The sequence below is a fragment of the Herpailurus yagouaroundi genome, unplaced genomic scaffold (genome assembly GCF_014898765.1).
Source record: "Herpailurus yagouaroundi ecotype Mexico unplaced genomic scaffold, PumYag 187, whole genome shotgun sequence".
NCBI lineage: Eukaryota > Metazoa > Chordata > Mammalia > Carnivora > Felidae > Herpailurus > Herpailurus yagouaroundi.
The window spans coordinates 22,726,159-22,870,337 of NW_024412418.1; positions in this window are offsets into that span (position 1 = coordinate 22,726,159).

The window sequence follows — 144,179 nt, forward strand, 5'->3', positions numbered from 1 at the left end:
AGAACCTACTGCAGTGCTTGCCACATAATTGATACTCAATAAATTAGGGCACTATCACCATCCAGGATTAAAGTCATAAACTTGTAATTCATTGTTAACTCATTTTTCCTTATCCCCAGTAAGTAGAATCATAATAAATCTAAACCAGATTAAAAAATAGAAATACCATAATGATCCAGTAATTCTACTAATGGATATTTACCCAAAGAAAATGAGAACACTAATTTGAAAAGATATTTACACCCCTATATTTACTGCAGAATTATTTACAATAGTGAAAATATGGAAGCAACTGAAGTGTCCATCAATAGATGGATGGATAAAGAATACGTGGTATACACACACACACACACACACGTACATGATAGAATATTATTCAGCCATAAAAAAAAGAATAAGATCTTGCCATTTGTGACAACATGGATGGACCTAGAGCATACTGTGCTGAGTAAAATAAGTCAGAGAAAGATAAATGCCATATGATTTCACTTATTTGTGGAGTCTAAAAACCAAAACAAACAAAAAACAGAAACAGACCTATAATACATAGAACAAACTGATGGTTGCCAGAAAGGAGAGCAGACGAGCAAAATGGGTAAAGGGGAGTGGGAGATACAGGCTTCTACCTCTGCTTCTAACAAGTCACAGGGATGAAAGGCACAACATAGGGGATACAGTCAATGGTATTTTAATGGCCGTGTATGGTGACTGATGGTAGCTACACTTGTGGCATATATAGCATAACCTATAGACTTGTCAGATCACTACATTGCACACCTGAAACTAATGTGACCTTGTGTGCCACTATATTTTAATAAAAACAAAACAAAACAGAAAAATACGGAGACATTCAAACCTAAACAAGAGTTTTCCAAATTCATTACATAGTTCTTATATACATACAGATAATCATGCTTAAATTTATGGGGTGCCTGGGTGGCTCAGTCAGTTAAGCACCTGGCTCTTGATTTTTGGCTCAGGTCATGATCTCACAGTCTGTGAGATGGAACTCCATGCCAGGCTCTGAGCTAACAGCATGGTGCCTGCTTGGGATTCTCTCTCTGCCCCTCCCGTGCATTCACTCATTCTCTCTCTCTGTCTCTCTCTCTGAAAAGAAATAAACATTTAAAATATCTAAATGCAAATAGTGTGCAATTTTAATTTTTTAGTGTAATGAGAGAATCATTATTATATAATCACTGTTTTCTATATAAATTTTATATTAATTTATAATTTATATTTTATTTTTATGTTTATGTTTATAATTAATTTATAAGTCAGAATTATTTTGTTAATTTAATTAAAGAATACCTTTCTATTTCCCAAAGTGAAACTATAAGCAGGTACTTTTATCCCTTAAATAAGTGAGTTTTTATAGAGAGTGTAGACCAGGTTCATATCTGAAAAATAATTTGGCTCCTCTTTAAGGGAGGTGTAGTTTAGAAGTACCCTGGAATTTTAGTACCGAATGACTCATACATTAGAAACTCACAATCCCCTGAAAATATGTAGCAACATGGTAGTCTCAATAATACCTTCAAACAAAGCTTTTGTGTCTAAATACAAGCTTTTGCTGTGTTGTAATCATGTTGAAACTTCCGGTTTTTATATAAAAATCCAGAATTTTCCAGTACTTCAGGAGAGACTCTAATAACCAAACAAATCAAACTCTTGTTAAGAAGAGGTATTTTCTTAGGAGAGAGGATTTTAGATTCAGGTCTTCTAAAAATATATTTGTCCCCTGGAACCTCTTACCAAGGCAAGCACCAAGTTAAATATCCCTCCATGCTAAAAATAGAAATAAACACCAAGTAGTCCCTAAATAACTATTGCAGTCATAATATATACTGAGGGTGAACACCAGATAAAATGTGTAGGCATATACTTATATGTGTGTGTGTTTTAATGGTAATTTAAATTTCCCACCTCCATCTAGATATACTATACTATAATTTACAATTAATGAACTTCTTCACGGTATGCCAAACCAATTTAAATGTCCAAAGATTTCTTCCCTTGATTCCTGGCTATTAATTGCAATGATTTCTATATTATAAAGAATGAATGTAAAAAGGTATAGTTGAAAATGCACTGGTTAAAATAAGGAACCCTGTTTCTGACTTCTAACTCTTCTACAAACTAGTCTTCTGATTTTATCAAATTCCTCCTCTGAAAAGTAGAGGGAGAATTGAATCTAAAAATCTCAAAGGCCATTTTCTGCTGTAAAAGCCATTGATACACTTGACACCAAAAGTTATCTTCAAAATACTCAAATATCATCTTTAGATCTATGTAAATATTTATGAGACTTAAAAAGGTGTCCCACACATGTACTTTAAAACCTCCTTATTTGATTAATTCCATGACTCATGTTTGCTGTAACAACATAGTCAAAAGAAATATTTATTTACTTACTTTTACATTTTCCCAAGTAAAAATTTTTTTTTCCCTACTGCTGGCCAACTCATTCAAATTGAGCATCTTAAGTGGAGTTTTCTTTATAACCAGCTCAGAAAAACTTCTGGTATCAAATTCCTTGCAGCATATCTAATATGGGATTATTATATTTTGTTTTCCTCCCCCCAAATCCATTGCAGTCTAATTCAGCAGAGAATAATCAGTGATGTCCATGTAAGTGGATGATTTCCTGCATCTTTATTGTGGGATATAAATATGTGAGCACACATAACAGCCATCTGAGTAATTAAAGGTACACAAAAGGCTTATCATTAATGTATTGAAAACAAATTATATTTCATTTGCTAAAAAAAAAGAAAAAAAAGAAAACAGTCTTTTTTTATGTACTTGTCATCTGTTTCAGAACTTAAAGCCAAATAGGAGATCTTGACATAAAGCCAAAGAAAAATTAGTCCTAGTAATTGAATGGCCTTTTGCATACCAAAAGAACAATCCTTGATGCTCAATTTTTAAATGGGAAAATTATATGTACCACCTGCAAAGAGATACAACCTAATTATTTTTTCCTATTCCAAGGTTACTTAGATTGTATATTCCCAGGCAAAAGAAACCACTAATTGATCCGTAGTAAAATTGCTCTTGTTCCAAATAAGTGACATAAGTAACAAGTGAGACAAAAATACTGAAATGCTCACAGTCTACCTTCAAGGTAAATAATGAAGATTAAGTAATTTTAAGAAAATGAGTCCCTTTTAATATAAGAACACAGAATTCACAGGGTCCAAGCAAAATACAAATAGTTCAACACTGATAATATGTGTTTATAATTAGGCGATTCAAACTTTAAACGTTATTCCTCTTGCTGAGAACTCCCCTTTTCACCTGAAATGTGCCCACATTTGAATGCTAAAATATATATGAGCAGCCTATTTAGAGATGTCAAGGTCTTACATAACAGTAGCTAGCAAAGGTTACAAAACAGTCCTAGACATTGATTAAGTAATCTGTTTTCATGAGCTATTTAATTTTTCCACTTGCCAACTTTTAAACAGAGTAGCACAGAACATCACAATTATTCATCAAGGTGCCTATGTGGAGTGCTTACTCATGCTTATGGACATGGAAGGTTGTAAGAGTGGGTCCAACCAGTGCTCTTGCTGGCCCAGGATTTTTTCTGTCATGGATGCTGAGGCAGGTGTTGCAAACTGGCAGCCAGGGGGCTGAAAAAGTCTCATAGATACTTTCTGTGAGGCTTTGAGCATTTTAAATTTGGCAGATTTCATATAAAAATACATAGTTTCAGTTTTTCTTGAAAAATCCCAATATCTGGCAACATTGACCCAAATTCCCACAGGGCAATAATAGGCAGGACCTAGATAGCAGCTTGCGTACCAGGTGTTCTCTGGCATATGACAGTCCCTTGTCATTACTCTGCACCCAAACTTCTCATTAAATTACCTGCCTGGCTCCCATAGGCAATTGAATTTGCTACTTCAGGGTTAGGAAATGAGAGTAGCAGTTGCCATAATGCCTGTTTCTTATCCTAAAGATATTCTCCTACTTTTTTTCCTATTTTACTAGACCTTAGGCTAACCCTGTGATATTTCTTAGAACTTTTATCAGCATCTCTTTTTTCTTTCCTTCCTTCCTTCCTTCCTTCCTTCCTTCCTTCCTTCCTTCCTTCTCTCCTTCCTTCCTTATTTCCACTAAAGGGCAATATTCTCTAGGCCTCCATCCTAAAATATTTTACTCTTCTCACTTTTCTTGGACAAATCATATCTACTACCTCAATTCTTGTGCACATCCCTTAAGTGTGTGTGTGTGTGTGTGTGTGTGTGTGTGTGTCCAAGTACATAGATGATGTTTCACTTGGAAGATCCTATAGGCATACCAACTAACTAAATCAGTCTAAACACTTTTTCATTATCCTTTTTACAAAATCGGCCTCTTTTCCTATATTCTCCATTTTAGTGACTACATTATCACCTACCTGCAACAAATCTCTGACTCCTTTTTTTTGTTTTAATTTTTTGAATGTTTATTTTTGAGAGAGAGAGAGAGAGAAGGAGACATAGTATGAGCGGGAAAGGGGAAGACAGAGAGGGAGACACAGAATCCGAAGCAGGAACCAGGCTCTGAGCTGTCAGCACAGAGCCCAACATGGGGTTCAAACCTACAAATCATGAGATCATGACCCAAGCTGAAGTCAGACACCCAACCAACTGAGCCACCCAGGTGCCCCAGGACTCCTCTCTTTTACTTAACCTCTCATGTTTTTCTGATTCTGCATCCATATCTTTATTTTCTACCCCTATGCATGCCTATTTCTATTTTCTTACTCAATATCTTTATTACTTATTAACTGGATTACTCACATCATGTTTTAGTTAGTGGTTTTCCCTGTATGTCATCTCTCTACCTAATGCAGCCTTGAAATGCCATCAGATAAATTTTTACCTCAAATCACAGATGTGATTCTTTTATTCCTCATACTTTAATTCATAGAACTAAAAATCAAAGTCAAATTCCCTAACTTAGCAAAACAATTCATTCACAACCTAGTGCCAGTCAGCTTTATAACCTATCACTCTTCTATCTTGCCACAGAAAATAGTTCCCTGAAAAAAATCATTCTATGCCTTTGACTGTGATGTGAACTCTTCCCTTTTCCATAAAGATAATTGCTTCTTTTCCTAGAAATTTCAGCTTCAAGCAGTACCTACAGGAAGCCTAACCCCAACCCATTTAAAGGTTAGGTGTTCTCAGACTACTTCTATTCCTTCACCATGTGCATACCATTGTCATTGTATACTCTGGGGTTTTGTTGTTTACTTATATGACTTCCAAATTGGACTGTAAAAGTCTTAGAAGACAATAATGGTATCTTATTTATATTTGTATTTAAAACATATACCCCAGTGCCTGGCACATAGTAAGAACTCAATGAAAATAAATATTTTTGTACAATTAATCAATAGGTGTTTTAAGAAATGTTGAGTTCAATGGTCTTTGAAAATGGGTGAAATTTAATGGATCATGCTATTTAATTAAGTCAAACTAGTCCACTCTCTGAAAATGCTGGTTTACTGAGACTCCCTTTAAATTTTTCTTCTAAAATTATTTATTTCATTTTATTTTATTGATTAATTTATAATTTTTTAATGTTTATTTCTGAGAGAGAGACAGACAGAACATGAGCAGGGGAGGGGCAGAGAGAGTAAGGGAGACACAGAATTTGAAGCAGGTTCCAGGCTCTGAGCTGTCAGTGCAGAGCCCGATGCAGGGCCCTAACATGACCTGAGCTGAAGGCAGACACTTAACTGATTGAGCCACCCAGGTGCCTCTTATTTTATTATACTTTTAATGTTCATTTATTTATTTTGAGAGGGAGAGAGAGTGCATGAGTGGGGAGGGGCAGAAAGAAAGGGGGAGAGAGAGAGAGAATCCCAAGCAGGCTCCACACTGTCAGTGCAGAGCCTGAAGCAGGGTTCGAACCTATGAACTGTGAGATCATGACCTGAGCTGAAACCAAGAATCAGGTGATTAACTAACCAACTGAGCCACCAGGTGCCCCTAAAATTATTTATTTTAAATTTTAGGAGAGGGGATGGTAACTTTACTAATGTTATAAGATTTGGTGATGATATTTATGGGTCCTCTATACATACCAAAAGTGATTTTATAGACATAAATCTTAAATACATTATCTGCTCTTATCTTTATTAACTGAATAGCCCTAACTAGTTTATGTTCGCCTATGCAAGCTGATCTCTCAATCATCAGGTTAGGTTCTCAACTCTGGCCTTAAAGTGATTATGATTCCTGCAACCTTGGATTATAAATTTAATGTGATGTACTTTTTTTCTTAATCCAAAAGATGCAATTATATAAAACTTACCTAAGCTGCAGCAAAACTTCCTTTTGTTCTCATTTTGTAAAATAAAAACCTAAAATATGAGGATCGGGAGAAGTGGTCATCTGAGTGCAGTTTTCAGAAAAACACTTTGAAAAATGTAGTTCAAATTTCAGTCAAAAACTTTAAGGAAAATTAAATTAAAGTTATTATCATGACTTGCCTTTAACCCTGTAATACTTATAGTCAAACATCTGTTGTCATGAATCCCCTGCTATATTTAGATGAGTACTCTATGCTAAGGAGGCATCTTCCTGACAAAATTGATAATTAACAAGCATCAGCCTCAGTGAGCAAGTGTGTGGGTAGAGGGAGTAAAACATAAAAGGGTATCAAGAGTTTTATCCAAGTTTTCTCTCTGTTCTTTAAATTTATCCTATTTAGGTTTTCAAAATGACATGAAATAAGTTATCTCTTAATCCAAACCTTGTGTTGTAGGCTGAATAATGCCCCCCATAGATGTCCAGGTACTAATCCCCAGAAACTATGAATACGTTTCCTTACATGGCAAAAAGAAACTTGTAGATGTGCTTAAGTTAAAGACCTTGGTGGAGGAAGATGATCTTGTATCATGTAAGTAGACCTATGTAATTACAAGGACCTCTCTAAGAAGGAGTTGGAAAAGGCAAGAAAACAGATTTTCCCGTAGAGCCTCCAGAAGTATCCAGCTTACAGATACCTTATCTTCAACCCCGTGAAACTTATTTCAGACTTCTGGCCTCCAGAATTATAAGAGAAATAAATTTCTATTGTGTTAAACCACTAAGTTTGTGGTAATTTCTAGAGCAGCAGTAAAAAATTAATATATCTTGTCTTCTCTTAAAAAGTGTGTTGAAATAAAACTTGTCTAGCTTGAGACAGTATAAAAATTGTAAATAAACTACTTAGAATGATACCATGATCTAATTTTTTAATTAAAATTTGAATAGTAATTAAAGTGTCATTGAACAGATAATAACATAAGTGGCACATGATAACATAGGGAGAAAGTCAAAGCAATATCATACACAACCTATACTTTGGAGTGAAAACCATTGTGCTCTATGCCTGGCTGGACATGCTTATTAGTTGAATGACATTGTACATGTTATTTTCCTTCTGTAAGTCTCAATTTTCCCAGCTATTAAAACACCATCTCTAGTGAAGTTGCAAGGATTCAGTTATAAAAATGACAGCTTAAACATACATAGTAATTTTTACTGTGTCAAGAAGTGTTTTAAGCACTTCCTATGAACTCAATATTCACAAAACCTCTATCCAATAGGTACTATTATAACCCCATTTTACAGAAAAGGAAACTGAGGTGTTTAATAACTTATCCAAGGTCACATAATAAATAAGTGGTCACAGAGGATCCTAAACCAGACACTTTTGCCATATTCTGTGCTGTTAACCACTGCATTAAACTTAGGCCAGTTCCCACAGAAAGAGCATAAAGTTACATTATTCAAACTCCTGTGTCTGAATCTTAGAGTTATTTCTCTCTCTCTCTTTTTTGTTTCAAGTTTTTATTTAAATTCTAGTTAATTAACATCTGGTGTAATGTTGGTTTCAGAAGTAGAATTTAGTGATTCACCACTTACATATACTACCTTCAGCAGGTTCCCTATAGTTGAGTCTCTTATGGATTGCCTTTCTTTTTTTTTTTTTAACGTGAATCTACTTTCAAGAAAAATATTTCCAGAATTGCAAATATATTTGTTTTTTGCCTGTTTGTTTGTTTATATCCCCTTTATCCAGAATTACAAAGTTCTTTGAATAATCAATACTGATCTCTAAGGTGCTTACCAGCTTAATGAGTCTATGAAATGGTCACTGTTGCCCGCCCCCCGAAAAAAAAAAAATTGGGTGGCCAAGGTTCTTGCTCTAAGAAAATAAAGCGAAACTCCTGTGTGTCCAGATGTTTTAACTGACCACTTCTATCCCTTCCAGACCATTAAATCTATAATTAAAGTACCAAGGAAAAGCTGTTTTTTTTTTAAAGAACTTCATTAAAAATATCATTGTTTCAAAGGATAACAATGATTGTCATTGAAAACTACTTGGGCATGAATTAATTCCAACCTATTCTTTCTGGAAATATGTTCATTATAACACAACGTGAAGGTTTTACTTCACTACAAGATGTAGAAGAAAAAATACAACCACCTTTAAAAGGTCTTAAAGGGGTTTTTAGCATATTATTTTTATCTTCAAAGGAACTGAGAAAATATTTTCAAAGAAGGCCATTAAATGTTTCCCATTCTACCCAAAGTATTTGTATTTTCAGAGTGACATGTTATTTAGCCCACTTTGTTCGTATTAATTTTCAGTGCTGTGAGCAAGCATGTCAGTGTGTATTAACACCTGATCTATAAAGGGAATGCTGAGGCCTTACTCAAAGTATGAGTCACTGCACCTTGGGAATGCTGCTGTGCTTGCTGCTGTTGGCTTCAATGCAGAATGATGCACGTGCTTTGATTCCTAATGAAACATGCATACCATCAAATTCATCACCAAGAACACTGAAACTTCAACAACTTTTTTCAAGCTCAGAATGATTCTCCAGGCAATTCCCCAATAGAATACTGGAAAGGAAACTGCAATGTGAAGGAGAGGTCTTTCTGAAAGGTTTTCATGTGTTTAGGACCTCTATCAAGACCATCAAACCTGATATTCCCTACGGTGTAGATTTCCTAAATCGGAACTCAAAGGCTCAGTGCAGCTTATCTGTCTCTCTCGCTCTCTAGGTTGTAAGTTATTCAAGAGAAATACTCTACCATAATCATCTTTGAATCCTAAGCACTAGTTTCATAAACTGTAGTAGGAGAAGATACTTGGTATGATTTCAATCTTTTTAGATTTGCTAAGACTTGTTTAGAGACTTACTGTGTGATCTATCCTGGATAATGTTCTGTATGTGCTTGAGAAAAAATATACATTCTACTTCTGTTGAATGGAATGTTCTGTATATATCTGTTAGGTCCATTTGGTCTATAGTCCCAGAATTGCTTTCTATCCCAAATGCTCTCTAGTTCCCAAACCACTTCCTAGTCTTCTTTTATTGTTCCATTGGTGCTAGATTCCCTTAGGCATAATCAGCTGGGAGAGGTTTCTGCCTTTGCTCTTTCCACATGCATCATAACGGAAAATCCTCTAGCATTTTAGGTATGTTTCAGTTCCTTGAACTAAAGGAATCCAACACACACAGACATATACAAACACACACACACAATCACACATTTGTATATACACACCCTCTTGTACATCATATCTTATTTCCTAGTGCAAAGAAGAACAAATAGAAAACTCTCAAGCAGCACATCAAAAGACACACACACACAAAAGACACAACCACTAAAACATTTTCATTAGAGCTACTAAATGTAAAGAGCATACCTCTCCCTGTTTTATAACAGTTGACATTTACAACCATAATTTTGGATTACTGCAGAAAATGTAATTTGATTATTCATATGGTTACAAAGTAAAGGAGAGGTATATGTATAACATTTGAGCTACAATGCCATCAGGCTATTAGAAAATTAGAATACTTCAGTGTTGGGGCACCTGAGTGGCTCAGTCTCTTAAGCATCTGACTCGATTTCTGTCATGATCTCATGGTTTGTGGGATTGAGCCCCACTTTGGGCTCTGCACTGACAAAGCAGAGTCTGCTCGGGATTCTCTCTCTCCCTCTCTCTCTGCCCCTCCCTCACTCATGCTCTCTCTCTCAAAATAAATAAACTTTTAAAAAAAGAATACTTCAGAACATAAAATAATAATATTGAGGAGAAAATCTCTCACATTTTTCATAAAATAAGCTTTAATGTAACCCTTGGAGTTTTATCTTCTAATATCATTTTGAATTTTACTAACCTCTCATGTAATTGTCCAGTGGGCCCTATTTATATCTTGGCCCTCTGAAATATATTTTGAGCTCTCTGGGCAGGAGCTAATATATATTTGCATCATTCCCCTTAAGAAGAAAGTATAGGAACACTTAGTTTTAATATTCTCTTACAGAGATATAAAAACATAAAATCCTTATATTATTTTAAAGCATACAACTCTGAAATTAGTGCAAATATAACAGAGAACACTTTTTAATCATTAGATTAAGTCTGTTCATTGTCAGTGACATGAGGATGAGGCTGGGAAATAGAATATCATTAAGTCAATGATTTAGATGAGGGATAATAATGTGCATTTGTAGTGTAGAGCACATTTCATTCACGAAGAGGATGAGTAACTAGATTTGTTTTCCTACCCCATAAATTACTGGAATTCAAGTGGCATAGTAATTATGAGTGGACTGATTGCTTTCCATGTTTGCAGCCTTGATTTCCAGAGCTACTTACAGCATGTAATCTAGCATTTAGGCAAGATCCCCAATTTGGGTTTCAGTGAGGTTTTCTGAGCTTTAAAAATCCAACTTTAAATCAATTGTACAATAAACTATTTTGGCCCAAGTATCAACTATTCATGTGTAGTTTAGGGTGAGCTTTTGAGGGTCTGAGTGTTTGAAGAATCACTATTTATGAACTAAAGTTCTCTCTGTCTCTTTAGTACAGTAAGGAATGAGTGAAATTAGGATATCAAAAGAGATAAAAATTGGGTTATCTATGTATAGATAACGCTTTGATAACCCTTTTTGTAATCTAAAAACATTTTCCAAAAGCAATCAGAACCTCTGCAAATTTTGAATTGAAAGCAAATGCGTTGATTTTCCATACTGAGTTGTGTGGATACTTAAAAGATTATCTGTGAATCTGTGCCACAGTTTTTCCCTGTATCTTTTACCAAAACTTCACTTTATATGCCAAAAATTAAGAGTTTTTGGATTTGTGGTTCTCTGAAGTCAGTCAGATGGCAACATAAAACATATATTCAAAGTGGCATAAGTTGGTTTACCCACAAAAAGATGTAATTATCTCTTTTTTCTAAGTTTATTTATTTTGAGAAAGAGAAAGCACAAGCAGGGGAAGGGCATAGAGAGAGGAGAGAGCAAGAATCCCAAGCAGGTTCCACACTGTCAGTGCAAAGCCCAATGCAGGGTTTGAACCCACAAGCCATGAGATCATGACCTGAGCTAAAGTCAGATGCTCACCAACTGATCCAGGTGCCCCAAGAGGTAATTATCTATTGATGCTTTTATTTCTCAAATTATTTCTTACCTTTGCTAAAAAATTAACAGCAGGTACAGGAAGGTTTGTTTTAATTTCCATTTTAGCTTCCACTGGACTTCCTTCATTATTATGTTGTTATGGAACCTGGTCTGGATCACCTGGCAGAAGAACCAAGGGGCGCTCGTAGATCTTGGAAAGCAGGTTTATTTTACACCAGTGGGCTCAGAGGAAATCACTCTCCAGAGGTCTGAGCCCCTGCGTAAGCAGAGGGAACAATTTATAGTCTGTTACTTCCACATTCCGCATTAATAGTAATTTGGCATGGGGCAAGTGGGGATGGAAGAACCTGGAAGGGGAGTTTGGGGCAGGAACCGGAATTTCCCTATCAGTCCTGTCTGCCATCTTTTAACAGATCTTTCCCTATCAATGTTATTTTCACATGGCACACCACATATTACAATAGAAGAATACACTGAAATAGAAGCTATTGCTTTACTAAAATGGGCTTCATGACATGCACATTTCTCATTATTTCCTTTCCCTCTCTCCAAATATACAAAATATTGTATATAACTGATCACTTTTTAGAAATATGATTTTCCTGTTTGAAATATGAGGCAGTAATTTTTAGATAGCTCTAAGATCTGATTCAGTTAAGTGCTGGTAGCAGTTAAAATCATGATTGAAATAAATCTAAAGATGGGAACCTAAATTTGAATAAAAGAAAAACACTATGAGAGAATCTATTCTCTTAACTTCATTGAAAAGGAAGAGAAGGTTTATAAACAAGTGAAAATGGAAACAAACATACCCAAACTTATCCAATGTGGTAAAAGCAGTTCTAAGAGGCAATTTCATAGCGATAAATGCCTACATTAACAAAAAGAAAGGTCTCACATAAATAACTTACCTTTGCATCCCAAGAAACTAGAAAAAGAAGAATAAGCTACTCCCAAAGTTAGTAGAAGGAACAAACTAGTAATATATAAAAAATAGAAAAACAATAGAAAAAAATCAACAGAACTAAAAGGTGTTTTTTTGAAAAGATAAACAAAATTAACAAACTTTTAGCCATATCTATAAGAAAAAAAAAAGAGAATTCAAATAAATAAAATTGTAAATGAAATAGAAGTTAAAACTGATACCACACTAATAGGAAGTTCATAGGAGACTACTATGAACAATTATATGTCAACAAATTGGATAACCTAGAAGAAATGTATGAATTCCTAGAAACGTATAGCTTACCAAGATTGAATCATGAAGAGAGAAAATCTGAACAGACTAGTAATAAGTGAAGAGTGAATAAGTAATCAAAACCTCCCAATAAGAGAAGCCCAGGACCAGATGGCTTCATTGGTAAATTCTACTAAACATTTAAAGAATTAATGCTAATTCTTCTCAAAGTTTTACAAAAAATTTAAGAGGAGGGAACACTCCCAAACTCATTTTACAAGACCAGAATTATCTTAATATCAAAGCCAGGTAAGGACACTACAAGATGAAAAAATACATAGATGAAAAAATTCTGAACAAAATAAAACTATGGTATTGTAAACTCTAAAGTTGCTGAGAAAGTATATCAAATCACCATAGTATATACCTAAAACTCACGTGATGTTATATGGCAATTATATCTCAATAAACCTGGGGGGGATGGGCAATTAATACACCATGATCAACAACAACATAGGATTTATTCAGGAATGCAAAGACAGTCCAGTATTAGGAAATCTGATTATATAATTCACTGTATTGATACATTTAAAAAGAATACCAGGAAAACATTACCAAAGATGTTAAAAATACATTTGATATGATTAAAATAGATTCTTTTTTTAATGTAATACAAATAAATAGAAGAATACCTTCTTAACATGATAAATATATGTGTCTTATTCCCAAAACAAGGATCATATTTACTGGTGAAGCTCTGGCAGTTTTCTTATTAAAATTTGGGAAGAAGAAATTTTTCCCACTGTTATTTAGTATTTTTTAGGTAAAATATTGAAGAATATACAGTGGGTTGTTAACATTAGTTATATGGAGTGGAGAGATGCTGTGGAATGAGGAAACAAAAAAGAGGGTGGGGGAGCCAAACAAATAGGAAAAAAATAAGAAAATATATTCACAAGGAACATGGATATGATTATATTTATGCATTTATGTGTCAGCATATCTGTATATATGCATACAGGTAATGAAATTACACAATCGTCAAACAATAACCACAAAAATTGCTATTATATTTGCAGCAGTACTTCTCAAACTAAACAGACAAAAGGCCAATTTTTTTGCTTTCAATTTATCATGCTTAGTTAGATTATTTATTTATTATTTATTTATTTATGTATTTAGAACACATGTGCAAGTGGGGGAGAGGGACAGAGGGAGAGAGAGAACCTTAAGCAAGTCCCACACTCAGTCCAGAGCCCCCACATGGGGCTTGATCACATGACCCAGGGATCATGACCTGAGCTGAAATAAAGAGTTGGTTCTTCAACCTACTGAGCCACCCAGGTGCCCCAATAATTTTTTTAATTACAGTAAAAATGAATTTCTAAAAAAATTGTCACAGCCACAGTGAATGTCACAAATATGTCAAATTGCTCTGAAAGTTTCTAAATGTTTGCTCTCAAGTTTTATTCTTCTCTCACTGCAGACCAGTACCACAAAATAATTCTGAAAATGAAAAGCAATGCAAAGAGATTAGACCTACCAGCTATGAACATATTTTGGAACTACAATAATTGAATATAATAAAGTATATCTATAAACCTTCTAGAACAAAATGTGGATTTTTAAATTACAGAACTGAATTATCCAGCATAAAAGTATTCAGAAAGTCTACTAACTTCTAAAGAAAACAGTGCATGCTATGTGTTACATCCAAGGGGTGTTGAGTTAAAAATGATGAGACATTTTTCATGTCTTATTTTTGATCTTTTAACTTTTTAATCCAAAGAGAATTTTTACCAATAATTATTCTAAACCAGTTTCCATAAGAACCACTGTGACCCTCTTCTCCTTTTAACAGAGAACACAGTCGTTCCATGTTGAATTGAGGTATTTGATTCTAAAGAATGCAACAACAATATTATTATATGCCTAAGTCACAAAACTAACACTTTTTGTCAATTTCTCCACCGTTCCTAAGATGCAGCAAATTGAAATAACTGACGTTGTAACACTAGACCAAAGAACTCCAGAACTGCATAAACAGCATATTTGTGCATCCCAAAGCACTATCACATTACTGAAATATGATAGTAACAAAATGGTAATTATATAAAATACATAAACCTAGAGGTGATTTAAAAAAAAAGCAATAAGTTTTACTATACTTTTAAAAATATAAATAGTAAAAACAAACACCTTACCACAAAAGGTAAATTTCAGGGGCACCTGGGTGGCTCAGTTGGTTAAGCATCTGACTCTTGGTTTTAGCTCAGGTCATGATCTCACACATAGTGGCTTTGAGCCCCATGTCAGGCCCTGCACTGACAGCATGGAGCCTGTTTGGGATTCTCTCTCTCTCTCCTTCTGTCTCTCTCCCCCTCCCTTGATCACTCTGTCTCTCTGTCAAAATAAGTAAATAAATAAACATTAAAAAAAGGTAAACTTCAAATTGAGGGGAAAATGCAACAATTATCACAAAGATTTCAATTATTTAATATATAAATAATACCTAAAATCAATATTAAAAAGCAATAACTGATGAGAAAAAATAGTCAAATGTTATTAACAGTTTATAGAAAAGGATATACAAATATATCTTAAATATATGCAAATACATTTATCTTTACCCTTAAAAGAGAAATATAAATTAAAACAATAGCCAATTGCCATTTTGGTCTTTGGCAAAGATAAAATAGTTAATAAGGCATTGTGTTAAAGAGGGTATGAGAGGACAGGAGCAGAAGATGGTGGCGTAGGAGGACACTGGGCTCACTGTGCGTCCTGCTGATCACTTAGATTCCACCCACACCTGCCTAAATAACCCAGAAAACCACCAGAAAACTAGCAGAATGGATTCTCCAGAGCCAAGCATAGACGAGAGGCCCACAGAAGAGGGTAGGAAGGGAGGAGAGGCAGTGCATGCTACAGGGACTGGCGGGAGGGAGCCGGGGCAGAGGGGCAGCCCTCCAGCCAAGCAGAGACCCTGAGTCTGGCTTGCAAAAGCAGCGGGGCCTGATGGAGTGTGTTCTGACAGCGAGCAGGACTTAACATCTGGAAAGTTATAAGTAAACAGCTCTGTTCAGAGAGCAGGAGGGCTGGAAGACAACGGGAAGGAGAGTTGTTGAGCCCCGGATGACAGAGCTCAGCTTGGCGGGGAACAAAGGCGCTCACCAGCACCATCTCCCTTGCCAATCCCCCAGCCAAAATCCCAAAGGGAACCAGTTCCTGCCAAGGAACTTGCTTGCACCACGAAAACACCCAATGCTGTGCTTCTGCGGATCCATCCCTCCAGTGGGTCTGACTCCCTCCAGGTGCCGCAGGGCCCCTCCCAAAGCAGATCTCCAAAGGAAAAGCAAGCTGAGCCTGCCACTCCCGCCCCTGTGCACCTTGCCCATCCACCCCAGCTAATACGCCAGATCCCCAGCACCACAAGCCTGGCAATGTGCAAGTAGCCCAGATGGGCCACGCCACTCCACAGTGAATCCTGTCCCTAGGAGAAGGGAAGAGAAGGTACACACCAGTCTGACTGTGGCCCCAGCAGTGGGCTGGGGACAGACATCAGGTCTAACTGCGGCCCGCCCACCAAAGCAAGTTATTCAAGACAGCACAGGGGAAGTGCCCCGCAGTTCCGTACCACTCCAGGGACTATCCAGAATGAAGAAACAGAAGAATTCCCCTCAAAAAAACCTCCAGGAAATGATGACAGCTAACAAACTGATCAAAAACGATTTAAACAATATAACAGAAAGTGAATTTAGAATAATAGTCATAAAATTAATTGCTGAGCTTGAAAACAGCATAGAGGACAGCAGAGAATCTATTGCTACAGAGATCAAGGGACTAAGGAACAGCCAGGAGGAGCTAAAAAATTCTATTAATGAGCTGCAAAATAAAATGGAGATGACCACAGCTCAGATTGAAGAGGCAGAAGAGAGACTAGGTGAACTAGAAGATACAATTATGGAAAAAGAAGAAGCTGAGAAAAAGAGAGATAAAAAAATCCAGGAGTATGAGAGGAAAATTAGAGAACTAAGTGATGCACTAAAGAGATATAATCTATGCATAATTGGTGTTCCAGAGGAGATAGAAAGAGGGAAAGGTGCTGAAGGTGTACTTGAAGAAATCATAGCTGAGAACTTCCCTGATCTGGGGAAGGAAAAAGGCATTGAAATCCAAGAGGCACAGAGAACTCCCTTCAGACATAACTTGAATCGATCTTCTGCATGACATATCGTAGTGAAACTGGCAAAATACAAGGATAAAGAGAAAATTCTGAAAGCAGCTAGGGATAAACGTGCTCTAACATATAAAGGGAGACCAATAAGACTAGTGACAGATCTCTCTACTGAAACTTGGCAGGCCAGAAAGGAATGGCAGGAATCTTCAATGTGATGAACAGAAAAAATATGAAGCCGAGAATCCTCTATCCAGCAAATCTGTCATTTAGAATAGAAGGAAAGATAAAGGTCTTCCCAAACAAACAAAAACTGAAGGAATTCATCACCACTAAACCAGCCCTACAAGAGATCATAAGGGGGATCCTGTGAGACAAAGTACCAGAGACATCGCTACAAGCATGAAACCTATGGACATCACAATGACTCTAAACCCATATCTTTCTATAATAACACTGAATGTAAATGAACTAAATGCACCAACCAAAAGACATAGGGTATCAGAATGGATAAAAAAAACAAGACCCATCTATTTGCTGTCTATAAGAGACTCATTTTAGACCTGAGGACACTTTCAGATTGAAAGTGAGGGGATGGAGAACTATTTATCATGCCACTGGAAGTCAAAAGAAAGCTGGAGTAGCCCTACTTATATCAGACAAACTAGACTTTAAATTAAAGGCTGTAACAAGAGATGAAGAAGGGCATTTTATAATAACTACAGGGTGTATCCATCAAGAAGAACTAACAATTATAAATGTCTATGCACCAAATACAGGAGCCCCCAAATATATAAAACAATTACTCACAAACATAAACAACCTTATTGACAAGAATGTGGTAATTGCAGGGGACTTTAATACCACACTTACAACAATGGATAGATCATCTAGACACATGGTCAATAAAGAAACAAGGGCCCTGAATGATACATTGGATCAGATGGACTTGACAGATATATTTAGAACTCTGCATCCCAAAGCAACAGAATATACTTTCTTCTCGAGTGCACATGGAACATTCTCCAAGATAGATCACTTACTGGGTCACAAAACAGCCCTTCATAAGTATACAAGAATTGAAATCATACCATGCATACTTTCGGACCACAATGCTATGAAGTTTGAAATCAACCACAGGAAAAAGCCTAGAAAACCTCCAAAAGCATAGAGGTTAAAGAACACCCTACCAAAGAATGAATGGGTCAACCAGGCAATTAGAGAAGAAATTAAAAAATATATGGAAACAAACGAAAATGAAAGTACAATCCAAATGCTTTGGAACGCAGCGAAGGCAGTCCTGAGAGGAAAATACATTGCAATCCAGGCCTATCTCAAGAAACAAGAAAAATCCCAAATACAAAATCTAACAGCACACCTAAAGGAAATAGAAGCAGAACAGCAAAGACACCCCAAAACCAGCATAAGAAGAGAAATAATAAAGATCAGAGCAGAAATAAACAATATAGAATCTAAAAAAAAACTGAAGAGCAGATCAATGAAACCAAGATTTGGTTTTTTTGAAAAAATAAACAAAATTGATAAACCTCTAGCCAGGCTTCTCAAAAAGAAAAGGGAGATGACCCAAAAGATAAAATCATGAATTAAAATGGAATCATTACAACCAATCTCTCAGAAATACAAGCAATTATCAGGAAATACTATGAAAAATTATATGCCAACAAACTGGACAACCTGGAAGAAATAGACAACTTCGTAAACACCCACACACTTCCAAAACTCAATCAGGAGGAAATAGAAAGCTTGAACAGACCCATAACCAGCGAAGAAATTGAGTCAGTTATCAAAAATCTCCCAACAAATAAGAGTCCAGGACCAGATGGCTTCCCTGGGGAATTCTACCAGACATTAAAGCAGAGATAATACCTATCCTTCTCAAGCTATTCCAAAAAATAGAAAGGGGGGCACCTGGGTGGCGCAGTCGGTTAAGCGTCCGACTTCAGCCAGGTCACGATCTCGCGGTCCGTGAGTTCGAGCCCCGCGTCAGACTCTGGGCTGATGGCTCAGAGCCTGGAGCCTGTTTCGGATTCTGTGTCTCCCTCTCTCTCTGCCCCTCCCCCGTTCATGCTCTGTCTCTCTCTGTCCCAAAAATAAATAAAACGTTGAAAAAAAAAATAGAAAGGGAAGGAAAACTTTCAGACTCATTCTATGAAGCCAGTATTACTTTGATTCCTAAACCAGACAGAGACCCAGTAAAAAAAGAGAACTACTGGCCAATATCCCTGATGAATATGGATGCAAAAATTCTCAATAAGATACTAGCAAATCGAATTCAACAGCTAATAAAAAGACTTATTCACCATGATAAGTGGGATTCATTCCTGGGATGCAGGGCTGGTTCAACATCTGCAAATCAATCAACGTGATACATCACATTAATAAAAGAAAAGATAAGAACCATATGATCCTGTGAATCGATGCAGAGAAAGCATTTGACAAAATTCAGCATCCTTTCTTAATTATAACCCTCGAGAAAGCCAGGATAGAAGGAACATACTTAAACATCATAAAAGCCATTTATGAAAAGCCCACAGCTAATATCATCCTCAATGGGGAAAAACTGAGAGCTTTCCCCCTGAGATCAGGAACACGACAGGGATGTCCACTCTCACTGCTGTTGTTTAACATAGTGTTGGAAGTTCTAGCTTCCGCTGTTGTTTAACATAGTGTTGGAAGTTCTAGCATCAGCAATCAGACAACAAAAGGAAATCAAAGGCATCAAAATTGGCAAATATGAAGTCAAGCTTTCGCTTTTTGCAGATGACATGATATTATACATGGAAAATCCGATAGACTCCACCAAAAGTCTGCTAGAACTGATACATGAATTCAGCAAAGTTGCAGGATACAAAATCAATGTACAGAAATCAGTTGCATTCTTATACACTAATAATGAAGCAACAGAAAGACAAATAAAGAAACTGATCCCATTCACAATTGCACCAAGAAGCATAAAATACCTAGGAATAAAACTAACCAAAGATGTAAAAGATCTGTATGCTGAAAACTATAGAAAGCTTATGAAGGAAATTGAAGAAGATATAAAGAAATGGAAAAACATTCTGTGCTCATGGGTTGGAAGAATAAATATTGTTAAAATGTCAATACTACCCAAAGCTATCTACCCATTCAATGCAATCCCAATCAAAATTGCACCAGCATTCTTCTCGAAACTAGAACAAGCAATCCTAAAATTCATATGGAACCACAAAAGGCCCCGAATAGCCAAAGTAATTTTGAAGAAGAAGACCAAAGCAGGAGGCATCCCAATCCCAGACTTTAGCCTCTACTACAAAGCTGTAATCATCAAGACAGCATGGTATTGGCACAAAAACAGACACATAGACCAATGGAATAGAATAGAAACCCCAGAACTAGACCCACAAACGTACGGCCAACTAATCTTTGACAAAGCAGGAAAGAACATCCAATGGAAAAAAGTCTCTTTAACAAATGGTGCTTGGAGAACTGGACAGCAACATGCAGAAGAATGAAACTAGACCACTTTCTTACACCATTCACAAAAATAAACTCAAAATGGATAAGGACCTGAATATGAGACAGGAAACCATCAAAATGCTAGAGGAGAAAGCAGGAAAAGACCTCTCTGACCTCAGCCGCAGCAATTTCTTACTTGGCACCTCACCATAGGCAAGGGAATTAAAAGCAAAAATGAACTATTGGGACCTCATGAAGATAAAAAGCTTCTGCACAGCAATGGAAACAATCAACAAAACTAAAAGGCAACCAACGGAATGGGAAAAGATATTTGCAAATGACATATCGGACAATGGGCTAGTATCCATAATCTATAAAGAGCTCACCAAACTCCACACCCGAGAACCAAATAATCCAGTGAAGAAATGGGCAGAAAACATGAATAGACACTTCTCTAAAGAAGACATCCGGATGGCCAACAGGCACATGAAAATATACTCAATGTCACTCCTCATCAGGGAAATACAAATCAAAACCACACTCAGATATCACCTCACCTCAGATATTTTTGCCAGTCAGAGTGGCAAAAATGAACAAATCAGGAGACTGTAGATTCTGGGGAGGATGTGGAGAAACAGGAACCCTCTTGCACTGTTGGTGGGAATGCAAACTGGTGAAGCCACTCTGGAAAACAGTGTGGAGGTTCCTCAAAAAATTAAAAATAGACCTACCCTATGACCCAGCAGTAGCACTGCTAGTAATTTACCCAATAGATACAAGAGTACTGATGCATAGGGGCACTTGTACCCCAATGTTTATAGCAGCACTCTCAACAATAGCCAAATTGTGGAAAGAGCCTAAATGTCCATCAACTGATGAATGGATAAAGAAATTGTGGTTTATATATACAATGGAATACTACGTGGCAATGACAAGGAATGAAATTGTAGCAATGTGGATGGAACTGGAGAGTGTGATGCTAAGTGAAATAAGCCATACAGAGAAAGACAGATACCATATGTTTTCACTCTTATGTGGATCCTGAGAAACTTAACAGAAACCCATGGGGGAGGGGAAGGAAAAAAAAAAAAGAGGTTAGAGTGGGAGAGAGCCAAAGAGTAAGAGACTCTTAAAAACTGAGAACAAACTGAGGGTTGATGGGGGGTGGGAGGGAGGGTAGGGTAGGTGATGGGTATTGAAGAGAGCATCTTTTGGGATAGCCCTGGGTGTTGTATGGAAATTAATTTAACAATAAATTTCATATATTAAAAAAAAGTTAAAAAAATAAAGAGGGTATGAGAAAATCAGCACTCTTGTTAGTTAATGGAAATATATAGTGTTATATATGTAACTTGTCAATATTTACTAAAATTTTGTAAATTTACATACTCTTTGGACCAGCACATATATGTTTATAAATATCTATAGATAGAACAGAACACCATATGGTAATAATTTTATGGAAAAACTTTTATGACAAAAATATTTGCAAGAATAAAGTCCTTTATTAGTGGATTAACATAATGAGGGCACATCCATGTAATGGAATACTATATAATTATTAAAAAGAATGAGGCAGCTCTTTCTATATTATATATGGAATGATCACAAACATATATCATTCAGTGATAAAACAAGGTAAGGAAAATTGTGTAGAGAATGCTTAAATTTGGTTTTATAATATATACCCACATATTTAATATAAGTGTACATATATATAAAATATATCTGGATAGATTACATAAAAAATAGTATCAGGGGAGGGAAATAGGGTAGCCAGGGAAAAAGGATGGAAGATATACTTAATTTTATACCCCTTTTATATCTTTTAGAGTTTTATACCATATATCTGTACAGCAATTTTTAAAAGAAAAATATATTAAAATACACAAAATATAAAAATAATAATATGTAAACTAAAATTAATAGTATTATAGGTAGAGTTTGTAAAATAATATAAATTAAGTGATATTTTCTCTCAAGTTGATAGGTTCCTCATCCATATAATAAGTTTAATTCCTGTGATCCCTTCCAACTATAAAAGTTTATTGTCTATATTATGGAATTTTCTTGAGAATTATATAGGTGCCAAAACTTAAAATAATTTTAATGGTTTAATTTTGTGGTTAGGATAAAGTCCAAATTTCTTAACATGGCCTTCAATAATACCTTTGTGAGCTAACTAGTTACTTACGTCTGGAAACTCATTTCATGTCCTTCTACTTCCTCCATGTCACACCTCAACCATTTTAAACTTGCAATCCCTTGAATGTGCCAAATTTTCATTTCCTTCGGGATCTTTGGACATATATTTTCCTGTGCTGAACCTCAACCCAATTAACTTTTCCTGTTGTTCAGTTTATATTTTGGTCTCAATTTTAATGTCAATGTACCCATAAAACCTTTCCTGACTCCTTAGACTACTCAAGGTCCCCTTATAGTGTGTCCTCATGGATAGCATTATATATACCTCTTATCCCACTATGACAATATAATATAAGCATCTGTATAATCACCTTTCCTATCCACTAGTCTATACGTTCCACGAGCATCCCCTCTCATTTTTTACTTTTTCTCCAAAATTTCATTCAGTGTCTTTCACTGTCTTTTTTTGAAAATACAATTTATTGTCAACTTAGCTAACATACAGCGTATACAGTGTGCTCTTGGTTTGGGGAGTAGATTCCCATGATTCATTGCTTACATACAACAGCCAGTGCTCATCCCAAGAAGTACCCTCCTCAATGCCCATCACCCTATCTTATTTAAAATTGCTGCCCCTTGGGGCGCCTGGGTGGTGCAGTCGGTTAAGCGTCCGACTTCAGCCAGGTCACCATCTCGTGGTCCGTGAGTTCGAGCCCCGCATCAGGCTCTGGGCTGATGGCTCAGAGCCTGGAGACTGTTTCCGATTCTGTGTCTCCATCTCTCTCTGCCCCTCCCCCATTCATGCTCTGTCTCTCTCTGTCCCAAAAATAAATAAAACGTTGAAAAAAAAAATTAAAAAAATAAAATAAAATAAAATTGCTGCCCCTCTGGGGCCCCTGGGCGGCTCAGTCAGCTAAGCATCTGACTCTTGATTTCAGCTCAGGTCATGATCTCAGTTTGTAGGTTCAAGCCCTGCATCAGGCTCTGTGCTGTCAGCACGGAGCCTGCTTGGATTCTCTGTCTCCCTCTCTCTCTGCCCCTTCCCTGTGCGTGCTCTCTCTCTCTCTCAAATAAACATTAAAAATAAATAAATAAATAAATAAATAAATAAATAAATAAATAAATAAAATTGTTGCCCCTAACACACACACACACACACACACACACACACACACACACAATATATCCCTTTTTCTTGCCTTATTTTTCTCTGTAGTTTTTTTTTTTTCATTTAACTTACTACATTGTAACTTCATTTTATTATCTGTCCTCTCCCACTATTATGAAAACTCCATAGGGCTGGGATTTTCTCCATTTTGTTCATTTGGTCTAATCTGAGAGACTAGTACAGTGTCTGGCACAAAGTAGACACCCATTAAAGATTTCTTAGATGAACGAATAACTGAATGATTAACAGTAGGTAGGTCACTAAAACAATTGTGTTGTGAGTGAATTCATCATGCCAACAGGCAGGATTGAGACATGGTCTATAATTTAAGATGAGTTACTTTGGATCCTTAAGGCTAACAAGTACCATCCTCTCACTTCATCAATAGCTAGACCCTCCTTGAGAGCTAAAAGGTGGCACCAGTCCATATCTTAACCCGATTCTACTTTGATCCAGTTTTTATTACATACTGAAAAGAGAGCACTCATCACTAGGAACCAGGTTTGGAGTGTCTTCTTAGCAAAAGGTAGGAAAAGAGTTATTTTTCTTACACTGCCCATCAATTTATTATAGTTCCAAGGTTCCAGACACATTGTTCCTTTTTGTTCATTGTCCTTCTGAGAAGCGGAAGGGATTCCAAGTTACTAATTATAGGTCACAATTTTCTTTATCCACTGTTAACACAGAATATCTTTCTATTAATGCTTTCCCCTATTGATACAGGCAGCCCCAACCGTGGGGTAGTTAAGAAAATATATATCTGTGAGACACCTCTGCCTCTGTTTTGAAAGTCAGCGGATTTAACAAAACCTTTCCCAGGGTTAACAACCAGCAGCATTTTCAATATATGCACAGTATACTTATCTTGGAGTGAAAAACTTGGTGAAAATTTGAACTGAATTATCCAGCATAAAAGTATTCAGAAAGTCTACTGACTTCTAAAGAAAACAGTGCTCGCTATGTGTTACATCCATGGGATATTGAGTTAAAAATGATGAGACATTTTGCATAAGTCTTACTTTTGATCTTTTAATTTTTTAATCCAAAGAGAATTTTTACCAGTAATTATTCTAAACCAGCTGCCATAAGAACCACTGTGACCCCCTTCCCCTTTTCACAAGGAATACTGTGGTTCTATGTTGAATTGGGGTATTTGATTCTAAAGAATGCAACATGAATATTACTATACGCCTAGTCCTAAAACTAACACTTTTTGTCAATTTCTCCACCGTTCCTAAAATGCAGCACATTGAAATAACTGACGTTGTAATACTAGGCCAAAGAACTCCAGAACTGCATAAACAGCAGATTGGTGTACCCCAAAGCACTATCACATTACTGAAATATGATGATGATGATAACAAAAAAGCATTTTTTCTAAGTACAAATATGATGTATAATTTAGGCACAATCCCTGTGACCATAGATTACCACACTTTACCATTCCTTCCAAACACGTCTCTGGCCAATTTTCCAACAGAAACCTGTTTCCAAGGCACAAAGAGAAACAGGGAAGTATGACATAAAAACATACATGCATACATATGTACATACACTACTAACTTTGGACAGGGACCAAGTTACACAGTCAAAACAAATGAAAATTCTGAAGAGAACTCTGTATTGTAGGACAACAATTCCCAGGGAAAACAGATGATGTGTTGTTAGAAATAGTTTGAAGATAAAGGAGAGATGTAGGTCAATTAGCCCTGGGAATGAGAATAAGATACAGCTTGGAATATTAGGATCCAGAACAAATGTCTCAAAGAACTTTATAAATTCTAAAAGTAAATTGACCTCTAGATTCTCATCAGGAATGTTGGATTAGCTTAAATGTTACAAGGTTCCCATCCTTTCTCTGAGGTGATCTTGGTCTCTTTTGCCTTTTTCATTCTTCAGTGTCACACCAAATCCATGTGGCAGATTAACCCTGAACAAGTCAAAATATCATTTTTTTGCAATAGTTTGAAATTTGCTGACATTATGAAGCTTTCACTATGTGTGCTGAGGTGTTTGACACTGGCATCATTGCTAGACCTAAAAAAATAATTTCACCATATAACATTTTTCTTTAAAAAGATAATCCCTGAAGCTAAAATAATGAAAACCAGGGGAACCTAGGTAGCTCACCTGGTTAAATGTCTGACTTCAGCTCAGCTCATGATCTCATGATTCATGAGTTCAGGCCCCACATCAGGGTCTCTGCTGACAGCTTGGAGCTTGGACCCTGAACTTGCTTCAGATTCTGTATCTTCCCTCTTTCTCTACACGCCCCCCTGCCTTGTGTTCTCTCTCTCTCTCTCTCTCTCTCTCTCTCTCTCAAAAATAAACATTTAAAAATAAATAAAAATTTTAAAAAAATAAATAAAATAGGGGCTTCTGGTGGCTCAGTAGGTTGAGGGTCTGACTTCGGCTCAGGTCACAATCTCACAGTTCGTGGGTTTGAGCCCCCCATGGGACTCTGTGCTGACAGCTCAGAGCCTAGAGCCTGCTTCAGATTCTGTGTCTGCGTCTCCCTCTTTCTCTGTCCCTTCCCTGCTCATACTTTGTCTCTCTCTCAAAAATAAATAAATTAATTAATTAATTCCTTTTTTAAATTAATTAATAAAATAAATTAATTACTTATTTAAATAAAATAAAATGGAACCCCAAAAACTCAAAGCCAGTTTTCTTTTAAAAACTATGGAAAGCATATCAGTAGTCTTTCCCAGTGCACCTAAGGATGCATTCTATTCATTGACAATTGGTGGAAAAGACTAAGAAATTTCTAGAGATTACCCAGTGAGGGTAGGTAAACCAATACTGGATGAATCATGAGAAGACTAAAAGCATTTACTTTGCATATTTTGCTACTTAAAAATTCGCCCCAACGCCTGGGTGGCGCAGTCGGTTAAGCGTCCGACTTCAGCCAGGTCACGATCTCACGGTCCGTGAGTTGTCGGGCTCTGGGCTGATGGCTCAGAGCCTGGAGCCTGTTTCCGATTCTGTGTCCCCCTCTCTCTCTGCCCCTCCCCCGTTCATGCTCTGTCTCTCTCTGTCCCAAAAATAAATTTAAAAAAAAGTTGAAAAAAAATTAAAAAAAATAAAAATAAAAATTCGCCCCAAGATTTAATGTCTTAAAACAACAAAGATTCATTATTAAAATAAATAAGTAAATAAAAGTGGTATTAAACAAATGTTTATTTGGTCACAATAGCTAAACCTGCTATTTGGTTTAGTAACTTATATCCTAATGAATTCTAGGATGGATTTTTGAGGAATTTTAGATCTTGTATTCTATAAACTCTAAAAGACTACTTAAGTAGTAGTTCCTTTACCATTAACAATATAATTCATAGTTAATAATTTGCTTTCTAATGTTATATTTGTTTACCATCAATAATATAGTTTCAAACCCTCAAATTAATATCTTATTTTTCTATTGTTAAAAAATTGGTCTTGGGGCGCCTGGGTGGCGCAGTCGGTTAAGCGTCCGACTTCAGCCAGGTCACGATCTCGCGGTCCGGGAGTTCGAGCCCCGCGTCGGGCTCTGGGCTGATGGCTCGGAGCCTGGAGCCTGTTTCCGATTCTGTGTCTCCCTCTCTCTCTGCCCCTCCCCCGTTCATGCTCTGTCTCTCTCTGTCCCAAAAATAAATAAACGTTGAAAAAAAAAATTAAAAAAAAATTGGTCTTTATGAGCTCTGGACTTTCTTGGATTAATGGCAAAGGATGGAACAGCGCATTCTACAGTGGAATACAGTGTTCCCTCAACCTTTCAACATTCATAATGAAAGTCAGTCAAGTTTAATTTTTTTTTTCATTTCAATCATATATTACTGGATTAGCTACTTTATGAGTCTATTCCCACCTGGTCTAAGTTCTTTCTAATTTTCTAAAATAATTCAACCAACATACTTATTAGTCCTGGAACTTCAAAGAACATTAACACTTTACGGAAATGTAATTAACCTCTAGTTCAGAGATTTTGCAGGGTTTTATCTTATAGGTTTACCTCAACTCTAATAATTTAGTAGTGCTTCCAGAGCACTATATTGAGTAGGATTCTGAGGTCATGGCTGGTCTCAGGAGGGAAGAATATAGTAATTGATTAGTGATATCTGCTATGGAAACCAGAGGAAAGACACCAGTGCCATCAACTTTCTATTCCACTCTAAGTCAAATTTGTCATTTTAAAGACAAGAAAAGACAGCAGAAAGGATTCCAAAACCTCACTGTATTTAATGATAAAGTCCAGTCTTAGAAGTCCCATTATGACTTCCAAGACAATATTTATTTGGAGCATACATTTGTCATTTTTGACTGGCCATCATTCACTTCCCACTATTTTCACTGGTTCCTCACTATGTGCCAAAGACAATTTCCAGTGTTTGCCTTCTACTGTTGCTCCTATCTCAAATCACAGAAGCTGGGACCTTCCTCTACCATGAAACAGGCCACTGAGCTGGGTTTTGTTGATAAGGCATTTGCTTTGGAACGCTGAAACTTGGATGAGCAATGCAAAGAATGAGAAAATATAGAGGGAGTCAGATGACCCCAACCATGGCAAAAGCCCATGGATCAGATAGTTGCTGCAGTGTGACTTTAACAGCATTTCCACAGCCAAACCTGCAACTCTTTCATATTCTAAACTTTAGACTCCCAGCCAATTGTCAGTTACAGGCATCCTTACTAGTTTCCCAATGCATCTCCTTTTTGTTAAAGGCCAGAAATGATTTCTGTGGCTTCAAACCAGGAACCCTGATTGATGTCTTATTCAGCTCCACCGTCATAACTATTAGTGATGTAATGCTTTCCTCAGTCAAGCCATACATTTCCATTTATAACTCCAACACTGAATAAAATGTGGCCCATCGGCAAATGTGTAAAATATGGTCATTTGAAAATTACAAACATCTATAACCATGTCATCTCTGATAGTGGAATCAGCTCAATTATTCCATGATATTGATCTTCAAATCTCATCAACAGTATCTTATTATTTCAATAACCATGTAAAAAGCAAGCAAACAAACAAACAAAAATTGAACTGAAACAAAGACTTTATACACTTAATGAGAACCACCTTGGGAAAATGCCCTCACTTTTCTCTACCCTATTTATCCTCAGAATGTATCACATTTGCTAACTATAGGTTATAGAGAACATATATTTCTAAGATTAAAGGCTAGTTTGTAGACCATTGTTCATGTAAGATGTAGCCAACCCATAAATGTCTTGCTTCATACAAAGTCTGCTCTAATGTATATTTGGCAATATTCTACTCTTAAGCCCTGGTTTACTTATCTGCTGTCAGGAAGAAAAGGTAAGAGGACATGCTGTTCTGGAAACTTATAATGTACTTCCATCATACTAGTATCACTTTGAGGCCAACTCATGGAGTATACATTACTCTTCTTGGCTATTTACATTAAGACTCCATTAAAAAATGTCCTTTAGTCTTTTTGTTTTTATTAATGAAAAAATGCTACATTAAGAAATTTCTGCTTGCTTTTCCTTCTTGTTTCATATAGAGACCCATGTGTAATCTGCAAAGCAGTCTGAAAAGAATGGCACAAGCAGTCAAAATATTTACATATTTCTCTGTAAATTATTTCATAGAAAGATTTAACAAGCATAAGTAAGCTATGACAAGCATGTTCACTTATCTGAAGAGAAATACTTGGAGCTGATTTCCTGGCACTGAGAGGAAAGCTGGTTAAGTGACATCTCCCTCTATGGAATGCAATGATGAAACCAATGAGTTGTGTGTTACCTTCCCCAGGAAGGTCAGTTTGATATGGAGCTCTTTTCGATAATGTTCAATACACTATACCCAAAATTGTAGAATCTTTCACTAATATTGGTAAGTAAAGGAGGACCTAATGCTGATGTTAAAACAAAAACAACAACAACAACAAAAGAAACAAAGAAACAAAAACAGAAAAACCCAAACCCACCACCACCAACAATAAAAACACAATTGTCTGAGAATGTAGTGATATATATAAATAATTTCACACAAACCTGAGAAAACAGTAAATGCTTAAATACTAAGAAGTATCTTATATTTGAAGATAAGAAGTAGGGTATCTCAAAACAGAATTATATTAAATGATTTATCTATAGACTAAGTCTAGTTTTTATTTCCTCCTGAATCGTGAGAGGAACATAACTGGAGAACATCACCATGATCTTGTGTAGGATCTTTCTTCTAGAAAGAGAAGAATGAATGGGGGGCAATGTAAATGCTCAAACTCTAACCAGAGAAGCAAGCTCTAATTTCACAAGTACAGAGAAGCCGCGTAGATTCTCCTATGCTGAAGTCATCAGCACTTCACGTCAGACACTACGCTGAAGGGTGTAAAATGATGAATATGGGGCATCCCAAAGACCACATTCCAGCCCAGATTCCTAACCTATCAAGATGACCTGAACTTAACCTCTACTTCCCACTCTTCCTTACCTGGCAGTTGAGGAAAATTCTTTTCCTGAACATGATTTCAGAAATGAAATGAGTGCACTACGTTGGTAGCGTATGCAAAGTACCCTACTTTGGAGGGGAGCAGTAACTTGAAATAATGCTGGATTCACTTCCTATTATGCTGAAAAGAGCTGGTTACTAAAACCTTTCCACCAAGCCTACCATAATATATCACTTATTGGTGTAAGGCCTCCTTGTTAGCAGCTCTGATCATGGAAGTTTCACTCTAATCTATCTTCAATTGCTCAGCTTGGAAGAGCATAGGCAGTAATTCTTATCTAACAGGATTTCCGTAGCCTCATAAATTCTACCTTTGGAAAATATTCAAACCAAGACACCCATTCACATTCTTTACCCCTCCTACTCATTTGCACAGAATAAGATGTCTCTTAGGCCTCTTAGAAGGCCCAATTCTGGTTGTTCAGCATCTAGGATTGATTCCGATTCAGTTAAAAAAAAAAAAAAAAAAAAAAAAGTGTGGTCAAATGAGACAGGGTTTCCATCCTAACCTAACTACTCAAAATTTAAGATTGCAATCTGCCTGTTCCAAAATGACTCTCAAAGGAGTCGATGGCAGTTGTCAATATTTTAATTTAATTTGTCTTTCAATGCATTTTTTAAACCAAATGGAATCAACAGTTTGTTTTTTAATTTAAATGTTTTCTCCTTGAGTTTAGAGATAGCTGGTAAAATGTTATTGTTTTTATAAAAAGTAATGTGAAAATACTGAACTACGGTCAGGAGTTTTTAAAAACTGAGGGAAAAGAGATAATCATATTTCTCTGAATGTATCCTGCCTACACTCCTTTGTTCTGCCCCAGAAATAAAAAGATGGATGGACTGCCATAGGCTGCAAAAGAGATTTGACTGTCTGGAGACATCTCAAGTCTTCCTCTGAGCATAATAAAATATTTTTTATAAAACTGTTTTCATATCTATCAATTTGAAAGTCAGCTGGTGTGTGTAGGATCAGTGGAGAACATGGAATATGGAAATCCCACCTTTAGCTAGTCATAGCTGCTTAATTCTCTGAGCCTCTTTCTTCTTCAATAAAATGGGACTAATAATAGTATATGTTCCATGAGTTTTTTATAAATATTAAATGAGATTTTAAATATAAAGTGCCTACCAGGGTTTGTTTTCTTCTGGCGGGGGAGGGGGGGGGCGAGGGGGGGGGGGTAAGGATCTTAAAATGTTAGTTTTGTTATATAGCTAGATGACAGTTAACTAGATAGGTAAGTAAGTCACTCATGAGCCTTTGCCATGGTTGTATCCCTATCTTCCAGTTACCTGGGTCTATAGGCTTCATTACGTTCATCTCCCCTGGATTGCTATCCTCCCAGTGTTAAATACATTTTTTTCTTTTGGTATTTACTAAAAGCTCTCTGTGTACCAGGCACTATGATATGTGCTCAGAAGACAAAAAGTCAGATGTATGATAGTCCCTTTCAGGTATGTGAGATGAGTAGGAGGGGAGTGGATAGGAGGGGGCTGACAACATTTATAATGTATACAGTGATGAGTCATGATAGAGATGTATAGGCGCTGTTAACCTGCCTTCTTTGGGGTAGGGTGGAGGAGGTAGCCGACTTCATAAACAAAATTTTTGCTGAGCTCAATATGACTTCAGAATTAATTCCCAGCATAAGGAGAAGTAACATGCAAGAAAACAGTGATCTCCTGCAAGAGGAAGGGGTTAGATGTGTTTGGAATTCATGGAAGGTTCAGGAAAGTGGCAGTTAAGTGTAGGAGTGGAGTATCATCTTTTAGAATTACAAAGCTAGAATGAACTTGATGGATTATAAAAGCAATAATAACAGCAATAATTATATAACATTTGTTGTGTGCCAGGACACTTTTACATATTAACTGCTTAAATGTTTAGAAGTACTCTATAACATAAATATTATTATTATCCTGATTTTAGAGGAGAGAAAACCTGAAGTATAGAAATTTTAAGCAATTTGCCCAAGGATATGCCTATCAAATACGTTAGCAGAGCTGAGATTCAAACCCAGTCAGTTTGGGTCCAAAGCCAGAGTCACACGCAATGGTATTTTGCTTCCTTGTTTTTGTGTTTTCAGGTAAGGAAATGTGTGCCCAGCAAGATAAATGGTTGGAGCCCTTGGTGAGGGAGTGACCTCCTATCACGGTGGCTTTATCAGTACTACCCTGAGAGGCTGCCACTAGAGAAACAAAATTACCTAATTGCTTAGCCATCTGTAGTTAAAAGTGACATTAAATCCTTGTGGCTAAAATTAGCCCACAGCATGTGCTCATGATGGTTGTGGAGCAAAGATAGGAAATAAAGCCAAAAATACAAAGCAATGAAGAAACAAGGTGTGCAGGCTTTAGGGTTACTTCATGCTCACTGTGTCAACGACTTTTTGAAATCAAACATTCCTTCAGTGGGCGCCACAAAGGTATGCATCTGTAAAATGGGAGAAATTCCTACCTCATAATGCAGTGAGGATCCAGTGTCCTGTTATCCCTTAGACTGAAACACAGTACAGAATAGTTGTTTGTTTCTTTCCTTCCTTTTTTCTTTTTTCACTTCTTTCCATTTTCACTTCTTCCTTCCTTCATTCCTTTGTTATTGTCTCCCTTCTTCCCTCTCTTCCTTCCCTCTCTTCCTTCTTACCTTCATTACTCTTATTTTTTTCTTTCAAATTATTAGAAATAACTCTCCCACGTCCTTGAATGGTCTTTTGTCATTGCATCTACTAATAAAGTTTTCGTGACAAAAAAAAAATGAGAAATACACTAATTCTGAGAATGGTTGGTGATTATTCACAGGACTATTAAATGACTTAGGAAAAAGTAGAATGATATGATCTTATTTTAAAGTTCAGAATCATAGTTAACATTGAGTTATGTCCATTTATGGTCCTTACTGTAAAATGTTTCAGGGTTTCAAGATATCAGGTATTTGTAATACCATACCCCCACCCTACCATTGAAGAGTAACTGTTTAGTAACTAATGTAATAAAATTATTATTTAGGAACAAATTTCAGTAGTGTTACAATAACAAATCTCAGGGTGGAAAGGCATCATGAAAGGAATGTGTTCCCAACACTTATTCCAATAAAGTAATAGGTCTGAGATAGAAAAATATACATACATTCAGTTTGAGAGGTCCTGTCTTTACTTTAAATTTGTATAGATAGGGGCGCTTGGGTGGCTCAGTCGGTTAAGCATCCGACTTAGGCTCTGGTCATGATCTTGCAGCTCGTGAGTTCAAGCCCTGCATTGGGCTCTGTGCTGACAGCTCAGAGCCTGGAACCTGCTTTGGATTCTGTGTCTCCCTCTCTCTGCCCCTCCCCTAGTGCTCTCTCTCTCTCAAAAATAAATAAACATTAAAAAATAAATAAATAAATTTATATATGTATTTTATGTAGGGGAAACTTTTTATGATATGCCATCCTTCTAGTTTTACATACACTTATTTAATGGACCATGAGGATACTTTAATTCATATTTTCATACACACACCCACACACAATATCATTAGTAAGAATTTTCACAAAACTAATCTTTACAAGTTTCAAACAAGTTTCAAAAAAATATATATGTAACTTCTAAAATAAACTGAAGATAACAAAAGGAGATAACTGAAGATTCCAAAAGAAGGCATAATTTACCCATATTTTAATATTCTATCCATTAGTTGTTGGCCTTATAAATGGAAGTATGAAGCAAATATATAATGAATTCATGTGCCATCTCCTTAGGTGTATAAAGGTTAAGAAACATTCAGTACAAATGAATAAGATCTATGACAAAGGCAGAGAAGTAAGGTGATCAGCCCCCCAAATTAATCAGCACATAAATTAATCTTGCTTCCAAACAAAAGTAGAACAGGAAGCATTGTCATCAATAATCTGCTATGCCAAGACACTCTCTATGATGAATACTAATGAATATAAGCAAAATGTAGCTGGATGAGTAATGTAAATTCTTAAAAAGTTAACTACTTGGATAGAACCGGCGGGTATTATGCTAAGTGAAATTAGTCAGTCAGAGAAAGACAAAAATCATATGACTTCACTCATATGAGGACTTTAAGAGACAAAACAGATGAACATAAGGGAAGGGAAACAAAAATAATATAAAAACAGGAAAGGGAACAAAACAGAAGAGACTCATAAATATGGAGAACAAATTTAGGGTTACTGGAGTGGTTGTGGGAGGGGGGATGGGCTAAATGGGTAAGGGACATTAAGGAATCTACTCCTGAAATCATTGTTTCACCATATGCTACTTGAATATAAATTTTAAAAAATAAAAAACAAAGTTAAAAAAAAGTTAAAAGAAAAAGTTCACACATTTTCTAGTCTATGAACTATATATATTTTAAATATATTACTATTCTTCTTATTATTATTATTTCAACAATAGTGCTATAATAGTAACTCATTATCATTTACAAGGCACCTAGCGTGTCCTACCCTATGCAAAGAACTTTCCAAATGTACTCTCTAGTTTTCACTTACTTGCAAGGTAAGTATTATCACCTCCATTTTACAATCCCAACAACCAAACCTCAGAAAGTTTAAGTGTTGTATCTATAAATCTGTGAAAATGACCCTAGGTCTTCTTATTTTAAAGGCTAGACTCTTTTCACAAAGCAGAGAAAGACTTAGAATACTTTTTCTAAAGCATAAAATTTTAGTGGCATAGTTTTTGTTTTTATAATCATGGTCCTTATTGACTAATTGTTATCTTCAGTTTGTTTCAGAAGCTGCACATTTTCTCTACAAAGTTCTGTATTGTCTTTTAACGACCTAACTTTTGATGTGTTCTAGAAATGACTTTCCCATAAAGCAATCTATACAAGTGAAATACAGAGGTTATCATCTGAGGTAAAGATAGTTTCTAAGAGGATGAACTCCCCTAAGGAAGTATGATTCTTTGATGGTGACCTCAAATGAGATGGTGACCATCTCATTACACTTCACACGAGGGTGTTTTCCGCAGTCCCTCTGATTCTTTCTCTCTAATGGCCCCTCAATTCTCTTCTTCTGTTAAGGACAAGAATACATGGAAATTCTACCATTTCAACCTCAACTAACATGTATAATTATAAAATGTTCTGAAGAAAAATGTAGTCATGCATCAAGTCCAAATAACCCAGAATAAAACAGCAATTGAGAGGCTTAAGAATGAATATCAGCAGTCACATGGTACTGAGGAGACAGAACTTATAGTTCAGTCCTTGATAAAATAGAGAGATGTGTGTAAACGTTTTAGGATTTCTCAGCTGACACCTCAGAAGGGTGCCATCCTAGGATTAATGGGGCACTTAGTGACATAGTCCAGAAGTGAGGACTATGTCCTACATGTAAGAGCAAAATTTAAATAGACTCATGATAACAAAGCCTAAAATAAAATCTTAACAGAAATACACTAATCTGCCAGTAACCTATGCACCTGAGAGAATAGTTAACTTGCTTTAGAGAACTGTCCATCATCAAGAGCCCCTACAAAGTTTAATCTGTCAAGCCAAAAATCATAAGGAACATACATACACACACACACACAATACCCACACCAACAAACAACACAGAACCAAACAACAGAAAGTCAAAAGAAAGAATAAACAATAGAAATAGACCTACAGATGATTCACATATTGGAGTTATACAACAGGGACTTTCAAATAACTAAGATCAATATTTTTAAGAAAGTAAAAGAAGAGTTGGGTAAGATAGAAAAGAAAGAATTTTAGGGGCGCCTGGGTGGCGCAGTCGGTTAAGCGTCTGACTTCAGCCAGGTCACGATCTCGCGCTCCGTGAGTTCAAGCCCCGCGTCAGGCTCTGGGCTGATGGCTCAGAGCCTGGAGCCTGTTTCCGATTCTGTGTCTCCCTCTCTCTCTGCCCCTCCCCCGTTCATGCTCTGTCTCTCTCTGTCGCAAAAATAAATAAACATTGAAAAAAAAATTTAAGAAAAGAAAGAATTTTAAACAAAAATTATAATTTACAAAACATAACCAAATGAACATTTTATTTTTTTTTTAGTGTTTATTTATTTATTTTAAGAAAGAGAGAGGGAGTGAAGGAGCAGAGACAGAGATTGGGAGAGAAAGAATCCCAAGCAGGCTCCGTGCTGTTAGCACAGAGTCTGACTGGTGGCTCGATCTCATGAACCATGAAATCATGACCCAAGCCAAACTCAAGAGTCAGATGCTTAACTGGTGAGCCACTCAGAAACTCCCCAAATGAATATTTTAAAAATTAAAATTAGAAAAAAGGAAATTTAAGATCATAAGTACCAAAGTTCAGAATTCACTTTTTAAATCTACAAATAATTATTGAGCAACTGCTACCAGACACTGTTCCAGGAGAAAATAGAAACAGTAAACAAAACAAAATCTTCCTTTCTAGATCTTATGATCTAATTAGGGAAACAGAAAATAAGCAATATAAGTAAATAATCTCATAATATATTATAAGGGAAAAACTAAAGGTGATATTAGATGGGAAGGAGACACTGAAAAGACCATAATTAAATGAGGGAGGTAAAATAACAAGACAAATAAAATCTGAAGAAAGGCCTTCATGGCAGAGGAAATAACTAACCTAAAGGGCTGAGTGGGTGGTAATTTGTCTGCTAAAGATAAATAAGGAATTTATTGCAGTTTTAATAATAGGACATGGCTTTTCAACCACTGTAAGGGCTTTGGATTTTACTGTAAATGAGATGAGAAAGTATTAAAGAGCTTTTAGTGGAAGAGTGAGATGGCCTAATGTACACTTTAACATGTTTAAATTTGAGATTAGAACGTAGGAGCTAAGAAAAAAAATTAGAGTATTTTGGAATATATTGAAATAATTCAAACAAGAGATGGTAGTGATAAAACTAAGATGGTAGCAGTGGAGAAAGTGAGAAATATTTATATTCTGGATGCACTTTAATCAAGGATCAGCAGGGAATATAAAAGATAGAGGTGGGGGGGCATAGAGGGAGTACCTGGGTGGCTCAGTCAGTTGCATGTCTTACTCTTGGTGTTCAGCATAGGCCATGATCTCATGGTTTATGGGATTGAGCCCTGTGTCAGGCTCCTGTCAGGCTCCACACTCTCCTTCTCTTTCTGCTCCTACCCCACAAAAAATTAAATAAATAAACTTTAAAAACTGATACAGGGTACTTAATGGTGACTCCAAATTCCAACTTTTTTGCCTGATCAACTGAAGGGATGAAGTTGCTGTTGAGCGAAATGGAGAAAACAGAGTATAGAAGATTTAGGGGTGGGGATCAGGAATTGAGTTTCAGATATGTTGAATGGGAGATAACTATTAGACATCTAAGTTGAGATGGCCAACTAAAGAGTCAAGTACATGAAACAGGAATTTTAGGGAAAAGTCCAGACAGGATCCAAATCTTAGGAATTATCATATTCAAAATTATGAGACCAGATGAAATCCCCAAAGTGTAATAAGCAGAGGCATGTGAAAAAATTTTAAATTATTCTTCTCTGAAAAAGAATAAAACACGGGTAGTATACACATTTGTTTATGGAAAGTGAAATGGTTTGCTGTTTGGAGTAGTGTTTTAAGAAACATTCTCTCAGGGCCTCTGGGTAACTCAGCTGGTTAAGCATCCAATTTTGACTCAGGTCATGATCTCACAGTTCTGCTGTCAGCCCAGACCCCGCTTCAGATCCTCTGCCCCCATCTCTCTCTCTGCTCCTTCCCTGATCATGCTACCTCTCTCTCTTAAAAATACATAAACTTTAAAAAAAATTTTTTTAAAGATACATTCTCTCATTTTATCTGAGAGTAAAGAATCACCTAGATATAATTTTAATACTAATATTAATATTTTTACTATACTTAATGTTTAAATCAATCAATTAATTTTAAATTAATTAATTATTTCAATCAATTAAATTAAAATAATATTTAATGCTAATACTAATATTTTAATAAATAATCTTTTTAAACTAAAGGTCATCTTCCTGAAACCATAAAAACCCTAGAAGAAAGCACAGGCAGTAATTTCTCTGACATTGACTGTAGCAACACCTTTCTAGATATGTTTCTTGAGACAGGGAAATAAAAGCAAAATTAAACTATTGGGACTATATCAAAATAAAAATTTCTTCACAGTGAAGGAAACAATCAATAAAACTAAAAGACAATGTACTGATTGGAAGAAGATATTTGCAAATGACCTATTTGATAAAGGGTTAGTATCCAAATTATATAAAGAACTTATAAAGCTCAGTACCTAAAAAAGAAATAATCCAATTAAAAAATGGACAGAAGACATGAACAGATATTTCTCCAAAGAAGACATCCAGATGGCCAATGGACACATGAAAAGATGCTCAACACTGCTCATCATCAGGGAAATGCAAATGAAAACTATAGAGATATTTCCTCACACCTGTCAGAATGGCTAAAATCAAAACCAGAAGAAACAACAAGGGTTGGCAAGGATGTGGAGAAACAGGAACCCTCATGCACTGTTGGTCAGAATGTAAACTGATGCAGCCATTGTGGAAAAGAGTATGGAGGTTCCTCAAAAAGTTAAAAATAGAACTACCCTAGGGTCCAGTAATTGCATTACTGGGTATTTACCCCCAAAATACAAAAATATTAATTCAAAGGAACACATGCACTCATATATTTATTGATCACTATTTACAATACTCAAATTATGGAAGCAGCTCAGGTGTCCATCAATAGATGAATGGATAAAAAAAAGACATGAAATTATATATATATATTTATATATATATATGAAATTATATACATGTACATATAATTATATATATAATGTATATGTATATGTATATATACATATAATATATGTATACAAATATACAAATATACAAATACATACAAATAATATATATATACAAATATATATATAATATATATACACAAACATACAAATATATACAAATAATATACAAATATACAAAATATACAAATAATATATATGCATATAATATATATAATATATATACATATAAATTTATATAATGTAATGTATATATTACATATATATACATATATATGAAATTATATATATGTGTATATATATACATTAGTCAAATAATATTCCATTATATATATAACATATAATATCTATTAAAAAAGACAATGAAATTTTGCATTTGCACCAACATGGATGGAGCTAGAGAGTATAATGCTAAGCAGAATACGTCAAAAAGAAAGACTAATACTGTATGATTTCACTCATATGAGGAATTTATAAAACAAAACAAACTAGCAAATTAAAAAAATAGAGAGAGGGGAGCCTGGGTGGCTCAGTCAGTTAAGCATCCAACCTCAGCTCAGGTCATGATCTTGCAGTTTGTGGGTTTGAGCCCCGTGTTCGGCTCTGTGCTGACAGCTCAGAGCCTGGAGCCGGTTTCAGAATCTACGTCTCCTTCTCTCTCTCCCCCTCCCCCATTCACACTCTGTCTGTCTCTCTCAAAAATAAATAAACATTACCAAAAAAATTTAAAAAAAAGATAGGGAAATCAAGAAACGGACTGTTAACTATAGAGAACAAACTGACCGTTACCAGAGGAGAGGTGCATGGGGGGAATGGGTGAAATAGGTGATAGAGACTAAGGAATACACTTGCTGTGATAAGCATTGGGTGTTATATGGAAGTGTTGAATCACTAAATTGTACACCTGAAACTAATATAATACTGTATGTTAACTATATTAGATTAAAATTTAGAAGTTAATAAAAAAATAAATAAAGTAAGGGTTATCTTTGTAGGATACTAGTAAATCAATTCATTATTTGAGAACTTGTAAGTGAAGAGGGAAATAACTATCAAGCATCTATCTTGCCTTTCCTTACAAACTTTACCATGCAGTAACCAAATTGTAACTTAGGGGAAAATTTTCTTTAATAGAAATATTCCAACTAATAATATAGAGGGGAAATAGAATTAGAATATCATTATTTGTCATCCCCTAGACATTAAGAATCAGTGGCTGCTAAATTCATTTTAAAGAAGAAAAAAAAAGACAGTATGTGCTTCCTGAATGAAGTAGCCTAGTTGATAACAAACAAAAAGTAACCTGAATCTTATCAAGTCATGAATTCCAACCACCAACTTACAGGAAATTCAAAAGTTAGAGGGATGAATTCAATGGACTGTTTAAAGGGGAAGAAGAAAGGATTAGGCTCATCTGAAATGACATTAGCAATGGAAATAAAGAAGGTAGCAACCGAGTAGTACTCTAAATAGTAATTATGATTTCAAAAAGAGAAGGAATCTAAAAGCGTTTCTCAAATTGAGGGAACAGTCTGAGTAAACACAAGGAAAGTGTGATATATTAATAGATCGACAATATTCTGTGTAGCTGAGGAAGAAGCTTAGCAGAATATTTTCACTAGAAAGTAAGTTGGGAGTATGTATATTTGTTTCTTACCTGTACTTTCTAAATTTTTTCTGAAACTGACAAGGAAATTCATGTAATAAATATATTTCTATAATCACATAAATTCAAGTTTTTTTAATGGAATTAAATAAAGGGAGTTTTGAGCCAACTAATGGAAGCCTTCACATACCATGACCAAGATGTTTTCCTTTCTTCCCCTCACCATGAAGATATACTTGGCTGCAACTCTGTTGCATTAAATGTTGATGCTAAGGGTAGCACCTGCCATAAATGTTAGAAAAACTTAGGTAGCTTTTTCAGAAATTTAAAATCATTACCATTAGTGAAATGTTCAATTTCAAGCCCAGTTGAAGAAACACACATCTCCTAATCTATCTTTGGGGAAGTCATCCAAGCAGATTTAATGTTCATGCCAATAAATTTTAAAATTCACTATGAATGTAAACAGAGTCAATATAGTTTGATATTGGCTCAAATTAGACAGATATTCAAGCTATAACTTGATTTCAAAACTGCTCTTCATCCTACCGACTAGTGACAATTTAACAGCTGATGATAAATGATGGCCAAATGGGAGGAGCAGAGACAAAATTGTGAGAGAAGATAAAAATGGAAAGAGTGATCAGCTAAGAAGAGAGGAATACCTTTAAAGACTTGAAAACGGCAAGGACTTAAACAAAACACAAGGCTCTTAATCTCTGATTCCTGGCAAAGGAGGAGTAAGATAGGGCTTAGGGAATCAAAACAGGTCTGCTCAGACTGTTACCCAAACGTGAAGAGCAGACACAGTTCAAGAAGAGTGATCAATTTTTGGCTGGGAAAAGAAAAAGTGGGGGAACGAAGATCTATTCAGAAAACTGGTATCAGGCCCAAGAGAAGTGTTTAAAAAATCAAGATATCTGGGTCTGAGGAGATCTAGACTAGATAGAGAAATACAGCAGAGATGTCAGGAGACATAAGACATCATCACAACCTTTGAGACTGTCAAGGATGTGGAGGACAAAACAGTCTTGCTCAATTAAAGAGGCAATGGCAGACTAGACCCTTATATTTTGCCTTACTATGTCTTATTTTAGGAAAATTCACCCCAATTTTGTCCTTTCTCACCTGTATTAATCAACCTACATCTGATCACAAATATTAATATTTGCCTATATTTCTCCATGCATATGTTATTTGGATAATGTAAAATTATTCATGGACATTTGCAATGTATTTCCTGTTGAGGGCACCATTCATTCATATTAACAAATATTAATTGAGTACATACTATTTGTAATCTTTGTTGAAACTGCTGGGTGGGTAGAAGTTGAATAAAGCAGACTTGACCTCCGTTCTCATGGGACACATTCCAGTTGAGAGATGTGCACATTAAATAAATAACCAATATTATATGGTAACAAATCCTAGGTAGGTCAAGGCTTGTAAGAATGAGATGTGACAGGGGCTACTTTAGACTGGGGTGGTCAGGTCAGGAAAGATCCTTGAAGAGGGGCATTTAAGCTGCATCCTGAATTATATGAAAGAGTCAGCTGGAATGAGCAGGATTCCGTGCCTAGGTGAAGGATATGGGATAGAGACAAAACAGGAGTTGTGTGATCTATCTGATTGATACCTTGGAAAATGTTTGGGAAAACCACAGGTGTTTGAGTCTAATCTCATGTGTACTTTGAGCCTCTCTTTTCAGAGGCATCTCTAAGAGAAAAATGCCCAGAGGGAATTTTTTTAAAGTTTGGAATCTTCTCTAAGGGAGAAGCATGAACAACTACCACTAACTTGAAAGGAAAATGTAGATTTCTGCAGAGGAACAGAGATAAAACCATCAGGTTTTTCTTGTACAAGCTGAGCTTCAAAGGTGAATTTGATACTTGCTCCATCCCCCGCATGCCTGAATGAAATAAATGAGAAATGCAGGAGATGAAGGTACAAATCCAATTTCCCTTTTGCAACAAGACAGAGTCAGTAAGTCTTTGCTGCTTTCTTCATTTGAAAACTCATCCATATTTTATCTTCCTTCATAAACAATGTTTAGATAAAGCCAGTGAATAATGGGTTTGAAAGCAAATTTTAAAGGTCATTTCGTCTATACCCCTTGCTTCAGGCAAGATTGCATTCATGCCCACCCAAGAAGCAGCCTTCTCTTATGTCAGGTTTTGTTTTAGACACTGTTTATTTTTTCCGGGGGGGGGGGGGGGGGGGGGGGGAGCTGGGGTAGGGAGGAGAGTAATGAAGACCATGTTTGCCTTAAAAGCCAAAGCAGAGTTATTTTTAATGTAGGTGCCCTCCCCTCCCTATAATGTCAGGGGCAGAGTATTCTCCAAATGCCTTATACACTTACTTTCAGTTCTAAATGTATTTGTGCAAATCTCATGAATCATCAAGGCTTTTGAAAATATTTATAGGGAGAGAAACTCTACCCTTTTCATTAGAGTGAGTAAAACTCACATTTGTATCTCGCTATTGTTTAAGGAGAACAATGGATGGGTGGATGAAAGAGAATGTCAGCTGGATCAACAAACAGCTGTTCCAACAGAAGTCCTGCTATCCTATACAGTACAACAGTATTAATTGCTGCCTTCCCTGGAGTCTGTAAAGATGCTCGATCAGTACACAGTACCCTGTTTAACTGAAATCAGAAGTTAGGACTAAAATGCACTTCATCACAGTGGCCACCTCACTTCTAGACAGAAAGCTGTAGGCCTTTAAAGCTTTCTTTACTGGATCTCTCAAGAAGACTCCAACACTTTTCAAGGCAATATGTTCTAGTGTTTTCTTCAAATGATCTAACTGAAACTTCTGCCATTACAACATAAACCAATGTCTTCATGTCCAGGCTTTGATGGAAGCAGGAACTCTCATTTTGCATATAATATATAGCCCTCACAATACTCATAGCCTCTTACAATATTATTTTCTCTAGGCCAAAGAAATCAAATTTCTTCCAAAGGTAGCATGGTAGTCAGTAAAGGTTATAGGAATTGGACTTAGTTCTAGACGAGAATCTTGGGTCTCCCATTTACCAATTGTATGGGCAACTTATTAATTGTGAGACCCAGTTTACTCAACTTTCTTTAAAAAAGTTTTGGGGTTTGTTGTGAGGGTCAAATGTGATAACGTCTAAAAATCATTTATAACAACATGTTTAATACATATTAGATGGCAATTTTTGTCACCATTAACCCACTTTTTCCCCTTAATTTTTGGATGTTTTCCACCTTTTTATCTGTTGTCTAAACCATAGAGTATGGATATAGTTTCAGTTATCTAAAACCTATAATTGATCCAAGAAATATAAAGATAATTTTATACCTCATAACCAATTCACATATCCAAATACTTCATTGACAATAAATTATGAATATTGTGAATTCATGTTTTGCTTATGATCGAAAATGACACACAAATTCTTTTCTGGACTCTTCTTAAAGCTTGCCCTGTGTTCCGTGAGTTCGAGCCCCGCGTCAGGTTCTGGGCTGATGGCTCAGAGCCTGGAGCCTGTTTCCGATTCTGTGTCTCCCTCTCTCTCTGCCCCTCCCCTGTTCATGCTCTGTCTCTCTCTGTCCCAAAAATAAATAAACGTTGGAAAAAAAAAAAAAAGCTTGCCCTGTGTAACATATATTCAGATATTATTCTTTTTTTCTTTCCATAGTAATTACAAACAGTATTAAATCATATCTTCACATTTCTCAAATTCCTAATGCATTTTAAATATAATTTTTTTTTCTCCTCTTGTCAGATAACATATTTTGGCCACAAGAATACTGCTGGTCACCATCCTGCCATACAAATTGTAAATTAAAATAGTAAATAGGGCCATTGTAAGTATCAATTTGGGGGTTAGAATATGATACACCTGTATATTCAGTGTCTGAAATGTGTTTTCAAACCAAGTTTTCTTATGCTTATGTGTTATGTCACAATTTTTTTTGTATCACCTATAATGTGCCAGGCACTGTGGCAAGAAAGTTGAATGACATATTCTTGTAGATTTCAATTTAAGGGGAATAAAAAAAATGAAGGTGTGTAAGTTAAAACATAACTTGGCAAATGTTAAAGCAGATGTACAAGCAAAGTGACAAGAAACAGTTGAGATAGGATGCTTGAGGTAATTTAGATACAGCATGGTATCTATAGTATATTACATTATCTATAGTAATGGATTTTTACTGGCCACAAGACTTGAGGTTCTCAGTTCACATTGATATGATTCTCAGTCTCATCTGTAAAGTAGAGATTTTATATCAGGAAAGTTATAGAATGAAGACTTCAGGGTCTGTTATGGAATCCTTTTTCTTTCCAGAGATCCCATATCCCTGATTATAGAAGGGAATTCCAGATAGCTTATGTTTATTTATTTTTGAGAGAGAGGACAGAGTATAAGCAGGGGAGAGGCAGAGAGAGAGAGGAAGACAGAATGCGAAACAGGCTCCAGGCTCTGAGCGGTCATTGCAAAGCCCCATGCAGGGCTCAAACCCATGAACTGTGAGATCATGACCTGAGCCAAAGTCTGATGTTTAACTGACTGAGCCACCCAGGCACCCCCTCATGCCAACTGTTTTGATTCAACATCATCTGAGTCCCCAGTTTCTTATGCTAAAATAAAGTACAAATTCTCTACCATGATTTAACAGCTCCTCATATCCTCGTCCATGTATCTCTCTGGCCTCATTATTCACTACCCTCCCCAGATGAAGGAGCCAAGAAACATTCCAGTCAGGGAAAGAACATATGCAAATAAAGCCTCAGAGACACGAAAAATCGTGGTATATTAAGGAATATTTGGAAATTTAAGGTAGCTGGAAGATGATGGAAGCCATGTGAAGGACAGCAGGAGGTGGTCCAGTGAGGTAGGTTGAGATGAGATTAAATCTGAAGATAAAGAAGTAGACTTAATTCTATAAGCAACAGAAAACTAAAAGAGGGATTTGGTTCCTTCTTTTTAATTTTATTTTGTTTGGAACAGAAGCAAACTCTAATAAGATTTTTTTTTTTTTTTGAATATCACTCTGATAGTGGTGAGGAGGGTGAAGCAGAAGGGTTAACAGGTGGAGGCTGAGAGATCAGTCAGCTCCGGCAAAGTTCCAGGTGGAGGATGATAGAGGCCTGATGAAAGTCTATGTTAAATAAATCTTCTTACCATGGGGTAAAATAATAAAATATTATGGCAATTATGTGCAACCACCAAATTAACTCTATAATCTGTCACAGAACATGTCTTAGAAACACAGGACTTAGAACCAGAGAATATGTTTCCTCCAACTTGCCATGTCATGTTTTAGTCCTCTCTACTTTGGGAAGTGAGGTTTCAGAACCCAATTCTTGGGTTCCATGATGACTGCCTGAATTTATCAGCCAAATTAAAAAAGATGATACAAATCTGATTAAATCTTTTTTTTTTTTTTTTCCAGAAACCCTTTAACTATTACATTAGCTTGGAGAGCCCTACTCAGTCCATCTCTCAACAATGACCCTCAGTTCAATTTTAAATGCCCAGGATTTTGCTAGCAAATTGCCTATAGGAAGACCCAGAAACCAAACCCTGTTTTAACTATTGCAGTCTACTCTGGAGGCTCTGTTATCTTCACTTGGTTTAGAGTGGATGGCTATTACACACCCCAGGATTCCAGAACCTAGTGCTCCACTCAGATAAAGAAACACAACCTAAAGTCAGCCCTATTCAAGGCTTTGTCAGTTGCTGATAAAGCTAAGAGGATATAAAGATCATCACAGCCATTTCACTGCCCCTGAAGTAATAGTCAAACATTACCTAACAATAGACTATCAGGATTAGAATGTAGATGGCTTGCTGAGATGGTCTGTCTTAGCCCTGGCCGTCAGTCTCTCTTTTGGCAGCTTAACTCCAGTGGTGTCAGAACATTGCATGAGTCTATTAAGATTTACCAAGATATTTACACTATACTATCTATTAAAATAAAAGGCTTCTTTTCTAACCTTTCTTTCTATTTACCTGACATTCTCTCCCAATAAAGCACCTACGCACTCCTTGGGAACAAATGCCAATTTCACATTTTCCACAACTAACCTTCATGACAGCCATAGATGTTTGACAGCATATAACTTAAACATTTCAGCAGAGCTTAGCATATTTTCTCAAGAAGCAATTGGTGGACGTGGAAAGGAAATAATATACTTTTTCAGTAATCAGTCTGTATCTAACTGTCTGCCTCTCTCTTCCTCTTTCCCCTTCCTGTTCAGGGACATGCCATGGTGCCAAATTACATGTGTCGTGAATACTGCTGTTTACAATTTAAAATGAAGTATATACCTATTATAGAAAATATGGGGGGAATATGTAACAGTAGAAAGAGCAAGAAAAAAATCAACCTCTAATAAATCAATAATCACTGTTGCGGAACAGTTCAATACAGTACTTTTTCCCAATGAATAAAATTTTGGAATTTTGCTGAATTTTTATTTGTTTTGTTTTTAGTGTGTTTACACCAGTAGGATCCACATTAACTTGCTAGACTCAGGAACTTTTTGGTCTCAAGTGACAAAAATCCAAATCAAATTAGTTTAAGAAAAGAAAGATTAGTGAAAAAGAAAAATGCTTATTCGTGTATCTTGGAAGAGCAGGTGTGAATCATATGTTTTTCTCAATTACTACAAATAAGAAATGTTTACATACTACAGTAAGAAGAAGGAGAAGGTTTGGATGTCCTTCCAGTTTAGTACTCCAGAGAAATGAGGGACATTCTGGCTCCCAGGGAAGATCTCTGGTTGACGTAGAATCCTTCATTATCTTGGGGCAAACCCACCTCCCCTGAGAACCATAAGAAGCTGGGGAACAGCAGTTTCCCAACAAAAGGGGAGTTGCTGTTTCTAAAAGCATACTTAGGAGGAAAAATGGAGAGTCAAAACCAAAAGATTAATATTTTCTAATGTCACAAACCATCCAGAAAGTAAGAATATTTCTTATCCTAGGAAGAAGGAGAGTAGCCCAACTTCATGAAGTACATTTCAAAATATACCTTTTTCCTTTTGTAAAAGATTTTTATTTATCTCTCCTTGGTACTTCAGCTGTGAATCTATGCATAGTGAACCATTGCTACAGACAAAGATGTTGCATCCTTCAGATGTGTTGGGGTAGATTAAGGATCAATTGTTTGCCCACAAATAATGAATCAATATAAACACATCAACTGGCCTATTGCTGGAGATGTAGGTTATCTCTATTCTTTTATTGTTTTAAATAATGCTACTTTGAAGACAGCTTTCTAGATTGAGAATTATATAAGACCAATCTCTAGAAGCAGAATTACTGGTTCAAAGAGTGTAGTTCATTTTAAGACCCTCAGTACATGCTCCCTGGTTTCACTGAAACAGTATTTCAGCAGTCTCAGTTTCCTGGTGCTGGCTGGAGCCGCTGGTTTATTTTGATATTAATTGCCCAGTGGCCTGCCTGTATCAGCCCATGTATTTACAGTTGTTAGTGCTAAGAACAGTGCCTTGCATATGAAATGCATTCAACAAATGTTTCTTAATGATGAACAAGAAGATGCTGATGCTGGGAGTCCAGGGATTTTTTCCTAATTAATCTATATTTAGGATGAAGGCATGAAGAGGAAATTCCTTTTATATATTCCTGGATACTGAAGACAAATGACTGAGAGAGGAAAGTCACCTAGTTCATTAAGTATAAGGGGTAATTTAAGTTTCACCTGCCTGTCTGCTCCTGGCAGGAGCTTAACCTACTCCATATGTCCAAAGAAGATTAAGCAAACCAGTGTTTATGGAAAGAAGCCACTTGGTACATAGTGTGGAAAGAGCTCCAGTTCTGGAGTCATGGGACATCAACTCCAGTGGAGGCTCTTAACTTCTCCAAGTGTTGGTTTCCTTATTTGATCAATGAAGCTAAGAATGCCTGCCATAGCTGCTTCTTGGGGGTTGCTATAAAGAATGAACAGTCTAATGCATGAGGAAGTGCTTTGCAAATTGTAAAATTCTTCCTACCACTATTATTGCAAGTTCAGAAGAGTTGCTTTTAAACAGCTTGAGGTTGTAGATCTTTATGTAAATGTAATTCAGGTCATGAGCTCTCTCTCCCGAAAAAAAAGCACACTCTTTAAACAATTATATAGAATTTCCAGGAGTTTATGAAATTTCTAAACTCAGGGGTAACTGGATCTCAAGTTGAGAATTCTGAGCTTAAAATAATATAATATTTAAAAATTATAAACCATTTCAGGTGACAGAAAAGTCCAGAAAATTATATAATTTATATAATTATAAAATACACCTATCACTGACATTTAAAAAAACATTAACTTTGTGACATGTTTAGTACAAATATTTTTGTTAAGAAATATATTATTGCAGATATGGCCAAATCTACACATACTACTTCATCCTAGAGACTTTTATGCAAATAAAACCCAAAACGTCCTCCCTGATCCCACATCATTTGCATTCTAGTCACAGAGACATACACAGAAAAATTAATAAATAAAAATGAGAAGCAAACAGGATGTGGTAATTATGGATGATTGTAAAGAAGAGAGAGAGAAAGCTTTTCACCAGGAAAGCTAAAGCCATGCAGAAACATCATCATGGTTGAGGCTTCATTTGAGATGTTCCAAATCTCTTTGTTAAAAATAAAGGGCAAAATGGGGTACCTGGAGGGTTCAGTCAGTTAAGCATTGGACTTTGGCTCAGGTCATGATCTCATGGTTCATGAGTTCGAGCCCCACATGGGGCTCTGTGCTGACAGTGAGGATCCTCTTTGGGATTCTCTCATTCCCTCTCTCTCTGCCTCTCTCCCATACTCTCTCTCGCTCAAAAAAAAAAAAAAAAGTAATAAACTTAAAAAAATAAAAAAGGGGCACCTGAGTGGCTTAGTTGGTTAAGCGACTGACTTTGACTCAGGTCATGATCTCACAATCCGTGAGTTGGAGCCCAGCATCAGGCTCTGTGCTGACAGCTCAGAGCCGGGATCCTGCTTCAGATTCTGTGTCTCCCTCTCTCTCTCTCTATTCCTTCCCCACTCACACTCTGTCTCTCTCTCTCTCTCTCAAAAATAAATAAACATTAAAAAATAAATAAAATAAAGGGCAAAACATGTGTGGGTAAGAGATACTGGCCCACAATGTAAGTCAAGAAACATATGTTCCCTATTATATCCAGGCACTATGCTGGGTCTTGGTCACATAATATAAATAAGTTAGACATGTTTGTCAATCTTAAGAAGCTCCTGCTATAGAGAAAAAAAAAACATAAATGAAGAACAAATAAAGAGAATGTGATAAGGTAAAGTCTAGTACTTTTTATGGGAAGGTACACAAATGTTTTCCAGAGAAAGTGTCATTTGAGGCTGGTTTTGAAGTGTAAACAGAATTTAAGTAGAGATAATAGCATCTGGAAAGAAATAGTGATCTGAAACAGTATGCTACTATTACTGGAGCATAATTGGAGCCCATGACAAGTGAAGCCAGAGCCAGAGTGGACGCAGAGTGCTTTTCTTAGGAAAAAGCACTTCATCCTGACGATAAATCCCAAATTTGCTTGAGGAGCAGAATAATCAAATGTTATACTAAAAAAAACATTCCTAGCCCCCACCTCCTAAGATTCTCATTCAGAAGATGAACAGGAACCTCTAATGTTTACTGGTGTCCTAGGAGATTGTTATTTTCAGGCAAGTTTAAAAAATAGTACTCTAAGTAATGAATATTCAGTGAGGGGTTTGCAGCTGTGAAAAGGTATAATCAGTCCTGGAATTTGGAATCATTCCATATTGGCAGTGTGGACTCTTATTAGGTGAAGTTTGAAGCAGGAAAAATCTCACGATAACCCATGGTAACTCATCACAAGATGTAATAGCATTTTTATGTCTAGGTTATCCTTGTTTCATGTATTCTTTACCTCAGCAGAGATAACCAATAGCCGGTCATGACCCTCTTTACCAAACCTCATTGTTTCATATCTCAGTTCCCTTTCTGATTTCCTTTGTCCTTCATGGACTCAGTTTATGTTTTCTAAAACCTTGATCTTAAGCACTATTTTCTTTAACTTAGGCTTCGGTCTCCTCGAGTCTTCTCCACATTTACCAAGTTCTGAAGCCCCAATAGGAAATGCAAGAGATTACAATGCCAGACCAATTTCTTAGTAATTTCTGCACCCTTTTTATGGCTTGACATTTCACTTGCATTCACATCTTAAATAGCTAAACAAAAGTGATGACACATTATCAACCAATTCTGCTATTTATTCATGCAACAAGTATTATACGGTTAGGCACTAACTAGGTACTTGGAACACAAAGACGAATGAAAATAAAAAGTTTGTGCCTTTCTGGAGTTCAAAGTGTAGGAGTGGGGGGAGGGTGGGGGAGCAAGAAATAAAATCGCCAAAAATGTACTTACTTTTAGAATAGATGGAAATAAAGTATTTGGGTAGTACAGAGAATGGAATTATCTAATGTTGATTTGTGGGGCCAAGGAAAGTTTCACAGAGAAGGTGACATCTGAATTGAAGGAATAACAGAAAGTTTCAGACTATAATGGGATGTGGTCAGGGGAGCGGAGCAGTGCCTGTACTCTCAGTGTTCTATGACATTCTTGAGTTTCCCAGCTACTTTCATTTTAGTTTATCCCTGATCTTGTTAAACTTTTCCCTAGACATTTATGATCTTTTATCCTTTTTGTTTCATAGTTTTAAGTCACAGGTAGGTGGGAGGATTACAAACATTTCCCTGGGTGTAAGCCAGGAGAATTATACAAATTTACCTAGGTTCGTCTGAACATTCTATAACTATTGTCTGAGTCTTTCTTTGGAAACCAAACCTGAAACCAGATAATTTTCATGCGGTTTCAAGTTTCACCATCATCAATTCACATGATACTAGGCCCAATTCATGTATTATATAAGCAGGTGTAAAATTTCAGCCACAAGTCACTATAGACATATGTTGAACAGGACTTGAAGTTCACCATAATGATTTGAGCTTCCACAGATAAAATGTTTCCACTTGTCATCACTGCAAGTATTCTCCCCTCCAACACATAAACTGATAGCCACTGGCCTAATTGTGGAAATAACACTTCCTGATTTGCACAAGCTCAGGCAACAGACGCACCATCTCTAAACTGACAGCCTGGTATGTCGAGGCATAACAATGGCCAGCCACAAAGCTTAGTGAAAACTAACACAATGTTTTAGAGTAATGGGAGATGATGAAGTAGATCTGCAACAAGGACTTAATATGTGATTTTTAAAACCACTAAAATATGAGGAAACTCTCCAACTTACAACAGTGTTGAAAGTAATTCAATAATGTGTTTGATTAGAAAGTACTTCAGGGTGTATTAATGTAAGCACTTAGCAAGTCTCTCAAACATACCATTCGGCAGCGAGCATATAGATTTTTTCAAACGTATCCATTTCCACTTAGGTTGTGCTCTAGCTGATGGCTCTAAATGCAAGGGAAGTTCTACAAGCTCTTTTATTTTATGTACACTAAATTCAAATCCCTTGATCCCATTTTGTTTTGATATTTTTAAATGGAAAAAAAACAAAACACTTGAGTCTCTGTATTTCTTTATAAGCTGTGCACATTAGCTTGTTTCTAAACTATCTTTCCATTTTGAATCCTTGTAAAACAGTCATTTAACACTATATTCTTTCCTTTGGGTTCTCTGGGGATCCTGATTTACTTTAAATTCAAAAGGTCAAAAGACTCCATCAAACAATAAGTCAGTAGTTAACCTGGAAAGACTTATGTTTAACTAGTCTCCTTGGCACTGTTTGAGTTCAGCTGTTTGGACATAAGGAGCAACATTTGAGAGCCAGGTAGAGAAAAAGAATGCAAGACCCAGGGAAGAAAAGAAAAAGGTTTGGCTCTTGAGATAAAAATAATAGAAAAATGTCTTAAACTTTAGAAGTTTTTCCAAGACTAAGTACCACAGGTGAGTTTGGGAAGACAGAAAGATACATTAACAAAAGGGGGAAAAAGTGATAAAAGATTCCAACTGTAAAAGTAAACATAGGTTTACCCTCAGTGAGCAGAACTCTATCAGAAAATGAACCAGGAGGCCTGGATCACTCCCACAGAAATCTGACCATTAGCAGAATGCATTCTGAGAAGAGTAGAGAAGACAGCCTGCAGGGAAGAAACACAACCCCCCCCAGAAGCCTGCCTGGAGCTGTAGAAAGGACAGCCATTACTTGAGAGTTACCAACTTAGGTGTTCACCCAAATCACCTGAGGAGCTTTTAGTAAGAATACACATGCCTGGTCACTGATCTGAAAATAAAATTCTCAACTGCAAAGTACAGACTGTCCCCAATATTCCTACCACAAGAATCTGCATCTTTTTTTTCTGTTGTAACACCTACAGTAATTCTCTCACTAGTCATGGTTGAAAACGTTTCTTCACCTTCTGCCTTCATAACATCCATATCTTCATTAGTGCCACTGTAGTCATCTTACAGATCCATACCAGCCTCTGGATGCAATGAAATACCTAAATCTTTGTCCTTAGGTGTATACGTTTCCTCAGACTGCTGTAACAATATACCACAAACTAAATGGCTAGGAGCAACAGAAATTTATTACGTCATAGCTCTGGAAGCCTCGAAGCTTGAGATCGAGGTATTTGTAAAATTGGATCCTTTTGAGGGCTATGAGGGAGAGTCTGTTTCATAAATCTCTCCCGGCTTCTGTGGGTTTGCTGAAAATCTTTGGTGTTCCCTGGCTTGTGGAGGCATAACTCCAGTCTTTATGTGGTTTTCTTCCTAAGCCTCTCTCTCTGTGTCCAGATTTCCCCTTTGTATAAGAACACTGCTATATTGGATTAGGGCCTATCCTAATAACCTCATCTTAACTTGACCATCTCCAAAGACCCTATTTCCAAATAATGCCACATTCACAGGTACTAGAGGTTAGGACTCCAATATCTTATTTTTTGAGGGTGGGGGAGGGAGACACAAATCAATCCATAACACTAGTTCCCTTATTCACTCAGGCAAGAATTATTTATGGATCAAAGTCTATGAGCTAGGAATTGTCCTAGGCAATGCATGTGCCAAAATTAACAAGACAATTTCAAAATAACTGAATTTTCTATAAGATGCTGATATCAGTATCTATTATAAGAATAATGAACGCACTGTATTCCTGGGAAGAAGTTCATTCATTTTTTCATTCATTGATAATTTCTATCATGTAGAATATTGTGTTAGAAACCATGTATGAAAAGACAAAGCATAGTTCCTGCCCTCAGGGTACATATATTCTAGGAACACACACAGTGACTAGCTATCACTATGTGATACACTCTAAAAGAGGGGAATATGTATTATAGGGAAACAAGGCATCTAACCAAAGCAGGAGGAAACTCTAAGAGGAGAGGATACTTGAAATGTGTCTTGAAAGACATGCAGAAGTTGAGTTAGGGGACAGGGGATTAAGGATGTTCTGGGCAGAGAGGCATTGAAAAGAGCATATGTAAAAGCAAGGAGATGGAGAGAAAGCATGAAATGTTTGGAGAACTGTGAGTGAATCATTTTTTCCAGGAAAGTATGAATGTGGACATGGGATATGACAAGAGAAGGGGCCCTCTATAGTGTCTTAGAGTCTGACCTTCATCCAGGAGGTAGTGGAGACAAAAAAAAAAAAAGGGGGAGTGATGAGATTGGATATAGGTTTTGGGAAACTCATTTTGAGAACAGTGTGGAAAATGGGATGGAGGCAGGCCAGGCTGAAGGCATGAAGACTAACATGATAGCTCACAGAAGAAAGAATGAGGACCTGAGCTAAGGCAGTGGTTGCAGAACAGATAAAACAGGGAGGCAGAGCTTCAGGAGATATTGGGGAGATCAAATTTACAGTCACTGACTGCACATACAAAAAACTTTTCAATTGGGGTACAGAATGGTGGGGGAATGAAATAAAAGGATAAACCTAGAACACATATGTTACCAGAGAAGTTAAAGTTATTCTCAATTTATGGATGCTTTGAATACTTGCTCTCTGACTGAAATGTGTTTTCTTCCATAAATAAGAAAGAGCTCATCTTTCAAAATTCAGTCCAACATCGTATCTAGAAAGCTTCCTGGTTCATCTCTCCCCAGTATATTCCCATAGTACATTTTATGCCCATATTCTTGTGAATTTTGTAAATACATTTTTTGAAACAGTGCACTCTTACCTTCAGCACAGCGATTCAATCACATAGATACTCAAAAAAATGTTGCTGGAATGAACTTACGTGTTTGATACATGTTCTACCCAGACCATAGAAGTTTGGCAATTTAGGCAGTTTTCCAGTAAAATAAATAAATAAAATGTGAACTCTATTACTGGAAGAGTTAAGCTATAGTGATCTGGAAAATCTGGTAAGTCTAGCTAAATGATACATCACTCTCTCTTTGATTTGATAAAAGTTGATTAGTGTTTGTATTTAACGCTGGAAATAATTACAGCAAGACTTCTCTCTCCCAGTAGTTTAGTCTTTATACTTCATCAAGTTAGAACGAAAGAGTAGATAGAAATGCTTGCATTGCAAATGGAAGTGGAGTGAACACCCTCAAAAACAAAAAACAAAAACAAAACAAAAAAAAAAACACGAGCAGCAGCTAATTTTTTTTCCTAGCACACCATCCATGGAAAGTGGCTTCATGCATGCCCCCACTTGTCCACTTTAGTTTGGCTTTTAATGTGTTTATGAAGTTAATTGTTGAAGACACTGCAACATTTTCCCAATGTTGGAAGCCCATCTGACCCAGCTTCTTTAAACTTTAGTTCCAAAGGCATTACAGGAATCTATGAATGAAATGAAAATGTTTTGAAACCCAAGTCTCTTTAATAGCCTAAGCAATCATCAGTAAATTGCAGACTTTACAGGTATAATTTTCAGTAAGGGTCAGGGAAATTCATTCATTAGAATTACGGGAGATAAAAATTTAAACGTCTCTGTAATATTTATAGGAGAAGTGTCATCAGTATAAAGCGGCCTTAAATCACATTCATTCATTATTAAGCACTCCTCTACATTTCTGAGTGAAGTTTCTAATGGGATGAAATCTCCTCAGCAGCAATAACGTCATGACTGTCTATTTATAGCCAAGTTGTCTTTGGTTATGGTAGTGCCTCTTTAGGCTGGGTATTAAACCAGGTTTTCCCTTTGAAGGGAGACATCTAACTTTAGGTGAAAGAAATCCATTATCTAGTAAGTAGAAGAGTTCACTAAAATTGGCAATACCTACTAATTATAATTATATAGTGAATGCCTGCCATGCAAGCACAGTACTACAGTTTGTCTGAAGACCAGTCTTTGAGTTCTGTTATGTTTTGTTTTTAAGGACTAGGGTTCCACGTTTTATTTTAAAATGGGAAAACAACCCAGAGACCATAAAGATCTCTGATTGAGAAAATCAGGTTGAATGTGTTTCCCCTTTACCCTTAAGCATGCTGGAGGTCAAGTAGACCATTCTCTCCTTAAATCATTAAAGATCAATTATCATTCCATTAATGTTCATTTCCTTCCCACACATACCTGAGCCTTTGACAATAATAGCCCTCTCATAACTATCACTAATAAATTGAGAACATGCTGTTTAAATACACAAGCATGAAGAAACACCGATGTATCTGTTCATTTCCTATTCATAAATGATATCACCTATGTAATTATTTGCTATTCAATTTGCAAAATTGTGCCTTTCACTAAGAAAGCCTTAGGGTGCAACCAAATCATTAATTATGATATGTAAAATATTTAAATCCAGTGGCAGCACTAGTGAAACATAAGAAGAACAACGCAGCGGGAGCAGAGCTTAAAAATAGCAATAGGCAACATTCACTGCCTGCACTTTCCTGCCCCAATTACACAGATAATTCAGGCATGAGCAAGGATAATTGAGTCATTCTTCCACTTTGTTCTGAAGTTGTAGATGTGGCCAAATACCAGCATCCATCAGGATTGATGGAGATCTTCTTTTAAATATGCCCAGAGGCTAACAAATGAAAAGTGAAATGAGTAATGAAATGTACCCTCAACAACTGGTAGGAAATTTTGTACCATAAGTATTGATTTGAGGTATAATTTACTTTATTAGATAAATTTAGCAGTATCTGCTAAACTTTACCTCATGAAAAAGTTTAGGAAACAGCAGTCCAATAAGAGAAATTCCAAAAAGTGCAACCATAAAGGGGGAGAAAGGCAGATGGATAGACTAAACAAATAAACAAACAAACAAACAAAATATGGGAATCAGAGGATCTAAATCATAAACCTTGGGAAATGGGATCAGTGGAGGTTAGACAAAACCCTAATGAAGCTTTTAGAGGTTGTTGGTCAATCTGGATTTCAATGATTTTATTCCAAATGATTTGGAGACTCAAAATGTAATCCCTATGGACCCTGTACCAAAGAAGGTATCCATGCAACAGCCTGGTCAAGTTGTCTTGGAAAAAGACCCATGATGGGTGCCCTAAGGAGCAAAGATTGAAGGTCAAGGAAACAGCAAGTAAAATCCCTTTTTGTATGTTACCTTTTCTGAAAACCAAAATGCCTGGGTAATATGTCTACTCCTTGTGGTAACTTTTCACCCCTTACACTAGAATGGTGCTCAAAAGTAACTTAAAGGGGTTTCTCATAAAACCAACAAAAAATTAGGTTAAAGTGAGAATTATAAAAAAAGGGGGATAAATCTTTAATATTTATTGGGCATATACTGGACCTAAACATCAAAATCTTAATGTAGCCCTGACAAAAACCCCATGAGATGCATCTTACATGTGAGGAGCCAGTCAGAGCAGTGAGATTTAGATAAAATTGGATTTAATAGCCCTCTGTGTTTAAAGTAATGTTTTTCTATAAAAATTAGTTCTTTTCTATCTAATATCTGATACCATATTTGTATTGGCAGTTATTCCCTTGGCAAGAGATCACTCAAACATACTATATCAGTAATTAAAACCCAGAACTCAGTGTGTTAGTGTTCACTGCATTAAACATTGGTTTTCTACCACAGTCTGCCAAATCCCCCTGTGAGTGTAACCAGGCACACAGACACTCAGGCCTCTACGCCCACCTTGCTCATCCCCTTCTGTGCATGCAGCTGTCAGCATCCCTCACTCATCCCAATATTCTAGTACATTGTCCTAATATTGAGACGTTTTTTGTTGGTTTATCTTAATTCAGGTCTATAATAGTATCCATTTTAAAACACCTCTAGAATGAGCTTCCCTCTACTACCTCTTTCTCTTTTTCCACAATCTATCCTTTTCTTAGGAAACTCTTTATACTTACTGTTTAAGGTTCAGCTATCAATTTTTGACACAGTTAGTCTTTCACACACTCTGGAGCCAGTGCTTTGGTGGAGAGTTAGGGTATAAATGGTGAGTGTGCATGGGATAGGCCCTGAGGTCCCATGTTACATGTTAGGGAACCAAGAATCCATGCAGACTGGAGGCTCTCTACTTTAAGGTTATTCGGGCCTTGTCCAGGGCTAAGTTTTATGCACTTAAGTAAAATATAAAGTTCCAGAATTATATCACTATATCAATGTGAAACCACAGCCTAGTTAATATACCAACTCCCTCCCCGCTACCCCTTATCTTTGTCTTCACTGAAATTAGTTCTTTACATGAAAATTCCCCTACATAAATGTTACTAAGTTAGTGCATTCTGCAGATTTTATTTTTTGGCATTTAAAAATCAAATCATAGTACACTGTAAGTCTGGGAACCATGTGTTTTAGAGAACAAACGCTTCTAAGTCAGGGTACATCAAGTCACAGCTACAGCTGACCCACAATACAAAATCGCCAAATGTGTTCAACAAAACCCATTCTTGTTCACTATATAGTGTGCGAGCAATAAATTCTGAAAACATTTTGAGCCACTTGGTCTCTTCATTTGATGGTAGGAAAGTTTAGATAGAAACCAAATATTCACTACAGAAATCTTATGTACTCTGGGCAAGTGTAACTGGGGCCTTTCATTCTTGTCTAGTGGTCATGCTGTTAGTCAAGCTGATTCAGAGGTGGGTATTTCTCAGCTCTTATATTAGCACTTAAAGAAATATTCATTCTCAAAATGCAGAGCTTGACTCCACCACTGGCAAAGAAGATCCTTTAACAGAAGGTGGTGCTTCTTCCACCTCCCAGCTCTTTTGACTCTCCAGCAGGGCTGGAGTGTGTCAGCCAGGGGCAGGCACATTTCACTCTGACCCTGAAGGTATGTTTAATCTCTTAAGTGAAAATCTCTGCAGGTTTCATAAGATTGTTTTCAGCTTTCTTTGTACACAATGATTTCCTTGGTTAAAAAAAAAAAAAATGCAGTCAGAGAACTCAGGCAGCAGTACCTAACTTTCATACAAAAAGGGTTTGGTGGTAGCAGGAATCAACCACACGATAGGCAAACCAGAGAGAGAAATGAGCCTGACACTCAGACTAGAAAATAAAAGGCTCTGAATAGGTCTGGAGAGGGTGCGGGAGGGTTTATGAGGAGCTAGCTATTCAGTGACTGGAAATGAATAGGCAGATGCTTTTGACACCATGGTCATCAAAGGACCAATGATCCAGTGTGCATAGAGAAACATTCAGAAAGGTGATCTATTTGGAAATATTGCTTGGATACTGTTTTAATCTCCTACTAATATGAGAAAATGCCTTAAAAGTTGGCAGTGATTGAAAATTTTTCAAAAAGCTTTCTCAGTTTGACCCAAATCAATTAGAATTAATTTCTCTCATGGAAGAGCTAACTTGACAAAAGGAAATGTAGAAGAATCTAGGCAGAACAACACTTAATATACTGAAACCACTCTCTGCACATGTACATGCATACACTAGACATATAAATATTTATGAGACTTGAAACTAGAAAGCCAATTGATATTTGTTTTTATGAATATTTTAGACAAAGAAATAGTCTGTATCTTGATTCACCTTTTACATCTTTTTTGAAAACCATCCTATTCTTTTCACCACATGATATGAAAATTTCTGGCACTCCTTTAGAAGACACCTGTAGCTATGCCCTGTTGACTACAATTTTTTATTCTTTCATTTAATCCATTTGTCTTTATCAAAAGAAGTGATTATAAACTCTACTATATAGATAAGTTATCCTCCCTAAAATACAACATATGTATGTATGTGTAGGTGTATACAACCTTGAACAACATGGGTTTGAAGTTCACAGGACTACTTATACATGGATTTTTTACAATGTAGTACTATAAATGTATTTTCTCTTCCTTATGGTTTTCTTAACAACATTTTCTTTTCTGCAGTAATACACTAAATAATGTATTTAACATACAAAATATGTGTTAATCAAATGTTTATGTTATCAACTTTTGGTCAACAGTGGGTTGTTAGTAGTTAAGTTTGGGAGAGTCAAAAATCATACATGGATTTTTGACTACCTGGGGGATTGATGCGCCTGACCTCTACTTCTTCAGGGGTCAGGTGTGTGTATGTATATATATATGCTTATAGAAGTTTCTAAAGTTGAAAATCCATAGCTCCAAATAAAAAAGCAGCATATCCAGTCTTCCTTACAACTCTCACTTCAGGCTTATCTAAAAAGCAAGAATATGTCAGACAAATGTCTGCAATTATAACTTTTATCATTATGAAAGTCATCTTGATCCTTGATCATTTTCTTCTAGCCTGCTCTTTTCCAAGGTGTCCAAAGAAAATCCTCAGGCCCTCAAGTAAACTTTTGACATGGATGACACAAGGAACCATCATTCCCTTTCATAACTCATCATTTCATATTTGGTAAGGCAATTCTAATTCTTTAATATTGTAATTTCATATTATAGAAAGTGTTACACATGTTCTGGTTTCTACCTTGGCAAAGTAAACGATTACATTTAAATTAGAGAAAAAATAAGTGAATAGTAAATGTGAAGATAACTATCACCAGAGTCATGAAAATTAAATAAGATAACCAATTAAAACACACTCTTATGATACTAAACATATCGAAAGTATTCCATAATTTCCTTTGCTATCATTTGCTTTTTACAATGCTTTCTATATGTGTATTAACTGAGGCAGCATACTCTAGGATAGTAGGTGGGAGTACTTAGTTTTGAATCAGAGAAACCTGGTTTCAAACCTTGATTCTGTCATGTGACCTTAGGCAAGCACTGAATCTCTTTGAGGCTAACCTTGATTTTCTCTGCTGATGAAATGGGAACAATAACACTTGCTGCCTAGAATTGTAAAGATTCTTGAACGGAATAACACACTTCTAATCCTCAACTCAGTCACCAGCCCATGGTAGGTATTCAATAAGCTATATCTATCATTTTTTGCCTTCACTTTTTCCTTTAGGCTCTCTGAGTTCCTTATTTGGATTTTATATTTAAGAATACTAAGGGTGAAGAAGAGACTCCCAGTTGCTAGAGAGAAGATGAGGAAGACAAGAACAAGCATCTTTGGACCCGTGGCTAAGGCATCGCTTTTCCAGTTGGAGGGATGCAATTATGGTAGTCCAGATACATAGAAATCATCTGGACTGCATTCTCCATTGCTGACAAAACCCAATGGACTCCAAGACAGTAAACAAAGAGCTTGAAATGTATTTACCACATTAAGATATTTAGTTTAATAACTGAAAAGTCCACTACTCATTTAATGGATGAATTTCAACAAGGTGCATGTTGAAAGGGAAAATCCACTATAATTTTAATCTGCTGCGAATTTAAAGACTTGCAGAAAAGCAATGTTGATTCTTTTAAATAAACTTCACAGTGAGCTATGGGATAGCCTTCCCAATGTCATTCAGGTTGATTTTCTGACATTTTTATGGTGTTGAATATTTAATTTTTATATCATTTTTGTCTTGGTGTACTTTTTTCAGATTACCAATATAGATTAGTTCTCACCCCAACTAATGTAGAAAAGATCATCTGTATCTGAATTATTTTTAATACAGATATAGGAGCCCAAATAAGGAACAATTTCCACTCTTTAGGCTTCCACTGTGCCCTGGCTCCATGTTTGATTTAATAATGTTCATATTAAGTTTAATGAAGTAACGTATGTAAAACACTAATTTTCTTATCATTTCAAATCTGGTGTTAATTGTGAGTCCACTGATTAGGCAAATAGTAAATTTCTCCAGTGAAGATGTCAAATAACAAATTATACAATGGTAAGATCCAAGTATCTATTACTGACTCAATAAAACTATCCAAGGATATCTACACATCATTCTTCCACACAACCTTATCACTTTTATCATAAATTCATAAATTACTTAACATGTGCCATGATCAAATCCTTTTTTTAATGGTTTCAAAAAACTTTCAAACACATAGTCTGAAGTTTAAAAAAAGTATATATTTTTTATTTATATCTAGAGTTTATTTGTGTATATTTAGAGTTTTATTATTTTACTTTATTTATATTTAGAGTTTATATATATATATTTTTTTATTTTTATTTTTTTTTCAATATATGAAGTTTATTGTCATATTGGTTTCCATACAACACCCAGTGCTCATCCCAAAAGGTGCCCTCCTCAATACCCATCACCCACCCTCCTCTCCCTCCCACCCCCCATCAACCCTCAGTTTGTTCTCAGTTTTTAAGAGTCTCTTATGCTTTGGCTCTCTTCCACTCTAACCTCTTTTTTTTTCCTTCCCCTCCCCCATGGGTTTCTGTTAAGTTTCTCAGGATCCACATAAGAGTGAAACCATATGGTATCTGTCTTTCTCTGTATGGCTTATTTCACTTAGCATCACACTCTCCAGTTCCATCCATGTTGCTACAAAGGGCCATATTTCATTCTTTGTCATTGCCACGTAGTACTCCATTGTGTAAATAAACCACAATTTCTTTATCCATTCTATTTATATATATTTAGACTAAGCAGTGTACAAACTCTACCACAACTTACTTGAATGACCTTTGGAAAGTCATATTACTGCTCAAGACTTAGTTTTGTTATCTCTAAAATGGAGGCACTGAACAAGATGACATTTAAAGACACTTTCCAGCTCTAGTACTCTTGGATTTTGCCTCCACTGAGGAAGCCAAGCATAAGGCGTGAAAGTTCCTGAAAACTCTAGATCTGCTTTTGGCTTCTTTTATCCTCTTAAGGTCTAAGTACTCTGTTTCCACAAGGTTTTACAGACACATTTCATAGGCTTGTAGAATAAATAACTTCTGTTGTGTGTTATACAATATAGGGCATACAAACAAACCAACAGTTTAAGTAGCATTGATGAGAAGGATAAGTTTTAGGGTCAGGTAGACATAGATTAGAGTACAGATTTTATCATTCACTTAGTCCATATTATTAAGTCATTTAATCTCTCTGAAGAGATCAAATTTCTCATGTGGTGTTAGCAATAATATTTTTTTTATGGTCTAACTGTTAAATGAGAAATTGGGCATAAAGTTCTTAATATGGTACCTGAAACAAGAACCCAGTTAGGGATAATTTTAATATATTTCTATTACTAAGAGGATATTTTTTATTTCAAGTCTTTTTCACTACAAGTAGTTAACATATTCCTTTCCCATTGAGAGCCCCCACATTTTATATCCAATAAGTAAAGCATTCTAGTTTCTCCAGTGTTACGCTTTTACATGGAACCTGGTAGTGCAAGAATGTTGGCGGAGGACTCACCTTTATAAATGATTCTAAAGGTGGCAGAGAAAAGCTCCATAGAACTTTGCATTTAGGCTAGTAAGAGACATTATTTGAGCTGATTATGGCTTAGAAAATCATTCCCTCATTTTAAAAAGCCTTAACATTCATTCAGTGACTATTCATTGAGCTCCTCCTCTGTGTCAGTAATCCTGTTTCTTGCCCTCATGGAACATATACTTTAGTAGGTAATCAAGATAATTCAGGTAATCAAGATGCATGCACCTGTGTGAAGTTCATGTCTGGGAAACTGCATGGAAGGGACACCAGTTCCCAACTTCATGGATCAGGTAAAGTATCTCAGAGACCTAAAGGATGCATAGGAAGAGTCAGGGAAGTAGATAAGAGTACTTGGGAGGAGAACGGATGTATTTCCTATTTTCATTATCTGATATTCCCCTTTATGGAAGAACTAAATGCAGAAAATTTCACTTGTTCATCTAATCAAATGATTGTCCGTTCATATATTTAACATATTTTATCAAGAATGCCCTACATCCCAGACTTTGTACTCCATAAACAGAGCAAAACAGTAGTGAACAAATTAATACCCTGCTGTCTTGAAGCCTAATTTCTAAAGCAGGAGTCAGACAATAATGAAACTAATTAGACATACAGCACAAGGTTAGTTATTGAAAAGTTTTACAAGGAAAAGTACAGTGGGGAAGGACATAGGACAGTTTTTAATAGTATAAGCAGGAAAGGCCTCAGTGGAGGTAGCTGTTGAGTCGAGATTTGTCAGAAGTATGTTGGCTCTATAAATATTAAGAGAAAGAGTATTCTAAGCAGAGGGATTTTGACTACAAATGCCCTGAGGCAGGAATATGCTTGGTGTCCTGTGCACCATGCACTGTGCTAGGCAATTAGCCATCAGGGCAAGACATAAAGCTCTGGTAATCATGGAGCCCAGGGATTCAACTACATAAAGTCTGGAAGACAGAGACAGGTACTAATTGAATAATAACAAATAATAATGTCAGTAAAAAAAAAACTATAAGAGATAAAGGTAATTAGGACAATGATTGCACATGATAGGAGGAAATGACAAGTCAGAGGACTTACTGCATACCTCTTTTAAAAAGGTAAAAGTGAATTTATTGATTTCCAATGAGTTATAAAATCACAAAACACAGAATACAGGGACCAAATCTGCTTTAAACGGTCACTTCTTTACCTGTCACATACTTAGGGCAATGATTACACTATATATACACATATATATACATATATATATGATGCATATACAATCACCTAGGAGGTTAGGGCTTCAGCATAGGTATTTTGAGGGGGCACAGTTCAGTCTCCCTCAGTGTATAATACTGAACTGAGGGTATTATTAAGTGTATAATACTGAACTGAGGGGGACTGAACTGTGGCCCCTCAAAATACCTATGCTGAATCTCTAACCTCCCAGGTGATTGTATTTGGAGATCAATACAATCCAGGAGGTAATTAAGGTTAAATGAAGTCATAAGGGTGGGATCTTAATTCATAGGACTGGTTTCCTTATAAAACAAGGAAGAGACACCAGACTCTCTTTCCATGTGTGCACAGAGGAAAGACCATGTGAGGACATTGGGAGAAGAGAGCTACATACAAACCAAGAAGAGGCCTAACCAGAGCCAACCCTGACAACACCTTGATCTTGGACTTCTAGCCTCCAGAACCAGAAAACAAATTTCTGTTGTTTAAATTACTGTGGTATTTTGTTATGCCAGCCCAAGCTGACTAAAACACTATGCATGTAACTGTCTTTATATAGAATTTGTCTCCTATTTTCCAATGCCTTTGCTTAACTTCTATTAGCTATCTTAGTGAGCTGGGCCTTTGAGTAGACTGATGAATTTGCCGCTATTGTATTCATGGAGCAGCAGTCCCTTCCTAGCATGGACTGTGGTTGATGTAATCATCAGCAGCTGCAGGAGGTTGTCTTTAAATGACGTCATCTGAGTCTCAGTTTACTTACTGCCCATTGGTGCTTAAAGGGAGTAAAAACAGAAGAGAAGGAACACTATGTCCTGTGTCCAGGTCAAAGTATGGACACCAAAGAATTGTTAGAAGAAGGCTTTCTGAAGTCAGCATATACTCTCAACTAAGGCAAGGGAAGAAGGTCGGAGAAGTCCCTTCATCTTTAGATACCTCCAGAGGGATGAAGTAAAATGTTTCTTCAAAAATACTGTTGAAAAGTTTAAAAATAAGACCTTACCTTTCTTCAGATGACAATAATAATAAAATTTTTAATGCTTATTAGATTCTTTCTACGTGTCAGGAATTATGCCATGTGCCTAACATATGCCATTGCCTCTAAAAGACAGAACAGCTAACACTAATATTAACCCTTAAAATGTTTTGGGCACTATTCTAAGGACTTCTGTTGTATGATCTCATTTCATCATATACCAGTCCTACGCGGTGGGAGAACTAGTCCCATTTCATAAGGAAACTTATGTTTAGAGAGACCACAAGTAACTTGAAGGTACAAGGGCTGGCAGCCTGCAGAGGCAACATTTCATCCCAGGGATCCTCTCTTTTGTGTGATTTCCATGACTTAGCAGAAAGTATGAAGATAGAAACTCAGAAAGTTGTGGTACTACAGAAAAGACTGCTAAGAGCATCTCTTCTGAGCCCCATTCTATAAGAGGACAAACGAAGGGCCAGAGTTGGGAAAGGCCTTTCCTGACATACCCACTGTCCATGTGATGCATATTGCTCCTTGTGAAAGAGAACCTAACTTAGTCACAATCCATAGAAGGAAAAAAAGGCATTATTTAATGCAATGTAGAGGCCTGGGGAAAGTGGAAAGTCCTATCACTTTCTCTTCTCTTTCTATCCCAAATAAAATAGCATCCCGGCCATATCATCCAGGGCCTAGATACTACCTGTGATCCCAATATCTGAATTGAGGGCATTGAAAGTGCTCTGTTTCTAGAGGGAATTGTGTTTGTTTTTTCTAATAGAAAAAAATGGGGATTGGACCAAAAACTGATGGTGAGATCTGGGGTAAGGTAAATCAAAGACAAGCCTGTTTTTACCATTTAATAGCAGATGCCACTGTAGGAGTTAATTATTCCTCCCTCTTTAACCCTTTGAGTTCCTTGGATGCAGAGATGTTATTTAATTGTGCAAGTGGTTCTGGTGTTCTGAGTCCCCGAGCCAGTGTAGCACAAGGGAAACTCTAGAGCGAATAGCCAGGAGAATCCTTTGTTTTCCTTTGTTTTGTTAGGTGTTTCTTGACAGATGCAAGTAATGGGAATTTAAATCAGAGGAAGCCCCACTGATTGTTGGTCCTAGCCCTGGCTTTCCAATCCATCCCACAGTTTAGTGGACTAACCCATTGGAGCTCAGAGATGGTCCTGACACTCACCTCGTAACATCTACCTTCTGGAAGCAGCTTTCCTGCCTTGGTTCAGGGAGGTTCAAATGCATTAATATCACTAGGAATTTGCTATTGTTAATCATAAGAGCTATGAAATATTTCTTTTCTGCACTGATTCTGAAGGCAGCTTCAGAAGTACATTGAAAAATATACATGTAATGTTTTTTCTGTCTTAAACAGCTCTCCAAAGTGTGTGTGTCGTGGGGGGCAAATACAAGATTTTCTTTCATAGTTGACCAGATGTAAAATGATATAAATATCTGAAAATACCTTGGGGAATTATTTGAGTCCCTTCAGGATGGATGTCAGAGTTCGTCACTAATTGTGTCAAATTTTCTATTACTCCTGCAAACAGCATTTTCAAAATAACAAACATTTGAATTGAGGGTTAGTTGGAAAAATAGCTTGTTGTTGTTGATGATGATTGGTCTTTTGTTTTGTTTTTGAGCTTTTAATAAGCAAAAAGCTGTGTATATCCAGACTACTAAAAAGCCTCTTTTGACCTCAGTATATCTTTCAAAGCAGGGACATCAGCCCCTTTCAAAAATATCCTTCCTTTTAAATTATTTTTTAAATTCTCAAAGTTTTCTATTTGTAGTACTTAAAAATCATAGCAATAATATTCTGCATTTCACCCATCAAAAGGGGCAGTCATTTGTCCACCCCTTGAAACTAGTCTGTCCTCATGAATTGCTTTGACATACAAAACATGGCAGAAGTGACACAGCATGAGTTCCAGACCAAAGCTTCAAGAGACTCTCTAGATTCTGCCTTAGCTTTCATGCAACTCTGAGACCACCCTGCTGTGAAAAAGCCATGGGAAGAAGGTCCAGCCACCTCATTCTTTGCAGCCGACCCAGGTGGTGACCCAAACATGAGAGCGAAGCCAGCTGAATACAAGTACGTGAAGGATCCTAGGTAAGCCCAGCAGAACCACCTAGTCAAGCCACAAAAATGTGAAAAATAATAAGTCAGTGTTGTTTTAAGCCACCAAACTTAGGTTATGGTATGTGATATAGTAACAGATAACTGATTCACCAAAAATCTAATACACCTCAAAAAACTGGATTAGAGGTAAAAAGTAATTTTACTTTCAAATACTTTTTCCTTTACTATATTTTGACAAATGTTCTAAAAAAGACTGTTTATCAATGTTTGAATATTTTTCTTCCAATCTTAGAAGGAGGTAATATTGATTTTCAGAAAAATGTATTATTTTACAATGCTTTTGTAATTTTCAAAAATCCTTTTGAAATAATTTTATTAAATAAAAATTATCTATAAAAAAATATCCTCTTTACTTTTTTTCAGTAATCCACTCAACACTAGTAGTGCTATGGAGACGTGTTTTTGAAACAATAAACTAATAAGAATGAGTCAAATTGGTAAAAGCCCACGAAATATAATTTCAGAAGGCTATACAGAGGTTTGAAACTTCATCCTGAAAGGCTATAAAACAGTAAAGAGAAAACTCTCTTTGCACAAGAAAACAAATTTATTTACATAATTAAAGTGTGTTCTAGGTTCAGGATATAGATAATCTCTCCTCTCCATCGACTGAGGACAAAATATTACAGGAAATGCGGAAGCCCTCAGATGAGTTCAATGCATTTTAACATCTTATTTGCACTGAAGAAGATTTGAACACTCCCCAAATCCAGAACATTTGGTGGAATTTGGTGTGTTAACAGCTGTGGTTGAGTTCTTGTTTTGCCTAGTAATGCCGTGCAATTCCATATGTTGTATATGTCAAAACTGAAGATAATTTTTCCTTTGATTGAATAAACAAACAAACCCGTCTTCTCAAAGGAGAGAGTTTTACAGAATTGGGCAGACTGAAGCTTTATGTGTGTTGAGAAATATTAATAATCTGATAAAACACACCTGTGGATTGTTAGTGGCAGCATATGGTAGGCATATGCGTGAAGCACCAGCTCTCAGGGCACATTCTATTGGCTTACGTGAGCAAAGTAGATGCTGACTAACTCTGTGTATGGAAGCAGAGTGAATTTTTGTCTCAAGAAAGCAAAATCTGACAAATCATGGCAGCAAATGCAACTTCAAACATGGATGCAGACATTGCAATGATTATCAGACAGTTCAATGGCCTGTGAGTCTCTAGAAAAAAATTCTAAACCCAATGCCTGCTTCATCAGATGTTGAAAATATAGGTTTAGTTTTCTAAGGGCCCATCACCAGCTGTGTCCTTCCTCAACTAAGAACTGCAGATAATCATAGTACCTGGGCTCTGCTGTCAGCACGGAGCCCGCTTTGCATCCTCTGTTTCTCTCTCTCTCTCTCTCTCTCTCTCTCTCTCTCTCTCTCAGTAAATAAATAAACATTTAAAAAATCGTAATGCCCATTCACTGAGTTGACAGGAAGACAAAAATGATACTTTTATTTAAAGATGTCCATCATATTATTTATACTATTAAATATTGAAAACTCTAAATGTCCAATGATAAGGGTTCCATCAAATACACTATGGTTTATCCATGAAATATTATTTTATAACCCCATAAGTGCTTTCACCTTAGGGATCACAGTATTATTTACAATGATATATTCATAAACTTATATGTTTAATAAAAATTGGAAGGTAACACACCAAAATGTGAATTGGGTTTGCTGTCTGAGTTGTGGAATGTTGAGGGAGATTGATTTTTCTATTTGTCATATCTTCTATAATGATCTTATAATACTTTTAAATCAGAAAAAATTATCTTATAAAATGAATGAATGCAGTTTGCTTGCCAGAGACATGAGTGAAATTTGCTCTGCTACTTACTAGCTGTGCTCTACCTTATGCAACTCACCTCCTTGTCCCTGTTCTCTCCTCTGCCCAAGAGGAAAAAAAAATAAATAATACCTACCTCAAGAAGTTGTTGTGAAAGTGAATAAAACTGTACATAAAATTTCCTTATATAATGCTTGTCACAAAGTAGATGTTCAATAAATATTTAATAAATAGTCCACATCCAACTATATTGCAGCATTTTAAGAGCCTGGGAAAATCTTTCCTCAAGCATCTCTCTTCACATTTGTTGCTAATTTAAGAAAAATGACCCAAAACTTGGACATAAGGCAAACAAATTACTACACTGCCTTTCAGAGCCATACAGGAGTATTGTTGAACAGGCCCACGTGAGGGTCCAATTTTGCTCTAAGGAAAGGCAATTGTGTTTGATTTGTAGTTTTCTTGATTAGGGCCTGGACTTGGTAAAGTTAGAGCTTAATTTGCGCAAGATGGATAAGCTGCAAATTATTTTTGTCCAGTAGAGATGCAAATAATTTCTGTCCAGTAGGAAATATAACTCAAAAGGTTAAGATTTTATTATACTGCAGGACATTAATCAATTTGTAATCTAATTTTGCAGCCTTATTTTAGCATTCTTTTTTTTCTACCAACCATATAAATAATTTTTTTCTCATTTTATCCTTTGAACTAGGTTTACCATCCTGCTGGTTCCCTTATTAATGAGGTAAATAAATCTTTGACACATGCTTACTATATATTTGTATGAGAGCCACATTTTTAACTTATTGAAAATCATACTTTAATATGATATTGGACATTTTTTTCCTTAGAGATTCAAAATGTATTGACAGACGTTTAACTTTGTAATTGTAACATATAAAGTTTTATCAAGCAATGAATATAATAGTTGAAAAGAAAGATGCTATAGGGCATCTTATGTCAGGATACCCAGATACTTCCTGGGAAGTTATACCCCTCCCAGTGAGATTTTCAGGAAGCAGATTTTGAAATAGGGAAATTGAGGGAGGTAGCTGACGGTTGACGACTTCAAAGACGGAATTAAACCCACGGGTCTCACTTGAGACACTGTGTCTCTTGGCCTGTTAAGAGTGTTGGGGGCAGGGGGAATGTGGAAGGGTGGAAGTGGGGGAAGGGTGAGGGGGGAGAAGCACATACAGTTGAGAGAGGCAGTATATCCAAGGCAATTCTTACCTACTTTAGAATTTAGCCTAGATCTAGTCATGCCTCAGATAAGAAAGTTCTTCAAGTGTGGTCTATGGAACCACAGGAGTACCCAAGAACTTTTTAGGTACAAGGCACAATGATCTTCCTAACAATGCTGTGATGCTTTTTGCATTTCATTGTGCTGACATTTGAGCTGATGGTACAAAAGTAATGGTGAATAGTACTGCTTGCACCTTAATAGTGACACTAAACTAATACTAAACCAATAATCATTAGATTCTTCACCAAAGGAACTCACAAAAAGAAAGCCAGTTTCACTTAATATCCTTGATGAAGCAGTAAAAATTATTAATCTTATTAAATCTTAGCCCTTCGATATATATATTTTTAATATTGTGTGTGACAAAACGAAAGGAAGCACACATAAAGCATGTCTGCTAAGTACTGAAGATATATTTTTTAAGTTTATTTATTTCTACAGAGAGAGAGAACAAGCAGGGAGGGGCAGAGAAAGAGAGAGAGAGAGAGAGAGAGAGAGAGAGAGAGAGAGAGAGAGAATCCCAAGCAAAATCCACATTGTCAACATGGAACCCCCACACAGGGCTTGATGTAGGGCTGAAACTCACCAACTGTATGATCATGGCCTGAGCAGAAGCCAAGAGTGAACACTTAACCTACTGAACCACTCAGGCATCTCAAATATCTTGAGAAAAAGTATTTGTGTGATTGAGCTGCAAACTGAATTAGCTCCTTTTCTCATGGATCATCATTTTTAACCGAAATAACGACTGACAAACTATGGTTATTCAGACTTGGGTATCTTGCAAACATTGTCTCAAAAATGAATGAAGCAAGCCTGTCACTTCAAGGAATACAACCAGCAGTATCTGTTGTCAATGAAAACATTTAAGCTTGCAAGCAAATATTAGTAGTTTAGAAAAGTTGTATCCATCACTGTGAGTTTGACAGCTTCCCCAAACTTAAAGAGTTTTGTGTAGAAATAGGTGTTAATATTCACAGGTGCAATTTTTCATGCTATGTAATAGAATGAGGAAATATTTAGAAGAGCTGCATACCTCAGTGAACTAATATTTCCAAATGACTTTTGAATGATGTTACAAAGTTTTACATGATAAAGAGAAAAATTCATTCAAAGATAAACCAGTGGATTTTAATATATAAAGTACCACCTGTCAAGTTTTGGTGTAGTATCACAGAAAGATGTCCTCAATTCCATATGTAAAATATTTAAAGCCAGTTATAGCACTAGTGGAATAGAAAAACAGTATAGCAGGAACAGAGCTTAAAAATAACATTAGATGTTCGGCAAGAATGTCCCAGATGATCTGAAAAGGCTAGTACTCTTCCCTTTTCTAACTATTTCTGCGTGTGATGCTGAATCTTCTTCCTATATTGCAACCCAAACCATTTTTTCAATAGTTTGAGTGCAGAAGCAGATATGAGAAAACTGTCCTCTATTACACCAGACACTAGCAAATTTGAAGAATTTTAAATAATGTTACTCTACTAATTTTTTTTTTGCTTTGGAAAATATATCTATATCTTATTCTTAAATGTTATTCATGTCAGGGCTCCTGGGTGGCGAGTTGGTTAAGCATCCAACTCTTGATTTCAGCTCAGATCATGATCTCACAGTCATGAGATTGAGCCCTGCATTGGGTTCTGCACTGACAGCACAGGCCTGCTTGGGATTCTCTCTCTCACTCTCTCTGCCCCTCCTCCACTCACCTTATATCCCTCTCTCTCTCAAAATAAATAAGTAAACATTTTTAAAATGTTTATTCATGTTGACATATAATGTGTTAATTATTGTTTTAAAATTAATATATATGTATATTTTAATTTCTAATATAGGTAATATCAATACATATGATCCACACAGCAAAAGCTCTTTGGGGGTCCTCAATAATATTTAAGAGTGTAAAGCGGTCCTGAAAACAAAAAGTCTGAGGATTACTGTTCTTATACACTGAAGCAATGAAGATCTCTCCATGCTCAATTTAGTCCTTCATCTAAAGAACAAAATAATCTTTTACTTGACTTATCATAGAAAAATGAAGATTTTGGGAACTTGGGGCATTACATAGTTTGTAGATTATTTCAAGTACAAAAGTTTTGTGAGGTTTTTATAATAGGTTGGAAGGCAACCAACAAAACTGTAGTTTGATTTGTATTTCTATTTGTTAAATGTCTGGGAGTAGCTCATATTAAGGCTTTCAATTAAATAGACACAATGCTTCTTTTAAAAAGCATTTACTTTATGAGTATGTACATAAAAGACTTTCCTTTGCAACAGCGTTGATATTAGTTCCATTTCTGTGTGTTAATCTATGATCAAACATACAAATGTACCTAAAGTTTGCACAGATGTCTAGAATGAGAGGTGGAGGGGCTACATTTGATTTTCAGTTGGTTTCAAAATGGAAGCAACATCTTTATCAATCTGGCAACAGATGTTTTAGAAATTGTGTCATTAAATGTCCTTTATTGACTTAATTTGTTTTTTTCCACATGAAATTTTCTTTACCATAAAGAACAATAGGGGCACCTGGGTGGCTCAGTCAGTTGAGCTTCCGACTTTGGCTCAGGTCATGATCTCATGGTCTATGAGTTCAAGCCCCGTGTCAGGCTCTGTGCTGACAGCTCAAAGCCTGGAGCCTGCTTCAGATTCTGTGTCTCCCTCTCTCTCTGACCCTCCCCCTTCATGGTCTGTCTCTCTCTGTCTCACAAATAAACATTAAAAAAAAATTTAAACAACAAAAAGGGAAAAGAACCACAATATTCCATTTAGGTGCCAGGCAAAGTTCTGGATGACTATGGACAGTCTCTTCCTCAGATTAGCATTCCTGATATGTTGTCTACTACCTTTTATGACTGATTCTTACGTATTCTTCAAACACCAAGATAATTCCTGAGAATATGAATCCTATGTGTTTCTGGTAAACAGAAAAAAATGAGAAAAAAATACAAGAGTACCAATCTCACATTGACTGAAAATGTACTTTTACACTGATTGAAATGTCTTTTTTTCAGTTCAGTTTTCATTAGTCAAATAAGGCTAAAAATAATGATGATGATTATGATGATGAAATAATGATAAAAGGAAGAAGACAATGACGTGGAAAAGGAAAATATAGGATTTTCTACCTTTAATTTTGTCAAGCAATATCATTAAATTAAACTCCTACTATCTTCTATATCCACTAGTTAGTAAAAGCAAAGGCACTTTAACATCAAGAAAAATGTAAAGGATACAATTTCAGAACAAAAGACAGTCTTTCCTAAAATAGGCTAGCTAATAATCTTATCCTGATTAGACAGATAGGTAGGTGGATAGGTAAGTAGATAGGTTGATAGATAACTAGGTAGGTAGGTAAAATGTATATGTATAGTTATGTACTCTCTATATATATACACACACACATCATAGTGCCTGGCACTGGAGAGTGATAAAATGATAACTAGTAACAATTAGGTTGTGCACAGTTCACTTTTTAGAAAAGGAGGGAATAGCAGGTATAACACTAACAGGAAAAAGTGAATGTAATTTTAAAATATCTCTGCTTTCCTGTATTTTTGCCTCATTTTATATTCTTCCACTTCAGAAAAAGTGAAATCACTGAAGACAAATCTCATGTTTTCCATGAAGTCATCTACATGGGCCTCCAAAATTACATAGTAAAAAATCTAAAATAATATCGAATATTTCCAGATGTGCCTGCCACTGTTTAGGAGACTTTCAACTTATGTGAAAGTAGGAGCTGTTTATTTTCTTTAGAAATACTCCCTTTCAAGTGTTTATAAGTCAAGCAGAAAAACTTGCTCAGCAATTAAATTAGCAATAGGTCCTTAGCTGAATCACAGTAGCAATCCTGTATATAAATAAGTTGATAACAGGCATTTAATCAGAAAATAAACTATCCATACAAGTCTTTAGAGTTATATGAATTTAGCCCAATATTCTAGTCCAGGGAAGTCAAATAACATAAAATGAATGTGTTTACTTCCTTCTCCCATGTCCATCTCAGCCCTCCTATTAACTGTGCCTCTCTCTTCCAACCAAGGGCAGATAAAAGAGTCTCAAAAAACCTTTTTATTGACACTTGAGGTTAAAACTACCAACTGACCAGATTTGGCAAAAAGGATGAAATGCAGTTTTTATTCCTATTCTAAAATTTCTATTTCAACATGTATAGATATTGTCAGTGAGGACTTTTACCACAAAAACTTCACAGACTTATTCATTTAATACATATTTATTGAGTGCCTTATACATAATGAACACTTGGCTTAGGTGTTTGGAATATGGAGACAGAATGAATTTACCTCAAAAAGCATACAAACTAGTGGGAGGGATAGAAAATAAATTACTAATTGCAGTACAGGATGCTAAGTGCTGAGTGAAGTATACTAAAGGTACCAGCCCCTCTTCAGAGAAATAGTTTTGGAAGACTTTTTAAAAAGATGGCCCTTGTTTGTCTGTTTGAGTCTTGAAGGATGAACAGGACTTCACTGAAATTAATGGAGTTTATGGGGAAAATGCATCTTAAAGAAAGAGAAGAGCATTGGTGGGTCTATAAAGTTATAAACCAAGATGGAAAATTCTGGGATACATAGAATTGATAAGATTGGAAAAGGAGAGGTGTTGAGACAAAGTTATAAGAGGAAAGAGTGGTTCAGGTCACAAAAGCGTTTATTATTGAAATTGGGCCACTCTAAACTACAAGTTCCTCCATAATTCAATAAAATTCAAATGTGTCTAGGATTTTATACCTACTAAGCAAATTTCTCAACAGGTTTTAAACAATAGGTTTCATATAATCATATGCATATATAGGCATGTATGTATATATGTATATATATATTAAATATAATTATGTAGCTATAGTATCAGATAGATAGATACACACATGATACTTTAATATTGATTTACAGTATTGAAATTAAACCCCAATTCATTCCACTGATTGAGCTCCATGCCCTGACCAGGCATGCATGTGTGTGTGTGTGTGTGTGTGTGTGTGTGTGTATATATATATGCTACTCAGGATTACTTGTTGTAATTTTTACATTTTATGGAGGACAATGGTGCTGATGGTAGTAATGCTATACTTATAGTATAGTTGATAGGAGCTTCCAGTTCTTTCTTAGTGGTTTTGCATCAACTCCTTTAAAAATTCTACATTGTGATTTTTACTTATTGCTAAAATAACTTAGCCTTCATGACATAGCATTTAAAAATATATCAAAATCTAGTTAATCACCAAACCAGAAGAATAGAAGAAATGTGTTTTATGATTATCAGTGTATCATATCTCTGTTGGAGTTGGAAACCAAATGATCTAGAGCTATGTCCCTGGATAAGCCATTAAACATTACTGAGCATCAACTCTATATTTTTTTTTATTTTTTTTTTAACGTTTATTTATTTTTGGGGGGACAGAGAGAGACAGAGCATGAACGGGGGAGGGGCAGAGAGAGAGGGAGACACAGAATCAGAAACAGGCTCCAGGCTCTGAGCCATCAGCCCAGAGCCCGACGCGGGGCTCGAACCCACGGACCGCGAGATTGTGACCTGGCTGAAGTCGGACGCTTAACCGACTGTGCCACCCAGACTCCCCTCAACTTTTTATTTTTAAAATGAGGGGAGAAAAATGTTTCGAGTAGAGCTACTATAAAGACTAAGTAACCATGATACATATGATGACATTTTATGAGCTTTTCTCTCCCAGTTTCCACCTCTTTGTAAATGACAATTCATCCTTACAGTTTCACATATTAGCAATGTTCAATTTGCCCTTGACTCTTTTTTCTCTCTCTTTCACACCCCACATCTGGTCAGTGTGCAAATCCTCTTGACTCCATTTTCAAAATATATCTATAATCTCACCCTTTCTCACCTCTCCATTGCTATCGCTCTCATCCAAGCCAGCATCATCTCTCACCTGAATAATTCAATAGACTTTCTCCACACAGCAGCCAGAGTGATCCCATTAAAGTGTACATGAGATAACATCTCTTCTCTTTTCAAAATGTCAATCCAACTCAGCACTAAAGCCAAAGTCTTCACAATGACCTACTAACCTCCTGCTCTCTCTTTGACTTTTTCTCACTCATTCTCTCCCATGTTCCTTCCATTTCAATCATCCAGACCTTCTTGCTGTTTTACAAACATGTCAAGAATACTCTTGCCTCAGGGCCTTCACCCTGGCTATCTTCTTGTACAATAAAACTCTTCCTCCATATAAGGCCTTCCCTCTTACTGTCTTCATTACTCCACTTAAATGCCATGTTATCTTTAAGACCCTCTATGACTGCCCTATATAAAACAGCATTTTCCCCACCCAGTGTTCACTAGTTCCTGTGACCCTGCTTCATTTCTCCTCCAGACCTCCTCTTCCTGTATGAAATCACCTTTGGGGAAGTTCTACCCCCCACCCAAGCATGTGGCAGCCTTGTATTCCCTACCTGCTTTGACATTACACACATACATATGACCTGGCTTTGCCAGTGAAATGTGGCATGTGCCTCTTCTTGGTAGGGGCTTTAAGAGTCAATGCACACTTCATCATGTTTCTTTTGAGGATCATGGTGCATGGGTCATGATGGAGCCTCTGTCCTGAATTCCTATTCAGCGGTGTGTTGCAGATCCCCTTGCCAATGTGCTTTAAATGTGTAGCATGAGTGAGAAGTAAACTTTTATTGGGTTAAGCCACTGAGGTTTGGGGTTATTTTTACTGCAGCACAACCTAGATGATCCTTAATGTATCCCCTGATAATATTTATTTTTCACTCAGGTATTATCTGACTTCCTCACTAAAACTCAAGCTTCATGAGGGCAGGACTTTCATCTATTTTTTCACAGCTATATCCCTGGCACACAGAATAATGTGTGGCACATAGCGCATGCCTAGTAACTATTGGTTGAATAAATGAACATATGGATGAATGATGTCTTAATGTGAGGTGAGCACTGTTCTAAGTGCTTTATAGCTATTATTTTGATTTTCACACTGTCACCTTATAAGATTGGTACTATTGTTATTATATCCATTTTGCAGATAGTACGTATAATTTCTCTGTCTTTCCTGAGAAGACGGAATAGGAGTAATTAGTTTTCAATTCCCTCACTTAATAAGTGCTCAATTAATAATGGGTAAAATATTTGGATAAAGGTAGTATCATAGAATCTACTGATGCAACTTAAAAATGATTAACTTCTACCTTCTTTGTTCTCTGAAAATGGTGTATTATGAAGAGATTTTAGGAGTTATTCTCTTGGTACTGTCTATTCACATTGAAATTAATATTCATCTATAACATTCAGGGCCTTTCTCCATGAGCATGCATTCCTTTTTAGGGCTAAACTCACAAAAGAGGCAGAGTGGACAAGTTTATAAAAAGCAATTGAGGGGCGCCTGGGTGGCGCAGTCGGTTGAGTGTCCGACTTCAGCCAGGTCACGATCTCGCGGTCCGTGAGTTCGAGCCCCGCGTCGGGCTCTGGGCTGATGGCTCAGAGCCTGGAGCCTGTTTCCAATTCTGTGTCTCCCTCTCTCTCTGCCCCTCCCCCGTTCATGCTCTGTCTCTCTCTGTCCCAAAAATAAATAAACGTTGAAAAAAAATTTTTTTTAAATAAAAAAAAAAAAAAAAAAAAGCAATTGAGGGGTGTGTGGAGAGCAGATATCCCTGGATTTGATTCCCAGCTTGGAACCTTACTAGATGTATGGCCATAGATAAGTTACTTAATAACTCTAGATGTCCATTTCTTCATTATAAAGTAAATATATTAATATCTAATAATAATTTCCCTGTGAAGAATAAAATGAAATTATGTATAAAAAGTCACTGACAGAGAGTTGATAACTAAAAGGTAGTAAAAGAATAAATAAAAAGTGTGAGGTCCTTCTCCCTCTGCTGTACTCTATGCCAGTGTTTCCTGAACGGAAAACACTAATTCTTTGGAATTTAAGTATCTGTTACAAGAAAAGGTGTTTATTGTGATTATATACTTGAGGGAAGTATGACACTGTTTCCAACAGCATGGGTTTTGGAGCTGCAGGGCTGGAAGATCCATCCCCTTTACTAAGTGTCCATTATGGGCCACTTTCTTAAGCTCTTGGTGACTCCAGTTTGTCACCTGTAAAATGTAGATAATAACTGTATCTAACTTATAGGGTGATTTTAAGTATTGAAGGAGATAATCTACATATTGGGTAACCATATAATATGCCACCCAGCATTTTATTTTGAAAAGTTGAAAGAACTTTTATCCAGTACCATATGTATCTACTACTACTTAGATTCTATAATAAACATTTTTTTTTCTGAATGTCTTAATCACATGTATAGCCATCTATCTATCCTTATATCTTTTTTTAATTTTTTTTCTTCTAGGACACTTTTAAGAGTGAAAGAAGACATTATTAATATTTATTCAAGGACAGACAGGTAATATAGGGACTCTCCCAGGCACACCTGGGTATATAGTTTCCCTATATATAATTTATTTAGCATAGTAATTGGCCATGGTAAACACACAATAAATGCTAGTTATGATAGCTTCTATTAAAGTTTTGAAAGTTCTGGATAAACAAACACACAGAATTTTGTCCTGGAGGAACAATCATGAATAACCTCTAGACTGTTCAATTCAATGACTGTCTGACATTGCCTCCTTATGACTGCAAATTTTATTTTATAGCAACCAAAAGATTCAATAATGTCTAGTGGTCACTGTGGCATTCTTGCCCCACCCCTGAAACCTTGAGAAAATTAATAAAACTTAAAGGCCATCTTGGCTAAGAGGCATAGAATATTTGTACAATGTACAACATTGTAAAATAAAGCCCACTTCTGCTTGCAAAGTTTCCCAAATGACCACTTAATAATTGTCCTACTCAAATTCAGTTTCCAGCATGCAGACACTTGTTTAATTGTTTGCAGCTGAGTGGTTTATCAGAAGGATTAAAGAATGGCCTCACTAGCTAGGTTTATAGACATCAGCCAACTTTGCCAAGAAGAGGTATACTTACAAATCACTTTGATGTAGAGAATAATAATAAAACTACCATATATTAAATGCTTACATATGCCAGGAAAATATGTTCAATACTCCACATGGAGAATCTCTGGACTTGACACCCAAAACCAACTTTATGTGTCTTTTTTTACAATCTGATTATGTGACTTTTAGTGAGTCACTTAACCAGCTCATCTATAAAATCTGGACAAGGATACCTGACCACCCTGCTTCTTGGGGTTGTTGGAAAAACTGGACTTGATATTTCAGATAAATGTACTCTGTTAAACCCAGACTGCTATACAGAATATATTGTTTTATGTTGCTTATCAGTTCTATATCAGTACCTGGTAAAGCCATTTATGGATTCAACTAGTTCAGTAATAGAGGCTAATAAAAAAAAATACTAAAGCTGGAAGGTCTGGGAAGGGAAAAAATATGCTCTTTTTTGATAATAATGTAATAAATATATAATAATATTATAAACACACTTTCCTACAATATGTAGAACTTATGATACATTAGCTTGAAGTTCTATGACCCTAGATAAATCTTATGATCCCAAATCCCTCATCTTTGAAGTAGAGATACTATCATCTATAATACAGGGTTGTTTGAGAAATAATATATATAAAAGCAAGTTATGAAACTAAAAAGGATTACTCAAATATAACATAATTACTCTTTCCATGTACCTAAATATTCACAGTTTCTGTAATGTAGAAAATTTAGATTTTAGAACTTCTTAGAATTAGTACTTACAAAGCTCCCAGATGGATATATATTTTTATTACATTCAAAAAGGCATTTCACTTAAATTTTTAATACTTATAGCATTTCTAGATATCCAAACTGTGCTACAAAAAAAGTAGTCTGTCATAAAATATTCTGCAAATGTGTATTAAATATCTCCAAGACCCTCCCAAAGTAATGTTTTTAACCCGGCATCATTTAACACTACTGAGAGACACTAGTTGGATATGTCCCCCATCCCTATAGGATATGTAAAATTCTGGCTGAAAGACTGTGTCTGCGGGATAAATAAAAAATAAGAAATAGTGATGCTGTCTTGTGTCCCCACATAATATGTGTTTTTTTTTAAGTTTATGAAATATAATTTCAACAGAAATCAATCCTGCAATGCAAAATTAGCTTCTGGCCTGTGACTCTGTCGCCCCTTGCTAATAAACATCTTAGAGTTGTCTTTTACTGACATGTAAATAGTAAGGCACAGAAAGAGAGAAAGGAAGGTCTGGAGAGAGAAGAGAAATAGAAGAGATAGAGCTGTAAGAGTTTTGGGGCATGAATTCAAAATATCCTCTGAGTGCGTTTTTAAATTTCTATGTGTCTTTTATTTCTACTCCAAAAGGGGTCTGACATGGCAGAAATAATGTAAGCTTCAGCACTAGAGGTTTGGAGGTAGGGTTTAATCCTACCTTCAATTCTAAACCTTGAGGCAATCTGTTAAACTCTTCACCCCAACCTTATCTATAGAGTGGGTATTGTGATTATTCATCCTTGTTGAGATCAAGAGAGGTCATTATAGCACCAATACAGTCAGCGATGAATGAATCAGTTATCTTCTACTTCCTTTCTCTTTTTTAATTTAATTATTAGCTCATTCTTCACTTTATATAAGGTAAACAAAGTACAATATTTAGAGACACAAATTCTAGTTTTGTTATTTACTACTTGTACAAATTGCCTCTGAATTTCAAATTCTTCATCTGTAACACTGGGTTCCATAGAAGTATTTCTGAGGTTATCCTAGGTATATGAGTGGGGTGACTGAAAGAGAAGGATGGACACAGGGGAAAGTTCAGGGCTGCTACACCTCTACCTTCTACCATAGTAGCTCTACATTTATCCTCTTTATAAACTGAGATCTCCTGAAATATACTCTTGTCAAGAAATATCACTGATGAAAAATAAAGGAAAAAAATCTCTGAACCAGCCACATAGCTAATGATAGCTTTCCATTTCTATTTGAAGTATTCCTTGCAGGCTTATTAAGTGCTAAATCTCAAGAAGCCACAGGAGATACAGGAATACAACACGGCTTCTACTCTAAAGGAACTCGCACTGTCGTAGAGAAGCTGACACCTGCTCATGGACCGGTGAAAAATCATGGGAGAATACAAGCACCACTACAGATGGGATGGTGGTAAGGTGTGGGAACTCAAAGTGGGAGAGCCCCTCAAGGCCTGGCATAGTAAAGGTTTCAGCCAGATGAGGAAGCAAGGGGACTGAGGCTGTTAAAGGTAAAAGGGAAGGCTAATATGCAGTGGCAAAAATAGCAAAAGCCAACATGTTGGGTGAGAAAAGAACATGAGAGGTGCAGGAACCTCCAAGAGATGAGCCATTTTCTACTAGGCAGTGATGAGCAGGGAGGTTTTATGAGGCTTAAATAACAAGCTAAGGTATTTGGGATTTAGTTCCTGACAACTAAAGTCAGTGGAAGTTTTTTGAGTGGAACATGATAAAAACCGTGTTTTAGGAAGCTAAATCTAATGGTATTGAGCAAGCTGGAAAAGGAAAGAAAACAGGATTCTAGCCAAGAAATACTTCAATAATCCTCATCTTACTTGGTAGGATTTGATCTCTCCCTCAACACACTATCTTCATTTGACTCACAGAACACTATGGTCTTCTGGTTTTCCTCCTACCACATGAGCTAATCCTCCCATTGCTTGTCCCTCCCATATCTCCAGAATATTGACCTTAGAATGCCTTGGGGATCAGCCCTTGCACCTCTTCATTTTTCTGTCTATATGAACGCCCTTGGTTATTTCATCCAGTCACATGGTTTTTGATAGCATCTATATGCTGATAGTATTAAATGGTATTTGATGCCAAACAAATCTGTCATGTGAACCTCACCCTTGAGCTCCATATTGTTATAAACAACTGCCTACTTAACATTCTAATATGCTTCTCAAACTTAAGGGCTTCAAACATACTCCTTACAAAATGTCAACTCCATTTTTCTAGCTCCTTAGGCCAAAACCTGCAGTCTTCCTTGAATACATTTCGTTCCTCAAACTCTGTGTCCAATATGTCAGAAAATTCTCTGGGTTCTACCTTCAAAATATATGCAGGACCCTGACATTTCTTTCAGTTTCCACCCTTCCTACTCTGGTCCAAGCCATCACCATTCCGCACATGGGTTACAGCAATAGCCTCCTAACTGGTTTCCTTACTTCTTCATCTGCCCTTTTAGAGCCTTATCTCAATATAGGAGCCAGAGTCATTTTGTTCAAACCTAAGTTATATCATATCTTTTCCCTTCTCAAAAAGCTCCAATGGTTGTATATCTCACTTAGCATAAAAGCCAAAGTTCTTACAATGGTCTTCAGGCCCCTGCCATCTTGCCCTCTGTCCCTGCATCTCCTACCTCTTCTCTGACTTACTATTCTCATCTCAGAGATTTTGCTATAAACCGCTCACTCTCCCTGGAATGTTCTTCCAACAGATATCTACATGACCTGTCCCTTACCCTTTTCAAGACTTTAAGCAAAGATTATTTTCCTTTATTATTTACTTAATGTTGTAGCCATCACCCCCAGCATTCTCTACCTACTTGCTCAGCTTTATTTTTCTCCATGGCTCTTAATCTGCCAATATACTCTTTTTCCTAAGTGATTTATTTTTATTTAGCTTCTGAATTTATTCTAGAAAGTAAGTTTCATGGAGGCAAGATTAAGTAGGTTTTGTTTGCTACTGTATCCTAGTGTCTAGAATCATGCTTCTAATAAGAACACAAAAAATACTTGTTCAATGAATGAACATTTTAAAACTTATCAGGATTTGACTATGATGGCAACAGTGATTTGGAAGAAAGGAAAGGAAAAAAAAGAAAGAGAAATGAAGAAAAAATCAAAAGTTCTAAGTGGCCTACAGAAAATAAGTGAAAAAGAAGGAGAAAGACTAAAATTGTCACACCAGCAACTCATTGTCACTCATATTTCTTACCATCGGTACATAAATCTGCCATTCACATAGGTTTCTGCTCTCCTGAAAGTGAAAATAACTTATATTAAGAGAAGGAAACCTCATATTTTTAAGGAAACATCACTTTTCATAAAACATATCCTCTCAATGAATTAAAAAGACAAAAAGTAACTCAGCACTTCTCAATTTCAAAAGTTTTATATTTTTTTTTTCAAGGAAGAGTTTTTGTCCCCATTGTTTGGTAAGAAAACATGTCTAAATGTTAAATGACTTCCTCAAAGGTACAGTAACCATTCCTTAAGCACAGGGAGCCTGATGATTTTTTTTTTTTGATACCTAGGACAATGCCTGGCATTTAATGGACACTTAGTACATGCTTGGAGAACTGAGGAGAACTGGAATGCATGAAGAAAGTTAAGAATTTGGTCTCAATCACAATATCAAAATGCTATAATCTCTACTACAGTTATATCTTTCAGATGATGTCATAGGCTACTCAGTTGTTAACAAAGGGTTTTGGTAACACTTAAAATTTATGCTCAGTACCACAGGTTGAAATAAATTATAATATGTGCCATAAACATAAAGAGAGCTCAATAAAAATGTTTTAAATTATTTAAAAGCATGTGGTCTCTTGCCCTCAAGAAACCTCCAATCTGGTTGGGAAGGCAAGATTTGCATGCCAGGAAGAAACTATTTAAAAAATCCAATAAATTATCCAAAAAAAAAATCAAAAATATGAGAAACACAATAATTTGTATGGATATTCACGTTAGGAGAAAATAATGTAGGCAAAAAGGCTTTAGGTGATGAAATAAACTAGTCCCTTTTAGGGAAATAAAAAGGAGGGAGACATGATGACAAAATGGCAGCGGGGGCTAGGGGAACAGGATAAGCACATTCCAGATGGGAGGATTATCAAGAAAGGGAATTTAAAAACATGTCACAAACAACATAATACAAAAATATAACTCTTTACCCATTCCAGAGGAAGATACAATCTCCCAGAAAACATAATGGTCAGCACTTACTTGGGAAACAGCCTCTGGATCCTCAAATCTTGCCAGTCCCCTAGGAAAGTAGATGAGAGTCAACTCATTTTTAACTTCTCCATGTTACAGGGAAGATCCAGAGCCACAGAGAGATAAAGAGAGGGAGCAGCTTTCTGAAAGCCCTCCTGCAAACTAAAGGAAATAAAATCATTGAAAGGGGAGGAAAGAAGAGCTGAACTACTTCTAAATCTTGACTTTGCTCGGCAAAGCACCTTGCTTTAATAAAAATGAAATCTTCACAAGTTATACATATTTAATTTACTGATTCAAAGATGAGTCAGAAAAGGAAAACAATAGTTGTGAACCTTTCAGTGGTAGAAAGAGATGTTTTCTAAAGTGTTCCCAAAGCCTTTCCGAGGTCAGACTCATCCTGAGGTTGCAGTAACGCAAAGGATTTGTATTCATAGATGTGGGTTGATGAGACCAGAGTAATCATAATTCTTGTGTAGTAGATGTCATTGATCAATAGGAGGGGATATAAAAAGTTGCATTCCTCCCTCTCTGTGCCAGGAAAGAGGATGGCAGTCCATTTCCGGATGTATGCCACAGCCGGCAGAGTGACTCATCCTGTGCCAAAATACCACAGGGACGTGAGGGGAAAAGGAAGAAATGAGGACTGTGACAGACCAAGAAAGCAGTGGCCACCACAATCAATCTGAAACAAACCTTCTCTAATAGCTATAATAAGGGATTTGCTGAATCAGAGGCCTTTTGAGTCGGAAGGGGCTTTAGTCCAAACCCCTTGTTTTACAGATTAGCAAACTGAGTCCCAGAGGAGGATGTGACTGGTCCAAAATTAGAAAGCAAGTGAGGGATACAGCTCAGCACAGAGTCAAGATCTCCAGATCTTGGTCTTCTGTACTGCACTGACTTTCATAACAATTGTACTAACAATGAAAACATCCCAACCAGCTGTGGTCCTGAGACTATTTGCATGTTGGCTATTGGAACTTAGACTATGGCCCCAATGGAAATTATGATGTCTTTGTCATTGTTTGGGGATTTAAAAGGACTAGAGCTGAGGGTAGAGGGTTATGATGATAATTACCAGATTTGCCTCAAAAGGTTACTGAATTCAGAATCTATTGGAAGGACAGTTCTACAAATAAAATTTCCTTACAATTGAACCTCTTTCATAACATTTCTATGGAAAATTGAAATTGGAATACTGGCGCAGGAGGCATACATATACATCATATCCTGAGAGCAATGTGAATCCCTCTTCCTCAAACATCTTGGGAGACTAAGCCTCTAGATGGACAAAGGGTAGTGGAGGCAGTCATGTGTACCTGTATCATATTACCAGGAAAGGCAAACCTGTTACTTCCTAGTTATCCTGATAAGAAGCTAAAAGGGAAGTCTACCAAAAAGTAGAGCCTGGCTGTGCCAAGTCCTCATTTAGATGTATGCTTTCTTAATAAGACTGGTCTTCTGAACCCAGGTGTTTTGCACTATTCTTTCATATAGTCCAACTAATAAACAAAAACTGACAATTGTTAAATGGCTAGAGAGGTTTGGGTTTAATAGCACAACCATAATAAAAATTACAAATAGCTAAAGATTATTGCTTACCTGTTATATGCTAGGTATTATGCTAACCATTTTATATACATTATAAATAATCTTTACAAAACCTTTTAGGATGCTGATATTACCCCTATCTTATAGAAAATGAGACTGAGGTTCAGGGCAGTTGTAAAACTACATATTTTTTCAACATGGCTAATAAATAAGGGAGTAAGGATTCTATCCCAGGACTGTCTGACTCCAAAGTATAGTCTTCTAAACATGCTGCAAAGTAAAGTCATCCCAGGGGTACCTGGGTGGCTTAGTCAGTTAAGCATCTGACTTTGGCTTGGGTAATGATCTTGGGGTTCATGTGTTCAAGCTCCACATCAGGCTCTCTGCTGTCAGTGCAGAGCCTGCTTCAGATCCTCTATCCCCCTCTCTCTCTGCCCCTCCCCTGCTTGTTCTCTCTCTCTCTCTCTCTTTCTGTCTCTCTCAAAATAAATAAATAAACTTAAAAATGTTTTTCTTAAAAAGTAGAGTCATCAGGACCATATTGCATTCTGTCTCTAGCTATAATTAGCACTGGATATGAGTCAAATGCCATGACCTCCAGGTGTCAGTGATCTGGGATATGGTAAGTCTAGGATATGATAAATTTTTATTCATCAAATACATTCATCAAATGACTACCTGTAAGGAACACTGTGGAAGCTGCTAGAACAACAAGATAGACAAAGTCCCTGTCCTCATAACATTTGAGAACCATATATTTGCTAGTCTTCCTCATCAATACTTTCAAGAAGGAAATCCAGACAACATGTTTTTTTGTTGATGGAAACCATATCCCCTGAATTTTTCAGACCAATTTCTATTTCAAAAACCTACCACATTGTCAGAGCATTCAGTCAGTGACTTAGCTTAGATATTTATCACCATTTTCACACGCCAGTTTCTGAAATAGTCTCCGACCAGTGGTTTCTCTTGATTCCCTAGTTTATCATATGTACTTCTGCCAAATTTATTCCCCTAACGTCATAGCTCCATGTTATCTTCTATTTATAGATGAATAATCTCAGGCTTAGAGGGTTTAAGAAAATCAGCAAGAGTATCACAACCAAGAAGTGGTGGTTCAGAGACAAGTTCACCTGACTTTGAGTCCATGCTCTTCTTTTCCATCCTCATCCCCATTTTGGAAGCTGAACCTGAATAGTCATAAAATTATAAAGTCATATATCATGGAGGAGCAGTGTGCATGAAGGAATCCACTTTTGGCTGAATAGAGGAAATACATTTATAACTTTTAAACAAGTTTACCATTTAGGGAAGGTGGGCAAGCACCAAACTACGAGTGGGAAGACAGTCTTCTTGTAGCAGAAGAGAAGAAGCATTGGACAAATATTCTCAGAGAAGAAGGGACATAAGATGGCAATTAACACCTGTCTCTGAATAAGCAGTGAACATATCTCTGTTAAAAAAACAGCATAGCTCTATGTCAGAACTTTCCTACCCAGCAGCTTGTAGAGAAAGTCTTGACCAGAGAGATCCACTATAGCTCTGAAGTCAAAGCACTAAATCTCTGAAATATGCATTTGACTGCTAAGCACACACTATTCTGTGGTTTCCAATGTTTATATTTTTAATTTAACTTCAGTATTATTATTTGTGTTATGTCTTCCTGAGATTGAAGACTCTCTTTCATTCTTTCAGATCTCCATGTGAGTAGCTTGCACAAAATGAGGGGAAATCCTTACTAAATATTTGTTCACTGATTTATTCACTAATCTCTTCACAAATCAGTCAACATACGGAGCCAGATTATGCTTTGAATATAAATACAGAGGTGGCCTATCAGTGATTATACAATAATGTGCCCCACTTGTTTAAAGATTTATGGCAACATCATCTATCTGAAACATAGCCACAAAGCAGAACTTGGAAGGGGGAAGGTGTGGAAGAGAAAGAAAAATAACTCTCACAAAGACCATGTGCTTTTTTCCAAAAGATGAACTGAAGCCAACCTCAGACCTTCATAAGAGGTTGGAGGTCTCAGGATTTTGAATGTTTTTGTGTAATACTATTTAACAAAAAAGCTTTGGTATTAGTTTCCCAGACATATGAGTTTAGTGTTGGCAAATAAGAGGTAGGAGAAGCGTGATCAGTACTTGAATACAGAGAATAGAGAGCTAGCAAGCTATCAACTGTGTAGGAGACCGAAAGAATAAAATTACTAAAAATACAAAAACTCAAAACAAAACACTCTATAAAATATCACTCAAACCTGAGATCAGTTAGCATTGGTTCAACTATTTCTACTCATACAGTAATATCTGAGAAGATTATACCTTTGTGTAGTAAATTTTAGAGTATCTAAGGACCATAGTGATATGGTACAGCTAGTTCATTCTTTAGGTGGTAAAAAAAAAAAAGGCAGAGAAATAAGTGTAATATCCAACATCACTCAATTAGTTACCAAGATTCAATAAGCTTTTAGCACAAATATATACACAGACATATACATGTTATATATAGATATATAGAGAGAGACACACCAAAAACTAGAAAGAAAGAAAGAAAGAAAGAAAGAAAGAAAGAAAGAAAGAAAGAAAGAAAAGAAGGAAAAAAGAAAAGAAAGAAAGAAAGAAAATACCATCTTTGCCCTCTAAGGGCTCAGATTTTTTCAACTGAGCATTGATACTGTTATACAATCCCTTGGCTAACACTTCTCTGTTTCAGCATGAATAGAGAAGGGATTGATGCCATAGCAAGAAAAATACTATGAAGAAAGGAAAGGGGTCATTAAGATATCAACAAAGTCTAAATTCCTTGCAAAACCAATGTGATCAACATCTGCAGCATTTCACTAATCCAGGTTAGTAATTCTAACCTAATATAAGATGAGGTTAGTAGGGTTAATATGTTTCATGTGTATTTAGTGATCCGTTACTCATTCCACATGACCATTAGTTCTTTTTAAGTGCTCACAACAACACATTCAATAATCCACTTTGGAATTTCACTGGAAATTGATTTGACATTATTGAATTTATGCTTTCTAGAATCTATTTCTCTCCTGTAGAGAGAACTAATACAGAATTTGAATATGAGGGATTCATGAAGCCAACAAAGAGTTAAGGAGGGCAACTCATGGCAAAAGTAGAAATGTACTGTCATCAGGTGCCAGCAGGGGGCAGCAAATAGCAGTTGAGGATGGGAATTTAGGATGTACACTTGAATGAAGGGTAGAGATTTGGGGTACCCAGCACTGTAGTTATTGAGTGTGAAAAATTAAACTTTCTGGAACATACCAATTGCCAAAGTTACTATTTAAGGAATGTATAACTGAACTAAGAATCTGCATGTGTGTGTGAGTGGGTATGTGCCTGTGTGTTAGGGGGAGAAGCGGGGAGGAAGGGAAAGAAAAGAGGAACTGAGAGAGAAAAGAGGAGTAAGAAGAAGAGGAAGAGGAAGAGGAAGAGGAAGAGGAAGAGGAAGAAGAAGAAGAAGAAGAAGAAGAAGAAGAAGAAGAAGAAGAAGAATCAACTCCAAACTTAATTTCCAAGTTTTCCCATAGTCTCCTTAAAAATAAGTTCTTCTTAACCTAAAGATGTCCACACGTCATCTGACTCTAAGTTGAATTTCTTTAAAAAGTTTCATTTGAATGCATTCAGCTTCTTTTTCAGTAACATTGGGATGAATAAAGTAAAATTTTCTATTCTAAAAAAAGCCTGCAATGATTTTTTTCTCTCCACTCCTCTAACTTAACAAATATTTGAAGCTAGAAAGTTCAAGGTTGGCAGGATTTTAGCTCTCCTGGAAGAAGGAAATCCATGCCAAATATTCAGAAAAACAATGGTTAAGTACTTTTAAAATTATTAAAGCTTGAAATTATAGGTCTCTACACAGGTAGAACACTTCCTTCTTGGTGCTGTGGGAATCTTTTGTAAAGTGAGTTCTGCTGAAGTATTCCACAGTTAGAATGTCAGCTATTCCAGTAAGACCAAGGTGCTACTAAAAGAAATGGACATTAAAAACAAATAATTTTAGGGAGGGCTGTCAGTTGTGGATTTGCTTTGATAAATTGTCTTCACTTGGTTTCCTGAAATTATGAAAGCAGAAACATCTTGGTCATTAAAGATTTAGGGAGTTGTGGGAAAGGAACAGAGGTGAAAAGGAATTTGAAATTGTTCAAAATAAATCCTCAACTTGCCCTTCTGCCTTCTGTCCATTTTTTCCATCGCTTGCCATGCTCTTTACCTCTTAACCACACCTCTTTCTTCCCAGACTATCACAAACCTCCCTGCCTCCCCAGTTTTGCTCTTGCATCCATGCATAATGTTCCCACCCTCAGCATACTCACAGTGCTCTATCTAGCAAACTCCAAAACCCCTATTCATATTTCAAAGGCTAGTCTAAATGTCACCTTTTCTGGAAAAACTCCTTGATGTTTCCAAGATAGGAATAATCACGGAATTCTAAACATACCTCTATTATAATACCTAGCATAGGTTATTATAATTGTCTGTATATGTTGTCTCCCCAGTTAACTGTGATCTCTTTAATGACATGGATTCACCAGAATCTCTGTATTATCAGTATTGTGTCACATGGTGTGGCACATAGGTGCTTAGCAAATTTGACATTAATGAATAAGTGATGTCATACTAAGTGTTTATATAAATACACAACAGTGAACATTTTATCAATCAGTGATTCTCAGGCATATTGGTAAGATTGTGTATGTTTAATATAAGGAGAATTACTCAAGTATTTTCAGTAGTATTACTTAAGAATTACTTTCTTGAGGCGCTAGATAGCTTCCCAAAGAATATTCTATTGCTTATTGAAAATTTTCTATTCTACTATTTAGAAAAGGGAGGTGACCACATGCAGCCAAGAGAGAAAACTTAACCACATATGGGGAGCATCACCATCGATGCATCACCAGAGAGCATCCCTAAAGAACTAAGATCGAAATTCCTTTGCAGAGATTATCTCAAATCTATATCCATCTAATGAGATTAGGCTCTTGTGTCATCCAGACTGCCCTCTCTCTAGTTCAGTTAACCATTTCCTTTCCATGCCTTCCTTATTTCCCTCTGTCTTTGCACCTTCGATATTTGACTGCACTTGCCAGTTTGCCTCCCTGCTTCCCCTCTTAGACTAATCTAGCACATACTAGGAGTTCAATAAATAATTAATAAGAGAATAAATGAATGACTAGAGAAGAATTTGGGAAGGGGAGCAGTGCCTCCTGTATCCTTCTCCCAATTAGGAACCTAGGCAAAAGTTGTTATCATCATCTTTGAACAAATGGGCAGTGAGTGAGACTCGGGAAAACACCTTGAATATTTGTCAGCAAAGCTTTAAAATTCACCACTAGAACTTGATTTACCAACTGAAACTTCTTTCATGTACAATAGGTATGTTAATAAAAATATAGGATTATCCAAAATAAACTATGCAATAATCAAGTAGGATGATAGTGTGTTTCATGATGAAATGTTAATTTGGGAAAGCCATTCATCTCTCTAAGCCTCAATAGTCTCATGTATTAAGAGGCAGCTAATGATAGTGGTCTTTCATAAAGTTTAGTGTGAATTAACTTAGATAACCAATGTAAAGTCAATGGCACAGTGCCTGTGACCACTCAAGTGTTATTTTTTTTTTAATTTTTTTTTTCAACGTTTATTTATTTTTGGGACAGAGAGAGACAGAGCATGAACGGGGGAGGGGCAGAGAGAGAGGGAGACCCAGAATCGGAAACAGGCTCCAGGCTCTGAGCCATCAGCCCAGAGCCCGACGCGGGGCTCGAGCTCACGGACCGCGAGATCGTGACCTGGCTGAAGTCGGACGCTTAACCGACTGCGCCACCCAGGCGCCCCTCAAGTGTTATTAATAACAACAATAATAATAATAAACTCTGAGAATGCCTCTAATAACTGGTCTGTCCTACAGAATGAGGAACAAATTTTTTAATTTGGTATTCGTCAATGATCTAACTCCAATTTCCAACATAGCCTATTATTCTGGGACCTGCTTGGACTTGAGGAGTGTGCTCTGTCTTTTGTTTTTGTTGTTGTTGTTGTTGTTGTTGTTGTTGTTGTTGTTGTTTTTCCATTGACAGGAACCTGAAGTTCATTGACATGAGCCAGGAGATTGAGACAGATCAAGGAGTTCCACAAATCCTTTACTTTCCACCAAAGGTGATTCCAAGTGCCATTCTCTCTAATTCATCCCACTAAGAGAAGGTAAGAATCTTCACTAGCCAGCATTGCTCCCTGAGTAGTGGTTGGGGGAACAGTAGAAAATACACACATAGGTTTTGTCTATAGCTTACAGCTGAGTCGCTCTAGAAAGACCTCTCAAGCAAAGTAAAGGGTGTTTTTTAACCCTTTTCAGAACTTTTCGTGGGATGAGAATGGTGGCCCATATATTGGATTTGGTTTTCAATGACTATCAATCACTTCCTATAGTGAAATTTTATTACAACTTCCTTTTAACTTACTTGCCTCATACATTTAGCATTCAAGGAAACCAAGTCTTCCTTGATCTGTTTAAAGAAACATACACACTGGAGGGAGGGAAGATGGCGGCGTAGGAGGACGCTGGGCTCACCGCGCGTCCTGCTGATCACTTAGATTCCACCTACACCTGCCTAAATAACCCAGAAAACCACCAGAGGATTAGCAGAATGGAGTCGCCGGAGCCAAGCGCAGACGAGAGGCCCACGGAAGAGGGTAGGAAGGGCGGCGAGGCGGTACGCGCTCCACGGACTGGCGGGAGGGAGCCGGGGCAGAGGGGCGGCTCGCCGGCCAAGCAGAGCCCCCAAGTCTGGCTTGCAAAAAGCAAAGGGGCCTGACGGACTGTGTTCCGACAGCAAGCCCGACTTAGCGGCTGGGAGGTCATAAGTTAACAGCTCTGCTCAGAAAGCGGGAAGGCTGGAGGACAAAGGGAAGGAAAGCTGCTGAGCCCCCAGATGACAGAGCTCAGTTTGGTGGGGAACAAAGGCGCTCGCCAGCGCCATCTTCCCCGCCCATCCCCCAGCCAAAATCCCAAAGAGAACCAGTTCTTGCCAGGGAACTTGCTCGCTCCACACAAACACCCAACTCTGCGCTGCTGCGGAGCCAAACCTCCAGCAGCGGATCTGACTCCCTCCTGCTGCCACAGGGCCCCTCCTGAAGTGGATCACCTAAGGAGAAGCAAGCTAAGCCTGCCCCTCCTGCCCCTGTGCACCTTGCCTACCCACCCCAGCTAAGACGCCAGATCCCCAGCATCACAAGCCTGGCAGTGTGCAAGTAGCCCAGACAGGCCACCCCACCCCACAGTGAATCCCGCCCCTAGGAGAGGGGGAGAGAAGGCACGCACCAGTCTGACTGTGGCCCCAGCGGTGGGCTGGGGGCAGACATCAGGTCTGACTGCGGCTTCGCCCACCAACTCCAGTTATACACCACAGCACAGGGGAAGTGCCCTGCAGGTCCTCACCACGCCAGGGACTATCCAAAATGACCAAGCGGAAGAATTCCCCTCAGAAGAATCTCCAGGAAATAACAACAGCTAATGAGCTGATCAAAAAGGATTTAAATAATATAACAGAAAGTGAATTTAGAATAATAGTCATAAAATTAATCGCTGGGCTTGAAAACAGTATAGCTGACAGCAGAGAATCTCTTGCTACAGAGATCAAGGGACTAAGGAACAGTCACGAGGAGCTGAAAAACGCTTTAAATGAAATGCATAACAAAATGGAAACCACCACAGCTCGGATTGAAGAGGCAGAAGAGAGAATAGGTGAACTAGAAGATAAAGTTATGGAAAAAGAGGAAGCTGAGAAAAAGAGAGATAAAAAAATCCAGGAGTATGAGGGGAAAATTAGAGAACTAAGTGATACACTAAAAAGAAATAATATACGCATAATTGGTATCCCAGAGGAGGAAGAGAGAGGAAAAGGTGCTGAAGGGGTACTTGAAGAAATAATAGCTGAGAACTTCCCTGAAGTGGGGAAGGAAAAAGGCATTGAAATCCAAGAGGCACAGAGAACTCCCTTCAGACGTAACTTGAATCGATCTTCTGCGCGACATATCATAGTGAAACTGGCAAAATACAAGGATAAAGAGAAAATTCTGAAAGCAGCAAGGGGTAAACATGCCCTCATATATAAAGGGAGACCTATAAGACTCGTGACTGATCTCTCTTTTGAAACTTGGCAGGCCAGAAAGAGTTGGCATGAGATTTTCAGTGTGCTAGACAGAAAAAATATGCAGCCGAGAATCCTTTATCCAGCAAGCCTGTCATTTAGAATAGAAGGAGAGATAAAGGTCTTCCCAAACAAACAAAAACTGAAGGAATTTGTCACCACTAAACCAGCCCTCCAAGAGATCCTAAGGGGGACCCTGTGAGACAAAGTACCAGAGACATCACTACAAGCATGAAACCTATGGACATCACAATGACTCTAAACCCATATCTTTCTATAATAACACTGAATGTAAATGGATTAAATGCGCCAACCAAAAGACAGAGGGTATCAGAATGGATAAAAAAACAAGACCCATCTATTTGCTGTCTACAAGAGACTCATTTTAGACCTGAGGACACCTGTAGATTGAGAGTGAGGGGATGGAGAACTATTTATCATGCTACTGGAAGCCAAAAGAAACCTGGAGTAGCCATACTTATATCAGACAAACTAGACTTTAAATTAAAGGCTGTAACAAGAGATGAAGAAGGACATTATATAATAGTGACAGGGTCTATCCATCAGGAAGAGCTAACCATTATAAATGTCTATGCGCCGAATACCGGAGCGCCCAAATATATAAAACAATTACTCATAAACACAAGCAACCTTATTGATAAGAATGTGGTAATTGCAGGGGACTTTAACACCCCCCTTACAGAAATGGATAGATCATCTAGACACACGGTCAATAAAGAAACAAGGGCCCTGAATGAGACATTGGATCAGATGGACTTGACAGATATATTTAGAACTCTGCATCCCAAAGCAACAGAATATACTTTCTTCTCGAGTGCACATGGAACATTCTCCAAGATAGATCATATACTGGGTCACAAAACAGCCCTTCATAAGTTTACAAGAATTGAAATCATACCATGCATACTTTCAGACCACAATGCTATGAAGCTTGAAATCAACCACAGAAAAAAGTCTGGAAAACCTCCCAAAGCATGGAGGTTAAAGAACACCCTACTAACGAATGAGTGGGTCAACCAGGCAATTCGAGAAGAAATTAAAAAATATATGGAAACAAACGAAAATGAAAATACAACAATCCAAATGCTTTGGGACGCAGCGAAGGCAGTCCTGAGAGGAAAATACATTGCAATCCAGGCCTATCTCAAGAAACAAGAAAAATCCCAAATACAAAATCTAACAGCACACCTAAAGGAAATAGAAGCAGAACAGCAAAGGCAGCCTAAACCCAGCAGAAGAAGAGAAATAATAAAGATCAGAGCAGACATAAACAATATAGAATCTAAAAAAAACTGTAGAGCAGATCAACGAAACCAAGAGTTGGTTTTTTGAAAAAATAAACAAAATCGACAAACCTCTAGCCAGGCTTCTCAAAAAGAAACGGGAGATGACCCAAATAGATAAAATCATGAATGAAAATGGAATTATTACAACCAATCCCTCAGAGATACAAACAATTATCAGGGAATACTATGAAAAATTATATGGCAACAAATTGGACAACCTGGAAGAAATGGACAAATTCCTGAACACCCACACGCTTCCAAAACTCAATCAGGAGGAAATAGAAAGCTTGAACAGACCCATAACCAGCGAAGAAATTGAATCGGTTATCAAAAATCTCCCAACAAATAAGAGTCCAGGACCAGATGGCTTCCCAGGGGAGTTCTACCAGACGTTTAAAGCAGAGATAATACCTATCCTTCTCAAGCTATTCCAAGAAATAGAAAGGGAAAGAAAACTTCCAGACTCATTCTATGAAGCCAGTATTACTTTGATTCCTAAACCAGACAGAGACCCAGTAAAAAAAGAGAACTACAGGCCAATATCCCTGATGAATATGGATGCAAAAATTCTCAATAAGATACTAGCAAATCGAATTCAACGGCATATAAAAAGAATTATTCACCATGATCAAGTGGGATTCATTCCTGGGATGCAGGGCTGGTTCAACATTCGCAAATCAATCCACGTGATACATCACATTAACAAAAAAAAAGAGAAAAACCATATGATCCTGTCAATCGATGCAGAAAAGGCCTTTGACAAAATCCAGCACCCTTTCTTAATAAAAACCCTTGAGAAAGTCGGGATAGAAGGAACATACTTAAAGATCATAAAAGCCATTTATGAAAAGCCCACAGCTAACATCATCCTCAACGGGGAAAAACTGAGAGATTTTGCCCTGAGATCAGGAACACGACAGGGATGCCCACTCTCACCGCTGTTGTTTAACATAGTGCTGGAAGTTCTAGCATCAGCAATCAGACAACAAAAGGAAATCAAAGGCATCCAAATTGGCAAATATGAAGTCAAGCTTTCGCTTTTTGCAGATGACATGATATTATACATGGAAAATCCGACAGACTCCACCAAAAGTCTGCTAGAACTGATACATGAATTCAGCAAAGTTGCAGGATACAAAATCAATGTACAGAAATCACTTGCATTCTTATACACTAGCAATGAAGTAACAGAACGACAAATAAGGAAACTGATCCCATTCACAATTGCACCAAGAAGCATAAAATACCTAGGAATAAACCTAACCAAAGATGTAAAGGATTTGTATGCTGAAAACTTTAGAAAGCTTATGAAGGTAATTGAAGAAGATTTAAAGAAATGGAAAGACATTCCCTGCTCATGGATTGGAAGAATAAATATTGTCAAAATGGCAATACTACCCAAAGCTATCTACACATTCAATGCAATCCCAATCAAAATCGCACCAGCATTCTTCTCGAAACTAGAACAAGCAATCCTAAAATTCATATGGAACCACAAAAGGCCCCGAATAGCCAAAGTAATTTTGAAGAAGAAGACCAAAGCAGGAGGCATCACAATCCCAGACTTTAGCCTCTACTACAAAGCTGTCATCATCAAGACAGCATGGTATTGGCACAAAAACAGACACATAGACCAATGGAATAGAATAGAAACCCCAGAACTAGACCCACAAACGTATGGCCAACTCATCTTTGACAAAGCAGGAAAGAACATCCAATGGAAAAAAGACAGTCTCTTTAACAAATGGTGCTGGGAGAACTGGACAGCAACATGCAGAAGGTTGAAACTAGACCACTTTCTCACACCATTCACAAAAATAAACTCAAAATGGATCAAGGACCTGAATGTGAGACAGGAAACCATCAAAACCTTAGAGGAGAAAGCAGGAAAAGACCTCTCTGACCTCAGCCGTAGCAATCTCTTACTCGACACATCCCCAAAGGCAAGGGAATTAAAAGCAAAAGTGAATTACTGGGACCTTATGAAGATAAAAAGCTTCTGCACAGCAAAGGAAACAACCAACAAAACTAAAAGGCAACCAACGGAATGGGAAAAGATATTTGCAAATGACATATCGGACAAAGGGCTAGTATCCAAAATCTATAAAGAGCTCACCAAACTCCACACCCGAAAAGCAAATAACCCAGTGAAGAAATGGGCAGAAAACATGAATAGACACTTCTCTAAAGAAGACATCCGGATGGCCAACAGGCACATGAAAAGATGTTCAGCGTCGCTCCTTATCAGGGAAATACAAATCAAAACCACACTCAGATATCACCTCACGCCAGTCAGAGTGGCCAAAATGAACAAATCAGGAGACTCTAGATGCTGGAGAGGATGTGGAGAAACGGGAACCCTCTTGCACTGTTGGTGGGAATGCAAATTGGTGCAGCCGCTCTGGAAAGCAGTGTGGAGGTTCCTCAGAAAATTAAAAATAGACCTACCCTATGACCCAGCAATACCACTGCTAGGAATTTATCCAAGGGACACAGGAGTACTGATGCATAGGGGCACTTGTACCCCAATGTTCATAGCAGCACTCTCAACAATAGCCAAATTATGGAAAGAGCCTAAATGTCCATCAACTGATGAATGGATAAAGAAATTGTGGTTTATATACACAATGGAATACTACATGGCAATGAGAAAAAATGAAATATGGCCTTTTGTAGCAACGTGAATGGAACTGGAGAGTGTGATGCTAAGTGAAATAAGCCATACAGAGAAAGACAGATACCATATGGTTTCACTCTTATGTGGATCCTGAGAAACTTAACAGGAACCCATGGGGTAGGGGAAGGAAAAAAAAAAAAAAGAAGAGGTTAGAGTGGGAGAGAGCCAAAGCATAAGAGACTGTTGAGAACTGAGAGCAAACTGAGGGTTGATGGGGGGTGGGAGGGAGGAGAGGGTGGGTGATGGGTATTGAGGAGGGCACCTTTTGGGATGAGCACTGGGTGTTGTATGGAAACCAATTTGACAATAAATTTCATATATAAATAAAAAATAAAAATAAAAATAAAGAAGCATACACACTGAAAGAGCCTAAACAAAGGACCCTCAAGTGGGAAAACATGATATGATATATGCTATCCGTTAGTATGGTTATAGCATATCATACTGACAAGCAACCAGTCTATTTGAATGTATCAGTTAAGATGGTGTTAAGTTGCATGTAACAAAGACAGGATTATAGTCCTCTAGACAAGTAAGACTTTGTTTCTCTTTTGTAATACAAAGTAGGAGGCAGGTAGCATAATGCCCATGTGACTCTTCAAGGACCTCATCAAAAATTCAAGCTCATCTGGCATCTTGATCCACAGGGTATGGCTTTTTCCTTATTGTGCAAAATGGCTCTTCCTCCAAACATTGTTTCTACATCCAGCACATAAACAGGAAAGGACTGGGAAGAAGTGAAGGCAAAAGTTGCTTGCCGGATGAAATGCTCCTTTTTTTTTTTTTTTTTTTTGTCAGGAATATAATTACTTGCCTTGGAATTTTGCTTGAATTCCAATGGCTGGAACAGGGTCATATAGACTTGTCTAGCTGCAAAGGATCAAAGGAGGTGGACATTTTTAAATGGACATGTTAACACTTTTCACCAAAACAGTTCTAGAGGTAAAGCAGAAGGAAGAAGGGGAATGGTGGAATTAGGTAAGCAACTAATAGTAGCAGACACAGTTAAGAACAATAATAATCCATTTGTTCCTGAAAAAATAGATAATTGTTATAGTGTAAGTGCTACTTGTGAAGTTTCTATAGAATCTCTAACAGCACCAACCCTCTCTTCATAATATAAATGACGCCTTTCCCTTATTTTGGCATTCATGTCACTGCCCCTCTTCTCATAGGGAGATTTTTTTTCCTCTCTTGTTTTCCACTGAAACTTTTCTCACGCTTTATGAGCCAAATCCAAAATGACTTTAAAGACTCTTGCAGACACCCTATGTCACTCCATTCACAGTGTCAGTATAAAGCTTCTCATCCTCTCCACTCACTCCAGAAGAATATGCTAACATGCTAGCTGTATCTGGCTTTTATTATAATCACTTATTGATCATTAACTAATCACTAATAACTCATATTGTATTGAATACTATGTTCCAGTGCTGTGTGTTTCATATGCATTATTTTATCTTCCCAACAACACTTGCAGGCATGTGCTAATATCTCCATTTTACTGATGAGTGGGGACCTGAGATTTGAACCCAAGTTACACTAACTCCAATGTCTGAGCTTTTGATCACAGTACTATTCATAAATTTCTCTTCTCAGGGGTGCCTGGGTGGCTCAGTCGGTTGAGCGTCCGACTTCGGCTCAGGTCATGATCTCGCAGTCTGTGAGTTCGAGCCCCGCATCGGGCTCTGTGCTTACAGCTCAGAGCCTGGAGCCTGCTTCAGATTCTGTGTCTCCCTCTCTCTGCCCCTCCCTGCTCATGTGCTATCAAAAATAAATAAACATTAAAATTTTTTTTAATTTCTCTTCTCAGAAATTATCATCTTTTTTGAAGACAAAGACTATTTCTTATATTTGAATTTCTTTACTATATCCTTTGTAGTATTGAGGTTTGTTCACTATAAGGGCTTAATGTTTCATTTTGCAGATAAACAAGTTGAAAATGAGGATAGATATTAGTCACAGCTTAGGCAAGAACTTTTTTTCCCTACTCCAAGTCTACTTCTCTGTATACAACACCATAATATACTATTCAATCTGTCAACAGATATTTATTGAGCACCTATCATGTGCTAGGCAGGTTCTGTGTTTTGCCTATGTTGAAGGTCCTAGCCCTAAGGGTTACAATCTAGTTCACTGGGAGGAAAAAACAATCCTGGAAAAGATAAGATGAAATGTTTTCATCTTTCAGCTTGGGGTTCCATGAGATTGTTGCTAGTTGTGGGTCCAAGGGAATGCTGGGATGAAATCCATCATCTCTGAGGTCATTTATCATTCTGTTGGTTTCTCTGCCCCTGGTTCCTTCTCTGCTCCCTACAGACCATTTCCGATGTCATAACAGCAAAGCAGCTCCACAGAAGACATATGTTCGGAAATCCTCCATTTTCACTCTCCTGAGCTCTGAGTCGCAGCACCTCTCCCACCAGCCTTAGAATAAGTCTACCAGAGGACCTCACAAGACTTTGGGTATATCAGAATTGTCATTATTTGCGATGCAATATTTTTTTTCTAGGCTCTGCAGTCTTTGAAACTATTTGCAAAAAAGAACTTCAGACAACTTAAGCTTTTATCCCAATAAAAGAGTAAGAGAAGCCTTTGACCCTTGCCTTTGGGCAAGCCAAGCCCTCCATCCCCTCTGACATCCCAGAGTGCCCCACAAGAATGTAGCTTGCATTGAACTCTATCTGAAAAAAAAAAAATACCTCTTTTCTACAAGAGATCTTACTGACATTGTAGTAAACGTTGAGGTTATCTGTTTCTTCAGATCTGAAGTAAATGTCCAGGTAGGTATATACAGATGGCCTTAGTGGGAAGAAGCGAGGAGTCAGCTATGGCCAGTGCTTGTTTGTGGCCCTCATCAAAATTCCTACAGAGAAAATGAAGCAAACTGGACAATGTGGTAAATTATTATGAAGATGGACTCCAAAGCTCCTTTTGTAGCCATTACATAAGTGATAAAAATATACTTCCTACCTCCACAACATGGACAAACTCTTTCTTCTTCTTTTTCCCGGCCCTTTTTTAGAGAAGCTGAGGTGATAAAAATGCTCCTTGATGCAGACGTTTTGAATTATACATGCTTTTAGAAATGCATTTTAACAGAAATTCTTTTCTTTGAATCTTCACATCCACTTCTGAGAATACAGGGGTATTTATGCAAGGCCAATGAAAATTATTTCTTTCAAAAGATCTGGTTTGATTTGACACTCACTCTGAGGGAAAGAAGGTAAATAAGATGTCTAAAGAGGAAAGGAAGGCCACGTGTACCTATAGGAGATACCTTTGGTGCCCCTCTTCAGATCCTCTTGGCCCGCCCTTCACGCAGCTGTAACTGTGGTGGATAATTTCCACAGAGCTGAGACTCACTTCTCTCTACTAGCATCCTTGGCTTCAGCTCTGCCTAGAAGCCTTCTCTGAAGCAATAGTAGTCCATTCAGCTGGAAGTGCAGCTTAGTAATTCAGAGAATTACTCTGGGGGTAATACTTGACCAATGGAGACAGCAGCTGTTGGGTAAATACATGCATCCATCTCTTTCTCTCAGATGGACAATTCTGAGGGACATTCTCCTACCTCTAAGCTGCCCCAGAAGCTCCTTCAATTGCTTACCCTGATTTTGGCCTTCCCTCCTTCCATGTCTTGTTCACCCATATTCTTCATTCCTGGGACCATCTCCAAGGCTCAGAAGTCCCTGTCTTAAGTTCTTATTGGCTTATAAAAAATTTTTGATTAATTTTTCTGTGATCACATTGACAGCACTTGAAAGAAGACTATATGCAATGTTATACTTAAAACAACTGGTTTAGTGTAACAAAGGATTATGTAAAATTTATTAGCATGAAGATTGCATACACCAAGCCTATCTGCCTCCTTTCAACTCTTACTCAACATAGACCTTTCCACCAGGCAAAATGTTCTGCAATTTGGTAGTCAGGCAATAACCAAATCAAGTATCCTGAAATCTAACTATATTCCACAGTATAGACATGTCCTACACTATTGAGGTATTTATAATTTCAACAAGAAAATGCAGTAGACCTCACTTTGCCATAATCAGGTCTTTGTCACATGCTAGTATTGTACTTTAGGACTCTGTTTTGGCTGCAGCCTATTTGACAACATGCAATAACAGACCAGTTAAATGCAGTTCAGCAGCACATTAATAATTATCCTCATCTGGTCTGGTTTGGCACAGTTTTGAAATGTTATGATTATCTTACTTGTCTCATTTTGTTGGGTCAGAATAAATGAAAATCAAATAAATGAAAACTATGTCACTAAGGTCTTTGTTCTCAGGCTAGCTAGTTGGTTCCCTCCCTCCAGGTCCATCTGTGAAGGAAATTCCATGACATTTAACACAACAAATTTTGATAATTTTATTTACTTATCCTAATTAACTAGATGAATGTTGAGGTACAACATGCTTCATATAGAGTTGGTGCTTAATAAATATATGTTGAATAATAAATTAATTCATTAAATAGTCAATAAACCAATATAGAATGAGAGAGTCCACTTAATTGAAGACTTATGGAAATCCCAATCAAATTCTGAACAATAAAAAGAGTCAACACTGTTATTGGCTAATGTATTTCTCCTCTTCAGAACTGGAAGCAAAGTCTCCAAAACTGGTGATGTGTCTCAGTTAAAGCCACATTTTTTTTTCTGTCCAAGGCTGCAAATGTGTGTTCTCATCAAGTCACAGAGTCTGCTCCCAGGCTGCTGAGTGATCCCACCCCCAACCCTCGGAGCCTGTCTGTCTGAGACCAAGAGTTAAGTTAAATGAAGCCAATTGGCAATCCATTCCACTACCAGCGTGAACAGCTTTATCATGTCAAAATGGTTCCTCTGCTTATTTCTCCTGAAAATTTATTTCCTTAAGATTTTGCCAGTCTGGCCAAATTTGCTGAGCTGGGAAATGCTTGGAAAAGACTGTAAGGAATGTTTTAACTCTGCCAGTGTTTTGTTTCCACTTAGAGAATCAAGCAGTATACCCCAAAGTGCAATGTGTTCATGAGATCTTGTAGCCATATTATAAAGTCTGCTCTTATAACCAAGCTACCAAATCCCAAGAAGGAGTGCAAAGGCCAACAACTCACAAATCATGACGTTTCATTTTCTTGCTATCATTTACTGTTATCCATAGCTCAGATCTGAATGAACTTTGCATGGCTTATTTCATTTAATCTTCACAGCAACTCTAAAAATTCATTCCATTATTTTCTCTCTTTAGGAAATCCAGTGTGACAAAACTTCAGAGATTTTCCCAGAGTAATACAGTTAGAAGTGAAGATAAAGTCACAAAAAAGCCAAATTTTAAATATTACATATAATTGTTAAACTATCCCCCAAAATAACCTATTGATCAAGCAAAACTGAGTTTACGAGAAATCACTGCCTCAACAAAGATGAAATAATGTCTCAAGGAAGAAGGACAAAGCTAAGATATTTATGAGGTTTGGAGGTCTGGTGTAAAGTGGGTCTTTTGATTTGATTAAGGTTTGTGCCGCAATACTTTCAGATTAGTGGACATAGAAAAGTTAGGATTTTAAGGCAAGGGTATCAAAGAGTCAAGGAGAGTAAATAATTATTTCATGGTATTTATTGAAAACTGAGCAGTTTTAAATGTGTTTTAGGGAAGTTTCTAGAAGAAAGAGAAATAATTCTTTGGAACTTTTAACTTCTTGGGCAAAAGTTTTCTGGAGGAGTAAAATCACGTTGGAGAAGACAATGGAAGGAAAAAGTCATGTGAATGTAGAACAGTAAGGTGTGTGGATGCAGATGTTTTTGGTCTCCATCAATGTCAGATGATTGGTCTTGACTTATTATTTGAAAAATATCGTTACATGATTTATACCTCAAAGAATCAAAGACTATACGAAGATGAAATTTTCCCAGACTGAAGTACCCCCCAAATGAAAATTATCCACTTATGCCTAGAATCTATTTCACTAACTTCCAAGTTCACACCTCCTGTTCTGCCTAAACTTACCTACAAACCTTCAGAATGAAGATCTTTAAAAAGAGATAAAGGTCACCTCGAGCTTGAGACTGGAAACATTTAGAGGCTTGAAGGAGAAAAAAGAATCCATTATATTCATTTAATCTACTATATTCTCTAAGGACCTCCAGATCCTAAAACTGTGCTTGCCATATAAGATGTGCTCAATAAAGATTTCTTGAACTGATGTTGAATGAACAGTAAATGATAATAACAAAAGTTAATATTAATATTTAATGAGTACTTAACTCTGTACTAGGTATCAAGCTAAGCATTGATATGGATTATTAGATTTATTCCACATAGGCATCCTAAGAGATGGGTACTATTTAATTCCTATTTTCCAGAGAACAAAACTAAGTTAAAGATGAAGTAAAAACACCCAAAGCCTATAAGCAAAGACACAGAGCCAGGATTGGAACCTAAGTATGCCTAATTACAAAGCTGAGAATGCTGAGCCCAACATCTTATTTGTCATGTTATAAAAAGAAAAGGGCAGAAGAATATTAGATTATGAGTTGGGAAAAGGAAAATTATAGTGTGGAAACCTTGATTCTAGGATTTCTACAAATGTTTGCAGTGTATGTAAATTCCCGGCCTTGCTGTTTCTATTATGACATGTTTGTTTTGTTTTTTTTTTTAAGTTTCCTTCATACTTTGTACAAATTTTATTCTTATAGCAAACATCACAGTGCAAGGCAATTCTTCTTTTCATGGGGTCTTTCCTACTGAATCATAAACTCTTTGAGGAAAGGAAACTTATCTTTGTATCCATAGGACCAGGTATAATGCTGGGCACAGATATGACAATCAACATATCTGTTGAATAAATAATATGTGACTTTCTCATATAAAATAGCAACAAGCACTTTAAATGTAAAGGCCTAGGGGGTTTTTCATTGGTCGCACCTTGAAAGAGTCTAATAAATAATACCTTAACTCTTCCTCATCCAAGTTCTGAACACATTGAGAAATAATAATAATAAAGCAGACAGGCACTAAAATATCATCCTTATAACTGAATCCTTGTAAATATAATTGAAAATATCATCTTTATAATCAGCTTATAATAGAGCTGATTTGGGAGAATATAGCTTGTGTCTCTTGGTGAGTGGGCTTCTTTATATTTATATTAAACTCCAAAATTAGCAAACATCTATAAAATCAGGGATAGTAGAAATCTGTGGCCTTCTGCATGTAGTTAACACAGCCTTTTTCATTAAATGCATGCTCTCTGCAAGCAAGTGGATTCCCCCAGAAGGAGAGAAAGGGACTGAATTATTCAAACACAGCCATTGGGTGAAGTCTCTCCTCTACCCGGGGAAGGAGTAAGTGAGAGGCAAGGGGACTGAGCTAGTGAAGCATGATCCACATAATAAGAAAACATAAGGAAAGGGTATCTGTGGTTTTCCCAGCTGTACCGGAGGCAGCATAGATAGAGGGCATCTTGAGACTACAACAAACTGCAACTACTCTGATACAGTATCAGAGAAGGTGACAAGTTTCTGAAGAAAAACAAAAGAAAGAAAAAGAAATAGCTACTGAAGTCATAAAAGTCTGAGGAGGAAAGAAAATGACAATACAGGGAGCCTGCAGAAATTAGGAAGGGCTCTTGAACTGGTAGAAAACTTATTTATTTTCCTGAAAAGACTAATATCTACTGGTGCAGTTTCTGACACTATGAGGCTGACAGAAAAGGGCTCCTCTTTGAAATTTTATGCAAGATCCATAAAGGATACCAGATCTGCTCCATGAAGACTATACTTTCCTAGGCTTGGAGATGGCTTTTTACTCATCCGTATAGTCAATGCTGAAGGAATACAAGAACCAGACAATCCATCAATCAATCTATCATTTACAAGGCCAATATTGTTTGTGGTACAAATGATCACAGACCAGCCTAGAGCTGGTATTTTCTCACAGTAGATGCTATACAAAAAATCTGGCCACCATGGAAGAGGAGTCCCCCGTGTGTTCACAGCAGTGGCTTCAGTATGGGAAAAGCACTGGTAGCATTTACCGGCATTTCAGCAAATAAATGAGTGAAGGAAGAGAAAGCAATTTTATTTTTAAGTTAGAAAATCCTAAAACCAGCATCACAGGGAGACTTAGAATTCAACTGTTTCCCTTACTGGAAACGATCTCTTAAATAATGCAAAGAGAAAGCTGCATGTACATCTTCAAAGAGTAAGTGTTATGAAAAGGCAAGAAGCAGGCCGACCAGATCCCGGAAAATCCCAGTGCTGCTATGGGAGGTGCCCAGGCTGTCAGTGTAGGCTCTGCCTAGGCAGAAGCTTCTGCAAATAAGGGATGCCCAGTGCTCAGGCCAGGTAGTAAAAGGATCGACTCAAGCCTTCTTATCACCTCAAGGTACAAAAGATGCGTGGGATTAGAACCATGTTCTAATGATGTTAGAACACATCAGCTTTTGTTCTTGGGGCTAGTTTCTTTGCCCACAGACTGGACATAACACTTTGAAAAGAGATATAAGTATCTCATATCTTATATCTTAACCTCTGTGGGCCTCTGATTACAAATCCATGAAATGGGAATACCAGTCCATGCTGTGCAGGTTTTTTGAGATGAACAAGGGAGGTAATTATATAGTTGTACTATACAAACTGGAAGGTGTATTAAGACTGTCCATGGTCAGTGTTCACAGAAGGTTAATAAGGCAATTGCCTAGGAAACCACCTGGAAACAGCCAGGTCTGCCTTCGACCACAGATGTAGTTGCTAAGTTTTGATTTTGATCTTCTTCCCTTTCTACTCCTGTGACGCATCCACTTTTCTGGGCATTTCCAGAAGGCATCTTTCTTTCAGGGTGTATTGTTCCTATAATTTCCCCTTAGGGTTTGCTTTCAGTGACAGCATCTTAAGTAAAATTGAGTACGTTCCCTTGCTTTTCTCTCCGGATCAAAATGTACTGGTTCCTCTTCCCATTCCCTCAAAACTTTTGTTTTCTCTTATGGAGGGGAAAGGCATGACTTACACTGAGCGAGGTACTCACTAAACAAAGAACTTTATATATCTTATCCAATACAAACATTCTCAAAGTGCCATCCCTGGACCAGCAGTATGAGCACCTCCTGGAAACTTGTAAGAAATATAAATTATCAGCCCCCATTCCTGACTTGCCATAGCAAAAACTCTGGGATAGTCTATGTGTTAACAAATTTTCCAAGTGATTCTGTGAACCCTCAAATTTGAAAAACATTGATCTAATGCAACTGTCCCAACAAGCCAGCCAGATAAGCATGATTCACATTATACAGGTAAGGAAATTGGGTTTGGGAGGTTAAGCAACTTGCCTGAGGTCATACTGCTGCTTATAAATAGCAAGGCTGGGATTCAAATTCAAGCCAGCCTGGCCATATCCATGCTGTCTCCCATAATACCATAAGAATCATGACTGAACATGGCATCTCATTCCTCTGAGAAAACAGTTGCATTCTAGCAGCCACCTGGTACAAGAGCTGGAACATAGGGTGTGGAATCACTAGGACAAACAAATAAACCCTGATTGTGTACTTCCTAGCTCTGTGACTCTGGGAAATTGGTTCAACATCAAGCCTTAATTTCTTCATCTGTGTAAATTTGACTTGATTTTATTTTTACAAATTTTACCAACAAAAGTTCCAGATTGTGCTCTTTTCATTTATGGAAGAGCACATGACATTGAGGCATGGAAGTTCCCTTACCCCCATTCCTGAAGATAAACTTTTTGTGTTTTGAAGCTCTTTAGAGGCACTCAAGTCCTATTGACCAAGAGGGGGAGCAAAATCAGCTGCTGTGTGTAAAGGAAAAGGAGGAGAAGTTATAAAATAGGCGCGTTATGTCACCTTCCACACCCAGGGTTATGAACAAACTTAGCTCCTTAGTGATCTCATCTCAGTTGAAGACAAGATCTCTTATCTGAAACAGGGGAAAGTATAGAAAACACTTTTGCATCTAGAAACTGTAAAGGAAAACAGCCTGACCATTAGCTGATGTACAAAAAAAAAAAAAAAAAGTGTGTTCGAATCTGCAATGGACAGACACCAGAACAGAGTCTGACTTGGCATTTCCCAGAAGGCTGGAGCTATGGAGCTTGACCCCTGATTAGGACAGATAGAGTCAAGAACTTGGAGTTGTCATCTTGGGAGAATAAGCAGGGGCACACTTTTCTTGACTCAAGTCTAAATGGAAGATATGTAAAGTTTTTTTCATTCAGTGAACCTCAGTTTCCTCATCTGTAAAATAAGGATGAAACGAATGTTTCTAGAACTGCACTGAGACCAATAACATTTATAAATTCAATTTCATTGCCAATTCCTATTCATTCTTACTGGCTACCCAGACGGCTGTGTTGAGAAGGATTCTGAAGCTCATTGTCACAGTTGATTAATGATGAATAACATAGACATGGTACAAGGGGATAGAGGTTGCCTTTAAGATAAAATCTAAATTACTTAACATGGTTTAAAATAAAGACCTTTATGATTTGGCTGTTGCAGACTTCTCCAGTTTCATTTCATCTCTCAGTTACTCACTTTATCCTTGACCATCCAATATGCTCTAACCAAAATGAATACATTTCATTTCCTCAGAGATAGATTTACAATATTGTTTCTTCAGCCTGGAGTGTTCTTGCTGCCTACTTTTCCTCTTTTCAACCTTTACCACATTCTTACTTCCCAGGTACACATGGGTGTGCACGCGCATACACCACATTTTGCACGGCTAGTACCAAGGTTATATGCTCCTGTGGTGTGCTCCTTAGCACCCCATCATATCCCTAAAGTGTGATTATCTGCTTCCTCATCTTTCTCTTCACTGGACTACAATCTCCTGGGTCATAGATCCTGTGCCTGCTGTCACCCAATAGCAACATGCCCCACCGAGTTTAAGTTCTAGGTAAATATTGTTGAATTAACCAGATTAATGAAGCAGTGATATATGCCTAAGATAGTCAAGTTAACAAAGTAAGGAACTGGAATCACTAACTTCTCCCTATACAAGCCTAAAAGCTGTATGCAATTCAGTCATTGCATCCATGCTTCAGTTTCCTCAACGAAAGAATGGAGACATAACAGTACCTACCTAGGGGTGCTATGAGTAAATACATACATGGAGAACACTTAAAAAGTGTTGGGCACTAAGTAAACACAACACAAATATCAGCTTCTAGTGTTATTAGTTGTGATGGACCAGTTGTTTTGAAATCACCAAAATCTGGACAATTCCTTAATCTTGATCATAACACATTATGAGACTGAGCATGTGAAAGCCTTTAAAGTTAGGTAGTAAAATCAGGAATAGCAACTTTAGCACTCAGTTCTCAAGTCTGAGCTCTCTCCACTGACATTACTCATGCAATAACCATAACACCTCATTTCTTAAGCATTTAAAGATTAGGCATATAGATCATACAGTAAACTGAAACCAATTGTAACATAAATTGCCACATATAATACAACCAGTATATACCTTTTTTATTAATATTGAAACATGTATTGTTTTCTACCTTTGCCTGTTCTAGTCTGGTAGAACAAAACCAGTGCCTCCTACTATGTGTACCACCTGATGATACATTAAAGTATTAAATAACTATGACTGGCTGTAGCCAATAAGTCATTTTTCTCACTTCATCTATTGTCATCTATTATCACTTACATAATCAAGATTTTTATATTCTTAAAACATGATTACTTAGCAATATAAATATATATATACATACACACATGCATATGGCACTGAACTGTGAGGAAAGTAGATATTGAGTCATGGCTGAAATCTGGTCCAGACTTAACTCTCAAGGGCTTTCCTTGCTTTTTGTGCTCAAATTCAGAATGAATTGAAACTCTGGACTAATGACATGTCTTCATTTCACACAATACATGTAAAAGCATCAACTGAGTAGTACTAAACACAAACATCTTTAATAAGTTTAAATTCAGATCATTTTTCCCTCACCCCATGGAAAATGACACAATATCCAGGTGCCTTGCAGAATCAAAAGTCAGTGGTAATATCTCATATACAAACATAAGAGAAAAACTCAAATGTAGATCCATTATTGTAAATCTTCAAAAATTATAGATTGTAGAGATAGTGGGAGAGTTAAAGTCACATTGGCCCTAAATAACTGACAAAGCGGGGCGCCTGGGTGGCGCAGTCGGTTAAGCGTCCGACTTCAACCAGGTCACGATCTCACGGTTCGTGAGTTCGAGCCCCACGTCGGGCTCTGGGCTGATGGCTCGGAGCCTGGAGCCTGTTTCCGATTCTGTGTCTCCCTCTCTCTCTGCCCCTCGCCCGTTCATGCTCTGTCTCTCTCTGTCCCAAAAATAAATAAACGTTGAAAAAAAAATAAAAAAAAAAATAACTGACAAAGCTATGAATTTATGAACTCTGAAAAGTGTGTTTCTTTAAGTAAGTTTCTCTAGAAATAAAAGTTGTGATTTCATATAACCAAAGGTATAGGGGAAGAAAGCTACCATTTTCAAAAAACTCAATGAACCAGTCCCATGACCCTCCATGTAGAAAACGGCAGAAAACTATCTTATTGATCTTTTTAGCTCTTATGCCTATCAAAGAGGGAAAAATATAATAGGCACTCAAAAAATGCCTGTTGAGTGGATCTGGGGTATTAAAATGGAAAATATCTGATTCCTGATAGGATTAGTTAATTCCAATCAGATATACAATTTATTTCAAAACATTTCTCAAGTGATGTTTATGTCACAAACTGACTGCTACATGTTATCTATGGAATGGCTTTCAATTTGAAACCCCAACAAGTTTAAATCCAAAGTTCATGAGTTCAGGTGAGTTTTCCTTTACACAGCATAAAATGAATCAGAACTCATTGGCAAATAAGCAAAGTAAGCAGAATTCAACTCTCAGAATAATTTCATTTTCTAAAGGAAAACGCTGCTACACCTGTACAATAGCTAAAACAAGTACCGTCAGACAAACAAGCAATGAATAGGGAATACTGATACCCTTCATGATGCCCCAAGAAGAAAGAATATAGAAGGAGGAATGACTGAATGAGTTCACTCCCTCAGAACCTGCATATGATATTGATACCAGCTTAGTGAACAGGGGGACAAAAAAGAATAAAAGACTTGGTTATTAAAAAGGATCTATGAGCCTACAGAACCCTGCAGATCCTACAGAATCCACTTGAAAAGGTGCCGAGTAGTGAGTCTGTCACCACACATGCTCCAATGACATATGGCCAATAGGTTGTTGGTAAATATTTAATACATTGAAACGCGAGACTCTGCTGCCAAGCTGCTAGGGTTACAAAGAGGTAGAGCCATTCTGACAAAGCCAGGGCTGCTGGTGACAGTGGTGCTGTGTTACAGAGCTCATATCTGCAGACTAAAATTAAAACTCACTCCATTCATATAACAGCTCCCGGCAGGAGACCTCGGTAGATTTTCTCTTTAGTTAAAGCTGTCTTCTACGGTTCACCAGCTTTAGCACAGAGGGAAATTATATTGTTGGACCTTCACATCTGTCTTACATACTCTACAGTAACTTGAGTTGTTGTTTGGTGTTGGAATTCCCAAGTCCCCAAACCAAAAGCAGTGTTTACTTTTTGTCAAATTTGTCACAATCTCCTTATTCTGGTAATATAGGAGAGATTCTGGGCAAGCTGGTCCAAGGTGAGAAAAGAAGTCTGTCTGATTAAATTTTTTATCAGCGGTCTGAATTTTGGATGACTATAACCATGGCCCAATTCCTGTATAGCCCTGAAGAAGTTTTAGAGTATTCAACAATCTACTAAATTGGAGCATTCATCTCTGTTCCCTACCACCCAATACTGTTGACTCACACCAAAAATTCAGGTCACACAGAAAGTAACCAGAGAAAGAGAAGAATGTTAATAATATTATTAGTTACTATTTTTGACTGCCTGTTTGCACAAGTTCTGTGCTAAATGTGGTGGGTACATTATTTCCCTTAATCTTCACAATAACTTTGTGCAGCAGGTATTATTATCTACCCTTTATAGAGGAGAAACTGAGACTCAGAAAAAGTCATCTGTCACAGTGGGAAAAGCCCAAAATTAGAACATAGGTTTGTCTGATGTAAAGCCTATGCTCTTTGCCACCAAACTGTGAGGATAGAATCTCTGAAAAGTCCTCCCAGGGGAAGGGTCCTATGTGACCAGGCAGGTTATACAGATGTGAGAAGCAGGCTGAGAGTAAGATAGAGACATAGGTATAAGAACTATTTTTCTTTTCCTTATAGAAAAAAATGACTAATTGAAATCGAAACATTGCCTTAATATTAGGGATACAATTAAAGGGAAGTTGGGGGTGAGGGACTGTTGTGATTCCAGAACTAGCAAAAACGGGGTGAGTCTCATTAGACTAGATCATGTCCCAGTGTTGATCATGTGCTGAGGTATATCCAGAATAAAGTTCAAAACCAGATAAGAGAAATCTGTTGTATGTATAAAATCAGCATGTCCCAGGGAGCAGAGCTAAGGTTTAGGACATGGAAAGACCAATGACGAGGAAAGCTCAAGGGGGAGAACTTGAAAAGTTGGTAAAGGGACTGCATCTTACCAGTAATGAATTTTGGCTATGCTGAGAGGCAGGTCCTGCACTAGAAGCTGTATATTTTATAGTCATGATGCAAGGAACATCTTCTAAGAAGGTCACTGGAGAGGGGTGGCAACATAGTACCTGATTTTCTCTTTGGATTCAGTCTTCCCTTGTTTCCTAGGTACAAAATATAAGTAAGACACACGTAAGTATATTTAGTTGCTAGGTGATGGAGGCCTCTATTAATTATTTATGTCCCTCCTGCTACCTGGCTTTGGCATTTATTCTCATCTCATTGCAAGGCAAAGCTCCCTCTGTCCACCCCGCTCCTCCCACCCCCCAACACATACAACATGCCCTGACTGGCCACTCTGGTTAATGCAGTGGTCTTTAGGGCACAGTCTGACTCACAGCCCCAGGGTTTACACTAGGATCTTAGCTCTCAGCCAACTAGCACGGCTGCCTAGAGGTCAGGTGACCAAGTCTGTGATGCATTACTCATTGTCAAATTTCAGCCAAATGAGGAACATATGTAAAACTTATAGGCATTCTGGCATCACTCTTAATTAGTAACCACGATCTGAGCATTTGTTATTTAAGCTCATTTAATTCCAGCCAGATTACAGGGTGTTGCAATGCAAGCTGCCTTCTGCATCATCATGCGAGGTTCCATTAGCAGGCTTCAGGGAAGCATGAAAAGTCACATTCAATCATTTCTCAGAGCATACTGTCCTGAGCTAGAGGCAACGTGAGCCTCCAGGGCCACCGCTCTGGCCAGGGTGGACCACCAGGAGTCGCTATCAGGGAGGGACTGCTGGCTAGCACACCTTAGTGACTGCTGCAGGCCTTTTCAATTTTCCACCATATGTTACATAATAAACATCATTTAAGAACCATGCTCTTGTGAGTGTGTATACTCACTCACCCAAGTCATCAGAGAAAAAGATTTTTCCTCATAAAGACGGTGGGATCAGGAAATGCCAGTGCTGACCTGGATGGAGAGTACGATGCCTAATGAAGATTAATGAATTTTTTAAAATAAAAACAAGTGTCAAATTATGGGTTCAAAGGCGCTTAGTTGGCCATGTGGTTGCGTGTCAGAGGGCTTGATGTACTGTGGTCAAAATGTTACAGCTCTTTCTAATAAAGCCTAAAACTTTTGAATGCAGAATCTGGCAGAGGTTGTCTCTGCACAGACACGCAGGGAAGACTGTGCCAGAGTGTGCAGAAAACCAGGAAGGCCAAAAGAACCAGGAAAGAGAAAGATGTTCAATAAACTCTCTCTTCTTGTCCTTAGCAGGGAAGGAGGTTATTTCAGGACCTTTGCATTCTGAGGACGATTTGGCTTTGAGGTTCATGTTTTTGACTAGGGAAAAGCAAAAACAAAACAGAAAATGGGGCAAGTGTAGAATGGAGCCCAAGGGGAGAGGAGGAGTTATCTAAATGTGGTTGGGAATTGTGCGGTGTCATTTGGTTCATCTCGGCTTCCACATGGGAAGTGTGAGCCCTGGATTCTAGTTCTACTTCTACTCCTATAGAACTTGGGCCAAGTATTGCATTTTGCTGGGTCTCGTTTTCCTTACTGGAAAAAATGAGGAGTTGAATTACATGACCCCAAAGATCTTTTCCAATTTGAATATTCTATTATTATTTTAAGTGTTGAAGTCTGACTCCTCTATCAGACTTCTTAGTGTTTGATATAAATCCCTGTTAAAAATGTTCTCTATTTTAAATGTTTGTTTGTTTGTTTGTTTATTTATTTATTTAGAGAGAAAGCACAAGTGGGGGAGGAGCAGAGAGAGGGAGAAGAAGAAACCCAAGCAGGCTCCATGCTGTCAGCGCTGAGCCCAACATGGGTTTGAACCCATGAACCATGAGATCACGACCTGAGCAGAAATCAAAAGTCAGACGCTTACCCAACTGAGCCACCTAGGTGCCCCCCAAATTTTCTCTATTTTATTTTTTTTTAATTTATTTTTTTAGTGTTGATTTATTTTTGGAAGAGATAGAGAGACAGAGTGCAAGCAGGGGAGAAGCAGAGAGATAGGAAGACACAGAACCTGTAGCAAGCTCCAGGCTCTGAGCTGTCAGCACAGAGCCAATGCAGGGCTCGAACTCAGGAACTGTGAGATCATGACCTGAGCTTAAGTCAGACACTTAACTGAGCCACCCAGGTGCCCCCAGTTTTCTCTATTTTAAAGCAAAAGCAACAAATACAGTAACAATAAGCCTTTACTAAGGATTTTAGAACTTAAAAACTTGTTTCAATGAACATGTGAGTTTAGGGCCTTCTTTGTGCTCAGTCCTCTGGTAAGAGCTGCTGGAGAGATAAAGAGACATGTAAAGTAACTTCTATCCTCAAGAATCAGGCAGGCCAGTCTGAAGAACACACACATACACATGAAGTAATGAGTAAGTGAGAGAGTGTGGGACACAGTGGAAAATTGTGACAGGTCATCTATCTGTGCAAGGGATGTCTGAGGACTGAGTGGTCAGCATGAGCTGGAGCAATCTGAGATCTTGGAGGAGGTAGAACTGACATGGGGCTTTGAAATATACCTACAGAGGAGTGGGAGCAGGGGATAGCCTAAGAAAAGATGAGAAGTCGTTTATAAATTATATGATGTATGTAAGCAGAAAGAGGGGCAGAAAAATAACCTAGATGGTAAAGAAAGAATCATTTCATGAAGTAGTGGGAAATATTTGAATGATGTAGAATCAAAAGGAAGACCTTGAAAACCAGCAAAATTTAGAATCTATACCTATATACACGTGTGTGTGTGTGTGTGTGTGTGTGTGTGTGTGTGTGTGTGTATGCTTGGTTTCGAACATAGTTTTGAATCATATAGTGGTCTCACTTTGTATCGGCTGTTTTAATTTAGTATTTTCCTAAGTACTTTTCATGTATTATGTATGCTATATGAACTTATTACACACCTATAAATTATCTCATCAGTCTAAGGCTACCTAGATTTGAATCCCTGCCTGGCCACATGCTACTTGGGTGACCTTGAGCAACTTATTTGTCCTCTGTAAGCCTCAGTTTCCTGGGGCTCCTGGGTGGTTCAATCGGTTGAGCATCCGACTTCGGCTCAAGTCATGATCTCATGGTCCGTGAGTTCGAGCCTTGCATTGGGCTCTGTGCTGACAGCTCAGAGCCTGAGGCCTGCTTTGGATTCTGTGTCTCCCTCTTTCTGCCCCTTCCTCACTCATGGCTGTCTCTCTCTCAAAAATAAATAAACATTAAAGAAAATTTTTAAAAGCCTCAGTTTCCTATCTGTAAAATTGGAATAATAATGAAGTTTTTATGAAAATTAAAGGCAGAGTCTGGCACAGTGTAAGCAGTCAATAAATGTTGCTCTTAAGTAGATTTACAATAATTTACTTAATCACTCTCCCAATTCAGGAATTTATGTTGTTTTCAACTTTTTACCATTAAAAAAGTTACTGCTGTTCACCGCAGAAAGCTTTTTTGTTGTTAGAATTACCTATTTCTTTAGGAGAGAGGTTCCCAGAATTGGAATTATCAGAGTCAAAGGGTGTGAATGTTTAAAGATGTTTGTGACAGCTTGCCAAGTAACTCCTCAATGGGTTGTGCAACCTTGCCTGCATGGAGGAATATCGTCTTCTTTACAAAGCAAAAGAAGTCACCAAGTTGATACGGGGGACTCAGTGTTGTTGGTTGGATTTGCATTTCCTAGATTACTGGTAAAAATGAACATCCTCCCATCTTTGTATATGAGCAATATTTTCACTTTTGTGAATTGTCTGTTCATTATTTTTGCTCATAAATCTGTTTAAGTCTTGAGCACCTTAACATTGTTTTTTCTTGGTGTTTTTTTTTTAATTTTTTTTTCAACATTTATTTATTTTTTGGGGGGACAGAGAGAGACAGAGCATGAACGGGGGAGGGGCAGAGAGAGAGAGGGAGACACAGAATCGGAAACAGGCTCCAGGCTCCGAGCCATCAGCCCAGAGCCTGACGCGGGGCTCGAACTCACAGATCGCGAGATCGCGGCCTGGCTGAAGTCGGACGCTTAACGACTGCGCCACCCAGGCGCCCCTCTTGGTGTTTTATATTCAGTTAGTTCTTAGGTGATAGTTAGCAGACACTGGTATATTCCTCCTTAAGCATTTTCATATCATTATTCTACCTGTCTCATCTTCTATATGAGAACAATAGCTCATAATTCTTTAGTATCTAAACAATGCTTAGTGTCTAAAGCAATGCTCTGTATACAGTAGGCATTCAATAGATACTTGATAAACAACCCAAATAATATCATTTTTTTACCACTCTGATCAATAGTTTTCCAAAATTTGAAATATATATACATATATATATATGTGTGTATATATACATATATATGTATACACATATATATATACATATATATACATATATATGTATATATACACACATATATATATATGTATGTATATATAGCCCTCAGTGCATGGCTCTCAACTATAGTCACATGCTTTTATTAGATAAATACCAAACTTGCATCTTATTACAAAATATATCATTGAGGCTTTGTCAGGGAAGAATAGTGTCTTCGTTTGAACTGCTATAACAAAAATACCATAGACTGGTGGCTTAAACAACAGACATCTCTATTTCTCACACTTATGGAGGCTGGAAAGTCCAAGATCAGGTCACTGGCAGACATATCTGGTGGGAGCCTGCTTCCTGGCTTGTAGAGCCCGCTATACCCTTATATGGCCACCAAGCGCTTGTCTCTCTTTTTTTTTTTTTTTTCAACGTTTATTTATTTTTGGGACAGAGAGAGACAGAGCATGAACGGGGGAGGGGCAGAGAGAGAGGGAGACACAGAATCGGAAACAGGCTCCAGGCTCTGAGCCATCAGCCCAGAGCCTGACGTGGGGCTCGAACTCACGGACTGCGAGATCCTTACCTGGCTGAAGTCGGACACTTAACCGACTGCGCCACCCAGGCGCCCCTATCTCTTTTTATAAGGACACTAATCTTGTTATGGGAGCTCCACCCTTGTAACCTTATCTAAACTTAACTACCTTCCAGAAAGTCCCATATCCTAATATTATCTCACTGGGGATTAGGACTTCAATGTATGAATGGGGGGGAAGGCACAAACATGTAATCCATAATGAATAATATTTGTTGATAATTCCAAACATATAATCAGACTACTTGTGCCCAGGGAAACACTTCCTCAGTCTAAAATATTAACTCCATTATTCAATAAGCACTTTGGTCTGCAAAAAAGGGGAAAAGAGAAGGCACTATTTCCCCCTAATACTCTTTGGGCACAGAAGTTTTGATGGATAGCAGAGGAATAATGAAGTGCATATTCTCCTGGACAGTCTGACGTAAGCAAGGGAAGCAGAGTGGCCTATATTTCATGAAGGAAACATTGACAAGGGCCAAACTGCATGCTCTCAGCACTTGGGTCATTTCATTAGCATTTGTTATTTTTATACATTGGTAGTTATGGATGTCAATGGCATTTTAATATCCCAGAATGGTCATAGTACCAATATACTCACTCCCACTAATATTTCATGGCTCATGGATCATTTTCAAATCAAGAGCCAGGGTGGTAAAATGTCTTAACACTTTCTATAACAGAGCTAGGAGGAAGAAAAAAAGATATTCTCTCCTGGGTATACAATATACTCTCCCACTTAGCTCATGATAACTAACATTATTTTTCATTTATTTTTATGAGATTTATAGGATACATTTCCCCCAGAGAATTCTTTTCAGAATTGCAAGTACTTAGGTGATTTGCTTGCATGCTATTAATTTTTATTTACTCTGTTATAGCTTTTAAGCATTTTAGACTCAGGGATTGCTGTGCCACATCCTCTTAAAGACCCAAACCAAAAACCAACCCCACAGAAGGTCTTTATTTTATGGTCACTACCTCCATGCCATGCACCTTAAGAGCAGAATTAATGTGAATTAAACTCTGATCCCACCTACATCATATTACTGCACAAGACATTATACCTTCTTGTAGGGAAAGCACCTTTTGGGTTGTCTGCCCAACTTCTTTCTATGATAATCAACATCTTGGGGAATAAGAGGTACAAGTGAAATTCCCCAAATCCACCTTTTATTTTTTTGAATTCAGGGAGGACTCTACTAGGGCTGCTTTTGGCCCTAGTCTCAGATCTTCCCAGGGAAAATGGGGTAGAGTGACACAAGGCACTCAGCTCATGGCCCTACCAATGAGCTTCCCTCTGCCACATACATTTCCACCTTTTTTTTTTAAGTTTATTTATTTATTTTGAGAGAGAGGAGAGAGAGAGAGAGAGAGAGAGAGAGAGAGGGAGAATGAATGAGTGGAGAAGAGGCACAGAGAGAAGAGAGAGAGAATCCTGATGCAGGGCTCTATCTCATGAACCGTGAGATTATGGCCTGAGCCAAAATCAAGAGTGGGACACTTAACCAACTGAGCCAGCCAGACACCCCACAGATCCACTCTTTAAATGTAACCCATCCTATCTACAAATGATTGGCTCAAAAGTAGCCACCTGACATGTTGGGCCAACCAGAGCCTTTTCTGAGAATTTTAAATCAGGAGCAAGACAGAAAGGGGAGAAAAGTGAAAAAGCACTTAAAAGAATGGGAAGGTAGAGGACTGGAGAATGGAAAGACAGAGAGATCAAAAAGCCCTAGAATAGGTTTGACTTGTTACAAAAGCAAAAGTGGCATGACATGGCCAGCAGTTTTCTGTCACAGGCATCAAAGGAGCACAGGTGCTTATGTCCAGGGACAGCAGAAGAAGCACATAATTAGAAAGGAGCAGAATACAAGGAGGAGAGAATCTTGATGGCTGTCTGGGTCCTGTGTTCAGTCTCTTCCCTAGGTCCAGTTGTATTCTTGCCTGTGGCCTTAGTAAGACAATCTTTTCTTATCTTAATAAATTCCCTCTCTTTAACTTATACCAGATCAAATTGATTTCCATTGGTTGCAATTAAAAGCACCTCGATATATAGAAGTGTCTCTGTCTCCCCAATTGGACCATGAGTTTCTTGAGGGCAGGACTATATTTATCCATCTTGATGTTGCCTCAACATGCCTAAAACAGTGCTTGGCAATAATATGTGCTTAATTAATATTTATGTTAAAATGTTGTTGAATCATCAAGTCATTCAAACATACTCATTAATATTGCATCAAAGAAACCCATTGTGAACATTTTGGGATAATTTTGGCAAATATTTAACAATTGCCACTCCGCTTGGGAGCTAATATACTCCATCCACCTTTGAATGAGATAGAGGTCAGATAATTTCAGATTATTTCAAAGTTGCTTTCTGGCAAGAAAAAGAAAAAAAAGAAAAAGAGAAACTAGTTTTTACGTCTTTCCAAATGTTCCTTCTAATGTAAAACATTTCATACCTACATATATATTTTTTTAAGTATAACTCTGAAATTTTCCAATTCATAGTATGTGGATACCTACTCAATTTGCAAACATATGCTAAACCCTTACCTCATCCTAGGTACTATATCAGGGACCAAAACAGAAAGGAAAGAGATTAAGAGAGTCTCTAATCTTTTCCCACTATCTAGTGGGAAACAGAGTTACAAAAATATGTAACTATAGTGCTTGCAAAGGTTCTAGAGTGGAGTTCTCAGTGGAGGAAAGGATTAAAAATCCTCCCAAAGGACACAAGCTTTGAACCAGATATTGAATGATAAATAGGAGTTATTCCAGAAAATTTTTTAAAAAATGCATTAAGTAGTATAAAATGGAATATAAAATAGCAAGGGTGGGGAGGTTGTTTGGGTTGATAGTGAAGGCCTTTACTGTAATTCACACTTAGAAGTTCAGGTATCATCTTGTAAACCATGATACAATGAAACGATGACTTTTTAAAAAGATTGATGGTATAAAATGATCACACGTGTGTGATTTAACTAATTATTCAATAGATGCCATGACTGAGAATTTACCAAGTGCCAGGTACGGTAAATCAATACGTGTATTACTATGTAACACTATGAACCTATGGGAGAAAAGCAACTCTCCTACAACTAACTGTAAAAGGCATTATCTGAAATTATAAGTACAAATAGCATATGCTAGCTATCCTCAAAATGTTAGTTCTTTTTCCTTGATCTTAGCCTTAGAACTAATCCACTAAACAGAAAGCTCTTTGAGAGTGTGTTAGAGGAGGTCATCAAGAAGATGTGACCACAGGTTGACTTGTGAGCTGGATCCGGGCAATTGGAGGCTCCTTACCCCCTCCCATGTCTTTGGAATGGGACATCCTGCCTGCTATTTCCATACTAGCAGCTGTTTAGGATGTGTGTAGTCTTAAGAAAAGGTGTTGTTGAAATCAACTGGACTGAATATGTAACTGAACCTAGTTAAGGCCTCTGTATAAACTTTATATTCTGGAAGGCAAGTATGGAGATGGAGTCATCTTCAGGCTGCTCAAGTTAAGCTTTCTATGTAAATTCCTTCACTTATTAAACCTGTCACCTACCAATCTGGAGAGGTGTGCCTCATTCTTCAGTTGCTCCTTGCCCTCTGGGTACAGGAACCAGTTTGGGAACCAATGTGGTGGGTGCTGTGATTTATTCCCCTTTGAAACTGGAGGCACATAATAAGAAAGCAGGAAATGTTTTGATGAATAAATTTATTGACAAATTACTAAGTCTCTAGTGAACAGTGGAGGCACAATAGAGTAAGGTCTTATTTATAGTCAGGAAACTCCCACATCCAACTTGAAACCCTCTCTAGTATCTTTAATACCTATCTTCTCCTTTCTTCCCCAAGGAAACTGCCACCATAATGACAGAAATTAATAGGAAAAGAAAGGGCAGCCAGGGTGCAAGGCCCATGGTCAGGGTTTTAGGGTTTCCAGGTTACTGGTCCCATACTACTTATAGAGCATATATTACCTTGGACATGCTTTTAACCCCTCTAGAAGTACCCTTCACTCATAGAAGTCTACTTTATGGTGAGTACCTGGGTGACTAAGTTGGTTGAGCCTCTGACTCTTTATTTCATCTCAGGTCATGACCCCAAGATCATGGGATAGAGCCCTGTGTCAGGCTTTTCTCTGAGTGTGGAGCCTGCCTAAGATTTTTTTCTCTTTCCCTCTGCCCCTCTCCCCTGCTTGCACTCTCTCTAAAATAAAATAGAATAAAATAAAATGAAACAAAACAAAATAAGATACAAAAATATAAATAACAAAATAATAAAATAAAATACAATAAAATAAAAAGTTTACTTTCTGAGTAATGGAATAATTTAATAGTATGTAATGTGAAGTACTATATAAATAAAAATATGTTAAATGGTAAAAATGGGTTAACATAGAACCATTACTAGTCCAGTGTTTTGAATGATATGGAAATAGGAGTAACTGATCACAATCAAGAAGAAACAATTATTTTCAGGCACCTCCTAAAACCTCTACTACCTATGTCTTTTAATTCCTCCTCAACCAATAGACTTTAACCAGCTCAGACTCCATCTCTGAGGATGAGGTTTAACTAGCATGAATATTTCTACATAATGTGTGCAATAGTGTCTTTGGGGGGAAAAGCAAGATTAAAATAGTATGACTGACCTACCTCTTCAACCCAACCATCCTCAATCAATACCATATCTTAGGGCCCCAGGCAACCCACTAGCTCAGGGAAAAAAATGTCTTCTCCCCATAGATCTGGCATTTTGGTCCAGGTGCACCAGAAGACAAGAGCATTCATCTTCTTTAGAAACTTCTAAAATAGGCACTTGCCAGAGGCAGGGCAGCAGGCAGCAAGACCCACTGGCCCAAGAAATATTTTGAGAACTGAAGAAAATTGTGTCTACCAATATGACATTATTCCTATTGGCATAACTTCTAAAAGACTCTAGAAGACCACACCAAGGTTAAACAAAATTGAGGAACCATTTGATAAAGGCAAACCAATACCTACTGTTCATCCCCAAAACCAAGAGATCCAGATTCCAGTCCTAATGCCACCACTTAATCTGGTGTCCTAAAGCAGGGAACTTAGGGTCTGTGGGTTTCTGTTTCTTCTTGTATAAAATAAATGTGTTGGATTAGAAAGGTGGAAAAGTGACTCACGTAGTCTCTGGCTAACAAGTCTAAAAGCAATTTACTAGAAGGATTTAAATGGCTCACACCATTGAGGAGACCTGGAGAACCAGGCCAGAAAGTGGCAGGGACCAGAAAGGCTCTGGAGACCTTGGAAGGAGGAATTCCTGTACATTGTAACTAATATGTCCATACCAAAGCATTTTGGTCCTTCTTTTCTCTTTTTCTTCTTTTTTTGAATCTGTCTTTCCATCTCTTCATACACTCTTGAGAGAGAGAAACCACTGACCTAGTTTATCTCTCTGACTTCCCACTGGTTAGGTGAGAACAAGACTAGTACATTATAAATACAATGAAATCTGCACATGATTGGGAGTGATTATTTCCTGAAGTGAAGCATGGCTATCATAAATCAGAAAAAGGTAGAACGGACTGAGCAGCCAAAAATCTATAAGTATCCACTTCAATGGGTGTTAGGTTCCTTTACAGAAGTAATATCCTGGGAGTCCATTTAGGCTTTATTTTGATAGAGGTAATTGACAACACAAGGTGAGGATGTACACTTAAAGGCAAATGGCGGCTCCCCTGAGAGTCTGATTTAGTGAGTCTTGGGTGAACCCATGAATGTATAGCTTCAAAACATTCCCAAGGAGGTATGCTTCCAGGTCAAGTTTGGGATCCACCACTGTCCTTCCATCTGTTTAATAGGAGAACACACACACACACACACACACACACACACACACACCTGTCATTATATCATTTGGTAAATATAAAAGCACTCCAGGAAAAGAGAGAGATGAGAGATAGATGATAGATACATTGATAGATAGATAGATAGATAGATAGATAGATAGATAGATAAATGTGACAACTGAATACCCTAACATCATAGTTCCCTAACCTTCTCTATCTTACACTCTAGGCCTGAAGGGCAAAAGGGAGGAGTATTACACAGTATAGTTTAGCCCAAGCAAAAGCAGCAAATACTCTCCCACTCTCCTTTATTAGAAACACTCTATTTAGCAATCCTCCTCCCTCCGGCTGTGCTCACTGCTCCCCCTCCCCACCTCATACGCCATATGCTTTTAATCATGCCCCCACGGTTTCTCTTCCTGCAATGTCCCGGGCAAATTAAACTTGAAAAACAGAAATCTGAGAACTTGGAGCAAACATGGAAACTCGTGACAATGGTGGTAATCAGCAACCAGGCTGAGTCTTCCAGCCTACAGACAGGCAAGGATATTGTTTTGGCGCTCAGTACAATGAAATCCATAGTATACACACTTATGGTGAAAGAGGCTCAGTGCACTCTGTGTGACTTTTCTTAAATTTTCCTCATAGGCTTCTGAAAGTCTATTCTAGAAGGTGCTGTTAGAATAAATCTAGTTCAGATTTGCGATGGGTGGGGTATTCTTTTTTCATTGTTTTTTTCCCTGAATTTCCAATTGCTACATTTTAGGAAACCTATAATATCTTTGACACTGCCTCCAAAATATTGAGTGATATAATTATTTTGGGGGAGAAATCACACTATAACTCCCATCAGATTTTTACAAAGAATTATGCACTACAAAAAACAAAATCCATTCCAAATTCACGCATTTCAAAAGCTAGAAATATAATGGCTAAAGTCTTCAAATCTATAGATCAGAGGTATCTGCTTCAATTCCTTTTCCTACCAACTGTTAAGATGTGAGACCCTGGGCAAATTACTTCTAAATCTCTGTCTCCATAGTCGTTTATGGCAATAAAAATATCTGCTTGATAACACTGTCTTACAAATTAAAATAGATTAAAAATAAAAAATGATTGCATATATGGTACCTGGCTGGCTTAGTCTGCCCAGGCTGCTATAACAAATTACCATAGACCAAGTAACTTATAAAGAACATAAATTTATTTCTCATGGTTATAGAGGCTGGAAAGTCCAAATCAAGGCACTGGTAGATTCAGTGTCTTGTGAGAGCCTGCTTCCTGGGTCATAGATGGCTGTCTTTTCACTGTGTCCTCACATGGTGGAAGGGACAAGGGAATTCTCTGGGGTCTCTCTAATAAGGGCATTAATCCCAGTCATGAGGGCTCTGCCCTTATGACCTAAACACCTCCCAAAGACCACCTCCAAATATCACCACGTAGGGAATTACGTTTCAACATATGAATATAAAGGATACACAAGCATTCAGCCTATGGCATTGGCAATCCATGAATGTTAGATTATTATTATTAATTATTATTATTACTATTATTATGCAATATTATTATCATTGACTGAGAACTTGAAAGCCAAAGATGCCCAATATCATCAGGTGGTGACAGAACCAGAATATGGAGGTAGGTCTTTTTATTTGTAGTAAAATCCACCAATGTGAACAGATGCCCAATTTTACTGGATTTATTGGGATACCCTAGACAAGAAGGAAAAACATCATAATATTAGAAGAAGCATGTTTGCAGCATGGCCAATGTCACGTATGACAGGCTTCACTTCTCTCAAAGATGAGTTCATCTAAAATACCTACTACTGAAATTCACACATTCACAGCCTCACAAAAATTTATGAGACCTCAGAAGTAGTTAATTCAAACATTTCATTTCATAGATAAGAAATTAAAGTTTGGATTGGTCAGCCATTGAGACACAAACAAGGTCAATTGAGAGATAAGCTAAGAGGCCAGTTTATGGTAGACTAAATGACCATCCTAGGTCCCTACTGCATTTTCTAAAACTTTATCTGAGGGTCAGAAGAACTCAGTTTGGATTTAGGGCTGGATATACATACTAAATGTACATTTTCAGAAAATTTATCAAGTACTAGTTAGGTATAAGGTTCATGAGCATCAAGAAATTAAATAGTAAAGAGTAAAAGAGTAAAACAAATCAGGTCTGTGCGTAATGAACTTACATTCTAGAAAACAAAATATACATGAAATGACAGATTACAAACTGATCTAATTGCAATTGTGCTATAACAGCTGAGTAGTCTAAATACACCTGCCTCACACACAGTGTTAGTGTGATTATTACATGAGTGAATGCATGATGGGCATGGAACAGAGTTAGTGAATAGCACTCATCAGCTATTATCATATCAGCTTCCCGATTCCCTACATTGTTTGCCAGTTAGGACTTTATGTGTAAAATGCTTCAAGTCAAGAAATTACATCTCACAAAGTAAGTTGTTTTTGACTCCAGTTTGTCAGAGGTCACCAGGATTTTCATTTCTTTCACAGATACCACTGAAACACTTTCATGTTTGAGAGCTCTTTAGTGATCTTCTCTAGGTTTTATTCATTTTTTCCCCTAGTTCTGGTAAAGCTTGTCCTTTGACAGGTGAAATCATGAGTGACTTAAAATGAAATAGCTTTAAAAAAAATTTAAACACAGAGGATGTTTCTTTTTCTTCACTATTTAAAGAGGTGGGGCAGAGAGCAATGGTCCAGGAGGTTCTTTTCTTCAGTGCTGATCTAAAAGGTCAGGACTCTGTGAAGTTAAATTGTATCTATACTGGAGCTCTAGCAGCCTGCTTGAAGCACAGCTATCCATGATTCTATTCATCTTTCAACCATCTCCTAGCATCTCCATTCTTCCCTCTGTTCCACACTGACACCACATATTCCTCCAAGGCTTATTTTGTGAAATCTCTGCCCTGCTCAAGCTCCCAAGTTATCTCTCTGTTATTGAAGGATCAAGTTGAACTTCTGATGACTTTCTAATCCCAGCTCTGCCTTGCACTCACTGTGTGGCCTTGGGCTAGCTCCTAATTGTTCTAAGCCTATTTTCAATGCATATTAAAGGGGCAAATACCTACCTTCCAGGGTGATTTCAGGATTAAACAAAATGCCATGAAATAGTTTGCACAGGGTTACATTCAGTAAGTTTTCAAAAACCGTTACTGTCCTCTCCTTCTTCTAACAGAGCATCCAGCCACTGATGAGGGTCTTCAGAGGGTGCTCTGTATGGCCTTTGCCTTTGCAGATGGGACTGAGGACTACGATGGCAAGTAAGAGAAAGGACAACCAGCCAGATGTGAAGCCTATGGCCCTGCTGCAACTGCAGCAATTCCTTTTACATCTGCTGCAGATAGTGGGATCCCTCAAGTATTGGGCTTTAAAAAATTACTTTAGCTGTGCCTGGGTGGCCCATTGGTTAAGCATCTGACCCTTGATTCCAACTCAGGTCATGATCTCCAGGTTCATGAGATCAAGCCCTGCATCCAGCTCCATGCTGAGCATGGAGCTTGCTTAGGATATTCTCTCCCTCACTCTCTCCCTCTCTCTCTCCCTCTCCCATTGCCCCTCTTCCCTTTACTCTTTCTCTCTATCTATCTCCCTCTCTTAAAATAAATAAACATTAAAAAAATAATTTTAGATCTAAACTGAGCTGGGAAGTGGGAAAATTAGAAGGAAGAGTGCACAAAAGATTCCCTCACTTCTGATACCAACTGTAAGTTCTCAAAACCACCCTCAGGTACAGTCATTCACTAAAAGGACTCACAGGACACATTAAAAGTGGTTATATCCAAAGCTACAGTTTGTTACAGGTAAAGGATACACATTACAAATCATCAAAGGTGATAGCCCCATTGGGTAGCGTCCATGAGGGTTTCAAACATGTAACTTGAAATTGCCTTTTCCCTGTGGAATCAGGGCAGTGTTATTCTCCTGGTCCCAAAGTGACAATACACATGGGATATTGCCAACCAGGGAAGCTCATCCAAACCATGTTGTTCACAGTTTTTATGGAGATCCATCTTAATAGGCATGATTGATTGCCTATGTAGATGATCTCACTCTTGACACCATGTAATCCAAAGCCTGTACCCTAAATCTCATTGTTAGACAATCCAGTGTGATCCAAGAGCCCCACACAGATAAAGACATTCCTTCCAGGCATGACATTCTAAGATTACCTCCCAGAAGCCAAGGGCAAAACCAGACCTCTCTTTGAGCAAGATTAAATTCTTTGCTACACAGAAACTTACTCTCAAATGCACACTGTCCACTCTAGCTAAGTCAGTTATGATTTCCTGCACCTTGACCTTTTATTCACTTCCGCAGCTGGAATTCCCTATCTTCTTCTCTCTGTTTACCCTTAGTTCAAGACCTACCTCAAGTCACACCATCTCTGTTACAACGAGTAGCTCATTTTAGTCCTTTAGTTTTTTTTATTTCTAGTAGTGTGTTTTATCGATGTACTTCCTAGAACTTCAAAAATATTATGTCTACAATGTTCTGGAGGGGAAAAAAGAGATTATGAGAGAGAGAAATGACTAACATATTAAATCCTGATTTAAGGGAGCTTAACATCTAATAGGACAAGACAGGCAGGTGATTTTTATTCATTGTTTAGTGCATATTAATTATATATATATTCTATACAAGGACCTAAACTAGTTGTTAGAATTTATAATTTTCTAGAATTATAGACAGAAAGAAATGTAAAACCCAATAAGAGAGGATGTGGATGGTGGAATCAGATTCTACTGGGTCTTAGTATCACATGAAGGAACTAAGCTTTTATTCTAGAGTTCTTAATGGTGAAACATTTAGGCTAGTATGATTTTAGGTGGTATGTAGGTAACTCTTTTTAGTTAGTACTTACACGTTTAATGAGTCTCATATAAAAACATTATGTGACTAGCATATTCCAACCTGTGATTTGTTACCATTTATTAATTCTGATAGAGAACATGTACACATGGGAGGGGGAAGGGCAGAGAGAGGGAGAGAGAGACTTCCCAAGCAGGATCTACACTCAGTGTATAACCCAATGCAGGGCTCAATCTCACAAACTGTGAGATCATGGCCTGAGCTGAAATTAAGAGTCAGACACTTAACTGACTGGGCCACCCAGGCATCCTTGTGATTTGTTATTATTACTTAAAACAGGGAAATTATAAAAAGTGGGTAATTTTACAGTTTTAACAACCACTGTGGCCATATTGCTGTATAACCGCTGAATCAGCCCTGGGTATAGATAATCTGTGGCTATGACTAAAATCATGTAATATCTGGAGTTTGAGAATTACTGCTATGGTTAAGGGAATGGCATACTTAGGTATGGCTTTAAGGAAAGTCTCCAAGGGACCGTGGTGGAAAATGGACCAGACTGGGATGAGGCAGGAGCTAAAGAGGCCAGTGAAGATACCACTGGAACAGTTGAGAAATAAGGAAGATAAGAATGGGACCAGAGAAATGGGGTTAGAGAAGAGGGGATAGAAATTTAGCATTCTTTATGGCTTGGAGGATGGACCTGAAATACGAGTTGGAAAGGGGAAAAAAATTTCAGTTTCTAGCTTGTGTTATTCAAGATAATGGTGGAAATAACAATAGGAAATATAAAATGAACAAATATGGAGAGAAAGAAAATGAATTTTCTTAGAAAATAGAATGAGTCCTCAGTATATTCAAATTTATGATATACTATCGCGTTTCATGAATGTTAATTTTCTCTTCAATTAAAATTTAATCAAGGCAAAAAAATAAGTGATATACCTTTTTTTATATATGCCAGAAAATGTTTAGCAAAAGAGCACCAGCTATTTATTGGAAGGCTTTGAGTGCCAGTGTCAATCAGCTGTGTGATCCAGTCCAAGTTGCTTAATCTGTTTCCACATCTCCAAATGTGATGATGATGATGATGATGTTGATGATGATATTGATATCCACCACACAACAATGCAAAGAGCTACATGAGTTTTAGTTGGGTGGAGATTGAGAAGTGGTCTTATGCTGGATAAGAATTTCTTCCTGATTGTCTTGAATAACTTACCAACATGCCAGTAGTGAGAAAATGTCTGTCTATGAGGAGGCCAAAGTCAATAACCAAATGTATATTTCTCTCTCAATCTAACTTTAAAAAAGCAACGCTGCCTGATAACTGTATCCAGACATCAAAAGGGAAACGTGTTGCCCTACTTAACTCTGCATTTCTTCATCCATGAGAAAAACAGGATTTCATACCTCAAATTCAGTTGTGTAGTCAAAAGGGCGCTCTCCTTTTCTCCTACCTCACCCCTGAACCTTAGTCATCTGAGGTTATGCCCAAGCCTGGTTGTGATTTGCGTTGTATATTGTAATGCCTAACTGATGGGTAATTCTCTATTATTAAAAAAAAACAACAACAACAACAAGTCAGGCTCTCCAAATATAAAATGAAACCCACCCAGGTACATCTTAAACAGTGTGTTTCTAATGTGGGGAAAAATGACAGTAAAAGACTTCCTAGACTCCTCTTTGTGAGAAGACAGAAGGAAAATATCATACTACCAGAAAGAAGAACAAGAGTTCTTGCACGCCTCTTTCATTTGGTCAGAGATCTCAGTGCCTGAGAACACAGGTCGTTACTAGTTTTCAGGTAACTTGTGCTGGATATCTTCCACTCGATCCTATAGATCCACAGTCTCTCTTTCTGCACATGAACTTAGTGAGTTACACTAACAGGCCCTCTCACCCTTTGGCTTCTTTTTTGGTCCAGCCAATGAAGACCTTATTATTAAACTCTCTTCAAGTTGTCCAATCCAACTTGTGTGTAATTTCTGTTTCCTGATGAAATCTGACTGATACACTGGTCTCAGGAATAAAATAAGGTTCAGAATGTAAAAGCCATACTCTAACATTCAGATTTCTTGTTGCCAGTGTGTCTGATAACCCCACACCTCTTACTCCTTCAGATCATAGAAGGCAGCACTGTCCGACAGAACTCTCTGAAATGAAAATGTTTAATTCAGTGTTGTCTAACCACCATGGTAGCCACCAGTCATATGTGGCCATTGAACACTTGAAATATTGTTAGTGCTGCCAAGAAACTAAATTTAAATTTTTACTTAATTTTAATCACGTAAAATGTAAATTTAAATAGCCACATGTGACTAGTGGTTACCATGTTGGACAGTGAAGCTTTAGAAAAATTGCAAATATTATCAGGAAAGAGTTGTACCTTAATTCTTGGCTGGTTTTTAAGTGTTATTGCTAACATTTCATGTCATCTCTAAATCCAGAAGTCATGGGCAGGGGCAAAAGGATCCTTATTTCCTCTTGTCTGTTTTTTGTTTTTCATTTTTATCTCCCAGGATTAAAATCCAAACCCACTGCTCCAATTGAACAGGGTTGCTTTGTTTGCTCTTCTGGTTTCTCACCTACTTCATCACCACCACCACCATCTCCACCTAAATCTCTTTTACAAATTCACTTTCTTCTTCCTAGTAGGTGTGAACAGTGTTTCCTGAGTCAAGGTCTTCATTCCTCAACTTACTTTGCTGTACCCATCAGTCACCCACTTCACCTATTATTGCTCTGTAGGTGGTTCCCAAATCTCTGTCTCTAGTCAGGAACTAACTCTCTACATGCATTCACCATTTCTTTATTATTCTTTGAACAAACACTTTTGAGTACCTACTATGTATTAGGTTTTTAATAATATTGCTATAGCTTAGTAACAATAACACAAACAAAAATAATGGCTAATATTTATTTAGTATTTTCATTTGTCAGGCACTGTTGAAGAGCTTTAGGTATATAACTCATTCAATCCTTTTACAGCACTAAAATTGGGAGCTATTATAATCTCCATTTAATGGTAAATAAACGGGCACAGAGGAATTCAGTAATTGCCAGAAGCCACACAGCCAGTAGGTAATAGAGTCAGCATTTGAATGCACATAGTCCAGCTCTACAGTCTATACCCTTTACTATGCTGTACTGCCAATGGCCACACCTCTGGTGAGGGCAGACCAGGAAAGTCTCCAACTATCTGTTCCTAGAAGCAATATACTCATATCTCTTATATGAGGCATATTCACAGTGCACCCAAATCCAGAGGTTAGTACCCTTTTTACAATTTTCTAGAAACCACAAGATATAAATCGCATGTAACTTACATGTATGAGTTTTCTTTTTTTCCCCTAAAGCCTTTTGGTGGTAAATATTACTAATATGGATCAAAGCCATTCTCTTACACTCAGATAATAGTATTTGGACAAGGAAATCAGACATTATTAGGACAGAGTGTTGTGATAAAAGAATGCCCCACCTCCCCACTCTGGAAGGCAATTTGTCAAAATGTATAAAAAGTTATAAAAATATACATAATCTGTGACTTGGAAATTCAATTCTAGAAATATACTCTGAGAAAATAATCAGAGAAATGTGCAAATATCTATAAACAAAGATGTTTACCTATAGCATGATTTATAATAATGTCAAACTTAAAATAACTGAAATGTGTGGCAAAAGGGAATTAAATATTTTTGTATCCATAATTGTATATTAGCAGTGATCAACAATGAGGCTGTGTATGCATTCACAGAGAAAATGCTTATAATCTATTTTTACAGTAGTTTCAAGAGTCTATATAGTATAATAACTTTTTTGTTTAAAGAATTATACATATGTGTAGGAAATTTTTTAAAATCTGAAAGCATATATACCAAATGTTATCTCCAGATTGTAGCATTGTGGATGGGTGATTTTTATACTCCTTCCCTTTCTTATCAATATTTCTATGTAACCTCAATTAATAATTATTTTTAATAGAAATCCACTAGTTTCCTTAATAGGAGGCATATTATTACTATTTTTTTACTGAAACTGAATAAGAAGTGGATATATTAGTATTTATTTACTAGGACATGCTTATTTCTAAAGTCATGGTTTCATAGAAATAAAAAACAAGTCTGTTTATTGTAAATTTAAACTCATCAATCTCATGATAGATTTCTATTTAAATTGTCAGGGTTTAATTTATGGATAATTTTCTTTGACTTTCCCCTTAATTAAAATTTGATTAAGGAAGGCTAACTGTTCCTTGACTGGATGGATGACAAGGGAAACAAACTAATACAAATAAATAAATAAAACAACTGGAATGCAGATCTCTGTTTTGGTATTTCCTGGAGATAAGGATCTCAGAAAGAGTTACTTAATCTTTTCTAACCTCAAATTAGTTTCCCTGTATGTGGAGATAAAAATAATAAATAATTCAAATAAATTTAATGAGAATAAAAGAAGGCATTTATGGAAAAGGCATTCTGTACATTTAAAGTATTACATAAATGTTAATCAGGGAAGGGGTGAAAATATTCTTTTCCTCTGTCATTTACTTATTGTGAGACTTCAAGCAAGTCACTTAACCTTAACAATTGTCAAATGCTTCTTCCTTAAAATAAGAGTGGAATAGGGCTGGTCACCTCTCTAGTTGTTTCTGACTCTGTCATACTATGATTCTACTGGCCTGTTTGTGGCTCGTGACAGCTTCTTCCAGAGCCCTGGAAAATGATATCGACATTGAGCTCATCAAGTTTGGCAGGAAACACGAAGCTGACTTCAGTGCTGATATGTTGATGGTAGGATGACTTTAGAAGAACTGCTCTGTCCCAGCGTCCTCTCTGAATCATTTCCTCTCCAAGTGAGGGCAAAGATGAAGAATAAAGAAATTCTGAAGTGACTGTATATGTGGAAACCAACCCAGAATGGATTCCTAAAGAACCTCATGGAGAAAGCCCTGCCTGGAGAATGAACTCTGTCCCTCTCGAAGGCTGCCCTTGCTTTCCCAAAAGGCTCAGCTGACTCTCCTGCACTGCTTATCTTAGAAAGTCCTATGGTGAAACTGAGTGGTAATGACTCTTTAAACGTATTTATGGTAGCAAAAAAAAAAAAAAAAAAAAGTGTGAGAGAACACTAGCAGAAAAGTTCTTCTGACCAGAGGATATGTTACTTATAGAAAATAACTTCTGGGGGAAAAAAATGTGCTATTTTTCCCACTTGTGAAAGTTATAAAAATGTCCAGGAAAGTAGAATATGAAAGAAGGAAAGGTATTGATTAGTTACTTCAGCCCCGTCTTGTATAAAGATAGAAAGTGAGACCAAGTGGGGGTAAGGGGGCACAATAAGGAAATTGAATTATCCAATACATACTATGCTCTACTACTGAACAGGACCTTCATATATATTTATACACACACACACACACACACACACATATGATAAATGCATATTTCATATCTATCAGTGGGTATGATACTGAGATATGCAGACAGATTTCATGATACCAACCTATAAAATAGATATAATTTACTCTCTATTTTTTTAGATAAAGAAGTAGAGATTAAGCTAGATTGAGTGACTTCTCAAGGTCACAAATCTAATTAGTAGCAGAGCTTGAGCCTTTTGTCCTTGACGATCAGAATCAGAAAAAAGGATAACTTCTTTTTTCTCCTTTTTTTTTTCCAGCTAAGAACATCCGGCCCAGGGATGAGTAAGCAGACACTAAGGTACTTTTTTAACTTCCTAAAGATATAACAACTTGGATGCCTCTAAGTATCAGCCAGTTATTTCTTTATAGTCTTGCTTTCTATCCTGGCCACTGGCGAGGTGGCATTATTATACTGTGAGTCATCATGCTAATAAATAAATCTAATTTGAAGATACCCCTTCTTCACTTTCTGGCACAATTTAACCCTCCCTACTTCTTCCCATCCATTTCCACTTCCAGCAACACTCCCTGGTGTCTAAGAAGAAAATGTCACTGAAGCAGTTGCATGAAATAAAGAGAGGACAAGAAGATGCTAAAATATTGCAAAACCATGACTTTGGAACAGAACTTTGGGAGACGTTTGAGACGACTTAGAGAGTGTCTTTGATGACAGAAAGAATGCAGAAGGATTGTTCAAGGATATACTAGAGCTTGCAAAAAGACTGTCTGAAAATTATTGGTAGTGGTCAATGAGGGATAGAGAGGGGAGTGGTCAGGTAACAAGTCCATATTTTTTAAGTTCCTCTTCCAAGCTCCCAAAGCAATTCATACTTTGGTTTGCAATTTTATAGGTCTTTCTCCATCTTGGCCATTTCTTTTTGTATCTGTATCTTCAAGGGCAAGGCTTATTGATTAAAAAGATAATACCCAGGGCCTATCCCAGAACTTGGCATAGGGAACATTTTCACAAATATTTGCTCACTTCAAAAATATGGTCCATAGGAACTGGAAGAGTTAAGTGGGTGGTTGAATAGTCTCTGTCTGAATAGCATTTCTTCTTTCAGGGAAGCATCTCTCTCCAATGCTATAATAATTCTTCTTGCTTCAAAATATTCAGGCCCACCTTGGCCCCAGGGATGTGAAACCTGCAAGAGTTCACTCTCTCTCAGACATCTCAGGTCAGGCAAACATGTGTGATCTAAGCCAGGCCAATCAGGGCTTTCCCCAAACATTTTGCTAGAACAATCAGAAAAGCTATTTTTTTTTCTTTTTTCTGACTTCATGTACTCTAAAGAACAGATAATTTGGAACTATCATGAGGCCTTTTGCTAATAAGAGAAAGAGAAATGACAGTATGTCTTGGGACCATCCTATAAACTTTTGAATGCAGCCATACCTGAATATCTACCTTTTGTTTTTCCAGTTATATGAGTCAATAAATTCTCTTACAGCTTAAGTTGGGGGTCTCTCACTGGCAACCGAAAGAGACCTGGCCAAGATGATAAATCATGTGGCTTCATACAATCTCTTTCCACACTTTAGATTCTGTCACCCCATTCAGAAATAAATGATAAGGATGAGCTATAGGCCCATAAAAACTCCATGTAAAGGAACCAACTAAAAATTTCATGAGTGATTTATATTAAAGAAAAATGCATATTGATAAGTCTTCTAGGGCTGTGAGAAGAGTCTAAGAAAAAGTAACAGTAGAGTATTTTTTTCCCAGGTTTCAAGAGCTGGAGCTTATATATTTAACCTCTCCTCTGCTCTTAGGACAGTTATAGGGCAGTCCACGTGTAGTGAAAGGATTACCAGAAGTGGATTCAGAAGACACAGGCTCAATCATCTGCTATGCTGACCTCACTACAAGCTCAGATAAGGGCACATTCATCTTTTAATGTCTCACATTCTTTATTGCTAACAACGGGATCATAGTAGCTATTTCATGGGTGCTTGTGGGCATTAAATGAAATTATATATAAATATTAAAGTTTGGTACAATGTCAGACTTAAAACACTCTGCATGTATCTCTATTGCAGCAAAGTGAATCATGCAAAAAACATTTACTGAATGTCTACTCTGAACCAGGGTTTGTTTTAGATGCTGGGTTAAAATAGTATTAAAACTAAGGCTACTGCCTTTGGGATACATACACACCACTGGAGGAGAAGTCCAACAAGAAAAAAACAGATGTATAATATAACATAATGTAACATAATAAAATATCTGGAATTGATAAATGCCAAAAAATAAAAATAAAGCAAGATAATACTAACTTTTTACATGGGAAGGTCATGGAAGTCATCACAAAAGAGGTGATCTAAGTGGAGACCAAAATGAGGTAAAGTGATAAGTCATGTGACTGTCTGGGGTAAAACATTCCACACACTCAACTTTAAGATCCTAGAAAACAGGGACATCATTTTCTGCTTCCATATTCCCAATGCCTAGCATAATATCAACAAAGAATAGATGGTAAAACACTCAGTAAATATTTGTAATAAATTATGCATGTATGATTGAATTATTGGGATCTCAATAAGTTATTGTCAGGTTTTGATCTAAATGATACATTCTGTTTGGGCCAGATGTGGCATGCTTAAACATTCATAGCTACAGAAATAATATATGGAAACAATAGTTACTCTTGTGTTTTGACACTGTTCAATCAAATGAGATCACCTACATGAAAGGCACTGAGGTATTACAGAACTGCTAGTGGGCATATATTTGTATGTGGCCCCTGACTAATTTAATATAATAAATGTTTTAAGAATGTTATTTTATAGCTTCTGTGATAGAGCAATGTAAAAGGCAAAAGAAAACAGCAATGACGCGCTACGAAGCGAACACATAAGGTCTGATCTGAATCAAGTCATCTCCACTGAAAACAAAAATGATAATTACAAAAGTGACTTCTTTGTCATTGAAATGACCAAGAAAATTCTCACCTGTTTGATTCTTTTTTTTCCTGATCCTTTTTCTTTTTGTCTTTTTATTTCTGTTTACTTTTCATTTTTTTAATTCTATTTATTTTTTTAATTTACATCCAAGTTAGTTGGCATATAGTGCAACAGTGATTTCAGGAGTAGATTCATTAGTGCCCCTTACCCATTTAGCCCATCCCCTCTTCCACAACCCCTCCAGCAACCCTCTGTTTGTTCTCCATATTTAAGAGTCTCTTATGTTTTGTCCCCCTCCTGTTTTTATTATTTTTGTTTCCCTTCCCTTCCCTTACGTTCATCTGTTTTGTATCTTAAAGTCCTTATATGGGTGAAGTCATATGATATTTGTCTTTCTCTGAGTGACTAATTTTGTTTAGCATAATGCCCTCTAGTTCCATCCACGTAGTTGCAAATGACAAGATTTCATTCTTTTTGATTGCCAAGTAATACTCCATTGTATATATACACCACATCTTCTTTATCCATTCATCCTTCGATGGACATTTGGGCTCTTTCCATACTTTGGATATTGTAAATAGCACTGCTATAAACATTGCATGTACCCCTTTGAAACAGCATACCTGTATCCCTTGGATAAATACCTAGTAGTGCAATTACTAGGTCATAGGGTAGTTCTATTTTTAATTTTTTGAGGAACCTCCATACTGTTTTCCAGAGTGGCTGTACCAGTTTGCATTCCCACCAGCATTGCAAAAGAGATCCTCTTTCTCCATATCCTCTCCAACATCTGTTGTTGCCTGAGTTGTTAATGTTAGCTATTCTGACAGGTATGGGGTGGTATCTCATTGTGGTTTTGATTTGTATTTCCCAGATGATGAGTGATGTTGAGCATTTTTTCATGTGTTGGCTGGTCATCTGGATGTCTTCTTTGGAGAAGTGTCTATTCATGTCTTTTGCCCATTTCTTCACTGGATTATTTGTTTTTTGGGTATTGAGTTTGATAAGTTCTTTATAGATTTTAGATACTAACCCTTTATCTGAATATGTCATTTGCAAATATCTTCTCCCATTCTGTCTGTTGCCTTTTAGTTTTGCTGATTATTTCCTTCTCTGTGCAGAAGCTTTTTATCTTGATGAGGTCCCAATAGTTCATTTTTGCTTTTGTTTCCCTTGCCTCTGGAGACATGTTGAGTAAGAAGTTGCTGCGGCCAAGGTCAAAGAGGTTTTTGCCTGCTTTCTGCTTGATAGCTTTTGATTTTGATAGCTTCCTGTCTTACCTTTAGGTCTTTCATCCATTTTTAGTTTATTTTTGTGTATGGTGTAAGAAGGTGGTCCAGGTTCATTCTCCTGCATGTCGCTGTCCAGTTTTTCCAGCACTACTTGCTGAAGAGACTGTCTTTATTCCATTGGATATTTTTTCATGCTTTGTCAAAGATTAGTTGCTCATATGTTTGTGGGTCCATTTCTGGGTTCTCTATTCTGTTCCACTGATCTGAGTTTCTGTTCTTGTGCCAGTACCAAACTGTCTTGATGATTACAGCTTTGTAGTATAGCTTGAAGTCTGGGATTGTGATGCCTCCTGCTTTGGTTTTCTTTTTCAAGATTTCTCTGGCTATTCAGGGTATTTTCTGGTTCCATGCAAATTTTAGGATTGTTTTTTCTAGCTCTGTGAAGAATGCTGGTGTTATTTTGATAGGGATTGCATTGAATATGTAGATTACTTTGGGTAGTATTGACATTTTAAAAATATTTTTCTTCCTATCCAGGAACATGGAATATTTTTCCATTTTTTTGTGTGTCTTCTTTAATATCTTTCATAAGCTTTCTATAGTTTTCAATGTATAGGTTTTTCACCTATTTGGTGAGATTTATTCCTAGGTATTTTATGGTTATTGGTGCAATTGTAAATAGGATTGATTCTTTTATTTCATCTAGATACCACCTAAAGATGTTTATCTAGATATCCTGAAGAACAGATAATTTTTCACATTTCAATATACGTTTGAAGTTTTTGATGATTTTCACTTAAATTTCAAAATATCTTTCAAATAAAACTTACTCAGAGAGGCTACATAACATGATTAAGTTACAAATATCAGGAAAGAACTGCAACCTGTGTCTTATAATTCTTAGTCTAGTGTTCTTTCTATTCAAGAAGGATTCAATTACTAGCATGGGTTAAAGAATCAGCTCAACTAAAGCAAATGTGAAGTTAAAACTTCTGAAAGTGGCTAAGTGCAATTATTTTAAATTATCTGAGGTTGGATTATTTATTTATTTATTATTTTTTTTCAAAGGCATACAGTTATTTTATTAATAAATGCTACAATAACCTAAGACGCTAGAATGAAGTTGGTATTACCAAAATACACAATTTCAGAAGTCATTAGTCAAAAGTAAAGACATTAAGAGAGTCTGATCAGACAAAAATGAGCTCTAATGCTTAAGATTAGTTTAATTTGGTTTCTTCATTTTGATTGGCTTATGAAATCATTCCTAAGATTAATCACAAGGTAGTCTCTCCTACAGTCTCTAAACACCTTTGTTGCAGGAAATTTAGAAAATAGGTATGAGATTCTGCCAAAATCCCTTCTCTACCACTACTCATCAGTAATGCTTTTGTGAAAATAATTTCTGTATTTTATGTGTTTGTCTTGATTTAAAATTACCAAAAATTTAGAATTTGAATAGATGAGAAATCTCATAAATTATTGGAAAGTTGTAATTTGTGATATTACATACTTTTTATTTATTATAGGTAATATTTGTGACCTTGGCCACCCTATCACCTTGTTTCCAATACTAGTGTTTGAGGATCACTGTGGAGATGATAGTCATTCAAATTATAGTATGTTTGTAATTAAAACAACAATTGATGAACAGTGTATGGCTTTGAAACCTTGTTGAGTGAGACATGAACTATGACACCCTTAAAATATTATCTACTACTGTATAACAAAGTGTATCAAAATTTAGTGGATTAATTTAATCACCATTTTATCTCTCATTATTTTGTACCTTGACTGGGGCCACCTGGACACTTAGTTATATGGCTATAATCATCTGGAGGATCAGCTAGCTGTGGTGTCCAAGAGGGTCTATTCACATGTCTGGCATCCTGACAACGATGGCTGGAAGGCTCTCCTCAGCCAGATCACTGATATAGCTAGACTTTCCATATAGTCTCAAGGCTTCCCCATATGACTTGTCTAGCAGATAATCAGAATTCTGTTTTAGAGTTGAGGTTGGATTATTTAAATAGGAAACAGATAAGCATCATCATCTTAATTTCATAATCATATTGAACTAACCATGAAAATATAAATATATATTATCCCAAATATAACAATTTCTATTTATTTAGGATGTCATCAAAATAGAATAGAACCCAATTACAGTTAACTTAAATTTTTAAATTCCTTGCCTAACCCGCACTTTTATAAATTTACATGATGCCTAAACAAGGTTGTATAGAAGGTCCTCCTCACATCATTACCCATTATTTAAATCCCAGTTATTTCAAGACTATCTAGGAAAGAAACTCATCATAAAATGAAAATATTCTCCCATAATCACAGGTAAAAATTCTCTCCACTTTAACGTTGCTTCTTTCTTGCTAATAATGTGTTTTCCTACCTTTTAGATTATCTATGAGTGTCTTTTTCTGCTATTTAGAAGATACTAAATACCTAAAAAAGTATAATACAAACACAATGCAAATTAACTACAAATAAAACTACAAGTCTTGCAAGAGATTCACAGTTCCATGAGATACACTAAATTCTCATTGCAGAACTTCTCAAATTCTCCCAAAGTCCATGACAAAGAGGAATCTGATAAAATTAGATCACTTAATTAATACAAAAGAGAAAATCATCATGAATGATGAGATATGCATTCCAAACTAGAAGTAGTTTAACTGCAAAGGATTAAGTATAGTCCTATGAAAAATTAGTGCCATTCCAAAATATTTTTTTAATAAAAGCTACCCTCTTAATTATTGTGTTGCAAAAGTCAAATATGTAGTTAAGGTTGTAATATCACACTATCCTACAATTATTCTGGAAAGGTATGGAAAAGTGAAATCGATACTCAATATACTCTTTGTTCCAATACTGAGAACATAGTTGCAATAATAATGTAAATGTCGCTAAATGTAAGATAAAATAAACTGTGTTCAGTGGGGTACCTGGATGGCTCAGTCATTTAAGTGGTTAAGTGTCCAACTCTTGATTTTGGCTCAGGTCAGGATCTGACAGTTTGTGGGATCAAGTCCTATGTTGGGTTCTGCACTAACAGCACAGAGCCTGCTTAGGATTCTCTCTACTATTCTCTGCCCCTCTGCTGCTCATGCTCTCTCTCCCTCTCTCTCTCTCTCTCTCTCTCAAAATAAATAAATATTAAAAAAAATTCTAAATAGACTGTGCTCAAGCTTTAAAATCATAGAAAAAATATAAAAGTTGTTTCCTGATTCTTCCAGAAGTGACCTCCAAAGCAACAAAGCTAACATGAAACAAAAAATAAGATATTTGTTCAGCAAAACTATAGTTATCTATCTAAACCAAAGTATAGTAACAAGGACTACATTAAAAAGCATACTAACGTATGGAAAGACATGAAGATATCCATACCTTTAGGGCTAAATAAATAAATAGATAAATAGGACAGATTACTTGTCTAAAGTATGTGGCTCTTCATAAGAAAGAAGACTCATCAAAATATAAGGAGAGAAGCAAAGCATGTATGTGGTAGTGGGAGCTTCCTTCAATGTAATCAATGTAAGCATGAAGTCTAGAGAAGCTGGGAAGGTCAAGATCAAATGTAATATATATGGAAAACAATCTATCAGTGAGACATAGGAAAAAAAAACAAATTTGTATTAAGAGGAGCACTAGGGCACAAATTTAAAGCTAAGTACATTTACTCACACTCTGGCCCACACTAGCACTTTTGTCTCTCCCTCACATTTACACCTGTAAAACTCTATTTGAAGGCCTAAAAATGTTATATTGGGAAAAGGAGTAAAAGAAACAGGAAAAATGGCAAAAAAAAAAGAAAGTCATGCACCAGAAATTTTGGAGAATACTTTGACAAAATATATTACGAGTTTTTAAAACAATAGAGCAACAACTTCCATAAAACAAGAGGACAAAGAAGAGATACAAGAGCTTAGTAATGTTATAATGAAGTACCACAAGATGAAACATTAGTGCACAAAATTCAGAAAAAAATGGAAGAAAAATTAAAGTAAAACAAAAAAGTAGCACAAAAAAATTACAACACTGTTGAAAACACAGGGACTGTGTACAGGAATGAGAAACATTAGAAAATGAAATAAACAGTGATAAAAGTGTTAGAGAGAATATAATATAACATAATATAATATAATATAATATAATATAATATAAGTAATAAAGGTTTGGAAATACATGAATGCATGAGTGGTAGTCCACAGAGAGAATATGAATTGTAAGAAAACAAAAATGTTTAGAGCTCTAAATGAAAAAAATTCCAGAAATTTCAAAATAATTTTACTGATTAAAAGAGAATAATATATCCCAAGTAAACCTGTCACAAAATGATTAATACTGAGATATATCCCAGTAAAATTTATGAACTACAAAATTAATATTCCTTTAAATATCTTAGAGCAAAAGATGAAGTCATTTACAAGAGCAAAAAGTATGGACTGGTGTCACACTTCTCTACAGCTTCATTTAAAAATATAAGGATTCAATGCCTTTAACAATCTTTAAGGAAGAAATAAAAGGAAAAAAACAGGGAAAGGAAAGGAAGAGAAAGGAAGGAAGAGAAGGAAATAGAAGATAGATAGATAAGAAAAGGATGGAAGGAAGGAAGGAAGGAAGGAAGGAAGGAAGGAAGGAAAAGAAAGAAACAAACTAGAAATTTAACAACAAAAAGAAAACAACAAAAACCTACTTCCTGGAAAGTATAAACATTTAACAACTACTGGATCGAGGAAGAAATAAAAATTGAGTCTGTAATACATTTTGAAAGTAACCATAATTTAATTTTTTTAAGTTTTTATTTATTTTTGAGAGAGAGAGAGAGAGACAGAGCACAAGCAGGGGAGAGGCAGAGAGAGGGAGATACAGAATCTGAAGCAGGATCAGGCCCTGAGCTGTCAGCACAGAGCCCAATGTGGGGCTCAAACCCACAGACTCTGGACTGTGAGATCATGACCTGAGCTGAAGTTCGGACGTTCAATGGACTAAGCCACCCAGGTGCCTAGAAAGTAATCATAATTTATACACACACACTGAGTTCATGGAATAGAATTAAAACAGTGTTCTAAGAAAAATTCATAGTCTTAAAAAAGTATGTTAAAAAATAAGAATGAAATACATAAATCAGTGGAAGATTTGATTAAGCATTATTTAATGGACAATAATAGTAAAAATATATAATTATTTCCAAAGATGTGGTAAAAGAAATTCATAAAACTTAACATCCACTCTCGAAAGCACCTCTTAAGAAAAATAGAAATAGGACTTGGAGCATTTTAATTCATGGAAATAATATAACCATTCCCATATAGTAAAAAAGTAGATAAGAATGTCTTTACCAACATTAGTATTTAATATTTTTGGAGGAATTAACCAATGCAGTCAGGAAATGGGAAAAAAAGAGAGATGTATAGACATTTAAAAGGTGGGTATAGAATCATTATTTGTACAAACACACACACAAATATTTTTTAGAGAAACATTGTGCATATATAAGAAACTGTTACAAATTTAAAAGAATTTAGTATGGTAGCTATATACAAAATTAATGTCTAGAAAATGGCCTAAATATATGCCAACAAAAACTATCAGAAAAAAATGGATGAAAATTCCTTATTTACAAAGGCAACAAAATAGATAAATTTCAAACTTAAGGAAACAAATATAAGATCTACATGAATAAAATTTTTAAATGCTAACCATGGACCCAGGAGTAGTAGACAAATGTAAATACTTGCCATGATCTTGAACAAAAAATCCAATATCACAAACTTCAGTCTTCTCTTAATCAATAATCTGCGTCGCCTGGATAGCTCAATTGGTTAAACGCATGACTCTTGGTTTCAGCTCAGGTCATCATCTCACCTTTATGAGTTTGACCCCAGCATCAGGCTCTGTGCTGACAATGGGTAGACTTCTTGGGATTCTCTCTCTCTCTCCCTCTCTCTTTCTGCCCCTCACCTGTTCATTCTCTCTCTCTCTCTCTCTCTCTCTCTCTCTCTCTCTCTCATTAAAAAATAAATAAATAATCTTAATGTATTTTTATTTTTTAATTTTATAGGAACTAAACAACAATAATCTAGTATTTTTTAAAGTGTGCTAAAAGGACATAGCCTTACAAATACTAAGACATGTTATAAAATTTCACACAATGTACTGTATTAATTTCTGGACATTTTCTTGGAAAAGACTAGCTTTAGAATCAAATAATCTGAAATCCATTCAGGCAAAACTCTGGGCCCTGGAAACAAAGAATCCTCATCCTTTGAACTGCTGTGGCTTAAGAGTAACTGCTGAGTTGATGAAAGGAAAGAGAGAGATAGCAGAGCTAGTGATTACTGAGGGATTAGATCACTTTCAACAATTATTTACTGA